Source organism: Mustelus asterias, chromosome 9 (assembly GCF_964213995.1).
Source record: "Mustelus asterias chromosome 9, sMusAst1.hap1.1, whole genome shotgun sequence".
Lineage (NCBI taxonomy): Eukaryota > Metazoa > Chordata > Chondrichthyes > Carcharhiniformes > Triakidae > Mustelus > Mustelus asterias.
Window position 1 is genome coordinate 61,109,703 of NC_135809.1, and position 121,896 is coordinate 61,231,598.

General features: G+C 42.5%; 1 protein-coding gene across 4 annotated transcripts; it reads left to right on the forward strand.

Annotated features, from left to right (window-relative positions):
* Positions 1 to 3,853: 3,853 nt before the first annotated feature.
* creb3l2 (cAMP responsive element binding protein 3-like 2) lies at positions 3,854 to 100,627 on the forward strand. Of its 4 annotated transcripts, XR_013498744.1 has the most exons (14): positions 3,854 to 4,061; positions 38,427 to 38,634; positions 49,246 to 49,457; positions 58,917 to 59,004; positions 61,115 to 61,299; positions 63,703 to 63,852; positions 66,524 to 66,582; positions 70,343 to 70,411; positions 76,082 to 76,181; positions 83,366 to 83,492; positions 89,530 to 89,797; positions 91,141 to 91,221; positions 98,427 to 98,591; positions 100,259 to 100,627. XR_013498744.1 is itself a non-coding variant. In XM_078220262.1 (13 exons), the coding sequence occupies exons 1-12, from the start codon at positions 3,960 to 3,962 to the stop codon at positions 91,208 to 91,210; spliced, it is 1,638 nt and encodes a 545-aa protein (XP_078076388.1). In that variant the 5' UTR covers positions 3,854 to 3,959; the 3' UTR covers positions 91,211 to 91,221; positions 100,259 to 100,627. The 4 variants fall into 4 exon arrangements, 3 of the variants coding, with proteins under 3 accessions (XP_078076388.1, XP_078076387.1, XP_078076390.1); XM_078220262.1 differs by lacking the exon at positions 98,427 to 98,591; XM_078220261.1 differs by lacking the exons at positions 98,427 to 98,591; positions 100,259 to 100,627 and having other exon boundaries at positions 91,141 to 91,464.
* Positions 100,628 to 121,896: the final 21,269 nt, after the last annotated feature.

Consider the following 121,896-nt stretch of genomic DNA (forward strand, 5'->3'; position numbering starts at 1 on the left):
TACTGGGGAAGGTGTGACCTCTATGAGAAGGATGGTCTACACCTTAATCAGAAGGGGACCAATATCCTGGGGGGTAAATTTGCTAAGGCCATGCAGGGAGGTTTAAACTGATTCGGGGGGGGGGAGGGATCCTGAGTAGTGGGGCTGAAAGTGAGGGATGCATGGATGGGGACTGCAATGCACGGCATTGCAGAGGTGGGGTGGAGCAGGGTTTGAAATGTGTATACTTCAATGCCAGGAGTATTCGCAATAAAGTGGGTGAACTTGCAGCGTGGATCAGTACCTGGGACTTCGATGTTGTGGCTATTTCAGAGACATGGATAGAGCAGGGGCAGGAATGGATGCTGCAGGTCCCGGGGTTCAAATGTTTTAGTCGAAGTAGGGAAGGAGGTAGAAGAGGGGGAGGGGTAGCATTATTGGTCAGAGATTGTATCACAGTGTCAGAGAGGAGGTTTGATGAGGACTTATCTGTTGAGGTAGTATGGGCGGAGATTAGAAATAGGAGAGGAGAGGTCACCCTGTTGGGAGTCTTTTATAGACCTCCTAAAAGTTCTAGAGAGGTTGAGGAAAGGATTGCGGAGTCAATCCTGCTTAGGAGTGAAAGTAATAGGGCAATTGTTATGGGGGATTTTAACTTGACTAATATTGACTGGAATTGTTATAGCTCTAGCTCGTTAGAGGGGTCAGTTTTTGTTCAAAGCGTGCAGGAAGGTTTTTTGACTCAGTATGTAGACAGGCCAACTAGAGGTGAGGCTATATTGGATCTGGTGCTGGGAAATGAGCCAGACCAGGTGCTAGACTTGGAAGTTGGTGTGCATTTTGGTGATAGTGACCACAATTCGGTTACGTTCACCTTAGTGATGGAAAGGGATAGGCATGAACCTCGGGCCAGTGGTTTTAGCTGGGGGAAGGGTAATTATGAGGCTATTAGGAGAGAATTAGGAAACATAGGTTGGACTAGGAGATTACAGGGACTGGGAACGTCCGACATGTGGAGTTTTTTCAAGGAGCAGCTACTGCGAGTCTGTGATAGGTATGTCCCTGTCAGGCAAGGAGGAATTGGTAGGGCTAGGGAACCGTGGTGCACCAAAAAAGTTTCTTTGTTGGTTAAAAAGAAAAAGGAGGCTTATGTTCGGATGAGACGTGAGCACTCGGGTAGTGCACTAGAAAGCTTTAGATTGGCTAAGAGGGAGTTGAAGAGCGAGCTTAGAAGGGCTAAAAGGGGACATGAGAAGACTTTGGCGGATAGGGTTAAAGAGAATCCTAAGGCGTTCTATAGGTATGTCAAGAACAGAAGGTTGGTTAGGGCAAGTTTAGGGCCAGTTATAGATGGCAGAGGGAAGTTATGTGTGGAACCGGAGGAGATTGGTGAAGCATTGAACCAATATTTCTCTTCGGTGTTCACGCAGGGGACATGAATATAGCTGAGGAGGACACTGGGTTGCAAGGGAGTAGAATAGACAGTATTACAGTTGATAAGGAGGATGTGCAGGATATTCTGGAGGGTCTGAAAATAGATAAATCCCCTGGTCCGGATGGGATTTATCCAAGGATTCTCTGGGAGGCAAGAGAAGTGATTGCAGAGCCTCTGGCTCTGATCTTCAGGTCGTCGTTGGCCTCTGGTATAGTACCAGAAGATTGGAGGTTAGCGAATGTTGTCCCATTGTTTAAGAAGGGGAACAGAGACTTCCCCGGGAATTATAGACCGGTGAGTCTCACTTCTGTTGTCGGCAAGATGTTGGAAAAAATTATAAGGGATAGGATTTATAGTTATTTGGAGAGTAATGAATTGATAGGTGATAGTCAGCATGGTTTTGTGGCAGGTAGGTCGTGCCTTACTAACCTTATTGAGTTTTTTGAGAAAGTGACCAAGGAGGTGGATGGGGGCAAGGCAGTGGACGTGGTATATATGGATTTTAGTAAGGCGTTTGATAAGGTTCACCATGGTAGGCTTCTGCAGAAAATGCAGATGTATGGGATTGGGGGTGATCTAGGAAATTGGATCAGGAATTGGCTAGCGGATAGGAAACAGAGGGTGGTGGTTGATAGTAAATATTCATCATGGAGTGCGGTTACAAGTGGTGTACCTCAGGGATCTGTTTTGGGGCCACTGCTGTTTGTAATATTTATTAAGGATCTGGATGAGGGTATAGTTGGGTGGATTAGCAAATTTGCTGATGACACCAAAGTCGGTGGTGTGGTAGACAGTGAGGAAGGGTGTCGTAGTTTGCAGGAAGACTTAGACAGGTTGCAAAGTTGGGCCGAGAGGTGGCGGATGGAGTTTAATGCGGAGAAGTGTGAGGTAATTCACTTTGGTAGGAATAACAGATGTGTTGAGTATAGGGCTAACGGGAGGACTTTGAATAGTGTGGAGGAGCAGAGGGATCTAGGTGTATGTGTGCATAGATCCCTGAAAGTTGGGAATCAAGTAGATAAGGTTGTTAAGAAGGCATATGGTGTCTTGGCGTTTATTGGTAGGGGGATTGAATTTAGGAGTCGTAGCGTTATGTTGCAACTGTACACAACTCTGGTGCGGCCGCACTTGGAGTACTGTGTGCAGTTCTGGTCCCCACATTACAGGAAGGATGTGGAGGCTTTGGAGAGGGTGCAGAGGAGGTTTACCAGGATGTTGCCTGGTATGGAGGGGAGATCCTATGAGGAGAGGCTGAGGGATTTGGGATTGTTTTCGCTGGAAAGGCGGCGGCTAAGAGGGGATCTGATTGAAACATATAAGATGATTAGAGGTTTAGATAGGGTGGATAGTGATAGCCTTTTTCCTCTGATGGAGAAATCCAGCACGAGGGGGCATGGCTTTAAATTGAGGGGGGGTAGTTATAGAACCGATGTCAGGGGTAGGTTCTTTACCCAGAGGGTGGTGAGGGATTGGAATGCCCTGCCAGCATCAGTAGTAAATGCGCCTAGTTTGGGGGCGTTTAAGAGATCCGTAGATAGGTTCATGGACGAAAAGAAATTGGTTTAGGTTGGAGGGTCACAGTTTTTTTTTTAACTGGTCGGTGCAACATCGTGGGCCGAAGGGCCTGTTCTGCGCTGTAATGTTCTATGTTCTATGTTCTATCACTACAACTACAACACGTACATAAAAGTGTTATGCCCTCACAGTATAAATCTTGTCCTATTTCCCTTCTCTTCGACTATGACTGAGGGTTATCCAAGCTCAAAACGTTGGCTCTGTTCTCCCGCCACAGATGCTGTCAGACCTGCTGAGATTTTCCAGCATATTTTCTGTTTTTGTTTCAGATTCCAGCATTGGCAGTATTTTGCCTTTATCTATGGGGGCCTCAATTGTCTGGAAGTCGTTTGGGTCAGACTGATGCTAATTTCCACCAGAGGGTTCAATTGTAATTCAAGTTTGGTTGATACAGGAACTAACTACCTGTGGGGGTAGAACATCATGGCTGGACCCCGCTCTTCGTGCGCAGTCATGATGTGGAGATGCCGGCGTTGGACTGGGGTAAACACAGTGAGAGTTTTAACAACACCAGGTTAAAGTCCAACAGGTTTATTTGGTAGCAAATGCCATTAGCTTTGTGCGCAGGACAGGAGAAGAATTCCCTTCGCTAAAATGGCCTTTCAAGCAGATTCCCTCCACGCACGTGCAGGGGGAGAGACTCCAACTGTCACGCACGCTCGCGCGCCGCGCCGCGCCCCGCCCCCTCTGCACGAGCACCGCCTCCATCTCCAGTCAGGAGAGAGAGGCGGGAACTATTCACCAGAAAGGCGAAGTGGCTCCAGCCTATTGGCTGAAGCTGCTACCAATAAGAAACGGCGTCTCCGGGGCTGCCCGGTGTTCGATTGGTCCAGGCAGCTGCCAGTCAAACTGTTTCCCGCCCCTTCCGGTGGGTGTCGGGACAGAGGGGGGAGGAAAAACAGAACGAGAGAGACAGAAAAAGACAGCTAGGGTTGTTGCCTTAACCGGGGTTAAAAACACAGCGGCAGTGATGGAAGTACTGGACGCTGACACTATCGATCCCCTCCAGTGGGATACCAAGCTCAGTGAGCTCAATCTCTCAACGGGACAATGCGAGGTCCTTTACACGACGGTAGGCAGTTGGACTGTTTAACTGGGAGCTGTGTGGGCCCGACTCTGTCCTTTTCATCGCTTTACCTGCTGGAGCTGCAGCTTCCTGTGTCTGCTCTTGGGAGAGGAGGGGAGGGGAGGGGGGCGTTGGTTTGCCCTGTCCGCACGCACTCTCTCCAAGACTTGACTTGCTCAAGACAGGATGATGCCACTTCCAGCTGTGGGACTGTCTGGAAACATTTCATGAAATATGTCAATCAGACTCCAAAACTTTTTGTTCCCCCCCACACCTTCCCTTGACTTGTGCTAAATGTTTGTATGTGATCTTATCTGGGTGGGGGCACAGTCTCATCTTGTAAGATGAGAAGGCATTTGATCTGGTACTGCCACCCTGCAGTGATGTGTAGTGCATTTGGCTTTGTCCCCCGGCTGGCTTTGAACCAGAGCTTGGTAGCCAGGGTTTCTGCCAAATCCGAATCTTTGCCAAACCCAAGATATCATTGTTGGTGATGCTTGGTTGGTTCATCTCCCAAGTTTCGCATCCAGATTTCTTGTTGATTTGCCCAACGTTCTTCCCTTACTTCATGCTACCAATCAAAGCAAATTAGCTGCCCATTCATCCTGTTGATTTCTGAGATCTTTTGTGTAATACGGTTGTAGTATTTACTAGTTAATTTTAAATGGATGGCGAGCTGTTAATTAGTGTGAACTTGTTATAATAGTAATAACTCCTTTTGGCTTTATGGTTTATTTTTTAGGTTTACCCTTGTGTGATTTGCATGTTGTCTTCCCTTCATCATACCACAGCAAGTTAGGCTATTGTGACTTAAGAATTAATGGAAAGAGAAATGCTCTTTTGGGAAGGTGCAGTCATTGTGATTACTCAAAAGCCTTGGCTCAGAGAGTGGTTAGAATGTGGAATTTGCCACCATGTGCAAAGATTGGGATGAATATCATAGACCCATTTAAGTGAAAGCTAGATCAATAAATGAAAGGAAATGCTGATTAAGTGAGAGAGGATTCATTTAGAGCATGAACACTGCTAAATCATTTGGGCCAAATTGGCTGTTTCTTCAGTAAATTCCATGAAGGATCCAGTTGTAAGCATAGTGAATTAAGTTTGAAGCAGCACTAATATTGCTGTATGACTGAGAAGCTAATGAGTAGTTATGAGTTTATTTGGTGTGGTTTTATATTTAGTCTCTCTCTGGCAGTAGATGTCTAGATTTATATCTGGCAGAAGCAGTTTCTGGACCTATGTTACTAAGAATCTGTATGCATTGGGCTGCTTTATGCCACTTATGATTGAGAACTTCCATCAGATTTGGAGAAAATGCACTTGTTATTGATTAAATCCCTTGATGTGGCTATTTCAGCATGTTGCATTCAATTAGTTGTTTCTGTTCGCACGTACGAGGACTATGTTGCTGATATTTTGAATGAGAAATAATGAAAGAAGTGGAAGTAAACTGGATGTGTTGTGACAGTTCCTGAACATGCCAATGCTGAAAACTGCTCAAACTCTGCAGGGATGGATGACACAGCAACCAGTGAAACTTAAATGAGACTGGAATACAAAAAATAAAGAAGTCTTCCTGGGCTTTTGTAATCTGCAGGGTCTTAGTGAGACTCAATTGGGAGTACTGTGTACAGTTTTGGCCACCATAGCCTAGGTTGAATTTATGTGCCTGAGAGGAAGTGCAACAAAGGTTCATCAGAGGGAATCCTGGGTTGATTGGATTGGCCTATGAAGAAAGATTGAGCAGATTAGGCCTATATTCCCCAGAGTTTAGCGGAATGAAAGGGGATTTTATTAAAACAATTCTTACGAGGCTTCAGAGAGTAGGTGCTGGAAAATATCTTCCCTGGCTTGGGAGTCTAGAACACAGGGTCACAGTCTCAGAATAAGTTTAGAACTGAGATGGGGAGCAGAAATCTCTTCTTTCAAATTATCTTTTGAATTCTCTGTCTCACAGAGCCATGGATGCTTGATTATTGAATATTTAAGACAGATATTTTGCACACTATATTCCAGAGACGTGGGGATACTGTGTGAAGATGAAGTTGAGCTTGAAGATTAGCCATGATCTCAGTGAATGGCAAAACAGGATTGAAGGACTCAATGGCCTACTCCTGCTCCTGTTTCTTGTGTTATGATTTTGTCTGTCAGCACACAGACACCCAACTGGTCCAGTGCCCCAGGTATTTATTTTCCTAACCCTAGAGAGGGTTTGAATATATTAGTTTGCCAGTCTACATCATCCTGGCTTTCACTTGTACCACTTGACACAGTGATGTTGCAATCAGCATTCCAAAGCTTAAGATTCGGATGGACTGGTTGAACCACTTCTACTGTGTATCTCATTTCAAATCTAATTGCATGAGGTCCTGTGTTGCTTCTTGCCAACAGGTTAGACAAATATGAGTCCAGTATTGATGTCAGTTGAGTTGTTTGTATTGCTTGATGAAGGTGGTTCCTTGGTTGATATCTTTCAACTCTGGTCATCTCGCTGCCATCTATTTGTGACATTGAGTTGGGAATGCGATGGATGATGGTTTACCTTTGGCTATGGAATTCCTCCCTTTCAGAGCTCAAGCCTATAGTCCTTCTGGAGAAGGACGGTATGGGTGCTTCCTTTTTAAGCTGCTCACCAGGACCTTTGGGGAAGAAAGAAGGGGACAAGAGTCTAAGTACCTCCATTATTTACTGTTGATGTGATTTTTCTTCTGTGTGCCTCTCATCCACCCTAGATTGTCAAAAAAAAGGATGATCATGTTGGTACGAGACACAGTGTGAAATCTTGTTCTCATTGTGTCTGTCTTGTGGTCTGTGATGAACAAAATAAAGTTCTACAACTGCTCTCCAGTGAAATATTGTTCATTTGGGAGCTGCTCCAACCTCGCCTTTACTGGGTTAATGGATTGGAATTTGGTTTTGTTTCTTAGGTTTTTATTTGTGATGACTAACTTGGCTCTTGAGTCATCCTAGATAAACAGTGATTTTTATAAAAACATTTGATGCAGTTCTGCCTAGAGTGTGAACAAGGTACAGAGTGTGTGTGTTGAAATGGTATTTAATCCCTCTCATTTAAGAGATATCGGAGAGGTTGTACCAGGCAGAGGTCGAAGTATTATTGATAATTAGCTGCTTGCAAATGGTGACTGAGTCAGGTAGTTTTCACTAAGTGAAGTTCTGTAACTAAGTATTTTGGATATCTGTTCAAATGCATTGTTAATAGCCAAAATAATAAATCAGTGGCCTTGTTAACTTTTTAATTTGATATTCCTGTTGTAGTCAATGCTAAACATGGGAACCCACACAAAAGCTTGTTTTCAGAATCACAAACATATTTGCTGGTAGGATTTATTTGAAGGATTCCGTTAATTATTTGGTAAAGTTGGTTCCTTTCATTTTAGTCAGTGAAATATCAGTTCTACCACATGCTGTTAAAGTCCATGTCTTTGATTACATTTTTAAAAAGAAACACCCAGCCCATGATCCAATGTCAATTTAACTACTATAATTAAATAGTTTTATCTATCTTTGTCATGTTAGTTCATGATCTTTAGTTGTAGAACAGCCCATGTTTTTATGAGACATCCATGATAATCAGCTGAGGAGTCATCTTTGACCATATTCTGTCTGGTTCAGCTTCACCAGTGCTTGTGTGAGCAGTGCTTGCTTTCTCAACAACCCAGGGTACATCTTTTTTTACTTTTCAATTTCTATTTAAATGATTTCCCTAATCTCAGAATTTCTAACAATTTTGCTACATACATTGGGTACTACAATATTACACATGCTGCTGTGTATATTCTTCAGTCTTTTTACAGAAGGCATATTGAAAATCATTTTATTGAGCTGAGACAACTGCAAACCAACAAAGTGGTTTATACATTACTTATTCATTAAAATAACTGATATGCATCTTGCTGCCACTTTCGAGCTGACTACCCACAAGTTTATTGCTGAGTTTTTTGTTACTGGCTGCTTGAATTTACTGGATGAATACCATCAAAAAGACACAACAGACTATCCTGATTATTGCATTATGACAGAATAACAGGTATGAAACGTCTCTGTGCTCATATATCATACACGTTGTCAGGATAAAGACAACATCACAAAATTAGGATTATAATCTCAAGGAAGCAAAGTTCAGGATTAACGATGAACTGCAGGATAAAATAACCACTCACTGATCTTAAAAAGGCCAAAGCATGGCAGTTTCATTGAGCAACATTCAGGATCCATCCAGAGTTTCACCGAGGCCTCTGCACCTCCATTATTATGTCATCCCAAAGCCCCGTCAAAGAAAAGCCTTTTCTTTGACGGGGCTTTGGGACGACAAAATGGTGGAGGTGCAGAGGCTTTGGTGAAACTCTGGATGGATCCTGAATGTTGCTCAATGAAACTGCCATGCTTTGGCCTTTTTTCATTCATTATCTGAGAGATTTGAACTTTGGGTGGCTGGTAGGTTGCTTCTTCAATTCCTCACCTGCTCGCCAATTGTAGAGAAAATCAGGGTGTGGGTGGTCATGTGATGGAAGCATGGGAGTGGCTGCGTTTTCTTGAGCTCTAGTGCTACTCATCTTTTAATCTGTTTTTTACCCTGATGCGCAACCCATAATTATGATGTGTATAATCTGTGCTATTTTCCTGGAAGATCCTGGTTGAATTTGGGCGAAGGGGAGCTGAGCTAAGTTGAGAAAATCCTTGTTTGATTGAAGCGGTTGGAGACAGCCTCGGTGGGGCCCAGTTCACAGTGGTGTTGATATAATGGCTGTGATTATGCATGAAGTTGTGGACGACTGTTACTGCTCCCCGGCATAGATTATTGGTGCTCGTACTGATGAACTGCAAAATTTCCTAAAGAGAATGGATGAAGCAGAGAAGTGAATCCTGTCAATGGAGAGAACAGTTTCCTTGGTGGGAGCTCACCTTGAGTCCTTGGAAATCCTGCAGCATGGTGTGTCATGAACACATCCTGGCTGACTCAGGGAGATGAGGCTGGCAAAGGCATATCCGTGGGCCTGGTCTCCCAAGGGGTGCTGGGGTACAACTCCCAGCCGAATTTAAGAATGTACTGCTATGTCTTCACAATCTTGATTTTTGTTTTAAGGGCTGGGCGTCTGGAGTTCGATGAAGCACATTGTAACTGGTCTTCGAGGCTTGGGGTTAGTCAAAGCCTCCGACCACTGGTCTTGCCGTGTTTGTCGAGAAGGGTTGGAGGCAGCCGGACATGTCTGATCCTTGCCACCCACCAGGGCCTAGGCTTTTCTTTGATGGGGCTCTGGACGACAAAATGGTGGCGGTGCAGAGGCTTCGGTGAAACTCTGGATGGATCCTGAATGTTGCTCAATGATACTACCATGCTTTGGCCTTTTTAAGCTCAGTGGGTGGTTATTTTATCTTGCAGTTCATCATTAACCTGAACTTTGTTCCCTTGAGATTATAATCCTGATTTTTGTGATGTTTTTTATCCTGACAACGTGTATGGTATCTGAGCACAGAGGCGTTTTATACCCGTTATCCTGTCATGTTGCGATAATTAGGATAGCCTGTTTTGTCTTTCTGATGGTATTCATCCATGGCGTGCCCTGTTTGTAGGTCTCCTTCTTTCCACTGGGGTGTATGCTGAGTTGGTTGTATGACATGAGGGTTGTGCTGCATTTACCTAGGTTTTTTTGTGTTGTAATTCTTGTATTTACACGGAGGGAGTACAACTTTTAGTACCCTTCACTTTTTTAATTAAGATGAATAGTGCCACAGTAGGGTGGTGGGTGGGTGGATTGGTGTAGATATGTCTGGTATGGCATTAAGCCCTCTTTGTGGGTGAAGAGAATCCCACGTTAGAATGATTGGGGTCATGATTTTCTTTTGTAATTTTGTTGTTCTGGGACTTAAGAATTCTTGCTTGTTCCCTGAGAAAGTACAGGCTGACCATGTATCCTGGAAAAGACTGGGCACTTTTTTTGTTGTTGACATCTCTGGTGTTGTTGGCATGGGGGAATTATGCTCTGGTGCACGCCTGGGTGTAGTTGACTAATCCTTGGATATCTAGCCTTGTTAGGTTGGTCTTCTATTTTGATTTGGCTGCATGGGTAGTGGCAGTGGTTACTTGATTACTTAGCTCATGGACTGTATGGTGGCCATATCATAGAATTCTTACAGTACAGGAGGCAGCCATTCAGCCCATCGAGCCTGCACCGACAGCAATCCCACCCAGGCTCTATCTGCATTATCTCACGTATTTACCCTGCTAATCCCCTGATACTAAGGGCCAACAACTAATCAGATATGGCTAGTTCTTCACTTTCGCTGGAAGGTAAAATCTTGGGAAATGGCGTGTCTGTGTCATTGTTTAAAACAAGTCCGAATGGCTAGTTAGTAACTTTGAATGAAAGTGATCATTGCTAGTAGGAAAGGACCTTGCTGTTCAACTCACCACCCTTGGCATCTTTCCATTGTTCAAAAACTACAGAAACATCGATAAACAGACTGTCATGATGCTCACATTTTTTTATTCAACGACCATCCATCATATGAGGCCTAGACATTCCATGTGAATGAGTGGTATTGTAATTTATATAGGAAGGACTATGTCATTGATTTTTAATTCCTGTTTACAGGTTTTATTTTAAATTGCAACTGCATTAAGATTTCTAAAATAAACCGATATAAGATGTGAGCTTTTGTGTTTCGAATTCTGATGCAATTACTGGTGCTGCTTGCCACGAGCCTCTGAAGCTTCAGTCTAAGCTGTGCCAGATTTCCCTTGCACAGGGCTTTCCTTTAGTTGACTGAACATTTGATTATATCAATCTGATTATTCTTTGGGTTGCATCAGAAAATGTTCAGTTTTCTCGATGAGCTGGATCATTTTCAGCTTTTTATTTTTATCGCACTGGCACTGCTGGCTTCTGCAGTGTGGGGCTTTGTACAGCCAACAGCTGGAGTAATTGCCTGATTTACTGCAGCTGGGAAGAAGTTATTTCCCCCCACCCCTCAAAAAAACTTGCTTGTGGCCTCAAGTTTTTTTTTGGCATCAGTATCGGGTTCTTGAAACCTGTATGTAGGAGCCGGTGGCAGACACTAGCTTATAAAACAAGTGACTAAATTTGATTTGGTATTCTTCTCGGCAGGAACTGTATTGTACATCATGCAGATTTTATGCTCTCCTACAATGAACAATTGATTAGTCTCTCTGCTTTAGGAACATCACCAGATTACCATGAATGTTTGTCCTGGCTTCGAAGTAAATTTCCAGTTCTGTTTTGAAGTTAAATGATATATTACAAATTCCTACCTGTGTTCATCTGCCATGGGAAATAGCAGTATCACTAAGATGCTTTTTATGTTACTGGCCAGATTTTGTGTGCAAAACCAAGAAGGGCCACTGCTCTCGCCAATCTTCCTATGAAGTGGTGGCAAAAAGTAAAAGCAGATCCAGGCTACCAATGTTATTTTGGTCAGTATGTGCCAGCTACCTGTGCCATTTTGGTCAGCAACTACTAATGGAGTATTGATGTTGCATCAGAGTATTAGACAGAGAAAATTGATTACATGACACATCACTGAATAGCACATTTGCTAGTTCTAGTTAGACCAGTGGCAACCAAAAAGACCCAGTTAAACCAGGATTTCCTTGTCACCAGTCTGCAAATAAAAGCTTGACATATTTTTGTTGATGAGACTGTTAGCTGCAGGAGTCTGTAAATGCATTTTTAAAAAATCACTCATGAAAGTTAGATGTACGGTTTAAAAAAAAACCTCTGGCTATTTAAATCAAACTTAATATTTTGGAACTGACACAGTTTAATGTTTGGGATGTTGTGGACAAGGAACGGACCCTTCACCTTTAAGTGAATAATTGTCCTGTAGAAAGTGCACACTCCCGGTAGGTTTGAGTTCTAAACATCTAGTTGCTGAGGGTAATGCTGTTGGACTTTCAACTGCTGTATCACATTTCACGTTATTCTGGATAGTGGCCTTTGTGCATGTGCATATTGTACAGAAGATGGTGACTTTGAGAAGGCAGCTACTTTTTTTTTGAAAAGGAAGAGCAAACAAATTTATTATGAAATATTTAAAACCTAACAAAAATTGATTGCTGACAAGAATGCAACTGAACCAGTTCAGTTGTTTCTTTTTATGGCCAGAGAGAATGCGGTGCCGAGCAACAACAATTGTGTTATTTAGAACATACTTGCACTTGCGGATAAATAAACAAATTAGGAGCAAGAGTAGGCCTTCGAGCCTGCTCCGCCACTCAATAGAAGCATGGCTGATGTGGTTGTAACCTCAATGTCATTTGCCTACCCCATATAACCTTTCATCCCTTGCTTCTTAAGCCTTTTCACCAGTGCCTTAAAAATGAAGAGACTGCTTTCACCATGTTTTGAGGTAGAGATCTAATGACTCGTGACCCTCAGAAGAAAAATCTTCTCATCTTTGTCTTAAATGGGCAACCCCTTATGATTAAACAGTGACTCCTAGTTCTAGATTCGCCATAGAGGATAACATCCTTACCAATTCCATTCTATTATCATTATTGAATGGCGGGGCAGGCTCAAGGGGCCAAACGGATCCTGAAGGGTCATATGAACATACAAATTAGGAGCCAACCAATCAAGTCACCTCTTGCTCTTCAAAACTCCAGGGAATACAAGCCTAGGTTCAACCTTTCCTCATAAGACAACCTGCTCATTCCAAGTAATCATCTAGTAAAGTTTTAAATATGCAATTAATGTGTGAATCCAGAAAATATTGGAAGAAAATAGCAGACTGGAGTGAATTGAGCACAGGTTCTAGAGATTTGCTTATTAGAAAATGATGCGAGTCATTATTTTATGCTATTATTTTCCAGCAAGATCGGGCCTGTTTAGAAGCATTTTTTTAAAAACCCCATGCTTGATTGTATCCAAGCAGTGTCAGCAAATAGAGCTCTTAAGTTCAATTTGGGTAGGGATCGTTTGTAGTTAACTGCTTCAAGTTGGAATCCTTGTAGTTTTTGTGATCATTTTGAGCTGTTTTGGCTGTTGGCAGAAAATTGTCCACTAATGCTGTTTTTGAAACTGAATGAATGATAACTTCCCCTCATAAAATCTTGGAGAACATTGTTAATTAGAGAGCATTTATGCATGATACCTCTGAGGGACATTGTATATGTAATTTGTTTTTTTCCATTTATGGGATGTGCACATTGCTAGCTTGGCCAGCATTTATTGCCCCTCTCTAGTTGCCCTTGAGAAGGTGGTGGTGAGCTGCCTTCAAACTCCTGCAGTCCATGTTGTGTAAGTACACCCATAGTGCTGTTGAGCAGGGATTCCAGGATTTTGACCAAATGACATGGTGAAGGAATGGCAATATATTTCCAAGTCAGGATGGTGAGTGACTTGGAGGGGAACCTCCAGGTGGTGGTGTTTCCAGGTCTCTGCTGCTCTTGGCCTTCTAGATTGTAGTGACTGTGGGTTTGGAAGATCCTGTCTAAGGAACCTTGGTGAGTTTCTGCAGTGTATCTTGTGGATGGTACACACTGCTGCCACTGTTCACTGGTGGTGGAGGGAGTGAATGTTTGTGGAAGGGGTTGTAATCAAGCGGGCTGCTTTGTCCTTGATAGTGTTGAGCTTCTTGAGTGTTGGAGCTGCACACTTCTAATTTGTACCTTGTAGTTGGTGGATAGGTTTTGGGGAGTCAGCAGATGAGTTACACTCCACAGGATTCCTAGCCTGAGCGTGTGATCTGATACTGTCACTGCAAGGGAAACCAGACATCAGGGTCTGAGTGAACAAGCAAGCATGCATCTCCTTTACTGATGAGATTGAAGGATTATGAAATTAACAGTACGAAGACTGAGAAGGAAGTGTAAATTAGAGGTGGTGAATTCAATGGAAAATCAGGTCAGGGAAGAGCAGGAAAGATATTTGAGAGGAAAAGAAAACTAAAAACAGAAGGTGACTTCACACTTGTAATAGTTAATGTCAGTGCAGTAAAGTTTTGGCAGTGATTACCACTTTGTTAAAGGAGTACTTAGATTGAAAGGAAGGAACTTAACTTTCAGTGGTGAATTTAGTTTGCATCTTTTATCAAAAAATACTGTAACCTTTCCAATCTGGAAATCTATTGTTCAGAAACACCAGCTGTCCAGTAATTTTTTTTGCACATTCCCTTGATGTCATTGGTATCATTTTAGAACAGTACTTTGGCAGCGGAAACATAGAAATACAGTATGTACATAAGTGAAACAATTTTTATTGTTGCTTTATTATTTATGTTTCAGGCAAACATTTATATCTACGGTGTCTTCCAGCTAACGTACTTGCGATTAAGTATTCTAATGTCATTCTATAATCTAGAAAATTCCCAAATCCAGAAATGACTTAGTCCCAATTATTCTAGACTTGAGATGTCACTGTCCACAGCATATTCATTCAGTTCAATGGTGAGGCAGACTGCAAGATGCCTTTTTCGCAAAACTAACCTCAGTGTTGCATCTCAGCTGGCAACTTTCAGTTTTCTTGTTTAGCATCTGTCCTCACCTGAAGTTACTGTAACATTTACACATGAATTATCACGAACATCATTAGCTTTGCCATTACTTTGTAAGTTATGGGCCTCTGTTTCTTGCTGTCTTCTCCTGTCACTATTGGCTCTGTCAGCTGTAAGGCTGTTCTACATCCTTCCACCATATTTCCCTCCCTACATTCTGGAGGTTGCCTCCTGCGTCCTGGCTTGTATTCTTTTCCCCTTGGCCTTCAAAAATTGCCTTTTTAAAAACCCTACAAACTTTATTTTCTTTTATCCCCTGCTTCTCACTGTGTCTACTGTTTTCTGCTCTGTGCAGGGCGCACAAAATATCTTGGTACACACAAAGGACTCTAGGCATTATTGGCTAAGTGTAGTTTTTGATGTCGCTTGAAGTAAACCTGTTGATTTCTCAGAAGTTGGATCTCTTTTAGTCTTTTTCTCAAAGGCAGCATTCTAATTAATGAGTTGCTGTTTTGTGTCCCTGGAAGAAGCAAATAAAGTACTACTTGCATGGTGACTTTGGTTCACATCTGTCAGTAATAGCAGTGGCAAATGCAAAATGACGCCAAGCAATTTGCAAAAAAAAAAATTCTTGGAGTGCAGTGGTCCTTATGTAGGAAAAGAGAAATTCTTTGGTACCAGCAGTGACCCATCATCTCCAATGAGACGAATGACATTGGTACATTTTCCTTGTGATATTGAGCATTGGCCAGGGTCCTAGTTAAAAGTTCCTGCCTTTTGAATAGCGCTTTGCTGGTCTTTGTCCATTGAAAAAGTAGAGGAGGCCTCAGTTTAACTGCACCCGGATACTGCAATGCTCACTGAAGTAAATATAGCATGTGCCTTTTGTGCTCCCGTTTTCTGGTGTAGGCGAGTTGGTTTCTCCAACTGCTCATTTTAAGCCAGAAATTTTATTTTTACTTTTTCTTATTTCACCCTCCTCAAGTTGCCACTATTTTCTAATGGTGAATTTGTGCTGTTTTCATATTGACTTTAGAATACTGGGAAACAGGTCAATTGGAAGCAGTTTGGGAATATAAATTCTCAGTACTGCAAATTGAATTTAAGAGTTTGGACACTGTAATTGGGGGAAAGAAACTTTCTGTGTATGGTTGTTTGCAGAGGTTGATAAGTAAATGAAAGTCTTGTCCGTGCACATGAGTGTGAGTAAGCAAAGGATTTTCTTAATAAAGGCTCTTTGAGAAAGAGGACTGTATCCACAGATGGCATCCAGATGTGTGACTATTCGAGCACATACCCAGGAGACATCTAGGCAGACATGTCTCAAGTGAATGAATAAAAACTAGTTGTTTTTGCATGCTGGACTGTACAATTCCGATTAGTGTGTTTGTCATTAAGGGCAAGTCAGATTATAGATTTTGAGCAAGTCTTAGAACTGCAGTGCAGCATTTCCTTGCTGGGATTCTGAAATAATAACACATACTTTAAATTTTCATTATTTTAATGGCGAAATTGCCATACTGAATCCTATGAGCATCGTGTTTGTTCCTGTGTTGCAATTAAGTAGCTGATTTAGTGAAAATGGAATCTGTTTGCTAGCAAATTCCGATTCACAATCTTGTACTTTTGTGCTGGAGGCTGCTCAACCTTTATTATTGTACAGATCAACCACTCTTGCTATTCTAAGTAAGGTTATTGTGCAAGAGCTGCAACAGGATATCTATTCTCTGGAGATGGGAGAGAAACTACATTGCATGACAGACAGTTCCCTGGCAAATGTCCTTTGAAGTTTAACAACACCAGGTTAAAGTCCAACAGGTTTATTTGGTAGCAAAAGCCACACAAGCTTTCGGAGCTCCAAGCCCCTTCTCCACGAAATATCCTTTGATACAGCCTTGAGCAACCTTAATACAAATATCTGAGCTAACATCTTATTTCTCCAGTTATGCAACTCTGAAGATTGTGCTTCTAATAGCACACCCCCTGCTTCTCCCATCCTCTTTACCCACACCTTCCCATAATTATTGACATTTTATTTCTCCATTTCTCTCAAAGACAGTTACTTGCATTTCTGTCACCTTGTTCCTATTCAGGAAAACTGTGGCATGAAGTCACCAATGATTCATTTGTATGGCTTACCTTGACACTAGGTGCCTTTTATATACTTAGGTTAAATTATGACGGGTAATTTGCAAGTGGTCAGTACTTTTAAAATTCATTCATGGGATGTGAGCTTTGCTGGCAAGACCAATGTTTCTTACCATGTCTAATAGCCTTTGAAAAAGTGGTGAGCTGCTGCCATCTTGAACCACTGCATTTCATGTAGTACAGGTAAACCCACAGTGCTGTTCAAAAGTTACAAGATTTTGACCCAGTGACAGTGAAGGAATGATATAGTTCCAAGTCAAGATGGCTTGAAGAGGCATTTGCAGATGTGGTGTTCCCATATATCTGCTGCCCTTGTTCTTCAATGAGGACCATAAGCTGTGGGAGCAGAATTGGGCCATCCAATCCATCGATCTGCTCCACCATTCAATGAAATCATGACTGACCTCAACTCCACTTTCCCACCATGTCCCCATAGCCCTTAATTGCCTTACTGATTAAAAATCTGTCTACCTTAACCTTGAATATATCGACCCAGCCTCTACAGTAAAGAATTCCACAGATTCATATCCCTCCTGAGAGAAAAATCCTCCTCATCTCTGTCTTAAGTGGGCGACCCTTTACTTTGAGATTATGCCCTCTGGTCCTAGACTCTCCCACAAATCAACTTCTCAGAATCTACCCTGTCAAGCCTGAGAATCGTATGTCTCAATAAGGTCACCTCTTATTTTTCTAAACTCCAATGATAGCAGGCCCAACCCACTCGATCGCTCCTCATAAGAAAATTCTGCTCTACCTGGGGTCAACCTATTGAACCTTCTCCGAGTTGTCTCAAGTACCAGTATATTTTGGATGAGGGGACTAATGTTCACATTATTCCAGGTGTAGTGTAACTCATGTTTTAGTTTTGGCAAGACTTCCTATTTTTATACTCCATTCCCTTTGAAATAAAGGTCAACATTCCATTTGGCTTCCCTATTATCTGCTGAACTTGCATAAATCACAACTTAATATACATGAGGACTCCCAATTCCTGTGTTGTAGTTTTCTGCAGTCTTTCTCCATTTAAATAATATTCAGCTTCTTTACTCTTCCTATGAAAGTGCCTAACACTTTTTCCATCTGCAAATTTTTTGCCCTCATTTAACCGGTCTATAGACTGTGTCATTCTCACCACTTGCCTTCCCACCTATTTTGTGTCATCCACAAACTTGGCTATAATGCGTTCACTCATCTAAGATGCCCTCATCTTAGTCATTATTATATGTTGTAAATAATTGTGGCCCCAGCACTGATCCTTGTGGCATTCCACAGGTTGTCATCCTAACATGTCCCTCCTATCCCAAATCTTCATCTATTAGTTAGGCAATCCTTTATCCATGCTAATATACCACCCTAGCACCATGGGCTCAGCCTTGACCTGCTCTTGTAGCCAGCTAGTTTATATGACTGGTCTAGTTAAGTTTCTGGTTAATGGAATCTCCCAAATGATGATGATTGGGGAAATTCAGCAATAGTAATGCTGTTGAATGTCTTGGGGTGATGTTTAAATCCTATCTGTCCAAGCCTGAATGTTGTCCAGGCCTTGCTACATGCATGTTTGGACTACTTCAGTATCTGAAGAGATGTGGATGGTATTGAATACTGTACAATCATCAGTGAACATCCTCACTTTAGAGCTTATGATGGAAGGTCATTAATGAGGTAGCTAAAAACAGTTGAGCCTAGGATACTGCTTCAAGGAACACTTGTACAGTGTCCTGAGGCTAAGATCAGCCTTGAAGAAGCACAACCATTTTACTTTGTGCTAGGTACAACACCAATCACTGGAGAGTTGCACCTGAATCCCAGTGAATTCAGTTTTGCTGTGGCACCGTGATGCCACACTTAGTCAAATACTGCATCACTTTTACCTCATTGCACTTTAATCCATGTTTGGATCAAGGTTATCTTGAGGCCTGGAGCTGAGTGATCCCAGCGGAACTGAAACTGAACATCCATGAAAGGTTATTGTTGAGCAAGTATTGGTTTGAGTTCATGATGCTTTGTAATTTTGCTGATTGAGTAGATTGATTGACTGGTAATTGGTTGGTTTGAGTTTGTCCTGCTTTTTGTTGACATACGTGGGCAATTTTCTCCATTGTCAAGTGGATCGCAGTTTTGTAGCTATACTTGCTGATTGTATTTACAGTAATGAAGGAGACCATTCGATCTATCAGGACTATAGCACTCCAAAACTAATCTCATGTGCCTGTTGTCTCCTAATAATTACGTTTCAGTCCAAAATGAATCCCATTTTGCAGCACTCACTTGCATCAACTGCAAACTAAGCTTTTCTTTCTAGTATTAGAAAGGGAGTGAAAGCTTCTGGGAGTGTCCTGGATGCTGAACACAAATATTTTGAGTAAAACTCGAGCATAACAGACATTACGTGTTTAAGACAGATGTTTCAGATTCTTTCAATGCTGCTAATTGAGCAGGTCTGTCTGTAGTTTGAACTTGTCCATAGAATGCCAATAGATATTCAGAATTTAACTTGGCTGTAATTCAGACTGTTAACCATACAAACTGACAGCTTGTTAGGCTCTATAAAACTGCAAATGGTAATGGAAATCAATTTATTGTTTGAATGAATTGATGATTGGTAATGGATGCATTTTATCACAATCCTAATGCTGACCCCTTCCCTTTTAGCTAGGGAGTGACACATTTGTTTACTTTGATCTAAAATACTGAAGTTGAAGAAAATTAACTATTAGCCAGATTTAGCACAATAGGCTAAAATCTGTTTGAAATTGTTTGCTTGAATTACAGCAAGATTCCAGTTTAAATAAGAATATGTTTTTGTGTGCAGTACTTTCCACTTTGTCATAGAGTAGAAAAATGAACTCCCTCAAAAACAAATGTTTTTCATACCAGAGGATACAAGGTACTCTTCAAACTTGTACCTTTCGGAGAACTATTTAGATCAATAACTTCTGGAGACATTATTTTTCGATTGATAAAGTTATACATATGGATCAAATATGGGGAAAAGTACCGAAGGAAAGTGGAGGATTTTCAAGGAATGTTTGTCTGGAGCTCTGCATGACAACGTTCCGATGAGACAGGGGGGTGTTGGTAGGGTACGGGAACCGGGGTGCACGAAGGTTGTGATGAACCTGGTGAATAAGAAAAAAGAGGCGTACAGAAGGTTCAGAGAGCTAGGAGGTGTTAAGGATTTAGAGGAGTATACGGGATGTAGGAAGGAGCTTAAGAAGGAAATTAGGAGAGCGAGAAGGGGTCATGAGAAGACCTTGGCGGGTAAGATTAAGGAGAATCCCAAGGCTTTCTACAAATATGTCAAGAGTAAAAGGATGAGGTGTGAAGGCATAGGACCCTTAAAAGGTGAAGGGGGAAAAGTTTGTGCGGAACCGTTAGAAATGGCGGAGGTGCTTAATGAATACTTTACCTCGGTATTCACGGTGGAAAGGGATCTGGGTGGTTGTACTGCTGGTTTGCGGTGGACAGAAAGGATCGAGCATGTGGACATAAAGAAAGAGGATGTGTTGGAACTATTGAATGGCATCAAGGTTGGTAAGTCGCCGGGACCGGATGGGATGTACCCCAGGTTACTGTGGGAGGCGAGGGAGGAGATTGCGGAGCCTTTGGCGATGATCTTTGCATCGTCGATGGAGACGGGAGAGGTTCCGGAGGATTGCAGATGTGGTCCCTATATTCAAGAAAGGGAACAGGGACAGCCCGGGAAATTACCGACCGGTGAGTCTAACCTCGGTGGTTGGTAAGTTGATGGAGAGGATCCTGAGAGACAGGATTTATGATCATCTAGAGAAGTTTAGTATGATCAAAAGTAGTCAGCACGGCTTTGTCAAGGGCAGGTCGTGCCTTACGAGCCTGGTTGAGTTCTTTGAAAATGTGACCAAACACATTGACGAAGGAAGAGCGGTGGATGTGGTCTATATGGACTTCAGCAAGGCGTTCGATAAGGTCCCCCATGCAAGACTTGAGAAAGTGAGAGGGCATGGGATCCAAGGGGCTGTTGCCTTGTGGATCCAGAACTGGCTTGCCTGCAGAAGGCAGAGAGTGGCTGTGGAGGGGTCTTTCTCTGCATGGAGGTCAGTGACCAGTGGAGTGCCCCAGGGATCTGTTCTGGGACCCTTGCTGTTTGTCATTTTCATAAATGACCTGGATGAGGAAGTGGAGGGATGGGTTGGTAAGTTTGCTGACGACACCAAGGTAGGTGGTGTTGTGGATAGTTTGGAGGGATGTCAGAAGTTGCAGCGAGACATAGATAGAATGCAAGACTGGGCGGAGAAGTGGCAGATGGACTTCAACCCGGATAAGTGTGTAGTGATCCATTTTGGCAGATCCAATGGGATGAAGCAGCAGTATAATATGAAGGGTACCATTCTTAGCAGTGTAGAGGATCAGAAGGACCTTGGGGTCCGGGTCCATAGGACTCTTAAATCGGCCTCGCAGGTGGAGGATGCGGTCAAGAAGGCGTACGGCGTACTAGCCTTCATTAATCGAGGGATTGAGTTTAGGAGTCGGGAGATAATGCTGCAGCTTTATAGGACCCTGGTTAGACCCCACTTGGAGTACTGCGCGCAGTTCTGGTCACCTCATTACAGGAAAGATGTTGAAGCCATTGAAAGGGTGCAGAGGAGATTTACAAGGATGTTGCCTGGATTGGGGGGCATGCCTTATGAGGATAGGTTGAGGGAGCTTGGTCTCTTCTCCCTGGAGAGACGAAGGATGAGAGGTGACCTGATAGAGGTTTACAAGATGTTGAGAGGTCTGGATAGGGTAGACTCTCAGAGGCTATTTCCAAGGGCTGAAATGGTTGCTACGAGAGGACACAGGTTTAAGGTGCTGGGGGGTAGGTACAGAGGAGATGTCAGGGGTAAGTTTTTCACTCAGAGGGTGGTGGGTGAGTGGAATCGGCTGACGTCGGTGGTGGTGGAGGCAAACTCGTTGGGGTCTTTTAAGAGACTTCTGGATGAGTACATGGGATTTAATGGGATTGAGGGCTATAGATAGGCCTAGAGGTAGGGATATGATCAGCGCAACTTGTGGGCCGAAGGGCCTGTTTGTGCTGTGGCTTTCTATGTTCTATGTAAGCTGTAGTTTTTTTATATCAGTTGAGGAAAAAAAGATGATAATTTACCAATATCTGCTTGAGTAGTTTTGAGAAGGCCATCCTTTTTCATGCTCTGCAGGGAGGCCAAATAAAACTGTTTACTTTTTTCCAAGCTTGCTAAAGATTCAGTTCAGCTTTTCATCAGCTGTTTAAATACTGAAAGTTCTTGCTTATTTAGCTGAGCATTTCATTACTTTGGAATTAAGTTTGTGGGGCTGCAGTTTAATGGGATAACTGTTTGTGGAAGGATGTGCATATGAGAGGGTGGGCTGTAGAATTGTCCCTCCTACATTTTGGGTGGGACAAGTTGAAATGTATTAAGAAATAAAATGAAAGTCTACATTGTCATTGTGCTGCTATTATTCCCAAATTGATAATTGTCTGGAATGTGAAAAATATCAAAGGTCCCATTGTCTGCTTTACCTGGATTTTCACCACTGCATACTTGTCAAAAGTTTCTTTAATAACGCTTGCATTCTTTCCTCCTGTTCTGCTGTTAGGTTCACTCAGATTACAGAACAAGTACTTTTGGTGCTGCTTTGTAGAGGGGCTGATGCAATGAAATAAAATGACCCAGGAGCAAAGTTTATATTTCACTATCATCACTATTTATGTAATCAAAACTTTAAGACAGTAGGTGATCCAATTCAAGCCATGTCGTTAGTAAAATGTCCAGAAGTTTCATAATTGTACACCAGCACATTGTTCACAACATGAATACCATTACAACTGGCCTGCAGTGTTAGCGTGTTGAGGGCTCAAAGGGTTAATGTGTGGGACTGGAGGAACAGCACCAACCACACAATGATTTGATTTATTATTGTCACATGTATGAGCATACAGTGAAAAGTATTGTTTCTTGCACGTTATACAGACAAAGCATACAGTTCATAGAGAAGGAAATGAGAGAGAGTGCAGAATGTAGTATTACAGTCATAGCTCGGGTGTAGAGAATGATCAACTTAATGGAAGGTAAGTCCATTCAAAAGTCTGATGGCAGCAGGGAAGAAGCTGTTTGAGTCGGTTGGTATGTGACCTCAGACTTTTGTATCTTTTTCCCGAAGAAAGTGGAAGAGAGAACGTCCAGGGTGGGTGGAGTCCGTAATTATTCTGGCTACTTTGCTGAGGCAGTGGGAAGTGTAGACAGAGTCAGTGAATGGGAGGCTGGTTTGCATGATGGATTGGGCTACATTTACGACCTTTTGTAGTTTCTTGCAGTCTTAGACAGAGCAGGAGCCATTCCAAGCTGTGATACAACCAGAAAGAATGCTTTCTATGGTGCATCTGTAAAAGTTGGTGAGAGTTGTAGCTGACATGCCAAATTTCCTGAGAAAGTAGAGGTGTTGGTGGGCTTTCTTAACTATAGTGTCAGTATGGGAGGGCCAGGACAAGTTGTTGTTGATCTGGACACCTAAAAACTGGAAGCTCTCGACCCTTTCTACTTCGTCCCCGTTAATGTAGACAGGGGCATGTTCTCCTCTGCATTTCCTGAAGTCGATGACAATCTCCTTCATTTTGTTGATGTTGAGGGAGAGATTGTCACTGCAACAGTTCAGCAGATTCTCTATCTTGTTCCTGTACTTTGTCTCGTCACTGTCTGAGAACCAACCCTCTACGGTGGTATCGTCAACAAACTTGAAAATCGAGTTGGAGGGGAATTTGGCAGCACAGTCTTAGGTGTATAAGGAGTAATAGTAGGGGGCTGAGAACACAGCCTTGTGGGGCACCGGTGTTGTGGATGATCATGGAGGAGGTTGTTGACTATCCTTACTGATTGTGGTCTGTGGGTTAGGAAGTTCAGGATCCAGTCGTTTAGGGAGGAGCTGAAGCCCAGGCCATGGAGTTTGGGGATGAGTTTTGTCGAAATAATGGTGTTGAAGGCTGAGCTATAGTTAATAAATAGGAATCTGACATAGGTGGCTATTATCTAGCTGTTCCAGGGTTGAGTGCAGGGCCAGGGAGATGGCGTCTGATGTGGACCTGTTGCGACGGTAGGCACACTTTTTAGTAGATCTATGCAGTCTGGGAGGTTGGAATTGATTTGTGCCATGACTAGTCTTTCGAAGCACTTCATAATGATGGATGTCAGAACCACTGGACGATAGTCATTAAGATACGCTGCTTGGCTTTTACATAGAATACATAGGATCCTTACAGTGCAGAAGGAGGCCATTTGGCCCATCAAGTCTGTACCGACAACAATCCCACCCTAGGCCCTATCACGACAACCCCACACACTTACCCTGCTAATCCCTCTAACCTACACATCCCGGGAGACTAAGGGGCAATTTAGCATGGCCAATCCACCTAACCTGCACACCTTTGGACTGTGGGAGGAAACAGGAGCACCTGGAGGAAACCCACACTTGGACTGGGATGATGGTCGTCGTCTTAAAGCAGATGGCGGCTTCAGGTTGTTGTAAAGAGAGGTTGAAGATATCTGTGAATATCTCCGCCAGCTGATCCATGCAGGATCTGAGTGCTCGTCCAGGTACTCCATCCGGGCCAGTCGCTTTCCCTGGGTCGACCTTCGAGAAAGCTACTCTGACATTTGCAACGGTGAGCTCAGATACAGGTTCATCCAAGGCTTCCAGGGTGGAGGGCATGCTCTCGCTGACCTCTTGCTCAAAACGGACGTAGAATGCATTGAGCTCCTCAGGGAGGGGTGCGCTGGAGTGGCGATTTCACGTGCCTTCATCTTGTAGCCTGTTATATCTTGCAGACGTTGCCATAGTTGGCGGGGGTCTGTGGCTAGCTTGAGACTCCTAGCTTGGTCCTGACCTATACAAGCTTTCTTGTATAGGTCAGGATTGAATTGAACGCCTCAGACCTAGACTTCAGCAAGCAGTGGATACCCCTGTTCATCTGTGGTTTCTGGTTGGGAAACATGCGGATTTACTTCTTTGGCACACTGTCTTCTACACACCTATGATGAAGTCAGTAACTGTAGTGGCATACTTGTTCAGGTTGGTCACAGAGTTTCTAAATACTGACCAGTCCACTGACTCCAAGCAGTCCTGTAGGAGATCATCTGATTCTTAAGACCAACATTGTACAACTTTCTTTGATGGATTCTCCCACTTCAGTTTTTGCTTGTAAGCTGGGAGCAGGAGCACAGCCTTGTGGTTTGATTTGCCAAAGTGTGAGCTGGCGATAGAGCGGTAGACATGTTTGACATTTGTGTAGCAGTGGTCTAGGATGTTTGGGCCTCTGGTGGAACAGGAGACGTGTTGGTGGTAACTTGGTAGTACACTCTTGAGCTTGGCCTGATTGAAGTCCCCGGCCACGATGAGCAAGGCCTCGGGATGTTTCATTCAAGGCTATTTGTAGTGGTGTATATTTTGTCCAGCGCGATCTTCACATCCGCATGGGGTGGAATGTAAACTGCCATCAGGATAACAGAGGTGAACTCCCGCGGAAGGTGCAAGATGCACGTAACCAAGAGTAGAGAGAGAATGTTTGTGGCTTAGACTGAATTATGGCTGGTCATGTGTATCTGTATATAGTTATGTTCATCACTAAACAGCTATAGTTCAAGCATACCTTTGTCTCAGTAATCGTTCCTTAGTCACAACCAATGTACTATATGCGGGTTAGAGCTATATGAGCATTTATACCTGTAAATGACCCCAAAATCTCCAAAAATCAAATTTAAAAGAAGGACCAAGGGATTGATTACATCAAAAGAAGACTAAAAGGTTGATTCTGAAGGGGGGAAAAAGAGTATGAGAGTAAGCTTGCAGGGAATATAAAAACTGACTCTAAATTTTTTTATAGATATGTGAAGAGAAAACGATTGAAGGCAGATAGATGTAGGTCCATTTCAGTGAGAAATGGGAATTTATAAGGGGTAAGAAAGAATAGCTGACCAACTAAATAAATACTTGGTTCTGTCTTCCCAATGGAGGACACAAATAACATATCAAATGTTGGGGAACACAGGGTTTAGTGAGAGGGAGGAACTGAAAGAAATCAATGAGAACATAAGAAATAGGAGCATGAGTAAGCCATCTAGCCCCTCGAGCCTGCCCCGCCATTCAATAAGATCATGGCTGATCTGAAGTGGATCAGTTCCACTTACCCGCCTGATCCCTATAACCCCTAATTCCCTTACCGATCAGGAATCCATCTATCCGTGATTTAAACATATTCAACGAGGTAGCCTCCATCATTTCAGTGGGCAGAGAATTCCAGAGATTCACCACCCTCTGAGAGAAGAAGTTCCTCCTCAACTGTCCTAAACTGACCCCCCTTTTTATTTTGAGGCTGTGCCCTCTAGTTCTAGCTTCCTTTCTAAGTGGAAAGAATCTCTCCATCTCTACCCTATCCAGCCCCTTCATTATCTTATAGGTCTCTATAAGATCCTCCCTCAGCCTTCTAAATTCCAACGAATACAAACCCAATCTGCTCAGTCTCTCCTCATAATCAACACCCCTCATCTCTGGTATCAACCTGGTGAACCTTCTCTGCACTCCCTCCAAGGCCAATATATCCTTCCGCAAATAAGGGGACCAATACTGCACACAGTATTCCAGCTGCGGCCTCACCAATGTCCTGTACAGATGCAGCAAGACATCTCTGCTTTTATATTCTGTCCCACTTGCGATATAGGCCAACATCCCATTTGCCTTCTTGATCACCTGTTGCACCCGCAGACTGGGTTTTTGCGTCTTATGCACAAGGACCCCCAGGCCCCTCTGCACAGCAGCATGTTGTAATTTCATTCCATTTAGATAATCCAATTTGCTATTATTTCTTCCAAAGTGAATAACCTCACATTTGTTAACGTTATACTCCATCTGCCAGATCCTCCATATTAGAAGAAAAATGGTTTTGGAGAAGTTGATGGGATTGAAGGCCAGTAAATCCCCAAGACCTGATAGTCTACATCCCAGAGAACTTAAAGAAGTGGCCCTAGAAATAGTGGATGCATTGGTGGTCATCTTCCAAGATTCTATAGATTCTGGAACAGTTCCTACAGGTTGGAGGATAGCTAATGTAACCCCACTATTTAAAAAGGGAGGTACAGAGAAAACGAAATTATTATAGGCCAGTCAGTCTGGCGTCAGTACTGGGGATTTTAAAGCCGAACTTGGAAAACAGTGGCAGAATTTAAGAGTCGGCATGAATTTACGAAAGGGAAATCATGCTTGACAAATCTACTATCCTAACCCACAGACTGCCATAGGCAACAACACCTCCACCACAATCATCCTCAACACTGGTGCCCCACAAGGCTGTGTCCTCAGCCCCTTACTCTGCTCCTTAAACACTTATGACTGTGTGGCCAAATTCCCCTCCAATTTGATTTTCAAGTTTGCTGATGACACCACTGTAGTGGGTTAGATATCAAACAATGACAAGATGGTCTGATCAACTTTGATAGGTACAACAATAGGAAGCATTCTTTCTGGTTGTATTTACAGCTTGGTGTGACTCTTGCTCTGTCTAAGATGCAATAAACTACGAAAGGTCATGAATGAAGCCCAGTCCATCATTCAAAGCAACCTCCCACCCATTGACGCTGTCTACACTTCCTGCTGCCTTGGAAAAGCAGCCAGCATAATTAAGTTCCCCACGCACCCTGGACATTCTCTCTTCCACCTTCTCCATTGGGAAAAAGATACAAAGGTCTGAGGATACCTACCAACTGACCCAAGAACAGCTTCTTTCCTGCTGCCATCAGATTTTTGAATGGACCTATCTTGCATTAAGTTGATCTTTCTCTACACCCTTGCTATGACTATGACATTGCATTCTGCGCATTCTTTTCCTTCTCTATGAATGGTATGCTTTGTCTGTAAAGCGCGCATGAAACAACACTTTTCGCTGTATACTAATACAGGTGACAATAAATCAAATCAAATACTGGAATTCTTCAAGGATGTAACTAGAGTTGATGAGGGGGAGCTAATGGATATGGTTTATTTGGACTTCCAGAAGGCTTTTCACAACTCCCACAGGAGAGATTAGCATGCAATGTGACATTGTACCTTTAAGAACATTTTTTTTATCATCGCTGCAGCTCTCACAGCTTGTGTTTTCTTAGCTCTCAGCCTCAGCTGATGTCATTTGTTACTGGCTTGGCTGGAAATGTCCTTTCATTACTATCTCAATAGCTTAATTGGTGGTTGTTTGTTTATCATGGAATTGGTCTTATGGCCCTGCAATGTTAGGAGGAAGGTAATGGATTCTGGTCAGGTTTATTTTCTTCCTTGCGAAGTCAAGGTTTTTTTCTGTTTTTGGCTGGCAGCAGTGTTTTTGTTTAGAAGGGACTGGGAATCAGACTGACAGTAGTGTCTCTCTCTGTCTGTCTCTCTGGCTTTTGGGAAATTCTGATGTTTAGCTGAAAGCCTTCCGAGAGTAGAAAACCTGCTGTTGGTAGCTTGACCAAAGAGTCTGCCTGATATGAGAAGCTGTTCTGACTTCAAACAGTCCTGAATCTATCCAGAGTACTGCGGACGTCATCGAAAGATCTCCAGTTCAGTATCACGTGAGCATTAGTATTTGCTGTGTTTCACCTATGAAAAGGGTCTTTTGTCTATGGCATTGGTTTGATTGGAACACATTAGATATATTTGTTTAGAGTTATAAATTATAGTGGTTCTGTTTCTTGTTTGTAATTGCTCCCTCGTGGATCATTTGATTCATATCTGAAGTGAAACATCTCGTGCTTATCCTAGCCAAATTTGAGGCAAAACTTATGATCCAGGTGAGATTCATAAAATACTTCGGAGTTTCTGACCTGAACCATAACAGTAAATTTAAAGCACATAGGATTGGGGTGGCGCAGTGGTTAGCACTGCTGCCTCACAGCAGCAGGGACCTAGGTTCAATTTAGGTCTTGGGTCACTATCTGTGTGGAGTTTGCATGTTCTCCTTGTGTCTGCATGGGTTTCCTCCAGGTGCTTTGGGCTCCTCCCATAGCCAGAGATGTACGCTTAGGTTGATTGGCCATGCTAAATTGCCCTAGTGTCAGAAGGAATAGCAGGGTGAGTATGTGGGATTACGGGGATAGGACCTGGGTGGGATTGTTGTCGGTACAGGCTTGACAGGCTGAATGGCCTCCTTCTGCACTGTAGAGATTCTATGATTCTAGCGAGATGAATAGAATAGTGGTTGGCCGACAGGAAATAGGGTAGGAATAAACAGTGCTTTTCCCAGATAGCAGGTTGTGACTAGTGGGGTACCACAGGGATCAGTCTAGGATTCCAGCACTTCATAATCTACATTAGTGAATGGATGAGGAAAATACCTGTCATATCTCCAAATTTACAGCTGGCAAAAAGCTGGGTGAGAGGGTGAGCTATGAGGAGGATGCAGAGATGCTTCAGTGTGATGTGAACAAGCTGAGTAAGTGGGCAATTGCATGGCTGATGCAACAATCTGTCCTGGTCCTCCTCCTCCCCCACCCCCACCCCTCCCTCCTCCATGCCAACACTATAGTTAAGAAAGCCCACCAACGCCTCTACTTAGACAAAGGAAATTTGGCATGTCAGCTACGACTCTCTCCAACTTTTACAAATGCGCCATAGAAAGCATTCTTTCTGGTTGTATCACAGCTTGGTATGGCTCCTGCTCTGCCCAAGACCGCAAGGAATTACAAAAGGTCGTGAATGTAGCCCAATCCATCAAGCAAACCAGCCTCCTATCCATTGACTCTGTCTACACTTCCCGCTGCCTCAACAAAACAGCCAGCATAATTAAGGACTCCACGCACCCTGGACATTCTCTATTCCACCTTCTTCCGTCGGGAAAAAGATACAAAAGCCTCTGAGGTCATGTACCAACTGACTCAAGAACAGCTTCTTCCCTGCTGCTGCCAGACTTTTGAATGGACTTGCCTTGCATTAAGTTGATCTTTCTCTACACCCTAGCTATGACTGTAATACTATATTCTGTACTCTCTCGTTTCCTCCTTTATGAATGGTATGTTTTGTCTGGATAGCGCGCAAGAAACAATACTTTTCATTGTTAATACATGTGACAATAATGAATCAAATCCGATGTAGTATAATGTGAATAAATGTGAACTTATCCATTTGGTAGCAAAACAGGGGGCAGATTATTATCTGAATGACTAAGTAAAGACTGGGGAATGTGCAACAAGACCTGTGTGTCCTTGTACACCAGTCGTTGAAGACAAGCATGTGGGTGTAGCAGGCAGTAAAGAAGGCAAATGGTATGTTGACCTTCATAGCAAGAGGATTTGAGTGCAGGAGCTGCAATTTTATATAGGGCCTTGGTGAGGCCACACCTGGAATATTGTGTGCAGTTTTGGTCTCCTTATCTGAGGAAGGAGGCTCTTCCTATAGGGGGAGTGCAACGAAGGTTACCAGACTGATTTCTGGAATGGTTGGACTGACATTTGAGGAGCTATTGAGTTGGTTAGGATTATGTTCACTCAAGTTCAGGAGAATGAGGGGGGAGGGGCGATCTCACAGAAACCTATAAAATTCTAACAGGACTAGACGGGGTAGAGATGCAGAAAGGATGTTCCCAATGGTAGAGATGCCCAGAACAGGGATCATAGTCTAAGGATACGGGATAAACCTTTTAGGACTGCGATGAGGAGAAATTTCTTGGTAAGCCTGTGGAATTTGCTAACACAAAGCTGTCGAGTCCAAAACATTGTATGCTTTCAAGAAGGAGTTGGATATAGCTCTTGGGTGAAAGATTATGGGAGGCAGGATCAGGCTATTGAGTTGGATGATCAGCCATGATGATTGGCAGAGCAGACTCGGAGGGCTGAATGGTTACTCCTCCTATTTTCAATGATTAAAAAATGGTTGTAAGTTTGACCTCAAAGTGCCAAAACTGAAGACTTTGATAAGACAGTTGCAAATCTCCCAATAGAGTGCTGTAGAAGACGAGGAGGCTGATTGGCGTGCAGTGTACTAAGGGCTGCATCATAGCACATGGTGGTTTGTAAAACAATCTGATAGAGTCAAAGGAAGTGGGTAAACCTTGAAAAAAGCTGAAATCTTCAACTTAATAGTCCAAAAAAACAGGCAGCACTAGACAAATTCCATTGTTAGTGAGTATAGGTTTCGATACATCCAGTAGTAGGGGTCTGAAGTTGGTGCCATTACTCTGGCGACTGTAAGGCTGCAATTGGGGGGGTCAAAAAAGTTAATTGCTTAAATGCGATTCCCCAGTGGGAAGAAAGCAGTGAATAGCGCTTCATAGTAATTTCCAGCAATTAATTTTAAAACTCTGAAGCTTAGGAACACTTACCAAAAAGGGTCATTGATTGCAGTGAGAATCTGTGAAAAGCTGGTCAGCACAAGAAAACTTCATGACTATGACTGAAGTTTTTAAAAAATCAGTGCAAACCTCCTAAAAGCTATGGATTCTAAATTCCTTTTGCCAGAGTGATTTGGGCATATGGAAGGACCAAATCAAGCAGAACTGAGCACCATAGAGGGATAAATTTTTAAGATTCTGATTTGCTTCAGGATTGGACAGTAAATCTGAGGCTGGACAAGTCTTCACATCAGAGTCAACTCAACAGTCAAGACTAAGGAACATATCAAACGTAGGGAGATACTCACTCAATTCAATTTGGGAGAGGAAAACATCAATTGGAAGGCTCCTTCAGACTGGGGATATCTTCCCTTCAGAGACCTGGGAGCTCTAGCGCTGACACCCCTCTCCCTCAAAGACCCCTTGTACTAACCTGAAGTGTGGTGTTAAGACTTTGACTCACTCACATGCTGCAGTACCTCTTCTGGCTTCTGCGGCTCTGTGCCTGAAGCTTCTAAAGAGCTATTGGCCAACAACTTTCCAAGGCAGGACTTCTGTCCAAATTCAGATGGAAGTCCTGCCTGCTGCCATCAATGTTCAATGCGTGAAATGGCAGCAGGCCTGTCACAGTTGGCAGGGATGCATTCCCCACCGACTCTCGGGGTAACAGGCACAGAGTGCTTGCTGTCCTCGTGTGGGATTGGGGAAACGGTACTTTACACAGCTGAGAGACACAATGTTCATGACTGAGTTACACCTAGTTTTGCTTCTGTATATAGTCCAGTTCATCCAATAACCAGTTATAGTTCAGCGGTGCCTATATCTCAGCAGTCATTCCTTGATCAATTACAATAAGCATGCAACAGTGGTTACACCTGTGTACAATAGGTCAGGGTATCGACCATTTTTCATCTGAGGCTCCCCTCTTGTGATTCTGCAAACGGAAATTATTTTTCTATATAACAATTAGCTACAAAGTACAAAAAAAAGCATTGCTTGCCTTTATTGCCAATCCATACTTGGTTATCAAATCTTCCTGTATTTTGTCAGATTTTAAAGATTCGTTGGAGAATATTGCACAAATAGGTTAGCTACATAATCACTTTTTTAGTGCAAAAGAATCCAAAATTCTTAACTTCCTTAATTCTTCATGGTTAATAGTGGCTTTATTTTTTTTTTCACACACTGCTCGGTGTTCTTTAGCCCTTAACTTGATGAAGAAATTTCTGGATCATTGCTCTGTGGATTTTGTTGTTAGAAGCCTGTGATCAAACTAAACATTTACCCATTTCTGGTATTTATTATGTGTGAACTGCAATTTTTTAAGTTCTTTGTAATTTATCTTGCTCCCACTGAAGTTACACCTCATGTAAAGGGAGAATGTGTTACATAATCTGAGAACATGTTAATATCTACGCACTTAGCCCATACGAATGTAGGAATTAGGAGCAGAAGTAAGCAAATTGAGCCTTCGACCCTGCTCCACTATTTCAATCAGATCATGGCTGATCTTTCCCTGGTCTCAAATCCATCTCCCCACCTGTTCCCCATATCCCTTCATCCTTTTTTTTTGTTAGAAATACAGCTATCTCCTTGAAACCATTCAATGACTCAGACTCCACCGTGCTATGGGGCAGCGAATTCACCACTCTGCGAGAAGTAATTCCTCCTCATCTCAGTTTTAAATCTACCGCTTCTCAACCTATACCTGTGAACTCTTGTTCTAAATTGTTCCATAAGAGGAAACATTTGGTCTACATTTATTTTATCAATCCTTTTAAAATTTTATATACCTCAATCAGATCCCCCCCTCATCCTTCTAAACTCCAGTGAGTACAAGCCCAAACTGTTTAATCTCCTCATACATCAACCCCTTCATCCCCAAAATCAATCTGGTTAACATCCTCTGAACTGCCACCACATCCTTCCTCCAATAAGGAGACCAAAACTGGACACAATACTCCAGATGCGGTCTCACCAACCAACCCTATACAATTGCAACAACACTTCTCTACTTTTATACTCTAGTCCTTTTGCAATAAATACCAAAATCCAATTTGCCTTTTTTATTACACGCTGTACCTGCATTTCGACTTTTGAGTGGGTGGTGTCTATTTTGGAATAGATGCTAAAACAAAAGTATTACTTTGGCCTACAGAGCCCCTGAAACATTCTTGGTTGAGAATCTTTGCAAGAATGTATGCAAAAGTCTGTTAACAGTTGGGGATTGACACTGCAATGCTTGATGTGTATGTGTTTCAGTTATACGTTAACTCTGCTAGATGTACTTGGTGTGACTGCAAACACATTGAGCTCCAATAAACTAAAATAACATTACTGCAATCTAATTTGTTTTATTTTTGTGCCAATTCAAATTATTTCTCACAAAAATAGAATACTTATCTTGGGGATCCAGTCACTGTAAATGTTATGAGCATACAAAAATACGGAATAAGAGCAGAAGTAGGCCAGTTGGCCCCTTGTGCCTGCTTTGCCATTCAATTAGATCATGGTTGATCTGTTTGTGTTACGAATTCCACATCCCATCTACCCGTGATAATCTTGGGTTCTTGTTAGACAACGGAATCAATCTACCTCCATCTTAAATATTTAATGACCCTGCCTCCCTTTGAGGCAGAGTTCCAAAGTTTCACAACCCTGAGGAAAAAAACTTTCCATCTCTTTCCTAAAAGAATGATCCCTAATTTTAAAACTGTGTTCCCAAGTTCTGGACTAGCCCTCAAGAGAAAACATCCTTTCTACGACCAACTTGTCAAGACTGTTCAGGATCCTGTATACCTGAGATGGCGCAGTGACAGCCGTTAGCACTGATGCCTCACAGCACCAGGGACCCAGGTTCAATTCCCAGCTTGGATCACTGTGTGCAGAGTTTGCACATTCTCCCTGTGTCTGCATGTGTTTCCTCAGGGTGTTCAAGTTTCCTCCCACAGCCCGAAAGGCGTGCTGGTTAAGTGCATTGGCCATGTTAAATTCTCCCTCTGTGTACCCGAACAGGTGTTGCAGTGTGGTGTTGAGGGGATTTTCACAGTAACTTCATTACAATATTAATGTAAGCCTACTTGTGACACATAAATAAAATACCAACGCTCACTCTCCAGTGGAAACAAGTGCAGTTTGTCTAACCTATCCTCATGACAACCCACTCATTTCAGTTATCAATCTAGTAAACAACCTCTGACCCACCTCTGATGCAATTACATAGGAGACCAAAACTACACACAGCATTCAAGATATGGTCTCAATTGAAGCATGACATCCTTTTCTTATGTTAAATTCCCCTCATAATAAAGGATATCATTCTATTACCCTTTTTAATTACTTACTGTACCTGCATGCTAAGTTTTTGTAACTCATGCACCAGAAATCTAGATCCTTCTGTACCTCGGAATTCTGCAGCCGTTCTCCCAAGCAACTATTGTAATACAAGAGCACCTGCGCCAGAGGAAACATTGTTTTATTGACGCTGAGGCTCTCTAATCTCTGTGGTTAATTTCACAATGTTTGACGCAAGTCAGGTGGTTTTAAGGATTTGAAGTTTACCATTTTTCAAACTTCATAGGTCCTGAATGATAAGATGGGCATAGCCAGCAACACCCATATCCCTTGAAAGAATAGAAAATATGACTAACATTGGAATTAATTCTCAGCATTGTTCACAGACCTTGAAGTTATCTGATGTTCCAACTCCCATATTTTTGCACATCAATATTTAGGGTTCTGGATAAACCTGTACAATCTTTATCTTTTAAATAAGATGTTCAACAGTTCAAGTAATCTGGCATACTTTAACATTGTATAATACTTAAACTATTAAAAGACAAATTTATCATTTCTCCCACCAGCGGTGAAGCAGTCCCCCGCATGGATTGGAATAACCTGTTGAGATTGCACATGTTTGAAATTCTTACGATGCAAAAATATCCCCACACCTACCATTTATCTTTTATTGTAATTCATAAAGCATGAAGAACCATGCACTTGTGCTTTGTAATATATTAGTTATGTTAAGATTTAATATAAACAGTCTGTTCTTGCTACCTTTTTATTGGGCCCTTGGAGAGAATGTGATTTCATGCCTAATCAGTACCTTTGGATTATATTGTGTGTTTGTTGTTGTTCTTCAGTACTGTCAAAATACTTTAAGGCTATATCTTGGCAGCCATAGGCTCTTGTGTTATCAGTACTCCTCCAATTAACTTTTGCTTTTCTTAAGCAAATATGTGACAAGTTTCTTCAGATGAAGTTTTTTTTAAATTAAGGGTGCTGCTGGCTAGGCCAACATGTATCACCCATCCCTGATTGTCCTTGAAGGTGGTGGTGAGCTGCCTTGAAATGCTGCAGTTCCTGAAGTATAAGTACATACCACAACCATCTTCCTTTGTCAGGTATGACTCCAACCAATAACAAAGAACAATACAGCACAGGAACAGGCCCTTCAGCCCTCCAAGCCCACGCCGCTCCCTGGTCCAAACTAGACCATTCTTTTGTATCCCTCCATTTCCAGTCCGTTCATGTGGCTGTCTAGATAAGTCTTAAACGTTCCCAGTGTGTCCGCCTCCACCACCTTGCCCGGCAGCACATTCCAGGCCCCCACCACCCTCTGTGTAAAATACGTCCTTCTGATATCTGTGTTAACCCCCCCCCCCCCCCCCCCCACCTTGAACCCATGACCCCTTGTGAACGTCACCACCGACCTGGGAAAAAGCTTCCCACCGTTCACCCTATCTATGCCTTTCATAATTTTATACACCTCTATTAGGTCATCCCTCATCCTCTGTCTTTCCAGTCAGAACAACCCCAGTTTACCCAATCTCTCCTCGTAACTAAGCCCCTCCATACCAGGCAACATCCTGGTAAACCTCCTCTACGCACTCTCTAAAGCCTCCACGTCCTTCTGGTAGTGTGGCGGCCAGAACTGGGCGCAGTATTCCAAATGCGGCCGAACCAACGTTCTATACAACTGCAACATCAGACCCCAACTTTTATACTCCAAGCCCCGTCCTATAAAGGCAAGCATGCCATATGCCTTATTCACTACCTTCTCCACCTGCGACGTCACCTTCAAGGATCTGTGGACTTGCACACCCAGGTCCCTCTGCGTATCTACACCCTTTATGGTTCTGCCATTTATCTTCTAGCTCCCCCCTACATTAGTTCTACCAAAATGCATCACTTCGCATTTATCTGGATTGAACTCCATCTGCCATTTCTTTGCCCAAATTTCCAGCCTATCTATATCCTTCTGTAGCCTCTGACAATGTTCCTCACTACCTGCAAGTCCAGCCATTTTCGTGTCAATGGAGGGCTCCTCCCTAGTTCCCATTGACTCCAGTTTTGCCAAAGCTCCTTGATGCCAAATTCCACTGAACACTGTCTTTTTGTCAAGGGCAGCCACACTCACCTCATTTCTGGCATTCAGCTGTTTTGTCCATGTTTTAGCCAAGGTTGTAAATGAGGTCAAGAGCTTAGTGACCCTGATGGAACCCAAACTGAGCACCCGTGAGCAGGTTATTGCTGAGTAAGTGCCACCTTTCAGTACTGTTGATGACTCCTTCCACCACTGTACAGATGATAGAGAGTAGACTGATGGGGTGATAATTGGTCAGGTTGGATTTGTCCTGTTTCTTATGTACAGGACATGCCAGAGCAATTTTCCACATTCCTGGGTAGATGTCAATGTTGTAGCTGCACTGGAATAGGGTCGCTGGGGGCACAGCAAATTCTGGAGCACAAATTCTTGTGTACTATTGCTGATATATCTATGATATATTGTCAGGGCCCATAGCCTTTGCAGTATCCAGTGTGTTCAGCCATTTCTTGATATCACTTGGAGTGAATTGAATTGGCTGAACACTGACATCAGTGTCGCTGGGGACCACCGGAGGAGGCCGAGGTGGATCATCCACTTGGCACTTCTGGCTGATTATTGCGAATACTTTAACGTTATCTTGTAGGGTGGCACAGTGACTAGCACTGCTGCCTCTCAGCTCCGTGTTCAATTCCAGCCCTGAGTGATTGTCTGTGTGGAGTTGCACTTTGTCTGCATGGGTTTGCTCCAAGAGCTCTGGTTTCCTCTCAGTCCAAATATGTGTAGGTTAGGTGGATTTGCCATGGTAAATGTATGGGGTTACAGATATAGGGCAGAGCAGCGGGCCTGGGTAAGATACTCTGTCAGAGAGTCGGTGCAGACTTGATGGGCCAAATGGTCTCTTCTGCACTGAAAGGGACTGTATGATTCTGTGATATTTTGCACTGACATGCTGGGCTCCTCCATTGTTGAGGGTGGAGATATTTGTGGTGCCTCCTCCAGTGAGTTGTTTTATTGTCCACCACCATTCAGGACTGGATGTGACAGGACTACAGAACTTAGATCTGATCTGTTGGTTGTGGAATTGCTTAGCTCTGTCTATGACTTGCTGCTTGGCATGCAAGTAGTCCTGTGTTGTAGCTTTGCCTGGTTGATGCCTCATTTTTAGGTATGCCTTCCTGCGCCCTTAATTGAACTAGTGTTGATCCTCTGGCTTGGTGGTAATATTAGAGTTGAGGAAGTTAGATTGTGTTCGAGGACAATTCTACTTCTGCTGAAGGCCCACAGTGCCCCCTGGATGCCCAGTCTTGAATTGCTAGATCTGTTAAGTCTATCCCATTTAGCACAATGGTAGTGTCACACAACACAGAGGGTATCCTCAATGTGAAGATGGAACTTTGTCTCCAAAAGGACCTTGCGGTGGTCACTTCTACATATGCATCTGTGGCAGGCAGGTTGGTGAGGTTGACGTAATGTTTTTCCCTCTGGTTGGTTCCCTCATTACCTGCCGCAGTCCCGGTCAAGCAGCTAAGTGATGCATTTATAATTTGGATCCATTAAGAATTTCTTCTTTCAATCCTTGTACACAGTGCTCCTAAGTTCCAGAGGACTGCAGCAAATAGGTTCACGTAATACCTATAGCAGATTCAATGTTTGCAAAGACAGCTGATCTGTTGGCCTCATGCACCCTTGGTGGCTGAATCCTGCAGCCATTTGTCCCACTTTAAACAGTGTCTACCTGCATATCAATAAAACAACTGTTCTCAGCAACAGTTTACTATTTCAACCCCTCTGGCCCATAGCAGCTTTGCTCAGTGAAACTAAAGTAACGTCTTGTGGCCATCATCCGCAGTCGCCTGCCAGAAAAAAAGCAGTGCCCTCGAGTACATTTCCCAACACAATCACTAACATTGGAAAGAACAGTTGTGTACATAATGTTTTTTTAATTGCCATGACTTTTGACTGTTTTTGCTATTTATTTTTCCTCCGTGTTAACAATGTCAAGTTACAGCTTTAGTTATTGGGCATAGTTCCAAGCCTCAAACTTGTTTTCTTATTTTGCATATTTCCTCAGCACTTCACAGAGATATTGGATGAGCTTTCTAAGGATATGCTGGGCCACCTCTTCAATGATCCTTTCCTTTCTGATAAATGTGAACTGATGGATGCAGAACTCTCGCCCGCTCCACACATTCAGGCTGAACACAGCTACTCCCTGGCAGGTGATTCTCGACCACAGTCCCCACTTACACAGATCTCAGCTGAAGATGACTTTAATGAAGGTATTTATGTGATGTATTTATTTAAGGATTTGATTTGCATTAAATGCATTTTTTAGAAAACATACAAGATCCTGATTTTAATTTTGTACTGGAAGGCTCCTGATATGGATCCTGTAATTAACTTCCGAGCTCTAGATTAAGAAGAAAATTTAACTGGGTTCCCCTTCATGATACTATCCAGTCATCCTTTCTATAGGTTCACATGTCTGTTATCCTCTGAGGACCAAATTGGGCTCTGCTAAAATGATACATATATGCTTGAATAACCTATTGATTTATTGCGTAGGCTGAAACTCAAAGAATAGTGATTTTTTATTTTGGCTATCTAGAGTGGCTGGGACTAATTCTTGGTCCAGCTGATCAATGTAATAGATCTCTTCCAGTCTCGAAGAGAAAAATCACCAGAGAGACGCATCTTGTTTCACTGTTAACTCGCAGCCAGCCAACTAACAAACTGATTTTATTTTCTTCTTTATTCCCTTCCTCTACCACAAGGTGGTGGAGTATTCAAGTTTGATGTTGAGGTACTGTCCATCTTTATAAGAATTTAACAGATTGTGGGGCAGCATATATTACCAACTCTTCTGTTAAATATAATTATTTGCCAATGTCACACACAGGAATAAATATTTCTGCTGTGACACATCAGGAAGAATGGTGAGCTGCAGCGCGTCTCATTAACTGTTCCAATTAGAATATCTGGACTTTATCCTAATTGCTTCCTTGTGACAAGCTCCCAATTACACAGTGGACAATGGGAGCTTCTGCAATGAGCATGAAATTTTGAACCATTGACAGCCATTTAAAGAGTTCCAATTTGACATAACCAGAAGGCAAAATAATTAAATCTGTATACTGTGTGGTGAAAACGTGATGACTGACACCTATTTCTGCTGAAGATGTTTGGATGCTGAAATCGTAACAGGACTGAAGGCTTGAAGCCTAGCATGCATCACTTGGACCACATGCCTCCTTGTGTGTCCCATTAAGGACCCAGTTTAATTTAAGGTGATTCCCCAATAATGTAAGTAGAACCCCAGATTCTTGATGCTGATTTGGGAGTGAGGAATTTTCTACTGGCCTTTCCTAATAATTGGTAACCTTTTTAATTTTATTCCATGTTCCCTTTTGCCCTTTAGCTAAATCTATAAAAGGGATACAAGTCCTTCGCAGCAGTGTATGGACAACCAGCAGCCGTATACTGTTATTTTTCTGATACCAGCCCTTATCACAGTCCCATGCATTATATATGAAACATGCCACTGATGTGCTCTAATGGACTAGCCTTGATTATTGTGCATCATTAGTTCATTTTGATACAAGTATATTATCTCAACCATGTTATTTGTGACCAAAGATCATTCCTTGAACTGCATGTGCACTTTTATGGATGGTGTTTTTACTGTGCTGAAGCATGAAGTGTGTCAATGCAAGATTATGGGGAGAGGCTGGAGAAACTTGGTTTGTTCTCACTGGGATGACAGAGGTTGAAGGAAGACCTGATAGAAGTCTACAAGATTATGAGGGGCATGGACAGAGTGGATAGTCAGAAGTTTTTTCCCAGGGTGGGAGAGTCAATTACTAGGGGGCATAGGTTTAAGGTGCGAGGGGCAAGGTTTAAAGGAGATGTACGAGGCAGATTTTTTACACAGTAGTGGATGCCTGGAACTCGTTGCCAGGGGAAGTAGTGGAAGTGGATATGGTGGTGACTTTTAAGGGGCGTCTTGACAAAGTACATGAATAGGATGGGAATAGAGGGATATGGTCCCCAGAAGGGTAGGGGGTTTTAGTTAAGTCGGGCAACATGGTCGGTGCAGGCTTGAAGGGCCTGTACTGTAATTTTCTTTGTTCTTTGTTCTATTACCGTAGCAAATCACTGAACTATACCTTTCTTAGAGAAGAGTCATCCAGAACACTTTGCAGGGAGCTGACAACATGTTCCCTTCAAACACATCAGACCATGTGATTCCAAATGTGAAAAAAATGGTGGATCTGAGGAAAATGTGCCATGGTAAATGTCACAAGTATGTAGTACCACCACATATCTTTTAGCTGGCATCTGCCAAAGCTGTCATGCAATCTTGCATCCTTTTAATTGCTTAAAATGAATGGCCTTCAAATAATTTGGCATATAAAACTTGTTACTGAAACTATTGCCACACTGAAGCCTACCATAAAATCCTACATTACAGAAAGAAGCCATCCAGCCCATCGAGTCTACATCAATTCTTCAAGAGAACATCCCACCCAGGCCCTCCCCTCCACCCTATCCCCATAACCCTGTGCATTTAACCACTCAAAAATTACTTGGATCGTGCACAGAGAGGGGTAATCACCTGAAACTGACCCCCCCCCCCTCCTCCCATGAGATAGGTAAGAAATGGAGATGATCACTGATTCAAAAGTAAATTGAATAGGCACTTAAAGGAATTAAACTTACAGGGTTATAGGGATCGACTGAGGGAATGGGATTGACTGGACTGCCCTACAAAGGACTGGCATGGACTCGATGAGCTGAATGGCCTTTTGTGCTGTAAATAACTCGATGACCAGAACTGCATACGGTACTCCAAGTATGACTAGACCAATTGTCTATACGCAGTTTAAAAATACCTCCCTGCGTTCCTATTCTTCTAGATATGAACCCCCAGTGTTTGTTTACTCTTAATGACTATTGTCCGGTGGCTCTGATTGTTTCTTCCGAAGGAACTCTTCAAATGCAGACAATAAAAACATAACAAAACTTAATTCAGCTTATAAATCAAAAAGTGGTTAATAAAGAAACTTCAATACTCCAAACTTGGGGCCTCGCCCTGGGCCACTCCAAGCTCTCCACAATTCCCACACGTTCTTATTTATGGTGAGTAGCTGACCATCACGTCATTCTATAATTGGTTCTATGGTTTATTGGGTCAGCTGATCGTTATAACTTGTTACCAATGGTCACATTACATCCTATACAAAATTATCACCGGTTACATTATTTTGAAAAAAAAAAATTAAAGACCACCATCCTCCAGTATTCTTAATAACTTACCAGTACCTGTACTCCCTTTTGTAAAACAATCGGATACCTGTAGAGTTGCACCAATCCAGTTAAGTTGGAAACTTCCTTGTTTTCCAGCATTTGTTTAATGCTGGCCAAATCAATTCTTAGTTATTTTTCTGTCACACTTTTTGTTGAGTGAACATTGTCCACATGACACTCAATTGGTACTTTCTTACCTGATGTGCCCATAAAAATAGTTCTATTAATGTGTCAGACAAATGCATCTCCATATCCAACGCCTCCACTAACGCTAAGGTTTCAGCCGCCAATGTACTTTCGCCTATCCTTTTTATTTTCTTTGCTTCCCAAGCCAAGGGGCAACATTTTCCTTCCTTACCTACCAGGCATATTATGAATCCAGCACCACTTGAATGTCCATCTGGTAGATTGGCATCACTAAACACAACCAACTTCATATCTTCCGGTTCTTCTAGTGCTGGGAATTTAATCATGCATTCCTCTAATTTTAGCTTTTTTAATGTTTTGCAAGATCTCTGACTGTGGCGCGCCTCAACACATTACTGAGCTCTAGGACATTATAGCTCCCATCTGGTCTTGTCTGTGTGCATAGCAATTTAGCTGTCCTATCATACCCCTCAACTGCTCCGTTTCTTTTTTGTTGGCCCGTTCCTCTTTTTCCAATGACCTCTCTCTGGTGATGGGAATGGGATCAATACTGTTCAGATATCCCTGTTGACTCACCGTTACACCAGAGATACTTTGGATATCAAGACCAAGATACCGAAAAGCACTAGCTGCTTGAATCCCTAGTTTGAATTCTGTTTTCAGCTTCTCAATTATCCTGTTTTCAAATTCTTCTGTGCCACCCCATAGGGAATCATCCACATGCATCATAAAAATTCCAGCTAATTTTCCTTTAGCCTTACAGCAAAACATTGCTGGATCTGCTTTTAACTGGACACAGCCAGTCTTCAGCAATACAGATCGCACAGAGAAATACCAAACTCTTGATGCATCACTTAACTCATGTACGCATTTGTTCAATTTTCACAAATGTCCCTGTTATTACCTGCTTCTTTGGGTGGCCTCAAAAAACTTTTCTCTGAAATGTTTCGCCTGGCAGAAATGCTGCTTTGATACCTATTGATTTACACATCCAATGATTAGAAACAGTGAAAAAAATGTTCAGTGTCACTTTCCCTGCTGTGGGTGAATCAACCCTAATGTCTCTCCCATTCAAATGTTCCTTATACCCATGGGCTACTCATCAGGCTTTAGCTTTATACATTCCATCTTGCAAAACTTTCTCTGTGCAAACCCCCTATGGGACAAAGCAAGTTGCCCTTCGTCTGGTACCTCAGTGTACACCCCAAATTTTTTTCCAACTGTCCAGTTCTTTGGCCTCTCTCTCGTCTGCAAGCTCCATTTTGTTTGCAGCCATCAATACTTCCAACTCCTATTCCTAGCCTTCCTCGTTAAACTCCGGCCTCTACAGCCGTGTCTGTTTTTGTCAGGGCTGCTACTCTCAGACTGCTGTTCTCTGACAACTTCGGTCACAGATTTGTGACTTTTTCCTGGGTTCACAAATGCTTACTGTCTCATCCTCAGGATTTGGGTCTCACTTCTTTTGCTTCCACCTGTCCACCCCATTTTCCCAATCTATAGCTTTGGCTCCTTGCCTTCGTTCTTCGATGTTGAGCTAGTGTTTGTACTTTCCTGAGGCCTTTCGTGCTTTCCAGATTATAGTGGCATCCCTCCACCTGCTTGACCCTTTGCACATGTATACCACTGTACCTACTTTGGTATCTAAGGAAGGATGTGCTGGCCTTGGAAAGGGTGCAGAGGAGGTTCACAAGAATGATCCCTGGAATGAAAAGCTTGTCGTTTGAGGAACGGTTGAGGACTCTGGGTATGTACTCGTTGGTGTTTAGAAGAATGAGGGGGGACCTTATTGAAACTTGAAGGATACAAGCGAGACCTGGATGTGGAGAGGATGTTTCCACTGGTAGGAAAATCTAGAACCAGAGGGCACAACCTCAGGCTAAAGAGATGATTCTTTAAAACAGACGAAGAGGAATTTCTTCAGCCAGAGAGTGGTGAATCTGTGGAATTCTTTGCCGCAGAAGGCTGTGGAGGCCAGGTCATTGAGTGTCTTTAAGATAGAGATAGGTTCTTGATTAATAAGGGGATCAGGGGTTATGGGGAAAAGGCAGGAGAATGGGGATGAGAAAAATGTCAGCCAGGATTGAATGGCGGAGCAGACTCGATGAGCCGAATGGCATAATTCTGCTCCAATGTCTTATGGATAGCTGAACCTTTGAAGTTGCAGCTTCATCCCCTGATTCACTGGTATTTTGGTCATCAGATTCCCTCTCATCTATAGCTCAGGGTATGTACATGTGAAGTACAAGGTGTCTCCTGCACTTCTGCATCTTGCTCAGATGCTCCAAATTCATACCCAATTCCCGCTACTCGGAGGGGCTCACACTGTCTGGTCACCGTGTTACAATATAACTACCTTGCTGTCTGTTCCTATCACTTTCCTGGGCCCTTTCCATTCTATCTTGAAGTATACCCCCGATGGTCTTATGTGATATCTTGAGGTCCTTTATCGTTCTGAAACCTCAGCCTTAATGAAAGCCTTTCTCCCTGCATGCATAGCATTCAAGTGTGCAGAAAACATGGAGCTAATACTCCCCTTCTGGCGCCGGGGGAGCATTTGTTAATACTGACGGCAACTTTGGATTCCTCCCTCCCATATGCCAACTGGTATGGACACCACCCCCCTCCCCCATATCTGTAAAGAATTTTTCGCGGGCACTGCCCATGCTAATGCAACCTGCAATTTACAGCCCAGTTGATCCACCAAAATGTTATGCAACATGCCATCTATAACTGCGTGATTCCTTTCAGAGGCCATTGCTGAATGGGCTGTCTGCTGCAGTGTGCATTATTACAATACAGTGGAACGCTGATTTTGCGCGCCCCGATTTAGCGCGAATTTGGATATAATGCAATGAATCGTTGGACCCTTTTTTATTCTGCTCATGATTGGCAAATCTCGCTCGCCCCGCTGTTCCCACCATGCTCCACCAGTCAGCTTGTCATGTGTAGAGAAATGCTGGGAAAAAGGTCTGGGGCCAGCCTTTTCATCACACCAATCCACCATGGAAGATGATGACGAGCCAGATTTGTACGGCTTCACAGAGGAAGATGTGCGTGAGGCTGAGAAGCTGTCTGAATGCAGCAAAGAAGAGCTACACCAGTGGCACTCTGCCGACGACGAATGCCCAACATACGAGCATCTGACGGACGCCGCGATCGTCCATAATGTAACTATAGCACCGGCTCGCAGCCAGCGAAATGCTACGTTCAAGCAAGGAACACTCTCATTTTTTAAAGAAATAAACTCTTTTGTTTATTAAAAAGCTTTACTAAAAATTAATTTGTTTTAATTTCTACTGTAACAACAATTTATTCGTGGAATTCTTTAATTAAAAGGTAATTTACTTGCCAGATGGTAAACGTGCAAAAAACATGTCTAATAGGGGTGTTTTAGGATGTTAGGTCAACATTGGGTAAGTTTGAACTCTGATTTTCCTGAACCCCGATTTAGCCCGACCCCGCTTTTTTCGCGATAACATTTTATGGACCCCAACCATTGTGTTATAATGGGGCCGCACTGTATTTAAATTTTCGCACAGATCTTGAAACTCATCATTTGTGAATTCATCCTCCTTGTCCGTCAAAAATTTAGATGGTGCCCCCAATCCTGTTCCAATCCAGTGGGTCATAATTTTATCTATAATGGTCTTTTTATCTTTGCTGTAAATCACTGTGGATATGTCATGTCCACGAATTTCAATAGATAGGTGCCTTTGTCCTTATCCCATATCTTTAGATCCATTGCCACTGCATCATTGAAATCTTGTGTTAATGATCGACTGATGACTGGATGTGGGGGTGTCCTATATTTTCTGCAAATTTCACACTGGTTGATATTTGTTCTACGAGATCATTATATCCTTTGTCCAGCACTCCTGCAGCAGTGCTCTCAGTCTCTGTGGTGCTGGATGACCAAACTGCTTATGGAGTTTCAGAATGAACTTCTTTTTGTCCATCATGCTGTTGTCTGTTAGCGACACTAATGCATCATTAATCCTTTCATCTGATAATTTCGGTTCGCTTAAAGGAAGACAATAATGGCCAGATCTTGTAAAATGTAGGTCCACAGTTTTCCCAAATACCACAGCTTTATTCTGTTTCAAATCAATGGTCATTTGAGCTTTCTTCATCGCAGACCTGCTTAACAACAAAGGTATATCACTGGAAACTACATCTGTATTTATAAATAAACTGATTCCTGCAGGGAAGTATCACCGTTTTGGAAGGCGTTAAAGTATTGTCATCTCCAAATCTGAAGCAGGTGGAACTATCTTGTTCTTTTACCTTCTTTATGATCAAGATTCCCTAAATAACAATTTAGCCAATCTTTGCTGCAGACAGTGGACGTACATCCACTATCTAAAACAGCACAGTTGAAAGAGTCTGTCATCAGGACTCTCATTACAGGACTCAAATTTTCTGCCACCAAAACAATGCCTCCTGGTCCTTATCCTCGTCACTACCGATTTCCACATTCTGTGTCACGTGTGGTTTCAAAGACACTATTTCTTCTTTTTGGACAGTTTACAATGTAGTGGTATGGGGAATCTCATTGGAAACAGCGATTCACAATGCCTCTCGCATTCCTTAGATTTAAATGTCTTTTATCAGTTTCCCATGTGTGTCGTCTTTCCCCATTTTCAACATTAGGTCTGTTAACGTAACTGTTCCTGTTTAAGGGCCTTTGTGTACCATTTGGTCTGGCCTGCGGCTGAGTCACCAGTGACTCCTCGGTGCTGGGCGCCACGGCATTCCAGTCTGTATTGATTAAAGTACCGGGAAGGATTGTTTCCCGAAAAACTTTTTTAATGGTGACATTGGATCAGAGGGGCTCTGTTCCCCTTTAATTGTATTCCAGTCATTACCAAAAGAGTATCCAATTGCAACAGACATGCGCTGTCCAACAACTTAAAGGCCAGTACTGCATCTGGAATCTCCAAATTAAATTTCAATAGCCAGTTACGGCCCCTACAAAATCCATGATATACTCTTCCATGAACTGGGTATCTTGTTTCCCAATCCTGTCACACATAACCCATCTTTCATCATTCTCCAAGAACTCATCTTTTTGGTAAAACTTACCTAAGTATTGTATCAGGAGCTGTAGCCCTTCTTCTCTATTTAGGGCATCTGCCATCCAATTGGAAAATACTTTGCTTCTTACCTTGCTCCTGATTGGAAGTGACAAAGCCAGTGCCATACCTTGTTTTTTTTCGATATTGTGGTGACAAGAGTCACATTTCCACCTCTGCCTTCCATTGCCGATTATGGTTGAGCATCTGAACAGACAGGAGGACAATCAAATCCCACTGGTTTACTTCTACCTTCTGCCACAGTTGTAGCACTTCTTCAAAAACAAACATCAAGTTACGATGTGTTTTCCTCTGCCACCATTGTTTCTTCAGAAGGAACTCTTCCAGTGTAGATAATAAAAATATAACAAAATTTACTTCAACTTATAAATCAAAGAAAGGGTTTAATACAGAATCTTCATTACTCCAAACTTGGGGCTTTGCCCTGGGCCACTCCAAGCCCTCCACAATTCCCAACAGGTTCTTATTTATGATGAGTCAGCTGACCATCACATCATTCTGTAATTGGTTCCATGGTTTACTGGGTCAGCTGACTATTACAGCTTGTTACCATTGGTCACATTGCATCCAATATAAAGTTGTTAACAGTTACATCCTCACACTGACAGCCATCATTATGAAGTGCTATTATCAAAAGGCTAGTCATTGCACGAATCAATTCCAGTCTCCCGGACTGCCTGAATCCACAACAGTTCGCCTACCGCTGCAACAAGTCCACAGCAGATGTCATCTCCCTGGCCCTGCACTCAACTCTGGAACACCTAGATAACAAAGACACCTGGGCCAGACTCCTATTTATTGACTACAGCTCAGCTTTCAACACCATTATTCCTACAAAACTCATCTCCAAACTCCGTGGCCTAGGCCTCGGCTCCTCCCCAAACAACTGGATCCTGAACTTCCTAACCCACAGACTGCAATCAGTAAGGATAGGCAACAACACCTTCTCCACGATCATCCTCAATACCGGTGGCCCACAAGGCTATGTTCTCCGCCCTCTACTATACTCCTTGTACACCTATTACTGTGTGGCCAAATTCCCCTCTAACCCGACTGGCAACACTACCATAGTGGGTCGGATCTCAAAACAATGTCGAGACAGAGTACAGGAATGAGATAGAGAATCTGGTGAACTGGTGCGGCGACAATAATCTTTCCCTCAATGTCAACAACCTGTCCTGGTCCTCCTCTCCCCCCCCCCCCCCCCCATGCTGACACTAGTTAAGAACATCCATCAACGCCTCTACTTTCTCAGAAGACTAAGGAAATTTGGCATGTCAGCTACGACTCTCTCCAACTTTTACAGATGCACCATGGAAAGCATTCTTTCTGGTTGTATCACAGCTTGATATGGCTCCTGCTCTGTCCAAGACCGCAAGAAACTACAAAAGGTCGTGAATGTAGCTCAATCCATCACGCAAATCAGCCTCCCATCCATTGACTGTCTACACTTGCCGCTGCCTTGGCAAAGCATAATTATGGACCCATGCACCCCGGACATTCTAGCTTCCACCTGATTCCATCAGAAAAAAAGTTGAAAAGTCTGAGGTCACGTGCCAACTGACTCAAGAACAGCTTCTTTTGAATGGACCTACCTTGCATTAAGTTGATCTTTCTCTACACGCTAGCTATGACTGTAACACCTCATCCTGTATTCTTTTGTTTTCTCTATGAATAGTATGCTCTGAATAGCATACTGAATGTGCAAGAAACGATACTTTTCTTGTATACTAATACGTGTGACAATAATAAATCAAATCAAAATCAAGATTACCTCTTTGCTTTGAAGGATAAAGCTAGTATCTCAATAGACAAACTGGAGAAGTTCCACAAATTTTAAGGGACTACTGTTGACTTGCATATGAGAGCTCAGTATGCTAACTGGTTGAAGGTGAATTTTGAAGCCATGTCCTTGTAATATATGTCCTTGTTTTCTGATTGTGTGCCTCCATGATTTTCACCACTGCTTGCAAGGACCAGAGCTGCTTCACATATCTTGGAGAATGCAGATAGAAAGTTCACGTGGATAGCATTGTCACTCAGTGCTCAGATGATCGGGAACAAATGGCACTAATTGAGAAGGAGGATGTGCCTGCTGTCTGGTCACATGGTACCATTATTGACACACTGGCCCTGATCTTACCGGCACGCCTGCCCTGAAATCGGGCAGGTGAGGCTCGCAGAATGTCATTCTCTGTTGGCCTTGGGTGGACGTGCCGGTACAATTCCAGCCTATATTTTAGGAAATCCATTCAAACAGGAAAATAATTATTCTTTTTAATACCAAGGAAACTTTATAACTAAGTCTGCAAAATTTAATTTTATTTAAATTTTCCTCTGCAGATATGGAATGTGAATCCTGGTCAGTGAGCTGTGATCTGAAGCCAATCACGCTAAAACATGAAGCTCTCCTCTGTGATAGTAACTGTCTTACTCCTTCTGTTACCTTAACAACTGGAACCACTTCCATGGTCGTAGACATTGCACTCGACACGTACAAGATGGAAATGGCCCCTGCAATTGAACCAGCCACTGATACAGTCCCAGTTGGTCAGGTGAGAGGTACTTTAATGTCACTGTTTCTACTTTGGAGCTCTGTAATCTTGCTCCTATTTTGTATGATCCTATGATTTAAGTTCTACATTAGAATGGTCATTTGAAAGATTAAACAGCTAAATCCCATTGAATTAGAATCCCTACAGTGCAGAAGGAGACCATTCAGCCAATCTGCACCAGCTCTCTGACAGAGCATCTTAGCCAGGTCCACGCCCACCCTATCCCCATAGGCCCATGCATTTACCCCATTAATCCCCCTAGCCGACACAACTTGAGATACTAAGAAGCAGTTTGGCATGGCTAATCAACCTAACCTGCACATCTTATGTCTGTGGGAGGAAACCAGAGCACCCAGGAAGAAACTGTCGCAGACATGGGGAGAACATGCAGACTCCATACACAGTCACCGAAGGCTGGAATTGAATCTGGTCCCTGGTGCTGTGAGGCAGCAGTGCGAACCATTGAGAAATAAAACATGAGCAAGACTATCTAATCTAAGTGAATTTGAATAATGCATGTCAACTATACCATTGAATTTATTTTTACTTCAAAAGTTCTATGCAATATTGAAATGAATTATCAAGCTATAAATTTCTGTGTGCCTCAAGTGTTAAAACTGCTGTGCACCAAGCTCAAAAGAGGCATGCTTACCATATACGTTACAAGATCATGTGCTTTGCAAATTAGGGCATATGGATAATGGAAGCCCACTAAACCGATACAAACCTATCCTGTTTTCCCTCCACCCCACACCTCAAATCTCATTTATCTCCAGAAACACATCTGTTGTTTCCAGAACTGGCATGGGCTGCTTCAAAATTCTCCCTGATGCCTTACTGCACTGCTCTCCTGTGCATTTTTGACAATGTTCTGTTTCCTCTTTACTCCATGTTTAACTACCAATTAGTGTTATTTGAATATGTTGCAATACTTAATTTTCCTGGTTCAACTTGTCAATTCCTTCAGCTTTTTGAGAACTTTATTTAGATCATCAGGAGGTTTTGTGGTGCATAGGGTAGCATTCCTACCTTTGGTCCAGAAGCCCTGGGTTCAAGTCCCAGTCCAGGACTTGATGGGCCAGGAAAGGTGTATACATAATATGGCCAACAGGGTGATTATTCAATAGGCCTGATGGGAGGCAGTAAAAGTGGGAGAGTTTCCTGGTCAGCCACACTATAGAAGGCTACAGTAGACCATTGCAGCACTTTGCCAAGCAACGTCATGGACCAATCCTATGATCGCCAATGTCTCTTTTGGGCATGGTGCCTGAAGGATGAGTTAGATCAGTGATAGATAGCCTTAAGCTGGTGGATGGGCCCCATGAGTGGCCTTCCTTCATCTCAATGGGACACAAGATTGTAATTGGGTATGTTCACTAACCATAATGAAATATTTGTTAGCACTGCTATCTCTCAGTGCCAGATACCCAGGTTCAATTCCAGCCTTGGGTGACTGTGCAAACTCCATGCATACATTCTTCCCATGTCTGCATGGGTTTCCTCCTGGGTGCTTCGGTTTCAATATATTGGGTATAATTTGATGATTGATGCTTTGAAGTACAGATCCATCAATTATAATAAGAAGGATCATTTTAAAAGCTGTTTGTCCTATCCAGTTAAGCCTCAGTGTTTCCTGTGGATTATAAATAAAAGAAAACTATGGGTGCTGGTTGAAGGTGTAATGTTAGCATGAAGTGTACAGGGTAAGGTATTTCAGAACTCAGTTGTAAATGCTGCTTTTCTGATCTTCATGAGTGCCTTGGATTATGCAAATCAGAAAAGTTTACCAAACTGGGAGGGGCACTGGAATTCAAGAAAGGAACCTGAAGGAATTGAACTCAATAGGTAAGTGAGTCAAAATAATGTTTCGTGCAGGCATTTGTAAAAGGACAACAGAGAAAGGAAAAATGGACAACATTGTGAAGTGGTTGAGAATGAAGGTAAAAGTGACCGATGAATGGTAATAAACTCAACAGGATGTAGAGTTTCTGATGATTCAAATAAACAGTGCAAAAGATTGAAGAATTTTTAGAGCAAGATAAAATGTTTTGTCCTTTTTTAAAAAAAGAGCACACCCACAGCTGGCCTGGCCATAAAACTGGCTCCCAGAACCAGTTAATCACAGGTTTTCAATTATCATGCCTGTTTGCAACTCTTCAAGAAGGTTTTTAAAATTTAGCTGGCTTGACTTGGACCCAAGGATGCTAATGTGTACCTTAGAAGTCATTTTTGTGGGTGGTGGAGAGGCATTTTATTAAAAATGCTTTTTTAAGATAAACTGATTGCCTCTGTGTTAAAACTGCACCAGATTGACACTTTTAAATATGATGCCGGCATTGGACTGGGGTGGGCACAGTAAAAAGTCTCTCAACGCCAGATTAAAGCCCAACACGTTTATTTGATAGCACGAGCTTTCGGAGTGCTGCCTCTTCATCAGGTGAGTCCTGATGAGGGGCAACACTCTGAAAGCTCGTGCTAACAAATAAATTTGTTGGACTTTAACCTGGTGTTGTGAGACTTCTAACTGCACTTTTAAATACATCAAGGAATATTTTTTTTACTCTCAGAAGGGAAAGAAATAAACAACTGTGTTCTAAAACGTTTACCAGTGATACTGGTTAATGGAAAATTTTACGTTTGTTATTATACAAGTTTGAGTGGAATCTTAAAGTTTAGTTATTGGTTTCACAAGTAGGCTTACATTGACACTGCAATGAAGTTAGTGTGAAAATCCCCTAGTCGCCACATTCCGGCGCCTGTTCGGGTACACTGTGGGAGAAATTAGCATGGCCAATGCACCTAACCAGCACATCTTTCGGACTGTGGGCGGAAACTGGAGCACCCGGAGGAAACCCACATGTACATGGGGTGAACACGCAGACAGTGACCCAAGCTGGGAATTGAACCCGGGTCCCTGGTGCTGTGTGCACCAGTGCTAGCCACTGTGTCACCGTGCCACTTTGAACTGTAACTTCACCAGAAAACTAGTGCACCTGGATTGACAATCGCATCCAAAACGGAAACTCTACCCCAACACATTCAGGCCAATACAGAGCAGTAATCCACAAAGTCAAAAGAATGTTGTGGTACATAGTACAATAGGAGAATGCAAAATGGAGAATGTCATGCTGAAACCTTAGCTCTAGTGAAACCACACCTTGAATGCTGTGTCCATCTCTACTCACTGAGAAGCACCGAAGCAAGAAAGGCCATGAAACCTAGTGCCAGGAATCTGATGTATGGAGGAAAAAGAGGGAGAGACTAGGGTTTTCAGCTTAGACGAAATATATCTGAGGTTAGCTTGCAGAACAATTTAGACTGTAAAATAGTGAATGTATTGAAAATGATTACTTCAGAGCCATGCTTTTAATTAAATTGGCAATAAAACAAGGAGAAACAAGTTCAACGAGTTTAAAAAAAGAAAACTTGGGACCAAATGAGGAACTTCATGCGAAGAATAACCAACACCTTTTACATGGTCTCCCAGGCAGAGTAGTATGCCAAAACCCAATTTTTGTAGTAATTGGGAGCTCTTCTGGATGAAGAAATGACGATCAGCGATTTGGCCTGCCAAATCTGTAAGGGTTTTTATGATTTTGGGAGCAGACTCCTGCTGCCATTCAGTTTCAGTCTCTGACCAGTAGGTGGTGATGTATTATATCTTCTCTGCATATTGCAGCAATAATGCATTTAAGTGCATCTATTTCCATTTTTTGTACAGTAATTTAGTTTTCTAATTGAAAGTTTTTTCCAGGGCTGTGACACTATCAGCTGAAGGCAAGTCCTGCAGTGAGCATATGCAGTATGCACACTTTTTCCGGGTTGCTTGAATCCCAAATGATATAGTATTTTCTCAGTCTTTGGCAACACCTTTTATGAGTGTTTTTCTTGAGATTTTTAGATGAGATTGGATCGGCATAGTCACATAAATGTGACGGCACAGTGGTTAGCACTGCTGCCTCGAAGCGTCAGGGACCCAGCAGACAGTTCTATTGATGCTGCAATTTCTGCTGTCGTCTTTAAAGTCAAAGCAGTAAGCCGTTTTCTTTGAATGGCCTCTTTCCGAAGACCACAAACTAGATGACCTCAAAGAGAATCTTTGAATGACTCGCCAAACTCACAATGTTGTGCCAGTAAGCCACAAACTGAGTAATGCTTTCACTTCCACTTAGTTCCTTCAGTGGAACCTGAACCATTCCACGATGGTTTTGGACACTAATGCTCTTCAAGGATCTTTGTCTAGTCATTGTATAAGTTTAGTGTCCTGACTTTGCTCGGTGAACCAAGTTCCGGAGCAAATTAAAAGTTTTACTTCCTATTGTACTGATAGAAGCAGGTACAAGGCAACTCATTTGCAATTTTATTAGCTTGTACAAAGTACTGAAAATACTCTGCATTGGAACTTCATGATTCATTTTCTTTATTGAAAGTCCCCATAGATCCAAATTGACCTGCCGTTTCTCTCATGGGAACTAGTGACTAGAGACTGCTCAGTTTTTTTACTGTCTGCCCAGTACCCAGTAAAAAGGGCAGTACTGTCTGCCCTTTTTACCCTGAAGACCGTTGACTTGATGTAGTTTTTTTTTTCAAATGACACCAATTGCACATCAAAGCATCCATTCTTTTCAAATATGCCGGATACTGCCTGGAATCTCGCTCTTCTCTCACCGGAAAAACCCCATCTTTTAAAACTACAAAGAGCTTTTTCTTGTCTTCCTGGCACTGACAGTTCAGTCTTTGATATCACAATGTTTGTCTACCTTAAGCTCTTTTGTCAATGAAACAAAATCCCAACTCGCTGCCAATTTTCTTTCTGTAATGCCCTAACTTGGTTAGGGGTTCTGGGTTAGAACAGAAAAGAGAACTTGGTTTGCGCACACAGATTCAAACCAATGTACAACACGCTTTGTTGAAGGAGATGTTCTTTCTCTGCACTGCAGAATAGAAAACTGAAAGTAAAACGCAGTCTCTGCAAACATCCTAATGACAGCACCATCAAATCATGATCAGCTCTTAAAGCTACCTGCAACTATTTTAAATGTGAAATAATAATTCTGTGCTGTGCTGAATCTGGGAATTTGTTGCGTATTATACTGACTATGAAGTTGAAAATTCTCAAAGACATGAAGTGAGGAACGCTGGTATGAGCAACTTGTTTATTTTATTCGCTTATACAATATACTTGAGTGATATGAGTCACTTGTGCACCAAGAAACTCGCTTATTTTGCATAAAATTATATGCTTGGGCAAAATTAATTTGTAAACTCTGATCCATTTCCTATAGTTTCTCCTGTCACAAGACAATAAAGGAAATGAACCTGCCACTATATGAGCTAAACATGCTCACAAATTAACTGAACTAACTGGCAATACCATTTGGCTTATAGGCTATATATGTTCATTACACAACCTGCAGTCTCTCATTTGCCGTTTGTTTAATTTAGAAATGAGGCTTTTCTAAGTTGTCCAGATTCGAGCTGATTTCTCCAGAGAGATGGAAAGAGAAAGCATGATTTCTGATTGCTCTCATTGTTCCATGTCGAGGATTGACCTGTCGAGTTGCTGATCAGAGTTACCATTTTGAATGATGCACCCTTTGTCCCTGCTTTGTTATAATTGCTCACCAATTATATACTGTGTGTTTAGTCAAGCTCTTGGTTACATTTAATACAAATTTATTCTTGCAATAAAGGTACAGACTATTATGGGAGTTGCTCAACAACTCCTTGTTGTCTGAAAACTATGACATGCAAGAAAACACCATTTTGAAAGCAGTTTTCTGCCTAGTTAATCAAATTGGATGTGTGTCTCTTCGGAAGTTCTATAAACTGAAGCTAGTTTTATGCAGGTTTACAGCTCCAGATTAATAATTGACCCACCTTGTCTTTTCCAATACTGTTCAAAAATAATCCCACTGCCCATTCTCTCCCCAGAAGAGTTTAAACCCAGTTGTTGCAAAACTAAATGAAATATAAAAATCTCTCTGTTTTGGTCATAACTAATTTAACTCCAGTACAACAACAACTTCTATTCCGCCACATTTAACATAATGAAATGTCCCAAGGCCCTTCACAGGAGCATTTCAAACACACATGGTGAAGGAGGTTTTAAGGGGTGCCTTAAAGGAGGAAAGAGGCAGAAGGAGAAAATTGCAGAGCTTGGGGGCCGAGGCAATTGAAGGCATAGCCACCAATGACAGAGTAATTATAATCCGGAATGCAGAGAGGCCAGAATTAGAGATGCATGGATATATAAAGGGTTGTGAAGTTGCAGGAGATTACAACAATGGGGAGGGCAAGACCATGGGGGCATTTTGAGAACAAGGATGAGGATACTAAAGTCAAAACATGGCTTGATTGGGAGCCAGTGTAGGCCATTGAGCACAGTGGGATAGGGAAACAGGGCTGGGTGCAAGCAAGGGCATGGATAATGAAGTTTTTGATGACCTCATGTTACGGAGGGTAGAATATAGGAGGCCAACTCGGAGTGTGTTGATTGAATCCAGAGGTAACAGAGATGGCGTGGGGGAAAGTCAGGTAATGTTACAGAGCTAGAAATAAGCTGTCTTGGTGATGGCACAAATATGAGTAAGGAAGAAACCTTGCATCGTTTCTCAGTATGGTTATTCCTCTTTAGTCGTCCCTCTGTTACTTTAATAGGCAGAACCTGAGCAGTCAAAATCGGTGTGATTAATGCAAGGGCTTTGTGCTCTATTCAGCAAAAATATCTTTCTATCCTCTCCACCTGTCTAGTAAACCTATAACAATCAATAATTATCCTCTTTTCATTTAACTACCCTTGACCCCAAGGTACTGTCTGTGCTGTAAAGCATTTATTTTAATTATTTCTATTGCTGTAATGCTGCCTGTTACTCACATTGCTACTCCAACTGCTTTCCTGTGCTTCTTCCTTCTGTAAATAAATCCCGATGCTTTAATTTCCATCGATGTCCTGATTTAACTAGCTGTCTTCAATTCCTATTGCGTCAAAATTATCCTTCAGCACAGTAATCTCATTCAACGAAGTTGGTTTGTACATTACTATAAATTTATATTTTCCTCTTTGTTCTGGACTTTCTATGTTTTTCCCTCCCCTACAGCTTTACAATGTAAGCACTTTCATGTCTTAGAGTCCCTACAGTGCAGAATGAGGCCATTCTGGCCCATTGAGTCTGCAGCGACCACAATCCCACCCCCAAATCCCCATGCATTTACCATAACTAGTCCCTCTGACACTAAGGACAGTCAATCTAACCCGAGCATCTTTGGACGGTGGGAGGAAACTGGAGCACCCGGAGGAAACCCACGCAGACACAGGGAGAATATGCAAACTCCACACAGACAGTGACCCAAGCCAGGAATCCAACCTGGGTTCCTGGTGCTGTGAGATAGCAGTGCAAACCACTGTGCCACCGTGCTGCCTCCTCATGGTGTAAGCATGCATCTTAGTTATCATTCACTTGCACCCCATTATACATGATATTATTTGTTTATGATGGTGACTGATCTACCTGCTCCAGCCTAATTGGCATGTAATCCCTCATGCTGGTGATTCATTAATATTAATCCATTAATAATCCTTGTTATCAATCAATTACTCATTCACCCAAAACATTCTCCTCAGATTTGCACTATCTTTATCAAGGAATGTTAACAGCTTCCTCAATATCTTAAATTTTCTTCCAGTGGGCAGATCACCACTTTGTTAGCTTTAACCTCATTCCAAATGAAAGAGTGAATCTCCTGCTATTGCTGCTTCCATTTTCTTGTAGATCCCAAGCAGCAGCCTTGATTTAAAGGCTATGAAATCTGGCTTATGCCATTCTTTCACAGTAGGGCAGGACAAGAAGGCAGGGCCCAGGTCTACATCAGCCAGAACAGGAATTGAACCCTGTGCTGATGGTGTTATTCTGAACCACGTGCTAGCTGCCTAGCCAACTAAACTAACCACCTACATCCTCCCAGGCTACACTAGATATTCATTAAATTACTCTTTCCTTCCCCAACTACACCTCTTAATCTTTTCCAGTTATTGGTTAACATCACCATTCCCTGCATTACTCCTACCGTTCTTGCTACTTCTCATCAATGCTCCTCTGCCTATGTCTACCTTCTCTATCATTTCCTTCCCAAACAGGTGGTACTTGCCGATCAGATCTTTTATCTGTCTCGGATGTTAAGAAAGCCCACCAACATCTCTACTTTCTCAGAAGGCTAAAGAAATTTGTCATGTCAGCTACGACTCTCAGCAACATTTACAGATGCATCATAGAAAGCATTCTTTCTGGTTGTGTCACAGCTTGGTATGGCTCCTGCTCTGCCCAAGACCGCAAGGAACTACAAAAGGTTGTGCATGTAGCCCAATCCACCACTCAAACCAGCCTCCCATTCATTGACTGTCTACACTTCCCGCTGCCTCGGCAAAGCAGCCAGCATAATTAAGGACCCCATGCACCCCGGACATTCTCTATTCCACCTTCTTCCTTTCGGAAAAGATACAAAAGACTGAGGTCACGTACCAACCGACTCAAGAACAGGTTCTTCCCTGCTGCCATCAGACTTTTGAATGGACCTACCTTGCATTAAGTTGAGCTTTCTCTACACCCTAGTTATGACTAACACTACATTCTGCACTCTCTCGATTCCTTCTCTATGAACGGTATGCTTTGTGTGTATAGCGTGCAAGAAACAATACTTCTCACTGTATGCTCATACATGTGACAATAATAAATCAAATCAAAAACTGTTGAGGTTTACACCAGCAAACTGTCCATATTTGCTGATCTTCCTTAACAAATCCGCTCTAGTCTCCAATATTCTCAAAATCTTGATCACACAAAGTTACATTACATTATAAAGTTGCATTTCCAATGTTAATAAAGCTCTAAATTTAAAAAGTAATCATAATTGCCTTGAAAATTGTTTTTGTAGTTTGTTTTTAAATTGGTGATTTAAAGGAGTGCGTTTTGCTTCACTATCTTAAATCTGTGTTCTCTGGCTACTACTGTTTGGTGGAAATAGTTTCTCTCTATTTAATCTATCAAGGCTATTCAGAATTTTCAACACCTTAATTATATCTCCCCTTAATATCCTCTGCTTAACAATTCCAACTTCTCCAGTCTCTCTGCATAACTCACCCTTAGTACTATTCTAATAAATATCCTCATCCACTCTTAACGACTGTGAAGTGCAAAACAGTTTCTAAACTCTAAGTATATACCGCTACAAAAGTTAAACTTTTGCACCAATATTTTTAGGCCAAAATTCATGAGGTTGACTACACAAGTATATTTGCAGGTTTCTCATCCAAGGTCACCTCTGTTTCCTATTAGGTCATTTTATGCACATTCTGTGGCTGGTTGAATAATGTCTGAATTTTCCTCCCCTAGACCGAGAGCTTCTTTTGTTCTCTGCCTTTGTGATCAATACTTTACACTCATTCATGTTGTACTCTTTCAGACTAAACCATGCTCACTAAAGGTTCTTCCAAAGATTAAACTGGAACCGCATGAGGTGGATCAATTCCTCAATTTGTCTCCGAAGGAAGGTGAGATGCATAATTGAAAAACTGATGTCTTGTTCCATACTTTGTAACCACAGTAGTGACTCAAGTTGTTCTGAGTCTCTTGTTAGATAGTTAATTCTTCGTACATTAGAAGGTGGAATTTAAAATTAAATTTGATTAAAAGTAACCTGAAAAACTGCACAGAAAATATTATGCCAACGATGTTGATTATACACATTTGAGATGGACAGTAATAATGTTATCCAGATTTCATATGGTAGGAACGTAAAACAATGATAATATGAAAACTATCCAGTAACACTATGCAGATTTTATTAAAGAGGTTAGAGTATGAAGCTATGCAAATTCCATCTGGGAAGGACATGAAAAAGTGGCATCATGGATTTGTAAAAATGGGACAAAGCATAGAATGAGGAAATACAAGCCAGTCAATTTATTCCAATCGCAATGTGTGAAAAGTGTCTTAATATCTGCACAAATCCTTTGTTCCCCTAAGGAACACAAACAATGATAGAAAAAACATCAAGAAGAATAAAACCTCTGAATGAATCCCAGTTGTATTGTGAGCCTCTGCTCTCAGTGGATATTGTATGAAGTCACATGCAGGCTTTTCAATAATGGCTATATGTTTAAGCAGCCTGGCCACGTTCACTGGTAAGACACACAAATGAAAAATGACCTGTCAGGCAAGGTGCAGGAGAATGATGGATGCCTATTGAACTGGACTGTAGTAAGAAGTTGATGCCTCCAGGAAAGGTAGGGAAGGGATTAAATTGATGACGAAAAAAGAAGAAAATCTGAAAAATCGAATAAACAGATACTTGCAGTGCTAATTGCCTATCAATTACACAGGTGGAGACCATTTAACTAGGGTTTCACTTGAGCACCTGTGAAGAGACTGAAACTGGTGTGATGTGTTTGGAGCTGTATGCTTCACTTCGTAAATAAATGAAGGCTGAGTAAAGAATGACTGCAGTATCATCCTTCACCAACTGGCACTCCCAATTATCTGAATTTTCCATTCATCATTACTTTCCGTTTAAAGTCTGTTTAGTCTGCTAAACATTTATCCATCTTTCACTTTCAAGACACAATAGCCCCTGCCTCAACAATCCAAAGAATGTTAGTTGGCAGGTGAGGTGTGATCTGTTATGATTACATTCATGCTGACTGTTGCTTGTAGCTTTTGTGTTGAGTAGAAGGCGGCGAGACAATATGTATTTTAAAGAGCAGGTTAACTGGCATTCAAAACACTCTCCTCTCTTAATATTGGGGCTGTAATTGCATGCAGCCTACATTTAGACAGCTCCTAAAATATTGGCTGTAAATTCATTCCGTTGAATCATAACATTTTGATGATTTCCATGCATTTTGTGGGAATGAAAATCTTGTTTCTTTCAATTTTTCAAAAATATTGTTTCCTATTTTAAAAGACTATGATACTCCATCATATTGATTTTCTTTACTTTGTTATAACCCCTGTTTTCCAGGAGCACTTGCACATTTCCTCAGCTGCTACTTCATAAGCTCAATACATGCTTCCATTTCTGGAAGACTTGTGGATCACTTCTTGTAGGTCTGAACAAGATACAAGAGAAAACCTGATTGGCTTTTCTTTGTTTGATGTCACATGACCAATCTTGCAGTATCTATAGTAGTACTTTATACTATGGGTATTAGTTCTTCACTAAAGCTTCTCAATAAAGGGAAAACAGGGTATCACTCTTAAGCCCTTTGTTTTTGTATCTTGTTACAGAATTGAGTTGAGGTCAGGAAAGGTTTGCTCACATTCTGTCTCTGGCTCTCTTCCCCTCTGTTTCAACCTGTTTCTCTCTCTCTCTCCCACTGTCTGTGCCTCCCCCTGTCCCTACTGCTCCTCCGTTGTTAACCTTTGGCCAGGTAACAATGTGAAATGCATAATTAAGATAAGGAAATCTTAATGCTGGGCCAACGAAAGCGTAACATGCAATTTGCAATTTATATATGTGCCTATATCTTGCTTTTTGGAATAATGTAAATAGTTTTAATTTCATACATCTGTCAACTGGTTTATTCTGTCCTGAAGACAGGTTAGAAAGACAGAGGCTGAGCCTGAGTTTAAATGGTGACTGTGTTTTTCTATTATTTGCAGCAGCAGCAGATATTCTGCAACTACCACCAACCCCACCCAGCAGCCATGGCAGCGACTGTGAGGGCAGTCAAAGCCCAGCGCATTCTGTCCAATCACCTGACTCTATCCAGGCACAACCTACAGGAAAAAGCATAACCCGTACACCATCTGCTTTGTCCAGTTCCCCTCTTCTCACTGCACCACATGTAAGTTACATATTTATTAGTGATTAATAATCGTACATCCCTATCTTTTGCCATATCTTTTAGAAAGTTAGATGCAGACGTTATGGGTAACTACACCCCATCTGAAATAGGTTACCCATCCCTATAAATTGGGACCTTAAAGATGTAGGCGCAATTCACATGAATTGGCACTAAATGCCCACGCCAGCGGGATACCTGGAGTGTTTCGCGCTAGTGCTGGCAATGCCTGTTAGATGGGATTCACCTATCTGAAAATCGCCCTGATCTTCACATTCATAGTAAGAAGTCTCACAACACCAGGTTAAAGTCCAACAGGTTTATTTGGTAGCAAATACCATAAGCTTTCGGAGCACAGCTCCTTCGTCAGATGGAGTGGATATCTGTTCTCCAACAGTGCACATTCATAGACAGATTAAAAGCAAATGACTGCGGATGCTGAAATCTGAAACCAAAAGAGAAAATGCTGGAAAATCTCAGCAGGTCTGGCAGCATCCGTAAAGAGAGAAAAGAGCTGACATTGAGTCCAGGTGACCCTTTGTCAAGGCTTTGACAAAGGGCCATCTGGACCCAACATCAGCTTTTTTCTCTCCTTACAGATGCTGTCAGATCTGCTGAGATTTTCCAGGTTTTCTCTCTTCATAGACAGATTTCCTTCCCCCCACATAAAACAATGGTAACCCGGTGACAAAGGGAGCACCACCAACTTTTTTAACAAAGCGGGGCATTCACCTCCGCCCACCACTGAAATGATAGGTTGCCCCCTCCCTCCCCTCAGATGCCCTCCTTCAGGTCCTGCTCCTTGGCAGTGCCAATGGTGTACTGCACCTGGGCACTGAAACCCTGGCCTGGCTCCTTGAACCCCAAAGGCGATAAAGGAGGGAGCTCCAGTGCTCATTTGCCCTCTGCCACTGCCAGGTTGCAGGGGGAAGGGGGGGAGGTCCGCCAACTGTTCTCAGGCTTGGGGCAAGTGGTTGACCTTGCCACTTTCTTCCAGAATTAACTTCATAGAATGCTAAGAGCCTTTGTAATACTTTCCAACCCTTTGAAAATCTTTGTTTCCATTCAACTTTAGTCAGTCTTTTTGACTCTCATTTCATTGAGGCTTAATGGTTTTTATTCAGATTGCAGTCAGCTGTGTTTATTTACTTTTCCTCTTGTGCTTGAATGCATCTCGTGTACCTCCCATTGTTCCCAACCGCAATGTTTGCACAAAAGAGGAACTGAAAAGCACATAGCTGCTTTGAAGTTGCTTGAAACTGCTTGTCATCACATGAAGCCTGTGAAGGCTCAGAGACTTGAAACAGATGCTGTGTTAAAACAGTGGGGCTGAGTGAACAGCTGTGGAGAAGGGAATTCCTCCCCTCCTGAAAGTGAGTGACTTCTGTTTGTCCGAGGAGGGATCTTCTCACACTTGCAGTTTCCCAGAGTGAGAAAGGAAAATGCCTTCTGCTGAATGGAGTGCTGCAGTGATTTGGAAGCCTTCCAGCTGTCCAGGGAGCTAGAAGATTAAAATGACCAGGGAACTTCAAAGCTTTTAGATTGCAGAGGCAATAATGAGTATTTTACCCTAGGATGGTGTCTGAACTTCTGAAACTGAACATCTTTCCCAGGGCTGGAAGGGCAGTCCATTCTAAGAGACCCCCACCCTGTGGGAGAGTGGCAAGGTCAATCCCCTCGCCCCCAGCCGGAGCCCACCCAACCTCCAGGACCTTTGGGTGACTGTCCATCTGCAGCCTGATAGCACATGGAAACTGGACCTACCTCCTTGACCCCCTCTGGATCCAACATGCCAGGTCCACATTTACCATGACCAACACCAAAGCCCAGCTGGTGCAGTTCCTGCTGGGGAGGTGGGTGAATAATGGGAGGCCACTGAATGGGCCATCCAGTTCGCTATTGAGATTACAATGTTTAGAGCATGCGGGTACCCAATCGAGGCCACGGGTCGGGCCAGGTGAATCCCAAATGCATTCACAACCAGCAGAATCCCAATTTGGCCCAATGCCCCATTCAGCGGATGATCAGGATTCCCCCTTGTTGTTCGGATCCTGATTGCTATTTTAAAGGAGAGATGTTTAGATGTTTGCCAGCCCTGCTATTGAGCTGCCGAAGCAATGGTTCTTAAAGAGAAACCGATTCAAAAGTTTGAACATTGGTAATTTTGTGGAGCTGATAGGAATAGGAATGCTTTTACTGGCTTCACAAAATTACTGTGGTCGCTGCTGGCCTGGTCTTGAACCACTCGGCCTCTCCTCTCTGTCCCAGAATTGCTTGTGAATCTAGTTCAAAGAATGAAGTAAATCCATCCATCCTGTTATTGGTAATTGTTACGTGTCACCAGAATAAGGTAGAATTGAATGAAAGCCCCTAAAAGAAAAGTTACAGAATTTTTCTTCACTCCAGAAGCTGCAAGGCTCATCAGGACCTTTAATGCTAACAGAGGAAGAGAAGCGAACTCTAATTGCAGAAGGATATCCAGTTCCTAACAAACTACCGCTTACAAAAGCAGAAGAAAAGGCACTCAAGAAGATACGCAGAAAAATTAAGAATAAGGTAAGGAAAATAAACTAAAGCAAAATACTGCGGATGCTGGAGTCTGAAACAAAAACAGAAAATGCTGGAAAATCTCAGCAGGTCTGACAGCATCTGTGGAGAGAGAATAGAACCAATGTTTTGAGTCTGGCGGACCCTTTGTCAGAGCTAAGAGCAAAGAAAATCAGATGAGATTTATACTATGAGGGTGAGGGGGCTATAATTGGACAAAGGTAATGTAAATGAGTTTATTATAAAGCTTATTTATTTATCAGTCACAAGTAAGGCTTACATTCACACTGCAATGAAGTTACTGTGAAATTCCCCAAGTCGCCACACTCCAGCACCTGTTCGGGTCAATTCACCTAACCAGCACGCCTTTCAGACTGTGGGAGGAAACCGGAGCACCTGAAGGAAACCCACGCAGACACGGGGAGAATGTGCAAACTGCATCCAAGCCAGGAATTGAACCCCGGTCCTTGACTCTGTGAGGCAGCAGTGATAACCACTGCCACCGTGCTGCCCAGAGAAAGGTGCTAAAAAATGTCCGTCTGGTGATCAGAATGTGTGAATGGCAGAACGGGGCTACAGATTCTTAAGGGACTACCTGAGAAATGTGGCAGTTGCCCTGAAGTGGTGGGGGATGGGCAAAATTGGGAGCAGTGAATGCAGTAGACCAGATTGGTCCCAAGTATGCCTGTCTCTTTGTGGATTATGTGGAGCATTCCCTGCTCGAATCCTACTCTGGCCCCCTCCCACAACTCCTTTATCAGTACAACAATGACTATTTCGATGCATGCTTTCGTCTGGACCTGGAAAAAGTTTTCAATTTTGCTTTCAATTTCCACACCTCTTATCACCTTCACATGGTCCATCTCTGACACCTCTCTTCCCTTCCTTGACCTCTCTGTCTCCATTTCTGGTGATAAACTGTCCACCAGTATCCATTACAGGCCCACCGACTCCCACAACTATCTTGACCACAGCTCTTCACACCCCACATCCTGTAAGGACTCCATCCCATTCTCTCAGTTCCTTCGCCTCTGCTGCATCTGTTCTGATGATGCCCTTTTCCAAAATAGGGCTGTCAATATATCTTTCTTCCTTCTTCAATTGTGGTTTTCCACCCACTGTGGTTGACAGGGCACTCAACTGCATTTGACCCATCTCCCAGGCCACTGCTCTCCCCTCTCTCCCAGAGCCAGGATAGGGTCCCCCTTGTCCTCATTTTTCACTCCACCAGTCTCCGCGTTCAAAGGATCATCCTTCGTCATTTCTGCCAACACCAGCATCATACCACTACTCAACACACCTTCCCCTCACTCCCCCTGTCAGCATTTCACAGGGACCACTCTCTCTGGGACACCCTGGTCCATTCCTCCATCACACCCAACACCACCCCCTGCCCATGGGACCTTCCCATGCAATCGCAGAAGGTGCAACACCTGCCCCTTTACCTCCTCGCTGTTCACCATCCCAGGGCCCAACCACTCCTTTCAGGTGAAGCAGTGCTTCACCTGCACCTCCTTCAATCTGACCTATTGCTTTCGCTGCTACTAATGTGGTCTACTAGAGATTGGAGAGACCAAACGCAAACTGGGTGACTGCTTTGCTGAACACCTTTGGTGCGTCTGCAAGCGGGACCCTGACCTTCCTGTCGCTTACCACTTCAACACACCACCTTGCTCTCTTGATCACGTGTCAGTCCTTGATCTTTAGCAATGTTCTAGTGAACCCGCACACAAACTGGAGGAACAGCATCTCACCTTCCGACTGGGCACTTTACAGCTTTCTGGACTGAATATTGAGTTCAACAACTTCAGAGCATGAACTCTTCCCTCCACCTTCACTCCATTTTCATTTATTTTATTTCATTCTGTTTCTTCTTTTCATCTCATTCGTCCATTTTTATCACCCTTCTTTCTCACTTCCATTTTTCCACTTCTCCACACTCATTCTTCACCTTGCCCCCAACCCCCTTCAGGGCAACTGCCTCATTCCTCAGTTAGTCTCTTAACAATCTGTACCTCTGAACTGCCATTCGCACATTCTGATTATTTAATGGACGTCGCCACCCCCCCCCCCCCCCCCCCCCCCCCCCCCGTCTGAGTTTCTTTGCTCTTGGCTCTGAAGAAATGTTGGCTTTATTCTCTCTCCACAAATGCTGTCAGCTCTGAAGAAATGTTGGCTTTATTCTCTCTCCACAAATGCTGTCAACCAGAAATTTTCCACCGTTTTGTGTTTTTGTGAAGGAAAATAAATATCTGGGAAGTGTTGCTTCACAAATTCATGGCCTCGTGTATCTTGAAAAAACAGTAACATTTGTTTTCGGAGATAGGAAATGACTAAGTTCCAATTATCTCTCAAAATCACGTAGAAACATGCTGAACATGGAGAAACACGAAAATGTCATTGAAATCCATGTGTATTAATCTTGCTGGATCAATTACTACAGTAGATGTGAATATCGTGAGCTGAACAGAAAACCAAAACATCCCATGGAAGCTAACTTAAAAATGTGTTTTGGCCGGGAGATTAGACATACTGGCATATTGACATTTGGAGCAGGAGCTGATTTCCATAAAACTTTAAGTGCATATTAATGATTGTAAGTCTTGAATGTCGATCAGTTCTTGAAACCAACTTCTCCCAAGATAGCAAACAAGCTGTGATAAATGTTTGTTGTTGGCAGATTTCTGCCCAAGAGAGCAGAAGGAAGAAAAAAGAATACATGGATACGCTGGAAAAAAAGTAAGTCTGATTGTTTAAAGTTATAATACTCCTGATAATTATGTAGTATTAGGGAATGGATCAGAAACCCCAAGGTATATTCTGAAATTAGACCACAACAATTTGCTATTTTGATATTTATGCAAGGATATGAAGTTTCACTCCACGCATGATTCCATTGACACACTGGCAAGCTTTTATCAAAACAATTTTTATTTAACAACACAGTTTAACTACAACAAATGAATTAGCTTAACACTTCTAACAATTGAACAATACTTAAACAAGACAAGATACAATTCTTAACTGCTAACCTCTGACTTCAAGTTCCAATTCAAGCAATATGGTTAGGTGCGTTGGCCATGCTAATTTCTTCCTCTGTGTACCCGAACAGATGCTGGAGTGTGGCAAACAAGGTATTTTCATAGTAACTTCATTGCAGTGTTAATGTAAGCCTACTTGTGGCACTAATAAATAAACTTAAAAACTTAATATTATTCTTATAGACTTAAAACCCCTACTTAAAATTAGTCAGCAAAGCACAGGTTTGCATGCTTTTCTCAGGTTAACAGTACTTGAGCTCTCAGAGAAGCCTTTTCAGAGAGAGGGCGAAAGCCACTGCTTCCTTCTTGCCGTCCAGGCACCAAACTGCTTGTACTTTTAAAACTTTGAAACAGAAACTGCATAGCTTCCCTGCAAGCTTAGCTCCTCCCATTAAACACATAATTCTAATCTGAAACCCCAGAGGAAACCAAAGTTAACACAAATGCATTAGCTCAGCTTAAAACAAACATCCCAAGTACTTATTCTGTTATCCAAGCTACAGATTTAATAGATTTCTGAGACAAATTGCAAACCAGATCAGAATTCTAAACATGCCCTTACAAGAAACATGATATACGTATATTTCTTAAAGGCATAGTATCATCACAGTAGCTAATGCCCTTTTTTATTGTTTTGCTCAGAGTAGAATCATAGAAACCCTACAGTGCAGAAAGAGGCCATCTGGCCAAAGAGTCTGCACCGACCACAATCCCACCCAGGCCCTACCCCCTTATCCCTACACATTTACCTGCTAATCCCTCTAACCTACGCATCTCAGGACACTAAGGGGCAATTTTAGCATGACCAATCAACCTAACCCGCACATCTTTAGACTGTGGGAGGAAACCGGAGCACCTGGAGGAAACCCATGCAGATACGAGGAGAATGTGCAAACTCCACACAGACAGTGACCCTGGAGCTGTGAAGCAGCAGTGCTAACCGCTGTGCTACCGTGCCGCCCTGTAATTTCTCACTTCTTGAGTCAATGTGTGAGTTCAAGGCTGACTTCAGTGGAGTACTGAAGGACTGCCATGTTATCAGAGGTACAGGCCAGGATTTTGGCTCCCAAGGGAGTTACACAGCTTTGGGAAATTTCCCAGCTTGACACACCCACCTAGGGGGAGAGGGGTGGGTGCTTGGTACAGTCAGGGCTGCTGCTCGCACAAACAGTTTGAAGGCAGCTACTGATTGATATAAAAAGCTAGCCCCAGTGCTCTAGGACTTCATCCCAGTTGTGTGCTTGAAAGTTAGATCCTCTGAATCTCTCTCTCACACAGTGCTCTCACTCCATATGCCCCATTCATACCAATGCCTACCAACCCATGACCCATGGTCCCTCATACCTTCCATACCAACCCCTCTGCCCACTCAATAGTCCCTCATACACAGTGACAATACATCCCCCCCCCCCTCGCCCAACCCATGCTCACTCCCATGGCCCATTATAGTTCCTATGCCAACTTGGTACCAACTCAAGTCAACCTAAGCCCCTACCCACCACCTTACACTTTCCATGCCAATTCACGCAGTATCCACCAGAGGCGGACCTCAAGAGCCTGGGTGCAATGAAATAAAATTGTAAATATCTGTTACATACTTCACGATTTTCTGAAAATTCAGGCAACATTTTTTTGAAAGTTAGTCAATCTGTGGCTGCTTGTTCAAATGGATGTTAAAAAGAAACTGGTACTCTCAGTTGGTGTCCTAACCAACATTTATATCTCAATCAGTATCGCTAAAAATAATTATCTTGTATTTGTTAATTTGCTATAATGTAGAAAAGTACCAGCTAATGTGCACACAGCAAATCAACACATCCTTGCTGTGTACAAATTGGCCAGCATCTTTCTAAATACCATAAGTGACTGCACTTCAAAAATTGGCCACTTTGGATGTCATTATGATGTGAAGGATCTTATTTAAAGGCAAGTTCTTTCCTCTGACCTGTATCCTTAGCATTCTTCTGCAGTTTTTCATTTTTTAAAAAACATTTTATTTGATTGTTTATCTCAAGGGTTCAGATCAAAGACCTTGGGGTCCAACAGGACAGAATGCCCCTTCAGTCTGGGAGAGGAGAATAGTTAAAATAGTCGTCTTGCTCTTAGCTAGGTAGGAGGTATAATTTGACTCCGATATTACAGTATAAGAACATAAGAAATAGGAGTAAGAGTAGACCATACAACTCCTTGAGCCTGCTCCAACATTCAATACAATCATGGATGATCTTCTGCCTCAACTCCACTTTGCTGCCTGCTCCTCATGGATAACATTAGCATTGATAATAACATGGGGGAATTTTTCATTTATACCCCTGCCTGGAAAATCATGGTGGGGAATAGCAAAACATTTGGATGTTGAGACCCACTACCACCTTTCTATTCTAACTGGAATTTCTTGCCTTTGCTGGCCCTCCTTTCCAGCACACTATACAGTACATGGCCTGGGTCTGTGGCCCATTTTCCTTGCTTTTGCTTCAGTTGCTGCCACGTCCTAAGGCCAGCATGTTGAAGATGATGATAGGTGCTACAATGATGGTGAAGGCATCAAGGTGCTGGCACAGGGTTTTACAGAAGCTTGTCCCCTCCTGGCAGCTTCGGAAAAACTTCTGTGCCGAAGGTTTCAATTAATTACATTGGAACCGGAAGATGTGGCATGGTTTCCTGTCAGCCTCCAGCAGGAAACACTCCCCATTACTGTCTTAGTCCCTGCTGGGAGAACTCTGTCCTATGGTTTTGAGTTTTACAGGCAAGGGCTAGTTAGGTAAAGTCTGTACTTTTCCGATGCAAATGACTAGGCCAATGCCGTTTAATACAATCCAGTGGTCTCTAGGACATATGGCCTACATACATTGCATTTCAGTACTTGAAATGATGCAAAGTATCCTGATGAATGCAAGACAAAATGTTTTGACATGTCTCTTTTTTCAGCAATCCTTCAGTAACAAAATTAATATAATCAGTGAGTTTGGAAACGGTGGCACTGTTCATTGAACCTGCAGTAAGTAGTCTCACAACACCAGGTTAAAGTCCAACAGGTTTATTTGGTAGCACAAGCTTTTGGAGCACTGCCCCTTCAGCAGGTGAGTGCCTCCACATTGAACCTGCATGCAACTAGTTCAATTTTCCAGTTTGACTAAATGATCTTTCTCAACCTTGTTGCTTGGTGTGGAATGGAAACAGCCCAAGAGCAGAGTAGGAGTCTATCTACAGTAGTATTAGTTCATTGTTTAGAAAGGTGAACAGTTTCAGAAAGATAACTTGAGTATATCCATCTATCTTTAATAGCAAACTTTATGGGATACATGTGCTTTCTCTCAGAGACAGTCAACTGATAAATTTTCGTTTGCCATTTCACTCCAGGGATATCAGTATAAAGTCAATAGAGCATTCGATCCTTTTTCTAAATAGCAAGTTTGATAACAGTATTTTTCATCTCTGTCCAATCTCTTTCTTACCAGAGTTGAATCCTGTTCAAATGAAAACAGTGAACTCCGTAAAAAGGTGGAAAATTTGGAAAAAGCAAACAGGCAAGAATACTTATGAGTTTGTTTTGTTTTATATTCATGTGTTGCCTTATTACAGTCTAATCACCATTTGAACCAGAGCCTAAACCTGTTCTTGAAATGTAAGTTCAGAGTTCAATCTGAAACGGATCCTTCATGGTTCATGGTCAGTCAGATTGGGGGATGAGTAAATGATGACTGCTTTAAATTTTCATTTTTTACTGTTTTGTATTTTTAAAATTTGCTCATGACACAGATTCGTCACAGATAAGGCTAACATTAACACTGCAACAATGTTACTGTGAAATTCCCCTAGTCGCCACAGTCCGGTGCCTGTTTGGGTCAATGCACCTAACCAGCACGTCTCTCAGAATGTGGGAGGAAACTGGACCACCCGGAGGAAACCCATGCAGACACGGGGAGAATGTGCAAACTCCACACAGACAGTAACCCAAGCCGGGAATCGAACCCGGGCGCTGTGAAGCAGCATTGCCAACCACTCTGTTACAGTGCCACTGCGAGAGCATTGCTGGCAAGAACAATGACTGTCCATCCCTAATTTCCCTCGAGAAGGGAGTGGTGAGCTGCCTTCTAGAACCACCATTATCCAAGAAGCATAGGAATTGCAAGAGTGTTGTAAAGGATGGATTTCCAGGGTTTTGACCCAGTGACATTGAATGAATGATGATATAGTTCTTTATAGTAGAAATCACGGGTTTAGACGGTGCAGTCAATGGAGCCTTGATGAGTTGCTGCAGTGCACCTTGTGGATGGCACACACTGTTGCTACTGTGCATCTGTAATGGAAAGAGTGAATGTTGAAGGTAGGGGATGGAGTACTGATCAAGTGGCTGCTCTGTCCTGCATTGTATCAAGCTTCTTGAGGGTTGCTGGAGCTGCATTCATTCAGAAAGTGGAAAGTATTCCATCACGCTCCTGATTTGCGCCTTATAGATTGCAAACAGAGGATTGGGGTGGAATTTCCAGCCCACAAGCCTTCAGCACTATAGCCAGGATATTATTGGGGCCCATAGCCTTTGCAGTATCCCATACCTCTGTCATTTCTTTTATGTGAAATGAACAAAATTTGCTGAAAACAAGCATTGTGATGCTGGATTCTCCGGAGGACGTCGAGGTGGATCATTTACTCAGCACTTCTGGCTTACGATTGTTACAAATGATCCATTGATTGTGGGATCACTTAGCTCTGTCTGTAGCATGCTGTTTGACATGTATATTTATCCTCTGTTATATCTTTACCAGGTTGGTACCTCATTTTTCATTATGCCTGGTGCACTTCCTGGCATGCTCTCCTATACTGCAAATTGAACTAAGATTGTATCCTTGGTTGATAGCAATGATAGAGTGAAGGATATTTAAATCTATGAGCTTACAGGCTATGGTGAAACATTCTGTTGCTGATTACCCACAGCATTTCATGGATGTCCGTTTTGAGCTTCTGTTTCTTATCTGAACCTATTCCATTTAGTATGGCCTTAAGTGCCACACAATACAATGAAAGGTAGTTTCAGTATCAAGATGAAACTTGGTCACTGTTGCGAAGTTGGATAGAGTAATTATAGATTGGTGTTTGTAAAATTGTAAAATGCTAGGGAGAAAGCATTGCATCGTCCCTTTAAAAGGTGGTGCTTTTACTGTGCTTGGAGCTTTGAAAAAAAATGCAAGTACACAGAGAGCCCCAAACTGAAACATTAGTATCGAAAGGCCAAGCAGCAGTTTTTACCAAGACAACAGGCTTTTGAATTTAGCCAATCAATTTGAATCAGGCACTTGGATACCAAGAACCTATTAAATTTAAGTCTGATGGTTTTGACAACCTAGGACCAATCGTATTGTGGGAAATATTGATATGTCATCACAGGTATAAAAGAAGGGGGACAGTGGGACAAAAGGTGAGAGCATCTGCCAAAGAGAAACGCTCACAGCTCTCAAGAGCGGGAGAATCGCTGCTCTCATAGCTTCATCTCTGTCTTACAGAAAGCACCACCTAGATAGCAAAGGTACAAAAGAAGTTCCAGACGGAAGAATCAACAGAGAAGGCCCAGAATATTCCAGTAGACACAAAACTTGGTTGTAATTTGAAGAGTGACTAAATTCTATTTTTGTTCATGAGTGGGAAGTGTATTAATTGGAACAGCATACCATTAGAATCTTGTTTTATTTGGGAATAATTAATAGTTCGAAGGGATTTATTCGGTCTGTTAGTAGTTTAATTTTTTAAAATTCATTCATGGGACGTAGGCATTGCTGGCTGGTCAGCATTTATTGTCCATTCCTCATTGCCCTTAGAGGGCAGTTGAGAGTTAACTACATTGTTATGGCTGTGGAGGTACATGTAGGCCAGACCAGGTAAGGATGGCAGATTTCCTTCATTGAAAGGACATTAGTGAACCAGATGGGTGTTTCCGACAATCGACAATGGTTTCATGGTCATCAGTAGATTCTTAATTCTAGATATTTTTTATTGAATTCAAATTCCACCAGCTATGTGCCAAGATTCGAACCCGGGACCCCAGAACATTAACTGAGTTTCTGGTTAATGGTCTAGCAATAATAACACTAGACCATTGCCTCCACCACGTAATATGCTGGTTCCTGATCTTGTCATTTCTTGTTACTCACATATCCATCTCAGCACCCACATCTCATTAGTATCCAGTCGTTTTCCTGTCAATGTTGCCCAGGTACCCGCACTATGTGACAAAACTAGTTCTCTCAATTTAAAAAAAAAAATTCTTTCAAGAGATGTGGATGCCGTTGGCCACGCCGTCCCTAATTTCCCTTGAACTTTCAGAGGGCAACCATGTTTCTGCGGGTCTGGAATCACATGTACACCAGACCATGTAAGGACGGTAGATTTCCTTCCCTAAAGGGCATTAGTGAACCAGATGGGTTATTACGACAATCAACAATGGTTTCATTGTCATCATTAGATTTTTAATTCCATATTTTTATTGAAATCAAATTTCACCATTTGTTATGTTGGAATTCGAACATGGGTCCCCAGAGCATTAGTTGAGTTTCTGGGTTAATAGTTTTTCCTGCTGCCTAGGTTGATGTCAGGTGGGTCTGTCCAGTTTCATTTCTTTGTTGAGACTTTGTAGTGATCTGCCATGGCGAAATTTGAACCTGGGTCCCTAGAATATCAGCTGAGTTTCTGGATTAATAGTCTGGCGATAATACCACTAGGCCGTTGCCTCCCTCTAACTATAAGTTAGATAAATAGATTGTTGTGTGTTGATTTTAGAGTGAGTGTCAGGGATTTATTTTGTATTTAACCACTAAATGTTGCTGAAGTGCAAGTCACACCACTTCATACACACTTTTTATTTTGGGTGTTTTTGTGTTAGTTTTCAGAGGGGGGAATCAACCCCCACTTTATAACAGTCACCACAAAGACTACAGTGGTCCCTCCTACCAATACTACCAATGATATGTGCATCTACAACTGGAACCCAGATGCAGGACAGTATCAGAAGGAGGGATCACTGCAGAAGCCAGATCCTCCTTGTGTTGGTTCCCTCACCACCTGATAGAAGCTCAGTCAAGCAAATTTGTTCTTCACCTCAAGTCAGCGGTAGTTTTTCCGAACACCCTTGGTGATGACATTGAATCCTGGAGGGATTTGGTGAATACTGCTCCTGTCAAAAGCCCACCCTGCTGTTGCGTGTCTAGATTTCTTTCTCACTTTCAAAACTTTAGATCATTGTGGTTGGAGAGTTCTAAAACACTAGTCTATTGGCCTTGACATCTGGATAATATGCCCTGATATTGAACATTGCTTCTTTTTCATAATCTTAGCTATTGAAATTGCTCATGTCTCTGTAAGATCTCTCTTTCCTGTTTTTGACGAACAAGAGAATCACAACTTCAAAGTTACCGTACAGTTTTTTTCCCTAAATGGTAGAATTAATGAATCTTACGGCACAGATGACTATTTGTTCCATTGGATGAAATTTTCTCTCTTTTTTTTGACTACAAGCGTCAATTCAGGAGGGAAAAGCAGGGTGTAGCCTGCCTGTTGCACTGCTGGCTTTTCCTGCCATAATTTTTGACAGTCTGTTCGCCATTTCCTCATTTTGTAAAGAAAACCTGTTGTAAACCCCGCCAACATGATGTCACACCGCTGGGGAAGGGGGGTGGTGGACTTTCCAGTGTGGGGAATGTTACAGCAGGGAGGCCTGCTAATCATATGCAAGTGCATTACAATGGGATTTTCTGTCACTAGCAGGGGGCAGGGACAACTGAGCGAGCGAACCTGCCGGCGTAAATGCTGTTTTCAGACTCTCGCTCAATTTGCCATTCCTGCCCACCAAGAACAGGGGTTGAAAATCCTGCCTCCACATTCTTTCTATGCTTGTTCATTGGAGAGAGTTTTCAATTAGAACAAAGAAAAGTACAGCACAGGAATAGGCCCTTTGGCCCTCCAAGCCTGCACGATCATGATGCCTGCCTAAACTAAAACCGTATGCACTTACCGATTCCGTATCCTTCCATTCCCATCCTATTCATGTATTCGTCTAGTTGCCCCTTAAATGCTGCTATTGTACCTGCTCCCACCACCTCCCCAGGCAGCGCGTTCCGGGCATTCACCAACCTCTGTTTAAAAAAAAAACTTGCTCGCACAACCCCTCTAAACTTTTCCCTACGCACCTTAAACCTAACATTTTATAGAATCATAGAACCCCAACAGTACAGGAGGAGGCCATTCGGCCCATTGAACTTGCACCAATATCCCATAACCCCCACATATTTTCCCTGCTCTCTTTCCCCCCCACCGAAACTAGGGTCAATTTAGAATGGCCAATCAACCTAACCTGCACATCTTTGGAGTGTGGGAGGAAACCGGAGCACCCAGAGGAAACCCATGCAGACACAGGGAGAATGTGCAAACTCCACACAGACAGTGAATTGAACCCGGGTCCCTGGCACTGGAGGCAGTAGTGCTAATCACGGTGCCGCCCGTTATTAGTCCTATACTTTCATGGTTTTTCCCGTAACTCTGCAATTTTTTCCTTTTCAAGTTTATATCCAATTCATTTGTTGAGTTTTCTGCCATCATCCTTTTAAAGTGCATTGCACATCATCGTAACTACCCAAGTAATTTCTCCTCTTTCCCCACCCCGTAACCTGGTTCTTTTGTCAATTATTTTGTATCTGTATCCTCTCGTTAGCAACTCTCCTGCCTGTGGGAATGTTTCTCATGTTTCTCCACTTAAAATTCCCTTAGTTTTCTCTGCTCTAAGGAGAGCAATCCTAGTCTCTCTCTCTCTCTCTCTCTCTCATCTTTCTATTTAACTGGAAGTTTCTCATCGACTACATAAATGCAGGGTTTTTTTTAGCATTTGAATTTATGCATTCTCAGTCTGACCCCGTTCTCATCCTTCAGTACTGCCATCTGTCAGCTTTTAATATTAATGTTGTGTCTGTCAGCTTTGTCTTACTTAAAGCTGGCACAGAGTTTCTTATCTTCTACAAAGAAAGCTACTTGTCTGCCTAGCTTGAACAATTGGACTCACTCAGGTGGATGCACATATCATGCTGTTCCTTGTTCTCAGAAGGTTAATCTTGAAGTGGAAATCTAAATTGGAACACTAATATTCATAATATTGGTTATAATACACAAACCTTTATTGTAATTGTCTAACAGAATGATGATATTTTATTCCTCAGGTCCTTGCTCCAGCAGCTGCAGGGACTCCAGGTCCTGGTGGCAGGGAAGGTACCCAAACCCTGCAAGATGGCCAGCACACAAACCAGCACATGCTTAATGGTAAAATCAAAGATTGTCCTGCTATCAGTATATTGAATGAAAATAAACTTGAAAATTCTTCTTCATTCTGATCCTCCACTGAAGAATAAGATTAGGTCACAGGGAGAATGCACCTTTAAGAGATTTAGATCATTGTCATGTTGGCGTCCCGTTCTTCCCCTAATGTTTTATAAAGTAAACGTGCCTCCTGAATTATTTGAGTTTTTCCTAATTGCTGGCTGTGATCAGATCTTTATCGTGTAAAGATCCTGCAAATAGCCTTCTCTTCATTTTGTGTGTTTGATGGGATAACAAAATGTTCTTTGGTTCTCTGCACGGTGTCAGAGGTTTTCACTTGTTGTCCAATCACAAGGTGAGAATCCATGCTAAAACAACTTGTCACTCAAGATAATTGAGAGTTCAATATTTGGTGTTTCATTTCCATTTATTGGTATCTCATTTCTACAGTACTAGATACCTGACTGTTCCAACTCTGTTCGATGGATGAACTTTACCTTTCGTAGCATATAACTATAAACAAGCCGTTTGGATGGATTTTTGATGGTTATTTAAAATGCCCCTGTTGAAATCTAAATTGTATTTGTTGACCTCTTGATCATATTGATGACTTGATAGGCATTCAAAATTTACACAACCTGTTGTGCAAAGTTAACCACTTTTAGGAAACAAATTTGTGCTCGACATTCCCCCCCCCCCCCCCCCAAATTATTTTGACTTTGAGACTAGTCTTTGTTCCTCCTCCACCCAAAGCCTGCTCTTTAAAATTTATAACTATTATATTATTAGATGCATTTTTTTGCAAATATTATTTATTCTCCCATGGGATGGGGGTTTCATTGGCAAGGCCAGCATTTGTTGCCCATCCCTAATTGCTCTTAAACTGAGCGTCTTGGGAGGCCATTTCAGAAAGCAGTTGAAAGTGAATTTCATTGCTGTGGGTCTGGAGTCACATGTAGGCCAGACCAGGTAAGGATGGCAAATTTCCTTCCCCAAAGGACATTAGCGAACCAGAGGAGCTTTTAAAGCAACCAATAATGGTTTCATGGTCACCAATACTGAGACTAAATTTTCAATTCCAGATTATTAATTGGATTTAAATTTCACCATCTGACTTAGTGGGAACATAGGAATTAGGAACAGAAGTAGGCAAATTCAACCCTTTGAGCCTGCTCCGCCATTCAGTCAGATCATGACCCAGTTCTCAAATCCACCGCCCCACCTATTCTCCACACCCCTTTATCTCAGTTTTAATTAGAAATTTATCTATTTCCTCCCTGAAACCATTCAGTGATTCAGATGTTGGGATATTGAACCAACAATATGTCAGGTTCAGTTTTCACTTAAAATTTGAAAGCTTATATTAACTTGAATTCTCCTCTTTTCCAAGGGAAACAGTTGCAACTTCTTTATCTTATTTCATAATTAAAATTCCCAATACATAGAATTCCTGGACCTTCACAAAGACATTACCATCAATCATGTGATTAGGTGGCAAAAACAGCATGCAATACTCCAATTAGTGTCTAGTCAATGCTTTGTATAACACAGCCTTTAGACTTGAGTTTTATCAATCTGTTAATGGAACCCAATTGTTTTTCTTTCTTCAGATAAGTACAGCTTACAAAATAGTACAGCTCAGAAGGAAGTCATTTGGTCTATTGTGCCTCTGCCAGTTCTCTGAAAGAGCTATCCAAATGGTTGCATGCACTTTCCTCATAGCAGATTTTTCCTTTTCCTGTCTACGTGAAAATTTATTGTCCATCCCTAGTTGTCAAGGGCAACTGGGGATGGGCAATAAATGCTGGCCAACCAGCGAGGCCCATGTCCCACAAATGAATTTTAAAAAAATCCAGTCCCGTCTGAAAGATGCTGAATCTGTTTTCAGTAACCATTCATTTCAGTCAGTGCATTCTATAAGAATTTGCTGCACAAAAACAATTCACATCTCCTCCTTGAGATTTTCCAATTACCTTTGTTCTCTGGTGACCAACATTAGAAAGTTTCTCATCTTTTATCTTTCAAAAGCCCTCATAATTTGGAGCATTTCTAATAAATTTGACGTTAAGCCTCTCTGCCCTCAGAAGAGCAATCCCAGTTTCTTAACTGAAGCCTGTCATACCCAGTACCATTCTAGTAAATATAACATTTTTATTAGAATCATAGACCATCTCCAGTTTTTGTTAATATTTATAATGGAAAAATGCTATGTTAACATGGCTAGTTGTAGATCTCCGGCTAGCAGGTGGTGCTGTCATGTGTTGGCCAGACTCACCGACCACTTTGTTTTGCCACCTGATAGACCTGTTTTCAAAACATTATTGGTGCGTCGGTGCCCAACATCCCTCCGTGTCTTGCCCCATTTCATAACTTTATTGTTAGCAATTGCTCACCATTTAATAAAGTTAAAGTTTGTTTCTTAGTTATGCTTGCATTAACACTGCAATGAAGTTACTGTGAAACTCCCCTAGTCGCCACACTCCAGTGCCTGTTCGGGTCAATGCACCTAACCAGCACGTCTTTCAGAATGTGAGAAGAAACTGGACCACCCGGAGGAAACCCATATAGACACGGGGAGAATGTACAAACTCCACACAGTGACCCAAGCCGGGAATCGAACCTGGGCACTGTGAAGCAGCAGTGCCAACCACTGTACTACCATGCCACCCCGAGAGCATTGCTGGCAAGAACAATAACTGTCCATCCCTAATTTCCCTCGAAGGGAGTGGTGAGCTGCCTTCGAGAACCACTGTTATCCAAGAAACATAGGAATTGCAAGAGTGTTGTAAGGGATGGATTTCCAGGGGTTTTGACCCAGTGACATTGAATGAATGATATAGTTGTTCTTTTATAATAGAAATCACGAGTTTAGATGGTGCAGTCAATGGAGCCTTGATGAGTTGCTTCTGTGCACCTGTAATGGAAAGAGTGAATGTTGATGGTGGGGAATGGAGTATTGATCAAGTGGCTGCTCTGTCCTGCATTGTATCAAGCTCCTTGAGGGTTGCTGGAGCTGCATTCATTCAGAAAGTGGAAAGTATTCCATCGCACTCCTGATTTGCGCTTTATAGATTGCAAACAGAGCTTTGGGGTGGAATTTTAAGCCTCTGACTAGTCCGAGGCTAGTCCAGTTAAATTCTGGTCTGGTGAATGACCCTGGGAGAGGGTTGGTCGGTTGGTACGTGTCCTCTTTTGTATCTTTTTCCCGACGGGAGAAGGTGGAAGAGAGAATGTTCGGGGTGCGTGGGGTCCTAAATTATGCTGGCTGCTTTGCCGAGACAGCGGGAAGTGTAGACAGAGTCAATGAATGAAACTGGAGGAGCCAGAGGAAACCCATGCAGACATGGGGAGAATGTGCAAACTCCACACAGACAGTGACCCAAGCTGGGAATCGAACCCAGGTCCCTGGCGATGAGGCAGCAGTGCTAACTACTGTGCCACCGTGCCTCTGGTAATATACCTGCAGCTCTTGATAATTTGAAGCCATTTTTTGTGGTAAGGTATAGTTAACAATTTAAATTAGCAATTTTAATATCAGTGGAGACTTAGTTATCAAAAATGTTGAATTTGGGTGACTACCCCATCTAAGTATTTTGAAGTCCCCCTGTCACAAGAACACAAGTATTAGGAGCAGGAGTAGCTTGCTCTGGCATTTGGTAAGTTTGTGCCTGATCTGATTCGTGGCCTCCACTTTTCTGTCTGCTCCCAGTCACTCTTGACTCACTCATGGATCAAATATTTATCTTACTTAACCTTGAATATATTCAGTGAACCAGTATCTTCTCTTTAAGGAAGAGAATTTCATGGACTAACAAACCTGAGAGAAAAAAAAGTCTCTCTATCTCAGTCTTAAATGGGCAATCCCTATTTTTAAACATTTTGTCCTATTGTTCTCTCCAGTACAGGGGGAAACATCCTCTCAGAATCCACCCTGTTTTATCAGTTTAGGATTCTATTGGACCGTAACCTCCAATCTCATTAGTGACAGAAAGCATGGTTTTGTAAGAGGGAGGTCGTGCCTTACAAATTTGGTGGAGTTTTTTGAGGAAGTGACAAAAACGGTTGACGAAGGAAGGGCCGTGGATGTCATCTATATGGATTTCAGTAAGGCATTTGACAAAGTCCCTCATGGCAGGTTGGTTAAGAAGGTTAAGGCTCATGGGATACAAGGAGAGGTGGCTAGATGGGTTAGAGAACTGGCTTGGCCACAGGAGATGGAGGGTAGCAGTCGAAGGGTCTTTTTCCAGCTGGAGGTCTGTGACCAGTGGTGTTCCGCAGGGCTCTGTACTGGGACCTCTGCTATTTGTGATATATGTAAATGATTTGGAAGAAGGTGTAACTGGTGTTATCAGCAAGTTTGTGGATGACCTGAAGATGGCTGGACTTGCGGATAGCGATGAACATTGTCGGACAATACAGCAGGATATAGATAGGCTGGAAAATTGGGCGGAGAAATGGCAGATGGAATTTAATCCAGATAAATGTGAAGTGATGCATTTTGGAAGAACTAATGTAGCGGGGAGTTGTACAATAAATGGCAGAGCCATCAAGAGTATAGAAACACAGAGGGACCTAGGTGTGCAAGTCCACAAATCCTTGAAGGTGGCAGCACAGATGGACAAGGTGGTGAAGAAGGCATATGGTATGTTTCCCTTTATAGGACGGGTATAGAGTATAAAAGTTGGAGTCTGATGTTGCGGCTGTATAGAACGCTGGTTAGGCCACATTTGGAGTACTGTATCCAGTTCTGGTCGCTGCACTACCAGAAGGACGTGGAGGCTTTAGAGAGAGAGAGTGCAGAGAAGGTTTACCAGGATGTTGCCTGGTCTTAGCTATGAGGAGAGATTGGGTAAACTGGGCTTGTTCTCCCTGGAAAGACGGAGAATGAGGGGAGACCTAATAGAGGTGTACAAAATTATGAAGGGTATAGATAGGGTGAACAGTGGGAAGCTTTTTCCCAGGTCGTAGGTGACGATCACGAGGGGTCACGGGCTCAAGGTGAGAGGGGCGAGGTATAACTCAGATATCAGAGGGACGTTTTTTACACAGAGTGGTGGGGGCCTGGAATGCGCTGCCAAGTAGGGTGGTGGAGGCAGACACGCTGGTATCGTTTAAGACTTACCTGGATAGTCACATGAGCAGTCTGGGAATGGAGGGATACAAACGAATGGTCTAGTTGGACCAATGAGCGGCACAGGCTTGGAGGGCCGAAAGGCCCGTTTCCTGTGCTGTACTGTTCTTTGTTTTTTGTTCTCCCCAGCATTGGATTGGGCGGTATCCCAAACATATGCCAGAAAATCCCTCTCGGAAGTTCACAGATAATGTTTGTGCAGCAATTGCCCAGAGATTCTGACTGGGTTACACCTTCCAGAAAAGGTTAGAAGAATAAAAAAAAACCACATCTAACATCTGGGTAACTATTATATAGACCAAGACTCAACCCCCGCATGACTCCTCCTTACTCCCGACAGATCCCCACGCACCACCCAAACCAAACAGGACTCCCCCATTCATGTTCAGCCCTGACTAACCCCCCTAACTCACCAAAACCAGGCCTCCGATCTGACCTGTTCTCCAATTTGTCCCTGACGATCTCTGATTTTCTCCACCCCCATGGAGCCCTAATGGAACATTTAAACTGATTTATGGCAGCTGGTGCTGTAATAAAGGGGATGTGGTCTCCTCTGTATTTTTACACTGGGCCTCGAGGACATGTTGCACTGCTTGGATCTCACCTGGTCTGAGTTGGAACGTCAGGTGAAATAGCATATCAAAAAATTAACTAATCGAGAACAGAGTAATTATGTTTGACTAAGACCACCTTTCAATCCTGTAAGCCCTAGTGGGAATAAACCCAACCTGTTCAACCTTTTCCTCATAAGTAAACCCCTACATTCCAGGGTTCAGTTGCGTGGACCTTCTCTGAACTTCTCTAATGCGATTATATCCTCAAGAGTTCCAGAACTGTATATAGAAACAATCTAACTAAGGCCCTATACAGCTGCTTCTTGTTATCTAACCAATTCTCTATCCATGCCAATATGTTACTCCTACACATTGCACTCTTGTGTGCTAACCTTTGTGGCATCTTATTGAATGTCTTTTGGAAATCTACATACACAACAGCTACAAGTTTCTCTTTACCCACCTTGCTTGTCACTTCCTTAAAGAGCGGAAATAAATTAGTTGAACACAATATCCCTTTCACAAACCATGTTGATTCTGCCCGATTGTATTATGATTTCCTAAATATCGTGCTGTTGCCTTCATAATAACAGATTCTGGTATTTTCCCTTTGACAGATGTTAGGCTATCTGGTCTGTAGTTTCCTTTTTTCCCTCCTTCCTTGAAGAGAGCTATAACATTTTGCGGTTTCCCAATTGGCTGGGACTTTTCAAGAATCTAGAGAATTTTGGAAAATCACAACCAATATATCTACTCTCTTCTGTAGCTACTACTTTTAAGATCCTTGGACACAGGCCATTGCGTCCAAGGGACTCATCAACATTTAGTTCTAATATGTTTCCGGTACTGTTTCTCTAGTGATTGTGATTTTTCTTTTTTAAGTTCCTCCTTCCCTTTTACCCCTATTGTTATGGTGAAAGGGCGGGTAAGTGGAGCTGAATCCACAAAAGGAATAGCCATAATCTTATTGAATGGCGGAGCAAGCTCAAGGGGCCAGATGGCCGACTCCTGCTGCTAGTTTTTGTTCTGTTCAGGTATTCTTCAGTCTTCTACAGTGAAGACTGACACAAAATACCTGTTCATTGGTGTTGTGTCATGTGTTGGCCAGGCCCACCACCATTTTGCTTTTTACCTGATATACTAAAATATTAAGTGAACCAGTGCTCAGCACCTCTCCCACTCTTGGCCCATTTCATAAAGTAACTACAGCTTTCTCTCACTGATAATTTGAAGCCACTTTTGTTCTAAAATGTATCTAACAATTTGAACAAAGCAGTCTTAATATCAGTAGAAGCTTAGTCATCAAAATGTTAAATCCTATAATTTGCATTAGGAATGGACTGCAATACCACATCTAACTAAGACAGCAGTTGAAACCTGTTCTATACATACAATTGTCACTTTTTAAATCAGTAAGTTCATTAAAGTCCCTCTGTTATATGATCAAAAGTAATACACATTTTCTTGATAATTCTAATCATCTGATTTTCTTGCCGTTGCAGGTTGTGGCACTATGTTTTGCCATTGCACTGGGCAGTTTCAGTAACAGATTTGATCCATTCTCATCCTCTGTGACAAAAACAGTCCTACCTGTCCAGGATTCTACACAGGAGTCCTATGCAGCCACTGGTAAGGTAGAGACAAGTAATTGCAAATGATCGTAATGTCCATTGAACCATGTTGCTTAAGTTTTGAAACAAGAATTGGTAGCAACCTTATTAGCAGTTCTTCTTTATAGGTTGGTACTTATTTAGCTGATTGATGCTTAAAATCACTAGTTATTGGGATCTCAGCACAGATCAAGGATCAACTATCTTACAGACCACCATATGAGCAGGAGCCATTCAGTAAGATCATGGCAGATCGGTTTGTGTTGAGTTCCGCATTCTCAACTACTTCCGATAACCTTTGATTCCTTTGCCTAAAAGAATCTGTCTACCTCTGCCTTAAAAATATTCAATGACTGTGCTTCCAATGTCTTCTGAGACAGAGTGTTTCAAAGTTGCACAATCCTCTGAGAGAAAAAAAATTCTCCTCTAACCTGTAAGGGTAACCCCAAATTTTAAAACTGTGCTCCCGAGTTCTGGACTCACTCACAAAAGGAAACCATCCTTTCAATGTCCACCTTGTCAATGCTGTTGAGCATCTTATATACTTTAATCAAGTCACTCCTCACTTATATAAACTCTGAAACAAGTGTAGCCTTTCCAACCTACATCAGAAGACAACCCACTAATTCTCGCTATCAATCTAGTATACCTCTTCTAAACCACCTTTAATTCATTTACATCCTTCCTTAAGTAAGGAGACCAAAATTGCACAGTATTTGAAATGTGGTCTCACCAATGCCCTGTACAAATGAAGCAAAGCATCTTTACTTTAATGTTTAATTCCTTTTGTAATAAAGGATAGCATTCCATTGGCCTTCTTGATTATATGGTGCACCAGCATACTAACTTCTTGTGATTCAAGCACAAAAAGACCTAGATCCTTCTGCAATTCAGCATTTGTTATCCATTTAAATAATACTTTTTAATTCTTCCTGCCAAAGTGAACATCTTTACATTTCCCACATTATACTCCACCTGCCTGATTTTTGTCCACTCACCCAGCCTATCTCTATCCATCTGCAAACTTTGTGGGTGGGATTTTCCAGCCACACGTGCCCCAAAACCAGAAAATCCTGCCCATAGTCAACAGACCTTTTCATGGTCTGTGTCCTGCCTGCTACAATTCCTGTGGCGAGCAGGATTGGAAAATTCTGCCCAATATGTCTTCACAATATATTTTCCTATCTTTCTGTCATCTGCAAAGTTAGCTACCATGTCTTTGCTCCCCTCATATGACAATGATGTAAATTCTAAAAAGTTGAGTGCACAGTACAGACCAATGCAGGACTCCACTGGTCAACATCCTACCAATCAGACAAAGATACATTTAGCATACTATCGGTTTTCTCCCAGTCAGCCAATCTAAAATCCAGGTTAATATACTACCCCCTACTCCATGAACTTTTTTTTTGCAATAACTTTTGAGCTGGATTTTATAAATGCTTTCTGGAAATGTAAGTACAGTACATCTACCAGCTCCCCTCAATCACTGCATGTTACTCCTTTGAATAACTCTAGTAAATTGGTTAAACCTCATGGTTTCCTTTTCATAAAACCATACTGACTCTTCCCAAGTATGCTGAGTTTTTCTAAGTGCCCTGCTATAACCTCTTTAATGATCTGTTCTAACGCCTTCCCCACAACAGACGTCCAGTTAACTGGCCAATATTTTCTTGTTTGCTGCCTCCCTCCTCTCTTGAAGAGAGTGGCCACATTTACTACTTTCCATCTGATGGAACCTTTCCAAAATCTAGCGAATTTTGGAAAACTAACACCAATGCATCTACTATCGCCTTAGTTAACTCTTTTAAGACCCTGGAATGAAGTCCACCAGGACTTGGGGACTTGTCAACCCTCAGCTCCATCAGTTTGCTCAGTACTTCTTCCCTAGTGATTGTAATTTCACCAAGTTCCTCTGTCCCCTCCACCTCCTGATTTAAGATGTTACTGGATTTTTTTTTGTATCCTCTACAGTGAAGAAAGCCAGATATTTATTCATTTCATCTGGAATTTCCTTATTACTGACTGTTGGCTCCTAATTCTCACACTCTAGAGGACCAACACTCACTTTACTTATTCCTTCCTTTTTGAATACCTTTAGATACTCTTGCTATCTGGTTTTAGATTTCTAGCTAGCTTCCTCTCATACTGTAATTTATTTCTCTTGATTAACCTTTTAGTTTTTCTCTGCTGCTCTTTTATATTCTGACCTATCACTTGTCTTTATGCAGCTACATGCTTTTTCCTTAAGTTTGATACTTTCCTTAACTTTTTTAGTTAACCATGGATGGTGGCTCCTCTCTTTAGAATTTTTCTTTAAAGCAGAAATATACGTATCCTGAAATGACCCCTAAAATGTCTACCATTGCTTCTCTATTGATTTATCCCTAGCCTAGTACCCTAGTCCTCTTCTGCTCGCCCAGCTTTCATGCCCACAAAGTTGCCCTTATTTAAGTTTAAAATACTAGTCTTGGACCCACTCTCCTCCTTTTCAAACTGAATGTAGTTCTCACTTGTTACATCTGTCAATCACTCTTGTTTTCTGTTCCATCTTATTCTTTATCTCTGGAAAAAGTAATAGCAAATCAACCAGTATACAAATTGGCTAGGAAACAAAGGATATGATGATAAGGAACAAAAAACAGTATGTGGAAACCTGTTGGATGTTGTAACATAACACTTGCTGATATGGTCAGGTGAAAATATAAATAAACAGCATTTCATGATGAGGACTAATTGAGCAGATAGATTAAAGAGTTGTGGCTTTATTTGGTACAATATAAGATAATATAAAGCAGTGTGGGAACTGCAAACATTCATTTGAGCCTTCCTATTAACATAGGTCGAAAAAAAAGATTGGGTGTGATGCTTAACCTTTTACTAAAAGTTTTCACCAGTATGTAGCTCAACAAACTCTGTTGCACCTCAAGGGTGTTTGATTGTAGGTTGTGAACAGTGGGATGGATAAGCATTCTGGAGCTTTTGCTTAATGACCTTTGGAATGCGGGCAGCACTTGGCTCTTGCAAATGATCTATGCAATTCAATCTGCTATAATCTGACTTCAATGGTAATGCTCCTCATTCTGGGCTCAAATTAGATTTTCCTCCGGTAGTGCAGTTAGCTAGCTGGAAGAGAATGCAATCGTTGTGATGGAAATTATAAGGAAATTAATGCATTCTAACCAGTTAATTACAATTAGGTATGCTTATGTATTTTCGGCAATCCTGCAGATTTGCAAATTGAATTGTTCATTGAGATTGCTGATGGAGCAAAGTGTGATTTAATATTGAAATCAATATTGTTTTCCAAGGGCAGAAAAATGTTTTAACTTGGACAATTTTTTGAAAATTAAAGATAATGGCTGTGATTCTCCAGTGATAATCCTGATATGGCCAGTGATTCTCACGAGAGGGGCCATAACGGGATTTGCGACAAGGAGATCTCATTTTGAGGCATGAACCAGATTTGCATACGCAAATATTCAAAATCAGCTTCAAGTCAAATTCTCCAGAAATGGAGACAAGGTATGCTGACCATATCGGAGGGCTAGGAGGCCATGGTAGCGGGGTTTACAACAGCTCCCCACTAACAGGGAGCTGGTGGCTGACCCTGCTGGAATGAAGGGAGGCCAGGAGGTCAGAGTTAAGGGAGGGGTGGAGAGAGGATGCCCCTTGGACAGTGACAGCCTGGCAATGATCAGGACTGCTGGCGGGGAGGGGGAGGGTTTGGGGAGATGGGGAGAACGTCGGGAGATGTCCGGGAGGCCAGCGATCAGAGGGTGGGGGTCTCTGCAAGGCCAGCAATAGGGAGTTGCGGGGTTGACCAGCGATTGGGAGGATGGCAGTGCGGGGCTACTGCACATGCACTAATCTTTCAACAGGGATAGGCCTTGCCCCGAGATTTTCAGCATGAAGCTCCCTGAGGCACTTTGCAGTGATGTGGAGATGCTGGCGTTGGACTGGGGTAAGCACAGTAAGTAGTCTCACAACACCAAGTTAAAGTCCAACAGGTTTATTTGGTAGCACAAGCTTTCGGAGTGTCACTCCTTCTTCACGTGAGTGAGGAGTTATGTTCACAAACAGGACATATATAGACACACTCAATTTACAAGATAACGGTTGAAATGCCAGCAGGGTCAGCCACCAGCTCCCTGTTAGTGGGGAGCTGTTGTAAACCCCGCTACCATGGCCTCCTAGCCCTCCGATATGGTCAGCATACCTTGTCTCCATTTAAGAACTCATTCAAGTTGCACCTTTCAATCCAGTGCTTTTTGGTTGTATCTGGTTTGTTCGTCTCATTTGAGATATCGAGGCATTTCCATGATTATTCCATTAAAACTTTGTTTATTCCTAACTTCTACCCAGATTAGTTCCCTAATTTCCCCTCTTGCTATTATATTCCCCATTCTGATAGCTGTTGCCCACAAGAAGGTCAGACAGCAACAGTGATTTTAAGTATTGAGCATTTGAATTATGAAAAGAGTTAACAAAGTTTGACTTTCTCTTTTGGGGGGGGAGAAACAAACTTTAATGCGACCAGTGTTTTCCTGGAGAGTGACTACCCTCCATAAGCTTCAGTTCATCCAAATCTATTGCTGGTATCTTTATTGTGTGCCAAATCCCGCTCATCGCCCATGTACTCTTTGTCCTACATTGCCTCCTGGTCTCCCCGCAGCACTTCCAATTTTAAATTCCTCCATCATTGTAACAACTGCCAGTCTTACAACTCTCCAAGAATCCTGCCCTCTTGAGGATGGCAAGTAGACAGCACTTCAAAATAAATTTTTACACTACTACCGTTGCAAGTTCTACTTCAGACTTGGTTTTATATTTTGTCATGTACTTATCCATACGTATACCTCCATCATGTGTCAGGCACTGTCAGTGGAGTTTAATAGTAATTGTCTAGTAACTAAGGGTGCAATTTTCTCATTTTTCTGCAGAGTAGTGCAGCGGGCAGGGAAAACGGATTGGAAGCTGCCAGCCCCATTGACCGTTTCCTCTGCCATATTTTTAGCCACTTGGGCAAAAATGTTAAGGGGCGGGACCCACTGTTACATTACTGGCAGAGTGGGCTCAGAGTGTAAGTTTTCAAAAGATCAAATGGAACATTGTAACAGGCCCCACCCCCACCCTGCATTGCCTGAGTAATGCCTGGGCACTGCCTGAGCATGGCGCTCTCCCCGCTGGGAGCTGTACTCGCCTGTGCATCTCTCGGAGGTGGCAGATTCTGTTCGCCTGGTGGACTTTGAGAGACCTGTCAGGATTCGGGGCATCGCAACATGAATGGACAATCCAGCGGGGAGGGACTAATGATATTTAAATCTATTTAATTGCGGATCATGACTTGCAAAGCTTGAAAGTCCTGCCAGCGTAAAAGCCATTTTGCGACTCCAATGGAATTTTCCACCCCTGAAAACAGGAGCAGTAAATCCCATCCTATGTCTTGACCATTACTATTGTTACTTATTAATGAATGAGAAGTAATTTTGTGATTTACTTTGTTTCTTTTTGAATTGGTTAGATTTACTTTTGTCAGAGTTGTGGTATTTTAACAGAGAGCACCATCATCATGGAGCATTATCTTTAAAATTTTGCATTGTTTAGGACCCCCTACATTTGCTCACTCTGGGGATTGCCTCTAAATATTAACGGCTTTCTGGGCACCTCCTATCTTAACTTCTAAAAACCATGTTAGCTTTCAAGAAACCCTGCCAACTACCAAAAGCAAAATAGTTATCACTTCCTCCAATTTTTTTTATTTGTGTGCCTGTGTAGTAAATCAACACCTGCAGAAAAATCTAGAATACATAATTTTGAATGTCACTGAGCATGCCTCAATCCACATAGACAAAGATCAGATAATCTTGCAGACTCCTGTTAAAATCCTTGACTTCTCATTTGTTGTAATCAACATCTGGTATTTTGCCAGTATAATGGATGTTCAAAGCTATCCTTTGAGACAACCTGAGTCATTCAGTAAGAAAAATGTTGGCAGGTTATGTGGTGAAGGGCACAAATGCAGATTTAAATTCAGGTCACTTTTCTTTCCACAGTTCGCTCAAGGCATTTATTATTTTATGAAGAGCACCCTGGCTTTGAGGACGAGTTCAGTTCGGTGATGTCGACAGATGCCTGGGAAAAATTAGCAGAATCTGTTAGAGAGAGAGCACGACTGGCACAGTTCCTCACAGCCAGGGGTTCAGCACAGAAGCAGCAAGCACAGGAAGCAGTCACACACACAGAGGAGCCAGCAGAAGAATACATAATAGCAAATGAAACAAGAACAGAGAATTCAGTCCTGATAGAGCTCCAGTCACAACGGTATGGCTCATGTTCTTGACTTTATTTTTCTTAAATCACCCAATTCATTTAAATATGGTAAATATTTCAGGGGGAGGAGAAATCAGCCATGTGTTGATTTTTAAATGGAAAATTTACTGTGCGAGGACAGTGAAACCTGAAGCACCAATGTGTACACCTGACAGCTATAGAAATAGCAAAAATGTCAGACCCACATTATGTAATCTGTTGTTTCTTAGTATTGCAGTAATTGAGTGTCCTTCTCCTCCCAGTAGGAGGTATCACACCATTGGAATCATGGGGTGAGGGAAGCAGGATGGGAAATAAAATATCTATCTATTTAGCTGTTTAGCACCTTTCTTAAACACATCTAATGCATTTTCTGCAAAGTGCTTTCTTTGAATTGTAATGCCTATGTCATGTCGGCAAACGTTGCCATTTTGTACACAGCAAGAGCCAAGAAACTGCCGCAGGATAAGTGGCAGGTTTATTTTGCTGGTGTAAGTCAAGGGAAGAATGTCATTCAGGATATTACTGTTCTTCAAAGATTTCCACGAAGGGTGTAATCTTTCATTTGAAGGATGGCACTTCTGAAAATGCAATATTCAAAACTGCAGTGGAGTGTCCACTAAATGGCCCCCTGGTGTCCTAAGATGTGTAGTTGGAGGATTAGTAAGGTAAATATGCGGGATTGCAGGGATAAGGCCTGGATAAGATGCTCTGTCGGAGAATCAGTGCAGACTCGATGGGCCATATGATCTCCTTCTGCACTGTAGGGATTCTATGAATGGGACTCAGGCTCACAACTTTCAGACTCGGTAGCAGTGGTGCTCATTGAACCAAGCTGATGTTTTTAGTAACATCTCATGACAGGAGCTGTGGGTGTGAACAGGTTTCCAAAAGCTTAATCCTTGGAATTGCCAACTGATTAGAGGGTGTTGTTTGTACTACCCACTGTGATACTGCCTTAACATTCTCTTGAATTATATTGTAATGTCCAGTGCACTAAATCATTTGCATTTTGCTTCCCATTTATCTAGAAATAGCCCAGTCTGTTCCTCAATTTGTGGCCATACCAGCTCCCTGACCTGCGGCAGTTAAATCCATGTATGACCAGGCTCAGTTCTAGTTATAGATAATGAGGAGACTGCCAATAGGTGTCAAGTTGCTTTTCCAGGGTAGTGATTGCAAATCCAATTTTTCTGAAATATTTCACCCTGTGCATCTGTTGCCCAGCTGATCTATTATCTGTACAATTTATTCATTGACCACATGGTAAATGTTTTTTTCCCAGATAGTGTGTGTTTTTTTTATTGAGATATGTATGTGTTAATTTGTGCTTTTGCATCTTGCTTAATCTTTAGGAGTCTTCCAAGTGTAGGGACTAATGGAACCACCATTGATATTGACAGAAGAGTCAACACAACATCATAAAGAATCATAAGGTGGTATTTTTCCTGTTGTACAAAGAAAGCAGTCCCTTTCTATAATGCCCCACTCCGACTGGCCATCAACAGCCACTACGGGCAAAGAGATCAGATAATTTTGTTATTCCTTGTACTTTATTGCAAACATACTTGCTGAATATTAATTTATATAAATTAATAACTATATATGTATTGGGAACTTGAGTTATAAAACACAAGTCTTCATTCCTGCATTGATTGCTCTTTTAAACTTTCAAGCTCACTGTGTCTGTCCATTTATTTCCAATGTGTGTCGAGGATGAATCTCATTCTGGGCTATGGTTCCAGGTTTCTGAACCAGCAGAAAAGATTAATCTGAATTTGATTGAGTTGATAGAAATGTACTGTCAATTTGTCCTCAATGTTCTACGCGTTCTTCAAAATTGCTATCATCCCAGCTGAGCAGAATCACTTGGGACATTGACCCTTTAACAGATTCACAACCAGAGATGTTAATTCATCCTCATTTTCTGATACCTTTATTTTCATAACCTCAATCCCTCAGTTTCCTTTCTTCCATATTGAGTAGCAGGGGAGCCTGCTGTCTTCCACAGCTGACAGTTTTGAGGACCTTTACCTGTTTTGTTACTACGTAGCTTTAGTCTCTTAGTTCTTGGGTCATAGTAATTTTTTTTACCAAGTTTTTGCATTTGTATTTTAGTCAAGATTTCATAACAAATCTGTACAGCATTCAAATGACGTAGTTCCTGATTTAGCCTTCGCTGACATATCCAACCGGAATTTTATTGTAAATGTTTACTGCGGCTTTAATGTGTCTGTGCCTCGCTGGTCCTTCAAAGCTCAGTGTTGCTCCTACTGGGCAAAAATTGAAGCTACAGCCCAACAAAGCAGAGGTAAATCACTGACATCCATAAGTAGCCTTTTATTAAAAGGTCAGTGTTCTTTTGTGACATTTCCATAGGATGACCACAATGCCCATAACTGTTTGTATCATTGATGTGGTGAAGAGCCAGCATAGACACAATGAGCTGTAAAGTTCTTGGCTCCACGCTGCCATTAGATGGCACAAGTGTTTACACTCATTTTGAACAACATCAGTTAGGGTTTTCCTCACATCTACAACACTACAGAAATAAATCCTAAAATCCGCCAGTTCGTAGTTGCTGAATGCAAAGCAACATTAATTATCTGTTCCTTCTATTGTGTAAATTGCTGTCAAAAGAGTGATTCCAGGTTTTTTAAAACCATCAACCATTTCATTAACAAAATGGAGACAAGCGATTAAGAAACAGAATTTAGTGCTAATGCTTCTACCTAAAGCGGTGTGGCCAGTAGACAGGGTCAGTCACAATCGGCAGAATTTAATCTGGTCTGTGGGAGCAGGCTGGGTGGTGGTATGGAGGCTGTAGAATCAGGAGGGAAGTATGGTGGCCAGTGACGCAAGTCCAAAAATTGGAAACAAACCATTTCTCCAGCTGTCCACATCCACGCCTGCATGCAAAAATGACTGAGGGCAATGCTAGGATCGTATTACCCTGGCATTCGCTAATCTGGAAATGGTTTTTGGAATTGTATTTATTCTTTTATGGGATGTGGATATTGCTGACAAGGTCAGCATTTGTTGCTGATGCTGAATTGCCCTTGAACTGAGTGGTTTGCCGGGTCATTTCAAAGGGCATTTAAGAGTCAGCCACATTGCTGTCGGTCTGGAGTCACATGTAGGCCAGACCAGGTAAGGATAGCAGATATTGGTAAAGCTGATAGGAACATGTTGAAATTAGTGTCAATAGGATACAGGGCAGGTCCAATTGGATTTATTTTTGTTGTCACAGTCACCCAATCTGGAAATAATTGCAAAGTGGATGAGCCTACTGCACTTATGGGGTGACATTTGGAACCATCTGGCCTCTTTAATAGGCTGATTTTGCCATCATTCGTTATTGTTCAGCACTCGTTGGCTGGTGAGTGCAGTGAAATGAACAGGCCTTCCCTTAGCTGAACCTGCATGGCATTGTAAACTTGCACAATGGAGGCCACAGGAGGAGAGCTTTGAAATACTGGACAGCAGGTCCTCCAGTTCCACAACAGACAGGGGTGTAACAAGATCCAGACTGTCTGATTCAAAACCCAATGTCTGACTACTCGCTGGCTGTAGAGCACTGTATACTATCCAATGATTGTAGTGAGGTTGCCAAATAATAGCTGGCAGTCTCCACGTGGTGGGGATGAGGCAAGGGTGGGGGGGCTCTCATGGTTACCAATGTCCTGTGGCCCATGTAGGCCCCTCCCCAGCGGCAGGAACTGCCCCTACTGAAACACCCAACCCCTCCTCAGTCAATTACCTGATGACTATAGAAGCATGTCAGGGCTATCAGAAACAGCCAAGGTGGGATTGCCCCCAGTTTCTGTTCTTGAGTGGAAATCAGCTTGGTGCTGAAGAGTAAGCAAGAAAGGGAGCATTTTCAGTTACTTACTTCATTATTTGCATTGGGGTCCAGTTGATGTGATTAAAAGACAGAAATTTCAGAGACATTACATTTTTCTTTTCCAATCTAATTGACTTGATCAATCTGTTCAATATCTTCCAGCTAATAAGCCTGCTATAAAGATAGAAAACATTTGACCTGAAGAAAGCCATTACCATAGTAACATTCTGTGACACATGAGAAATCCACGTGGTTAGAGTTAATGAAATATAAACAGAAAATGCTAGAAATACTCTAGGTCTGGCAACATCTGTGGAGAGAGAAGCAGAGGTAACGGTTCTGAAGATGGGTCACTGAAATCGTGGCCCTGATTTTAACTCTGTAATTGAAAGGGGTTTTGAGTGAGTTAAAATCGGGTGATTTTCCAGCCCTGTTCACGAGTCCTTATTCTTGCAAAAGGACCATAATGGGATTTGCGCTGGGGAAGGTCTCAGAATGCAGTCTTCCCCACACTTCCTGCCGACTTCATAATTAGGTTCACACTGAGGGACGGCATGAACCTGATTTCCACCAGTTTAAATATTCATAAATAGCTTCATGCTATTGCTTCCGGGGTCCTCGTATGGTTTCCACACCCCACCTCTTCATTATTGGTTTTCAAAAAACAGTCATGATGACCATGTCTGGGCCTTGTCCCTGGCAGTGCCACACAGGTTGGCAGTGCCTGGATGCCAGGGGCAGGGCTTTTGGGGAACCCCATTGGTGGCTCACCATTATGCGGGGGGGGGGGAAGAGTGGGGAGGGAGGGTGAAATGGTGGGGGGGGGTGGGGTGGGGAGGGAGGGTGAAATGGTGGGGGGGGGGGGGGGGGGGGGAGGGTGAAATGATGGGGGTTGCCTGCATTGTGGGTAGGTTAGGGAGTATTGCCTGCGTTGCAGGGGGTGAGGGGAAGGGCATGGTGAGTTCTTATGTCTAAATGCCAGCGATGATGGGAGAGGAGTGGGGTATTTAACTTCAATTTGAGGTCTCTGAGCCGAGCTTTCCAGCATCTTTAGGTCCTGCTCCTCAAGAATGATGGCACAAAACACGCCCCTTGCTTTTATTTTGACAAAGTATCAGAAGATCTAGAGAGAAAACTGGCTTGTTTCTCTGGGGAGAAGCACACCAGTTTTCAGTCGGAACCTGAAACTTGGTCTTTTTAAAAAAAATTCCACCCTCTGCTTTTCTCTCCACAGATGCTACTAGACCTGTTTTAGTTTATATTTTAATTTCAGATTCCCAGCATCCAGTGCTCTTATTGCATTTAGAATTACCATTTGCTTGATGTGGAGTAAGAGTCCCCTCTCTTGAAGGACGTACTGCACCCAAATAAGTCTGGAAACCTTAATTGGAGCCGGGGAGACCTTAGTTGGAACCGGGCAAAAATCAAGGCTCAGGAATCACTAAATATTTTCCAGGATACTGCTCGAGTGTCATTTTTAAAAATCATGTAGCGTACCAGCATAGAAAATTGGTCATCTTCTCTGTATCTATCTGGGGTCATGCTATCAATAATGATTGGATTGTAGGATTAGGTGGAATCAAGTGTGAAGAATCTTTGCTCCCTATGAACAATCCACTCCTCCAGATACCATTAATAAACTAGACTGACTAGTCGATCATCAGCAGCACCCTGAAGTATTTAGCTCATCTGCTAGATGATCAAGTATGCTGTAGAAGGTTGACTTAGTTTTGATCTTCCATTAGCAGACTTGGACACATCATGATTCCAAAGAGGTGCTGCTTGCATTTTAACAATTATGTATCAGCAGTATTTGATGGAATTTCAGTAAGTGAGCTTTGTACTTTTTGCCATGTAACTGACCAGAAAGGTCAAAACGAAATCTTAGCTTGATTATCAAGAGCCTCGGTGTTTGCTGTTTGCGGTAGACAAAATTTGGATCTCTTCACTCCCATATTTTAGTCGGCTTCAGTACACTATGAGAAAAGTAAAAACAAATATTGCTACATCAGAGTTGGCTCTTAAAGACACCTCACTTTTACTCTGACACCATATAAGAAACAAAGATCTCATAAACTTGTTTCGAGCTGCAGTTTCACCTTTTTCCTGCTTTATTTCACACAGTAATGGTCCATGCTGCTCTGAAATGTTCTCTTTTATTCCTCATAAGCTACAAATCCCATCACTCAAGTTATTTTCCCCTAACCGTACGAACTTTCCCAACCTATAGTCTTACTCTGTAGAATTCATTACCACTGCACCCTAACTCATTCCTTCCTGAGATCTCTAATCTGTGGAACTTCTTCCCTCCTCTTCCCTATAATCTGGATGCTTTTAAAATAGCTAACCCCTAGTTGACTTCTACTCCTTGTGCTCAAGTGTTACCATTCACAGTTGGTAGCTATATGAGATAGAACCAATTAATCAGCATCCAAGTGCTTACAAACAGTAAAATGGTTTTGAATCAGACCCAGGTCTATCAGTGACTGTTTCAAAAATTGAGTTAGTTGGTACTTTACTCCCTATATCAAAATGCAAGAAGTTAGTCCAAAAGGGTTACCTGTTAAAGTAGTTGAAGTGATTGAGGTTACCAGTTTTCACAATAAAATTTTAAAGTTGAACTTCATTTGAATTTTTAAGGAAATGAAGGTGTATTCAGATTTATGGTTAGGTGAGATTGAAGCCTCGGTATATTGCAAAATATTTTTAAAATTGAAAGTTTTTGACAGATTGTGTAATATTTACTTGAATTGTAAGCAACTGTTAGTAAAACTAATTTAGTCCACAAAGTTGTGCTAGTTTGCAAAATAATTTTAAAAAACAATCCCAAATACAAAAATGAAATGTTAAGTCCTTGGAAGATAATGGTGCCTTTAGTCAGACAGCTGAGGAAGGTGACTTCAAGAGAATATTAAGAATATAAACATAAGAAATAGGAACAAGTGAAACCTAAACTCCACTTGCCCCAGATCCCGTAACCAAAGATCTGTCTGTCTCAGCTTTAAATATGTTCAACAATAGAACATCCTCAACTCTCTGGGGTAAAGAATCCCAAAGATTCACAATTCTTTGAGTGAAGAAATTTCTTTTCTCATTTCAGTTTTAAATGATCATCCCCTTATCCTGAAACAGTGCCCCTATGTTCGAGATTCCCCAGGCAGAGGAAACAACTTCTCAATTTCTACCATGTCAAATCATTTCAGAATCCTCAATCTTTCAATGAGATCGCGCCTCATTTTTCTAAAGTCCAGAGAACGTAGAATAATCTTACTGAGCCTCTCATCCTAGGGACCAATCTAGTGAACATTCACTGTACTGCCTCCAGTGTAAGTATATGTAGAATTGTTGACTGAACTATTACTACACCTATTAGAGGCCAGACCTTGAATTAATTTAAAAATGGATTCTTGATTCTGAAAGTGTCCAAAGTGTATCAGCTCTTGTGGTTGTTATGCTGAATCTTATCTTAAACATGCGATATTTCCTCTTCTGTTTTCTAGTTCTCTGAGAACAGTTCTGACTTTGCTGGAAAGAATGAGCCCAGAAAATCTTACAAAACTCACTTCCAATATCTCTGCTCTTGACAATTTCATCTGCAAATGCATTAGCTAGCAAACTTATGAGCAATTAATTTTGGTATTCAAATACATAGTCACTGGACATGCAGAAAATGAAGGAGAGAGAGTGATTGACCCATTGTATATTTCCCTTTATTTTCTGCTTTTATTTCTGGTTTTCAGCATTCTTTATTTAACTTTCCTCTCCAATAATTTGTGCTGCACACTGCTATCAGAGTTATACAATGATGCCCTTTCTCCCAAGTACCATTTTGACACATTTGCAGTGATTGAAGGAGCACCTCTGCATAAAGGCCATAAAATATTCAAACATTGTCACGCCAATACTATAAGTTTAAAAAATACAAAAGTTAGAAGCAGTGTTTTTTTAACAAGGAAAATGTTCCGAGCGTACAAAATCATTCAGTCCAAAGAAGTGAATACGCCACATTGTACAACAGAAGTATCCATTAAAATGAAAATGATCGGTTTGTTTAGTTATCGGTTCACTATTTGCAGTATAGACTGCTGATCTGTTGAATAACGTCTCGGATCCTTGACCTCCCTCCACACTTCCCAGGTTTCTGTGGGAAATATTTCTTAACAATTTTCATGTATTTTGCCCATCATTTTCAGAGAGTGCAATTTGATTACAGCTGATATTTGTACAGATATGTATAATGTTATTATATCAGACATCAGTCTCCAAAGCTATAATTGTCATTCCCATTCATTTATGTTATATGATCCTGATCGAAGTGCCAGCTAACATTTAAACTGTGGTTCTTCAGTTTATTTGAATTGATCCTGAGCTTGGTCCAAAATTCCATGTTGGATGTAGGACCAGTGGAATTTCCACAGTCTGGCTGTGATGGTTCAAAATTTCAGGGCAATATTTTGTGGCAATCTAGAAGTGTACGAGTATTGTATTTCCCCATATTGTCCAACTGGCCGAGCAAGTGTGTAATTTTAACGCCCTGTTTTTTGTATGTCTCTTGACATGATGTATGTGGAATGGTTAACTGAATGCATCAGCATTAATTGTGTCCTTCTGGAGTAGAAAAGTTTATATTTTATTCTATATGGAAACATTTTCTTTTATAATGACTGTCTTTATACACAAATTGTATGTTATGCTTTTTTCCATCACAAATAAATATTTTCCTTAGTAAAATAAACACTCTCTATAAGACATTGCTTACCTTCTTTGTTCAACTTTGCTATTGTTGTTACACATCAGGAAGCCATTCCCACTGGGAGGAGAGAGCCTAGTTGAGCTGCACTGAAAGAAAGAAGGCAGGAGAAAAACAACAGGCTGAATTAAGAACTAAAAGCAAATTCATAGAAGAAAGACAGGCAGAAAAGAGACGAGCAAAAGCAGAAGATGAGGCAAAAATAAGGACAGGTAAGGGGAGAAAGGGAAATACCGAGAGAAAGTAAGCACCAAGGAAAATTAATAATTGAGCAAAGAGAATTACATTAAAATAGTAGTTGGAAAACCCCAGCATAATTATAAGCCAAGACAAAAGTCTTGGATAAGACTTTTACACAAGTGTGATGAAGGAGATGGAGAATGAAAGTAGTGTAGCTTTAATATAATGAAAATGAACAGAAATTCCTGAAGATTGGAAAGAGGCTGCATCACTTGCTTACTAAAATAAAATCAAGGACATGGCTGAAACTTGTTGACCACTTGGCTTAACATGAGTAATAGTGACTGTGTAACACAGTAAATGTCAGCATGGATTGAAAGATTAAAAATCAGTTCTACCAACTTTTTTAAGGATGTTACTGCCATGTGTGCAAAGGAAAAGGAAGATTATATAGACAAGTTTTAAGAAGCAAAAACAATTTCAGATAGATAATCAATGGATAAGGTATAGAATCATGGAATATGAGTCAAAGTATGATTTTTAAAAATAGCTTTAAAAAGGATGCTATATAAATAGACTTGAGAAATAAATGGATTCATTTCTGGAGAGAGGAGGGATTAAGGATTGTGGTAATGGGCATGTTGGTTTTAATGGCCTCGCCTGCTACTAAAAACGCTCATGTTCTTGTAAGTCCCCAGGAACTAAGCATTCCAGTTAGGCCCAAGGGAAGCTTGAACTATTTTAATAAAAATAGATTGGATTCAATTTATTGTAATAAATTAGGCCAAAGGAATATTGCCAGTTAAATGCTTAATTAATTAGATAGACTAATTACTTGTGTGGTAAGATCTAAATTTCTTGAATTTAAAGTATTTTCTGCCGACTTCTGAGGTGTGCCCCACCATCTTTCCTCCATCCTTAGCATTTTCTAAGCACAGGTTGGAGACTGCCCTAATAGTGGTTGAAGTGAAGGAAGACCTACAACCTCTTGGACAGTAGAAAATACAATGTAGCTAGTGCAACTCTGCCAAATTAGATCATCTTTCAAAGTGAAATTCCGATAATGCTTTGTTGTATGGCTGCTGTTCAAAAACACACTTAAAATTCAGTGTCCTTGTAGAATGAATGCTGAGTGGGCTGAAGGTTTTTCTACCTGCCAACTGAGAACAAATGAAGAATGCTCACCGCCATCCACTTAACCAGTCTATGCTTAGAGACTGCTTTGCCATCTGCTCTAGTCCAAGATAAAATTTACAGAGAAAATAAATGCAGTATATGTAAAATGCCATTGTGCTCAACATCAGAAGAGTAAAGCTGCAGGTGTACATTGCAATGATTCTGCAAATGAAGTTGAGAAGCCAGTTTTCTGTGTTTGGTGTCCTCTACACATTCCCAGACCTGCTACCGACAGGCCTTGACCTGCAGGACACTCTGCCTACGACAACGAGGACTTCTTCGGTACAATCATTAGAGCAGAGTGCTAATTGGATCCATGCCAGTTGAAGTTAAAACTAAGACGCAGCTGCATCCATTGCTGGAGAGAGTTAATTGACTTAGTTCACAACCGATGATGCTCTAAGCCCTCCGTTATCCCAATTTATAGATGAACAAATACCCATCGCCTGTTTAACAATGTTATGGTTTAATGGCAAATACAATGTAATTAATAAGACACTGACACAGAGGTTCTTTTGCTTAGGAAAGAACTATTTCAAGATCCCCAAGATGTCAAATAATGTCTGTGCAATATACATACTGCAGGCTCCTGAACAAATGATGGGAAATGCAAGATGATTATCCTGCTTCAGATGATTTGGTCCATTTCCATTAGGAAACTGGCTGCCATGGATCTCATTTAATCACATCACCGAAGGACTACAAGAAACTTTTGTAATACAGGTTTTATTTTGACTCATATTCTGTCCCCAGGAGGTTTCCATTGTTTCAGCTTCTCTTCACCTGCAATATTTGCATATCCAAGAACTGTTTGGTTGTCAGTCACCAACCTGCACAGGGTGTTGACTCATGTCATTCTTCCCTTGGTGAATAAATTGCATCTTTTAAACGCAAAACTGTGGACTGAGATTTTTTTAAAAACACAATTTGGTCCCAACAATCTGTTCTTTCCAAAGACGTTGATGAGTAAGCACATGGAAAAACATCCAAGCAGATGAAGTTGTAATATTTCTTCCTCATCCCCAAAAGCTAACATAGCAAATGCATCCAAGAAATTATTTTAGCACCACACCTGCATGCTTTCATGAATTCTTCTATGTCACAATTGTATGCTTGGCGTTCTAAGAACAAAAAAAACTTGCAGCACCTTTTAGAATTCCCTCAATGCTTTACAGCTTTGAAGTGCAACCACTTGTTTTGGTGTGTGCTGCTGCATCTGGTCACTCTGTACACTGTTGTCTAGTTCATGTCACTACTGCCAGATTGACAAATGTAAATCTTCTTTTGTTCTTTGTTTGAATTCTCTTTGGTAGTTAACCCACAACCTGGTTCAGTGACAACCAGGTTTGGCATATTCTGGTCTGTCCTGCAGAACTTCACAGATGTGTATTTCTATTATGCACTATGGTAGGGCCAGTGACTGGGTTATGGTACATCCAGTCCCTACTCCGACTGGATGTTGGGGGTTCTGACCCTTAATACTGCTGCACCTGCTACCAGGGCTTCTTGACACTGCTAGTGTTGGATGTGGTGCAGAGATCTGCTATTTGCTGTTAGTAGTTTTGATGTCTGTTGCTGGATAAGGGGGACTGTACTTCTGTTGCTAAATTATGATCGTGTTCATCTGCTGCTGAACACTGGGAGTTCTGGACCCTGCTGCTGGATCCTTGGGGCTTTGGCCCTTCATGGGTGCTGTGTGTTCTGCTCTCTGCTACTGGATGCTGAAGATTTTGGTGCAAGTTCCTGTTGCTCATTTCTGGGGTTCTCGTACCTTTTGTAGGATGTGGAAAAGCTGGTTCCTTTTATTTGCTCAGTTTTCTAACGCTGCATACTATGACTCTAATCTCTGGTGTTTCTGGTCCCTGATGCTGGTAATATTAGTTCCTTCTCCTGGTTCTACTTCCTGTTGCTCAATTCTAAGCAAGATGGTCCTTTGTGAAGGATGCTACTGGTACTGATCAATTGTGGCTCTGCCATCAGGATCCTGATTGATCCAGGATCCTGAAGGCCATGGGTCCAGACACTGGCACTGGTCTTTGCAGCTCATCTGGTCCCACTTCCTGCCCAGAGGCCCATCCCCCACTCTGATCCCTGTTCCCCTCTCTGTCTCTCTGATTCCTGTTCCTTCCCCTCTCTAGTCCCTGTTTTTTTTCCTCTGGTCTCTGGGCCCTGTTTTTTTCTCTCTCTCTCTCTCTGATCCCAGTTTCTCTCACTCTGGTCCCTGTTCCTCGCTATCCCTCACTGATCCATGTCCCTCACGCTCTCTGATCCTTGTGCCTTTTCCCCTCTCTCTGGTCCTTGCTCCCTCTCCCCCTCATCCCTGCTCCTCTCTCTCTCGCTGATCCTTGTTCCTCGCTCTCTGATCCCTGCTCCCCTCTCTCTGTCTCTTTGAATGCTGTCCCCCCTGTCGCTCTGATCCTTGTCTCTCTCTCAGGCCCCTGCCTTCACCCCCCCCCCCCCCGCCTCTGGTCCTTGCTGCTGTCTCCCTCTTCCCTACTGCTGCTGCTGCTGGAGGAGGAGGAGGAGCAGGGATTCTCCCACAATCCTGTGCTGATGGAAGCTGCGCCGATAGCGGCCGCTCTGCCCACTGCCTCCCCCCAGCACCGGCTGCCGCTTCCCGGGGAGCAAGGACAGTGGCCGAGCGGCATGGAGCGGGGTAGCGCGGCGGCATCGCCGGCCCCTAGTGGGCTAGGACTGGGCTTTGGAGCGGGCCAGAGGGAGCAAGCAGCAGCGGCCGCCGGCTGGGAGACGCCGGAGCCCGGGCAGAGCCCCTTCCAGCAGTCGCTAAGCGAATCTCAGAGCCTGGAGCAGCGGTTCAGCGAAATGGGCATCAGGAAGCAGACATCGTACAGGTGGGTCCGAATGATGAAGGCTGCTGTCCGGCTTGACAGTGGACAAGATTGGGAGGGGGCTTAACCCTGGCTGCAAGAGAAGTGGCATGTAGAATGATCCAAAACTGGTATTAATGCAGCATCAATATTGAGAGGAGGGGGGGGGGGGGGAATGAAAATACAATCGATGTTTATTTTCAACAAACGGAATAATTTGGATATATTAATGCAGCAAAAAACAGAAGATTCCTGACAGCTTGTGGAACAACATTGTGCAAAGGCAAAATATTGAGATTAGGGAGGTTTGCAGACTTGCATATCCATTCCCTCACCATGGCACTCTGGATTACCAAATCACGTTACACGTTTGTTTGTATAGTGGGCAACGCTGTGAACTTTACTATCTGTGCATATCTTCAAGTAAATATCAAATAATTGGCAGAGATGAGCACTAACTCGAGAGTCGTGTGTAAGGGCCTCTACGGAATTTTGTTGGCATTTTCCCCTAATTATTTGTAGTGTGTCATTTCACTTCGATCCGTGAGCTGATGATCAACAACGGTTGTGCATTTAATTTGAGTTCTAGCCCATCCTGTCTTATCAATGCAGTGATCTGTCAGCAGTGCAGTTCAGGCTGAGATAGAGGCCAGCACATCTGAGATTCCACTATCACCAGGTGGGTATGGGTGCCAACCCTGCCAAAGCCAGAACTGTGTCTGCATTTTGACATTCAGTTGAGTCCATTGGGAATTTCAGTATTCAGGTGTGCCAACCAAAACGAATTCAGACTTGATTAAAAATGTCAGAGGAAGCTCACTCAGTGGACTGGGTGAGTGCATTGCCTAGCCCCGTCCAAAGCTGCCTAAATTAGGAAGCTCCCACTTTCAGTCTATATTGCCTGTGCTTAATGAATTTAAACCAACCGGGGCAACAATTGGCCTCAGTTTCCATGGGTTAGAGGGGAAGGAACTTTTGCTCAAGATTTCTGATCCTAATGGCTATTCAACGCTTCCAAGTAGATGGTGTTCCAGGATCATCAATCTTTGTGGTGCCCCCACAGTTGAATAGTTTGTTGATGGTCATTCCTCGGCAATGCATGTGTAATAGCTGTTTGGCCAAGATATGGGAGGAAGCCCACGCAAGTTGGTGCAATAAGTTAGGAGAGAACATTTGGAGGGAGGGATGGTGCACAGGGAAAAAAAGTCTTAAATTAAGATGGATAAAATGGGCTTTGTGAAAGCTCTGCCTGGTAACAGTAGGACATCACAGAAGACCCGATATCATCTCAAAGTAGCCAAAACATCATACAGCCTGATGGTTTAATTATTGTTTTTGAATGAGTCAGAACACGAACCATCAGTTAAAGCAGTTCTGCTCTCAGCAAGATATAAAATAATGCATGTAATAAGAGGATCTGCCCTTCCATCATGAAGAACTCTAGCATTTATGCATTGCATGCTTCACATGTTTATAAAAATTCAGGTTTTTTTAATCCAATTATTTGTCGATGGTGCTGCTTGTCTCTCTCTGTGACAGTGTCCTCCTACTAAAGCTATTAACAGAGCCATAGTCATACATGGTATGGAAATTGTTTTGTGAAATCATATCTTGCACAAGTGTTGCACTCTCAGAAGAAGGAAGAGTGCATATTGCAAAGGTCACATTGCCATTACAGGGTCTTGGATATGCCCGAGTCAAATTGATATTCCAGAATTGATATGATGGATAGTGTGAATCTATTTCCTTTGGTGAAATGTTTCAGAATAAGGGCATAACCTTAAAATTAGATTTAGGTTGTTAGGGACAATGTCAGGAAGCACTTCCTCCCAAATAACTTAGAGGAAATCAAGAATTTCTCCGTCAACAAGCTGTGGATATTTGCAGTTTCTAAGATTATTTAAAGAATTAGTACATTAAAAAGAGGAGCTGGAGAAGACCACATGGCCCTTTGAGTCTTGTCCACCATTCAGTATGATCATGGCTGGTTTACTTCAATCCAACTTATCACACTATCTCCATATCCTCCATTCCTTTACTATAAAAAATCTATCTCTCTCTTGAAGATGTACAATGACAGCGCATCCACAGCTCTCTGGGGAAGAGAATTCCAAAAACCCACAGCTCTCCGAGGAAGTTTCTCCTCACCTCAGTCCCAAATGGCTGACCCACTATTTTGAGAGCTTGCTGCAAACATTCTATGATTCTGGACAGAGGAAACATATTCCCAGCATTTGCCCTGTTAGACCACTTAAATATTTTATATGTTTCAGTGAGATCACCTCTGGAGAAAATAGGTCTAGTCTCGTTGATCTCGCCTTATAAGGCAATCTCGTCATCCCAGGAATTTGTCTAGGAAACTTATGTCACACTCCCTCCTTCCATGGGTAAGGAGGACAAAATTGTATGCAGTATCAAGGGGCTATATAATTGTAGTAAACTTCTTTATGATTAGCTTTTATTACAAAGGGATCAGAGTTTGCCTCTCTAATGGTGCTGTATCTAGATGTTGTGTGCAAGTTCATCCAGGCCTCTGAATATGAACATTTTCTAGTTTCTTGCCATTTAAGAAGATACTCTGTTTTTCTATTTTTCCTACCAAAGTAGATTACTTCACACTTCACATTATATTCGAACTGCCACATCCTAAACATCTAACCTGCCTAAATCCTATTTTACCTCCTTGCATGTAGATAGAAATTGTAAATAGCTGAGATCCAAACACTGACCCTCATGTTACCCCACGAGCTACAGCCTACCAATGTGATAATGAGCTCTCTTAATAATAATCTAGCCATGCTAATAAATTACTCCCAGTCCCATGAAGCCCAATTTTTTTGTGGCATCATTTTGAATTTTTTTGAAATCGAATATATTACATCCACTAGTTTCCCCTTATCCATCCTGCTAGTTACAACCTCAAAGAACTCTCGCAGATTTGGCAAATACAAATTTTCTTTCAAAAATCACATCGATTCTTCCCAAAACATATTATGATTTTCTAAGAGTCATGTTATCATGTCCTTAATAATGATAGAATTTCCTGATTAGTGATGTCAGGCTAACTGCACTATAGTTCCCTGCTTTCTCGCTCCCTCCTTTGCTGAATGGTGGTCTTTACTATCCTCAAATGGTCTATGGGGACCATAGAGAATTCAGAAGATCAAAATCAATGCATTCACTATCTCTACAGCCAGGTCTCTTAAAACCTTTGAATGTATGCCAGCAAGTCCAGGCCACTTGTCAGATGCTAGTCTCATTAATTTTTCCAGTACTATTTATTTATGGATGCTAATTTCTTCAAGTTCCTCATTCTCACTACTTTGTTTCCCACTATTTCCAGTACATCTTTTATTGTCTTCTATTGTGACCTAAGTTATAAAGTATTTACTTAATGTCTCCGACACGCCCCATTATAATTTCTACTATCTCTGTGTTTAGGGCGTGCTGTTTATGTTTACTAATCTCTTTTTACATACCTATAGAAGCTTTTAAAATCTGTTTTCATATCTTAGAAATCTTAGAAACCCTACAGCACAGAAAGAGGCCATTCGGCCCATCAAGTCTGTACCAACCACAATCCCACCCAGGCCCTACCCCCATATCCCTACATATTTACCCACTAATCCCTCTAACCTACGCATCCCAGGACACTAAGGGCAATTTAGCTTGGCCAATTAACCTAACCCACACATCTTTGGACTGTGGGAGGAAACCGGAGCACCCGGAGGAAACCCACGCAGACACGAGGAGAATGTGCAAACTCCACACAGACAGTGACCCAAGCCGGGAATCGAACCCAGGTCCCTGGAGTTGTGAAGCAGCAGTGCTAACCACTGTGCTACCGTACTGCCCATATCTCTAGCCAACGTCATTGTATTTTCTCTTCATCTGTTTCTTGGCTCTCCTTTGCCAAATTCTAAAATCCACCCCAATCTTTAGGTTTACTAATCTTGACAGCATTATCAGTTTCTTCCTTTAATCTAGTGCCACCTTTACCTTTTACTGGCTAGATTTATTTTTATTTCTTAAAGAAATATATACTTTCCGTGTATTATGCATTATTTCTTTAAATATTTGTCAATGCTTATCCTTGGTATCCTCAGTCACATCTTTTCATTAAGTTTCCCAGTGTACCTTGGCCAATCACACCTCAAATCTATACTGTTTACTTCTTTCCAATTTAATGCCGTATTAGATACTTAACTAAATCACTCTCAAATTCAATATAAAACGCTGTCATATTATGATCACGCTTCCCCAATGGCTCCTTTATGACAAGGTTATTAATTAACCCTGTCTCATTAAACAATCGTAAATCTAAAATGTTCTGTTCCCCAGCAGGTTCATTAACTATCTTGAATGGCGTTAAGATAGACTTTGGGTTTGCAGTTATGCAGAAATAGGCCACAGGATTTGAGAAAGTGCCTGTTGCAGAGAAAAATAAATTCAACCTACTGTCAGCTCTGACAAAGAGTCATCCAGACTGGAAATGTTAGCTCTATTCTCTCTCCACAGATGCTGTCAGACCTGCTGAGATTTACCAGCATTTTCTGTTATTGTTGTTGAAGCTACCCAAACCTGATGTAACTCATAGAGCAGTTTCAGACAACGTGAATGAAAGTTATTTGTTGATGCACCTTGAGACCAGTTTCTGTCTCCGATATGACTATTGATAACTTGAGTTTGGCAGTGTTGAAAACAATGGTGTTTAGATAATGGGTATTGGTGCAGAATTGGAGTTGGTTAGCTTAAATGGCTAGAGTACAGTGAAGAGTATTGCCAACAACACAGATTCAATTTCCATATTGGTTGAGGTAATTCTTGCAGCCTGCATCTTTGTTACTCCATGTTGACGTCATGGAGTAAGTCAGGATCCCTTGGACAATGAGGATGCTACATAGAGCAGGAGAGAATGGTGAGGAAAGAGTGAATGGAGTGAATATAAATTTTTGTGAAGTAACTGATCTGTTGTTGCATTGGTTTTGATCTCTCAAGTGAGGATTCAGATCCAGGGCTATGCTTTACGCAAATATTATTGTCCAATTATGCTAAACTGGGTGCACACGAGGTACAATTGGAGACTGGGTTCTGCTAATTGATGCTTCGAGTTACTGTGCCATTTTGAGCCATCCCCAGGGAGGGCAAGGTTGGATACTTCAATTAATTTCAACTCCAGCAGTGGCCCATTGCATGTGTTTGAATCCTGGGTTACAGCTGATAATCACTGAATTTAATGTGGAGAAGGGGAGGTCTCAAAAGCTGCAGAGTTTGTACGATGGAAGGAAAAGGACAAATATAGCGGTTATGTTTTTCCCGATGAACGGAAATACCTACAACCAAACAAAATGGGAAAGAAACTTAACCCTTAAAATAGTAAAATACAGAATTTTATATATTTCCTCAAAGGGCATCGGAAAAATAGGAAACTTGTAAACAGTAACCCTCGGACAGATATCAGGAAACTGTTCTTCATGCAAAATGTTTACTAGTCTTTGAGTCATCTACAAACAAATATATATAGCCACAAAAAGTGCAGTTATCCAAAGTTAAATGGATGAGCTAATATACTAGAGAGGGGCGGTCTTTGATGAAATAAATGTATTTTTCTCATCCTGCCTTGTCTTCCAATCTACAGCTGTAAGTCACAGGCACGTTGCCTGTAGAGCTGCTTTTTTGGTCCCCCCTTGTTCAGTGGGAGGACCATCTGGATCTTTGGTGTGACTCAGTATAACTTCCTGCTCAGACTCCTCATGCTCAGACTCCTCATGACAGCAGCTTGGCACGAGGTTGTGGAAACATTAACACTTCGTTCACACTTAGGCCGTTGGGTGCTCAACGTTCAGCTGTTTGATCAGTTTCAGCTAATGGTAAAAGCTAAACTCCCCAGGTTTGGTTTGAAAGGCTTTTCTGAGCTTAATGATAAGTTGATTATGTACTATCAGAAAATGCTGGATAAAAAACAACAGGTCTGGCAGCATCTATGAGAGAGAAACAGAGTTAACTTTTCGATTCCATATGACTGTTCTTCAGAGTGGAAGAGAGGGCGAAATGTAATGGATGTTATACTGTTGAAGAGGGGGTGTAGCAAAATAAAAGGTCAGGGATAGGTAGGAGTTCAGGAGAGATTTGACAAAGGCATCATGGGCACAAGACAAAGGGAGTATTAATGGTAGTACTTTACGCCACTATCAGCACCTTCTTTAGTCTTAATACTACCATTAACATTCCCTTTGTCTTGTGCTCATTTAAATCTTCGTCAAATTTCTACTAAACTCCTACATATCCCTGACTTTTTATTTTGCTCCCTCTTACATAGTATAAAATCCATCATACTTCTCCCTCTGTTTAACTCTGAAGAAGAGTCATACAGACTCAAAACGTTAACTCTGACCGGGGTTCTCCAATCTCATTCACCCGCCACCACTGCCAGCGAGAATGGACAATTTGGCACTCAGCCAAAACTCCATTTGCTGCAGCTGGACCAGAAAATCCCAACCGCTGGCAATGTTGGAGAATTCCGGCCTCTGTTTATCTCTCCACAGATGTCGCCAGACCTACTGGGTGGAATTTTACGAGAGTTTCTTTAAGTGTCCAACTAGTCTGAAAATGGGAGAGCTCTAGATCTGTTTTTTGGCGCATTTTCACACCCAATCTTATGCATTCTGTCTCTAAAAAGATCGGCTAGTCAGTTTTTAGCCAGACAGGCTATGGGCAGGTCTTAACTTGCCAGACAGCCTGTGGAGGGAGATATTGCGCATGTGTAGACCTCTGATGCTGCACATGCGCATTAACAGTAGTAGTGGTCTGACAGACAGAGAGAGCTGTCAGGCCCCTGCTTCTGCAGACGGCCTCAATTAGCTACCCACCCTTTCCCCACCCGCTCCTTGGCACTGCCCAGTGGGCATTGCCCAGGTGCCAGGGTGGCACTGCCAGTCTGGCATTGTCCAAGGGGCACTCCCACTTTGCACTCGGCCTCCTCTGGGGGCTTCAATGGCCTCCAGTCCAACCAGTAAGCCCAACACAACTGTCCCCCGTTCATGGGGAGCACGTGTTTTCAGGCGAGAGGCTGACCGTGCCGGAAATCCGGTTGTCGTAAAATTGCGACAGGCACAAAAACTGGCGCCATTCACACTAGCTGTTTTATACCCAATTTTACAACATTTTCTCATGGCAAAATGGGCGTAAAGAGGTTGTAAAAATCCGTCCACTGTTTTTCCAATATTTTCTGTTTTTATTTCAGATTTCCAGCATCTGCAGTATTTTGACTATATACTGTCCTGGTCCAAATACTTAAGTTGAAAATTTCTATAATTCAACATCAAAGCAAGGAACATTAATGCTGGAGAATAGAAGTATTTTCACCCAGAAAAAAGATATGTAGAGCAGAACTCCCAAGGTGTGGCAGTCACAATGTGAATGCTACGCCACTCCTTTTTTACTTACATGAGTCGGGAGCTGCTCATTTCTCCCAACTTTCTGACTGGGGCCTGCTAAGAAATGTGCAGCATACCAGCTCCTGAGACTCTTCAGAAGAGCAGAGTTTGAGGGAAGTGAAGCCACACCCTCTTTTTATGGCACTGGAATCCATCAAGCAGGTAAGTTTAAAGGTCCTAGCCACTTTGAGAAGCCAGGGAGAAGATAAAGTGTGTAAGCTAAGTGGGTGAGGATTGGGGTGTTTGGGAACAAGGGTAGTCAAGAGGGTTGGGGCGGTAGCTGAAGGTAGGGTTGTAGTCGGGGAGTGACAGGGATAGTCGGAGGATTGGAAGGGTGATGGGAAGGATTTGGTGACAAAACATTCTGGGATGTTCTGAGGTCTCAATGTGCAATATAAATGCAATTATTTCTTTTCCTTTCAACGTTTGAACCTTGCTGCATCCAATTCCCCAAATAATACCTGCTAAGCAAGTTTTCTTTTAAATTTCCATCAAGTTTAATTGATGTTTACTGTAGCTGTTTTCATACAGGAAGACACAATGCTAATGGGTCTCTGAAAGCTTCAGTTTTCTTTGAGTTGCCCTTCATTTGACAGTTGAATAAGTGATGAATAGAGAGGACTCAACTACTGGCAGAGCATTGAGAAAGTTGTGGCTCAGTCAGGGATATAGATAGGAGGTTTCTGTTAATATTGGAAAGGTTCAGCATTAAAGAAAAGAATTGAATAGAATTGAAGGACAGGAAGCAGAGTACCCAAGACGCTGACTCTGTGACATGAAGGCATCAGTCAATGGCTCATTATTATAAGCTTCCTTGGTGCACATGTGTCATTTTAATGTTCATTGGTAGTTGTTAATAAATCTGAGGTGTGCTAAAAGTTGTTAAAAATACAAATTTCCAGCTTTGTTTCTATTCAGATTCATATGTAAATATAACCACTCTAAGCAATAGCTTCCTGTAGGGATAGAACTATCAGTCCAATTTTACAACGTCCTTCTTTTACCTGGAAATAATCTTTTCTGTCGATGCCATGAAAATTTCCTGAAATTCTGCAGAAACATTTTCTCAAAATTTATATCCTACCCAGAACATGTTCACTGAGCATAACTGTCTTAATTTGTCAGCAGTGTTGGAAGCCTATCAGTTCCACAATGTTTCAAGCTATTCTGCACACTTTGCTCTCAATCCCTTCTCCACGTTTGAATCATAGAATGGATACAGAGCAGAAGGAGACGATTCAGCCCATTGCGTTTGTACTAGCTCTCTTCAAGGGCAACTTCCCTGCCGTTTCCACATAGTTTTTCATTTTTTTCATTTCCTGTCATTATCCAATTCCCTCTTGAAAGCAACAATTAAATCTACCTCCACCGCACTCCCAGACCATGTCTTCCAGATCCTAAACATTCATTGTGGGAAGACATTTTTTTCTTTTTATCATTGTTACTTTTTGTCCAATCTCCTCATATCAGTGTCCTCTGGTTTTCAACCCACCCACCAATGGGAATAGTTTCTCTTGGTTTCTCTGTCTTGATTCATCATAATTTTGATCATTTTTATCAACCTGCTTTTCTCTAAGGAGAACAACCGCAGCTTCTCCAATTTCTGCATAAATGAATTCCTTCATCCTTTGAATCATTCTTGTAAGAAAAAATCTTTTCTGCTCTATCACTAGACCCTTCATATCCTTTCAAAAGTACAGTGCCCGGAATACTCGAGTTCAGGTCAAACTACTCTTTTAGAAAGGTTCATCATAGCTTCCTTACTCTTGTGCTCTGGGATGACACTTTCCAATGGCAGAATTTCCCAACAGAAATGCCTGCAGCTATTTAACATTCTAAGGAGGCCGTCCTCTTGGGTGGCAGTCCCACTTCAGAGGGCTGCTGGCCAACCTGATTGAGAACGGTGGCCACTGTTGGGTTTGCAATCAGTCCCAAGAGTCAATGTGCGAGAGTCCCAGGACACAGGGATGTCCAGGGTTTCCCAACTCAAGATTGGGCATCCATAAGGCACTATGGGTCATCAACAGCAGCGGAATTGTACTCCAGCACAATCTGCAACCTCATGGCCCGGCATATCCCCCACTCAACCATTAGCATCAAGCCAGGGGATCAACCTTGGTTCAATGGAGAGTGCAGGAGGGCATGCCAGGAGCAGCACCAGGCATACCTAAAAATGAGGTATCAACTTGGTGAAGCTACCAAACAGGACTACTTGCATGCCAAATGACAAAAACTGCAAGTGATAGACAGAGCCAAGCGATCCCACAACCAACGGATCAGATCTAAGCTCTGCAGTCCTTCCATATCCAGTCGAGAATGGTGGTGGACAATTAAATAACTCACTGGAGGAGGCGGCTCCACAAATATCCCCAAGCTCAATGATGGAGGAGCCCAGCACATCAGTGCAAAAGATAAGGCAATATTCGCAGCAATCTTCAGCCAGAAGTGCCAAGTGGATGATCCATCTCAGCCTCCTCCTGTGGTCCCCAGCATCTCAGATGCCAGTCTCCAGCCAATTCGATTCACTCCATGTGATATCAAGAAATGGTTGGAGGCACTGGATACTGCAAAGGCAATGGGCCCTGATAACATTCCGGTAATAGTACTGAAGACTTGTGCTCCAGAACCTGCCACTCCCCTAGCCGAGCTCTTCCAGTATAGTTACAACACTGGTGTCTATCCAACAATGTGGAAAATTGCCCAGGTATGTCCTGTACACAAAAAGCAGGACAAATCCAACCCGACCAATTACCGCCCAGTCTACTCTTGATCATCAGTAAAGTGATGGAAGGGATCATCGACAGTGCTATCAAGCAGCACCTGCTCAGCAACAGTTTGGATTTTGCCAGGGTCACTCAGCTCCTGACCTCATTACATCTTTGGTTCAAACATGGACAAAAGAGCTGAATTCCAGAGGTGAGGTGAGAGTGACTGCCCTTGATATCAAGGCCGAATTCGACCGAGTGTGGCATCAAGGTGCCCTGGCAAAACTGGAATCAATGGGTATCAGGGGGCAAACTCTCCACTGGTTGGAGTCATACCTGGCACATAGGAAGATGGTTGTGGTTGTGGAGGGTCAGTCTCCTCAGCTCCAGAAAGTCTCTGCAGGAGTCCCTCAGGGTAGTGTCCGAGGCCCAACAATCTTCAGCAGCTTCATCAATGACCTTCCCTCCATCATAAGGTCAGAAGTGGGGATGTTTGCCGATGATTGCACAATGTTCAGCACCATTCGCGACTCCTCAGATACTGAAGCAGTCCATGTTCAAATGCAACAAGGTCTGGACAATATCCAGGCTTGGGCTGATAAGTGACAAGTAACATTCGCGCCACACAAATTCCAGGCAATGACCAACACCAATAAGAGACACTCTAACCACCGCCCCTTGACATTCAATGGTATAACCATCACTGAATCCCAAGGGTTACATCTCAGGGTTACCATTGACCAGAAACTCAACTGGACTCACCACATAAACACAGTGGCTACAAGAGCAGGTCAGAGGCTAGGAATACTGGGCAAGTAACTCACCTCATGACTCCCCAGAGCCTATCCGACATCTACAAGGCACAAGTCAGGAGTGTGATGGAATACTCCCCACTTGCCTGGATTGGTGCAGCTCCAACAGCACTCAAGAAGCTTGACACCACCCAGGACAAAGCAGCCCGCTTGATTGGCACCACATCTACAAACATTCAATCCCTCCACCACCAATGCGCAGTAGCAGCAGTATCTACTATCTACATAATGCAATGTAGCAATTCACTAAAGGTCCTTAGACAGCACTTTTCCAAACCCACGACCCCTTCTATCTAGAAGGACAAGGACAGCAGATAAATGGGAACACCACCACTTGCAAGTTCCCCTCCAAGCCATTCACCATCCTGACTTGGAAATAGATCGCCGTTCCTGGGTCAAAATCCTGGAATTCCCTCCCTGATGGCATTGTGGGTCAACCCACAGAATATGGACTGCAGCGATTCAAGAGGCAGCTCACCACCACCTTCTCAAGGACAACTAGGGATGGGCAATAAATGCTGGCCAGCCAGTGATGCCCGTGTCCCACGAATAAATAAAAGGATGGCAGTGAGGGGGAGGGTGAGGGCAGAGAGGTGGAGGCTGTGACTTGAAGGGCATGTGGGACGTATCAGCCACAGGGCTTGGACTTTGGATGGGGAGGGTTTGTTCAGTCTCAAGCAGGGCTGGTAATGGAGACACCCAATCTCTCTCCTGCCTGAAGCCCTAGCAGGATAACATGTTGGTCTCCAACCCTCCTCCCCCTACCTCTGCCATCCTTGAACTCTTACGCCTTCTCAAAATTGAGGCAGAATGGGAAGAGGCAGTTTGCCCACTTAAGGGCTTCAGTTTAGGAGAAGGTGGATCCAAGGCCTCGTCCATGCCCTGTGAAGTTGTGGACTGGTCGGGGACAAGTGGGATGGCAGCAGGAAGGCCACCTAGGGATTGTTATGCGTAAATGTGCTGGTTGAGGCCTGTAAAGGCCTATCTAATGTATCTATTCATAAAGTCCAGTGTCCCATATGCCATTTTAAGCACTTTCTGGACCTGCCCTGCCACTTCATGTATGTGCATATATGACCCCCAGATCTGTCTGTACCTGCCACTCCCTTTAGAATTGCATCCTTAGTTTATCTATGTTCTTCGCACCAAAATGCATCACCTCATGTTACTCTGCATTAAATGCGATCTGCCACATGTCCGTCCATTCCAGCAGACTGTCTGTGTTTTCCTGAACTTTGTCACCATCCTCCTCAGACTTCCCAATACTTCCAAGTTTTGTGGCACCTGAAAATGTTGACATTTTTCCCTCTAAACCCAATGCTCAATCATTTAATGTTTATCAAGAAAAGCAAGGTTCCCACTACTAATCCACTATATACCTTTCTCCAGTCTGAAAAACAACTGTTCACTACTACGCTCTCTTTCCTGTTGTACACTGTTTCTGTGGTGTTCTTTTCTCAGTAGTGCTCAACAAAGAAGGAGTAATGTTAAAGTGCTGTAATCAGTTTAACACCAACTGCTCCTTTGGTTTCAGCCAGATGTTGAATTCATGCCAATTTATCTAAAGCTATACTGCAGATACTGAGTTGGAGTAAAATGGAAACAGCTTTAACTAGAAGTAATAATTTGTCATAGAAAATGTAGTTGGAAGTCAAGAGGTAGTTGTAGATAAAATGAACCAAATTGTGTGGGAAGGAGCAATGCGATCCTCATACTTAAAAGAAATGAGAGGGCGGACACAGTCAAAAATATCCCAAATTAAAATAGTCTTGATAGGAGTTGTGAACTCCAGTCCTCCACAGAATACAAGTACCCACCCCCATCCCTCTGCTCCTATCCCCAGGAAACATTGATTTTGGTTAGTCATGTAAGCAACATTGTAAACACACCAAGGCTTCTTCTGATCACTAGTGAATTGTGTTTTAGGCTTTCAATCTGAGGACCATAGGTGTGTTGTAAGCAAAAGCAAGATGATGGACTACATGTCCTACTCCTGCTACTCTAGAGCTAGCAAATATGAGAAGGTTCGCTTCTTGTATTTTTGAATGTCACAAATATTAATACTGTGATCTGGATAAGCTTGTGCTGGTAAAATATGCATAGGTTATCCAGGTCAGAATATTTATGGTGATACTCGTAGAATTGAGTGCTAGTAATGGTTAAGCTGCACAAGTATTCAGAGAATATAGAATGAGTTTATTGTGAATGATCGTATTGACATCATGACCTTGGCAGAGATCTGTCTGAAGGGTTATGACACAGTTTCCCTTCATGAAGTTCTCCTGTCTGGTTATATAACCAAACCATGCCCCACTCAGACTGCCACGTTGGCGGCTGTAGGCCTTATCTCTAAATCTTGGTTTGTGCCTTTACTACTCTGCAAATTCATCCTCCTTTGAGCATCTCACCCTCATGCCTCTCATTTAACATCCTTGGGGACAATTTTCCCCCCAAAAAACTAAGTGCCCAACAGGCAGGAAAACAGGAGTTTTTCTTTGTCCGTGTTTTGGGCAAGATTAGTTGGTCGAATTTCCGGCAGCCATAGAACATAGAACATTACAGCGCAATACAGGCCCTTCGGCCGTCGATGTTGCGCCAACCAGTGAAACCAATCTAAAGCCCATTTAACCTACACTATTCCAATATCATCCATATGTTTATCCAATGACCATTTAAATGCCCTTAATGTTGGTGAGTCCACTACTGCTGCAGGCAGGGCATTCCACGCCCTTACCACTCTCTGAGTGAAGAACCTACCTCTGACATCTGTCCTATATCTATCACCCCTCAATTTAAAGCTATGTCCCCTCGTGCTAGCCATCACCATCCGAGGAAAAAGGCTCTCACTATCCACCCTATCTAATCCTCTGATCATCTTGTATGCCTCTATTAAGTCACCTCTTAACCTTCTTCTCTCTAACGAAAACAACCTCAAGTCCCTCAGCCTCTCCTCATAAGACCTTCCCACCATACCAGGCAACATCCTAGTAAATCTCCTCTGCACCCTTTCCAATGCATCCACATCCTTCCTATAATGCGGTGACCAGAACTGTACGCAACAAGTGCGGCCGCACCAGAGTTTTGTACAGCTGCAACATGACCTCCTGGCTCCAAAACTCAATCCCTCTACCAATAAAAGCTAACACTCCGTACGCCTTCTTAACAACCCTATCAACCTGGGTGCCAACTTTCAGGGATCTATGCACATGGACACCGAGATCTCTCTGTTCATCCACACTACCAAATATCTTACCATTAGCCCAGTACTCTGTAATCTTGTTACTCCTTCCAAAGTGAATCACCTCACACTTTTCTGCATTGAACTCCATTAGTCACCTCTCAGCCCAGCACTGCAGCTTATCTATGTCCCTCTGTAACCTGCAACAACCTTCCGCACTGTCCACAACTCCACCGACTTTAGTGTCATCCGCAAATTTACTAGCCCATCTTTCTACGCCCTCATCCAGGTCATTTATAAAAATGACAAACAGCAGTGGCCCCAAAACAGATCCTTGCAGTACACCACTAGTTACTGAACTCCAGGATGAACATTTCCCATCAACCACCACCCTCTGTCTTCTTACAGCTAGCCAATTCCTGATCCAAACAAAGCCGGGAGATTTACGCCGGTAGTGAGGGAGCATGGGACCTAATCCTGCCTGAGAGGCTGACATCAGTGCACTGAGCGGGCAGTGCACATGTGCCAATCTCCTAGCAGGAGATTGGCACAAACACACTGTCAGGATGCCAGACTGGCACTACCCAAAGGACACCTCCCTGCCCTCAACCTCCCGGGGGCCTCAATGGCCTCTGCCCCCATCACACTAGGTCCCCATTGCTGGGGACCAGCGTTAATCCCCACTGATGGGAACCTCCCCCAGTGGAGTCAGAAACATTAGTGAGCCTGGATGGTACTGTCCCGGACTTGCTAATGAGATGCTAATGCTGATTTAAATATTGTAATCAGCCTTGCACTGTTTCCTGGCACGAGGCTGATTATACCATAAAAATAGCCCAGGAAAGTCATGACCAGCAATCCGTTCCAGCTCTCCCGCTACTATTCCCCAGCCCGCTGCGGTGGTGCTCATGCAGCACAGCGGGCTGGGAAAATCGTGCCCCTTGCTCTTTACTGCCTACCCAAGTTTCTCATTGAGACATTTTCATTGCTTTCCTCTCTCAGCCTCAACATGCACCAAGCGATTTTTCACCTTTGGTGCTTTCAACCTCCATTTCAACTCTTACTCGTCGGAGTCCACAGCCCGCCTTTCATCCCTAAATCGATATTCTCCATATGAACTTGTCTACCCATATTCATAGCCACCCCCTCAAATTCACCATCTCACATGGGCATAGTTGGATTATCCAGGCTGTCACTGATAAGACCACCTCTGATCATTCTTTGCTCACAGGCCACTTCTTTTCCCAACCCTATGCTCTGCGTCTATTCTCAGGTAAGAAACTCCCTCCAGTCATTTACCATTGCAGTTTTGAATGCTCCACTCTTTGGTTATTGGCCATGTATTAAATTGTGAGATTTTTGCAGCCATTGAACTCATCACGCACTAACCTCCTTCAAATTTTTTGTCCTCGTTCCCGTTGAAATCATTATTATTTTTCACCTCAGTCATTCTCCCAATCTCTTAATTCAAAGGACACATACTTGAACACCTATCGTGGACAACTGACTGAGCTATCCATCACCAGTTCTGGTTGGACTATGTAAAGTATTATCAAGTGCTTCTATCCATTGGTAAAACTGTTCACTATTCAAAGATCACCCTAGAATGCAAAGCTTCTCTGTTCATCCACCAGTAAGGATACTCCAGTCGCAAGCAATAAAAGAACTAACTTCACAAAGTAAATCAAATAAAAGGTTTAATGAAGAGACTTCACTACACCACCAATTGGGCCATACCCTGGGCCACAATCCCCATCTGCTTTTTATTTATACTGGGTCAGCTGACCCCCACAGCATGTTATCATTGGTTACATTATAACATCTCTTCTCCACAACAGTCTTCTTAAACTACCCTCCAGTATCTCCACCCTCACCTCAGTACCAAATACAGATTGAAACTATCAGTTCAACTGCCTCCAATACTTCATCTCTTCCCCTAACCCACGGTGCCAAACCTCTCCATATGATTCCCACCATTCACATCTCTGGACCATATTCCATCTCCCATCTTGCCCCTTTTCAAGCTCACTTTGTCCATGAGACCCATCTCTTGCTCCTCAAGTCTATCCTAAACTGTTGAACATCCAACTTACCTTCTTGTTCCCTATGTTAATTGATGGTGCCAAGGGTTCTCTCTCTTCAGCCACTGTTCCTTACTCTTAAAAATCAGCCATCATCTCCTCTCTCTCCTCTGAAAACCCGTCCTTGACACCTCTTTCCTTGACATTGCAGCTCCATCTTCCACCTCCCTATTCTCTCAAAACCCCTTGAACATGTTGCCTCCAATATAAAAAAATCTGTGCCCATTACTCCAACAATTCCATGTTTGAATCCCTCCAATCGCATTTTTTGCCCTGCCTCATTACAGAAAGGGCTCTTAACAAGTGACATTCTATGTGACTATGATCATGGTACAATATACCTCCTCATTGTTCTCAATATATCTGCAGCTTTCAACAGGATTGACAACACCATCCTTCTCCAACTTTTCTCCTGGGGCATCCAGCTGGGTAGGTCTTCCCTTGCCTAGTTCCATTCTTATCTATCGGATCATATCCAGAGATCACCTGCAATGGTTTGTCCTTCCTACTCTTCAACTGTTACCTCTGGAGTTTACTGGGGATCTATCTTTGAGCTCTTCCATTTCTCTTCTGCATGCATATTTTGAACAATATAATCTGAAAATAATTCTCAGGTTCCATATCTCTTCTCCACAACATCAAAGCTGAACAGTCACTCAGCTTTATCTCACTATCACTTCTCTTAACCCTTCTTCAGGCTCAGACTTGTCATAAACCTTAATTAAGTATTGGGAAGACAAAAGTTATTTTGAACCCTGCCACAAACTCCAATCCCTAGCTGCAAAATCCATCCCTTTCCATGGTAACCATCTGAAACTGAGCTGCTCCATTTGCGATCTGTGTTGTGATGACCCCATTACCACATATCTGTTCCATCATTACATCTGCATACTTTCATCTCCATAATAAAGATAAAAGAACAAAGAACAAAGAAAATTACAGGGCAGGAACAGGCCCTTCAGCTCTCCAAGCCTGCACCGACTTAACTAAAACCCCCTACCCTTCCAGGGACCATATCCCTCTATTCCCATCCCATTCATGTACTTATCAAGACGCCCCTTAAAAGTCACTTCCGTATCCGCTTCCACTACCTCCCCCAGCAACGTGTTCCAGGCACCCACTACTCTCTGTTTAAAAGATCTGCCTCGTACATCTCCTTTAAACCTTGCCCCTCGCACCTTAAACCTATCCCCCTAGTAATTGACTCTAGCACCCTGAGAAAAAGCTTCTGACTATCCACTCTGTCCATGCCTCTCATAATCTTGTAGACTTCTATCAGGTCTCCCCTCAACCTCCATCGCTCCAGTGAGAACAAACCAAGTTTCTCCAAACTCTCCTCATAGCTAATGCCCTCCATACCAGGCAACATCCTGGTAAATCTTTTCTGTACCCTCTCCAAAGCCTCCACATCCTTCTGGTAGTGTGGCGACCAGAATTGAACACTATATTCTAAGTGCGGCCTAACTAAGGTTCTATAAAGCTGCAACATGACTTGCCAATTTTTAAACTCAATAGCCCGGCCGATGAAAGCAAGCATGCCATATGCCTTCTTGACTACCTTCTCCTCCTGCATTACCACTTTCAGTGACCTGTGTACCTATGCACCCAGATCCCTTTGCCTATCAATACTCTTAAGGGTTCTGCCATTTACTGTATATTTCCTATCTGTATTAGACCTTCCAAAATGCATTACCTCACTTTTGTCCTGATTAAACTCCATCTGCCATCTCTCCGCCCAAGTCTCTAACTGATCTATATCCTGCTGTATCCTCTGATGGTCCTCATCGCTATCTGCAAATCCACCAACCTTTGTGTCGTCCGCAAACTTACTAATCATTCCAGTTACATTTTCCTCCAAATCATTTATATATATTACAAACAGCAAAGGTCCCAGCACTGATCCCTGAGGAACACCACTTGTCACAGCCCTCCATTCAGAAACACACCCTTCCACTGCTACCCTCTGTCTTCTTTGACTGATGTGGAGATGCCGGCGTTGGACTGGGGTAAACACAGTAAGAAGTCTCACAACACCAGATTAAAGTCCAACAGGTTTATTTGGTAGCAAAAGCCACTAGCTTTCAGAGCATTTGCTGCTCCTTTGTCAGGTGACCTCAATGTCAACAAAATGAAGGAGATATGTTCCTGCCTACATCAACAGTGATGAAGCGAAAATGGTGTAGAGAGATTCAGGTTTCGAGTTGTACAGATCACCAACAACCTGGTCTGGTCCCTCCTCGCTGACGCTATAGTTAAGAAAGCCCACCAAGAAGGATAAGGAAATTCAGCATGTCTGCTACGACTCACCAATTTTTACAGATGCACCATAGAAAGCATCCTTTCCAGATGTATCACAATTTGGTATGGCTCCTGCTCTGTCCTAGACCACAAGAAACTACAAAGGGTTGTGAACATAGTCCATTCTACCATGCAAAGCAATCTCCTACCCATTGATTCTTTCTACACTTCCTGCTGCCTCGGAAAAGCAACCAGCATAATCAAGGACCTCGTGCACCCCGGACATGCTCTCCTCCATCTCTTCCTTGGAGAGAAAGATACAGAAGTCTGAGAACACATACCAACTGACTCAAGAACAGCTTCTTCCCTGCTGCCATCAGACTTTTGAATGGATCTACCGTATATTAAGCTGATCTTTCTCTACACTTTATCTGTGACTGTAACACTATATTCTGCACCCTCCTTTCCTTCTCCCCTATGTACTCTATGAATGTTATGTTTTGTCTGTATAGCACGCCAGAAACAATATTTTTCACTGTATCCCAATACATGTTACAATCATAAATCAAACCAAATTTTATCCATTCATGTGGGTGATGCTGACTAAGTCAATATTTATTGCCCTTCCCGAATTGTCCTTCAGAAGGCAATGGTGAGCTGCCTTCTTGAACCATTGGAGTCCATGCCTGCGTGGTGTAGGTACACCCATGGTGCTGTTAAGTTTAATTCCTTTTTATGAGACTTTGCATGGTTTGATACAACTGAGTGGCTTGCTAAGCCATTTAAGTGTCAACCGTGTTGATTTACAGGCTGAGTTTCTTCCCTAAAGGACATTAGTGAATCAGAGGATCATTACTACCGAAACTAGCTTTTAATTCCAGAC

Coding starts and splice junctions, on each gene's coding strand:
- creb3l2 (XM_078220262.1), top strand. CDS start 3,960: ATGGAAGTACTGGACGCTGACACTATCGATCCCCTCCAGTGGGATACC. Junction 49,458..58,916: donor ATACAGTCCCAGTTGGTCAG/GTGAGAGGTACT, acceptor GTACTCTTTCAG/ACTAAACCATGCTCACTAAA. Junction 83,493..89,529: donor GGAGTCCTATGCAGCCACTG/GTAAGGTAGAGA, acceptor TTCTTTCCACAG/TTCGCTCAAGGCATTTATTA.